The sequence below is a fragment of the Rhipicephalus microplus genome, chromosome 4 (assembly GCF_043290135.1).
Source record: "Rhipicephalus microplus isolate Deutch F79 chromosome 4, USDA_Rmic, whole genome shotgun sequence".
Lineage (NCBI taxonomy): Eukaryota > Metazoa > Arthropoda > Arachnida > Ixodida > Ixodidae > Rhipicephalus > Rhipicephalus microplus.
In genome coordinates, this window is record NC_134703.1 from 169,743,050 (window position 1) to 169,887,228 (window position 144,179).

A 144,179-nucleotide genomic window follows, 5' to 3' on the forward strand; every position below is an offset into this window, starting at 1 on the left:
ACCATACGTTTTAAAATAACTATAAAAACGAAGGGCCACAAGCATATTCTTGCCAATTTACGAATAACGAGCGGCACGTGGTGCCTGCCACCACAGCGATGCGCAGTGTTGCTTCTGTAAAGCGTTTCTTGCCCGCTGGTTTTAGTGGCCACCCAAATGCGGTGCGTTTCTCCACGGTTGCTTCTTTGGAGGCGAAACAAGCATCGCGTTGGGTTCTTTCGTCGTTTTGTTTTTCTCAATCGAACGCCATGGCATGTATTTGTGCTGACCTGGCTCACGAGGTGACGCGATTTTCACAATATTTGCCTTTCTGTTCGCCTGTGTGCATGCCTGTAATGGGCTAGGTCGCAGTTATTATGAAAAAAAACAAGCTCTGGGAACAAATGTGATTCGTATCCTTTTGTTGAGCTTGGTAAACCAGAGAAAAAGCGGGGGTCAGGACATTGCCCTCAGCAGAATTCTGTCTCGCGGGGTGCAGCAATGTATCGCTGCATGATGGTGATGCGGATAAAAAAACCCGCGATAGGGGCATCACTTTTTTATGTGTGTGTCATTTTACGTAGCGTTGTGCTACAAGCGATGCCTTTCTGAGCGAGAAACAGCGCCGTAGATGGGACAAAAGGATAGACGAGGCACACGGGCACAGCACCGAGTCAATTTTTTTTACCGAAAGATACGGAAAATATCGTCGTGTTATAGAAAAACAGAAATAGCCTTTGCGGTTACAGAACACTTCGGCGTTGTCGACACTGGGGCTATTAATACGCACGTGTGTGTAGTCGACACAACCTGTAACGCAAGGGAACTCAGCCACTTCATAACTGTCCGCCGGCTGAGGAAAGCGCACCAGCATCGCGTACAGATGCTTTGCGATGAGTGGCGTAACTTTTCCGACTGCACGGCACACTGTCGACTACGGAATGCGGACGAAATTTCCGGTGACTGGTTGGTATGTGCCAGCGCTGTAAAACCTGAGAGCCATCAGTCGCTGTAACACTGTATGCACGGGCTGTCTTCGGTTGTCTCCACTTTCACGGAGCGGCAACATAACGAGCAGCTGCCCCACGGCGTCTTTCATGAATCTGTACCTAGCGTGGAATCGTTGCTCGTCGTACAACTTCCTCGGATTTCCTTGGTCACGTAAAGCGGTTCCAAGAATCTTCGGCAAGCAGTGCGCCTCAAAAAATGCGACGCTTATGGCGAAGCAAGCAAACTCAAAAGCGGCCACCTTTCACGCGACGTCCATTTGAGAGGTGGCAATGTTGAAATAACGCGTGAAGTCGCTTTCAAGCTAGCCCCCCAGCTGACTTGAAACTTGTCCTGACTTCGACCGAGCCAAGTCGCCTTCAAGTCATCCGCAAGTTCGAGAACGATTTATGGCAACCGGCAAGACTGTCTTGAGTCAAGAACGAGTCAAGTACGAGTCAAGTAACATCTCTGCATTCGTGGGTAAGGCTTTTGATAATGTTTCTCACTCCTCGATTTTACAATCTCTTAGTGAACTAAACGTAGGCTCTCGCACGCACAGGTATGTCTCTGCCTTTCTCAGCAATAGGTCCGTCTGCCTACAGTTGGGCACTTTCAAAACCGATACCTTCACGCTAGGTAGCAATGGAACGCCCCAGGGATCGGTTTTGTCCGCGTTCCTTTTTAACGTTACTCTTATACCGCTAGCTTGGGAACTTTCCAGACTTCTTTCTATCAATCACTCCTTGTACGCGGATGACATCACCATCTGGGTCAATACTGGCAACCATGGCGAAATGGAATCCAAGCTTCAGTTGGCCGCTGACATTGTTGTTAAACACGCCAACAATATTGGGCTCACCTGCTCGGCGGCTAAATCGGAACTCCTAGTAATTGACTTTAAAAAGCAAGATACATGTCACATTCAAGTCATGCTTGATGACACCCCTATTCGCAGGGTCAATAAAATCAATATTTTAGCCTCAATATTTCCGACAATGGTTCGAACGCTGACACCTTAAAGTTAATCCGCACCTCAGTTCATAATACAGCTTCCCTCATTAGGCACATATCCAATCGTCATCGCGGCATGAGGGAAGCAGACACACGCCGTCTCGTACAGGCTTTTTTCCTATGCAGAATTACCCATTCTATCCCCTACCTCTATCTCTCACTAACAAGATTGAGCAACTTAACAGACTCATTCGTAATGCCTATAAAACTGCGCTTCACCTCCCTAAGTCAACAGCCACGGATAAACTACTTCAACTTGGGGTGCACAACACTCTGGGAGAGCTTGTAGAGGCGCATCTTGTCAGCCAATATCAAAGACTATCACTCACAGAAACAGGACAGGTACTCCTGCGCCGACTCGGAATCAACGTTCCTGGTCACACCACGGCCACGCATGCATTTCGCGTCACTGTTAGCAGCAACCTATTAATCCCGCCATTCCCCAAAAATACTCACCCAGAACATAATCGGGCGCGGCGGGAAGCTAGAGCCAAGTCCCTTCAGAAGCGCTTCCCTCCTAATTCTCCCGCAGTCTATATAGACGCGGCCGAATATGTAGATCATCGAGCTTTTGTGGTATCCGTCGTAGATGGATTTCAAAAACTGGTCGCTAGTGCGTCCCTTCCGAATTCGACAGAATCCCTGGAAGCAGAGGATGCGGCAATTACTTTAGCCATTGTTCACTCCTCCGCTGAGTATATTTTTTCCGATTCAAAAACCGCAATTCGTAATTTCGCCACTTTCAGAATTCATTCTCCGGCTGCTAAATGTCTTGAATCAGCTCTTCCCCCTGATCGCCTTATCATTCTCCTCTGGGTCCCTGCGCATTGTCGACACCCAGGCAACACGGCCGCTCACACCCAAGCCCGAGCACTCGCCAACCGGGCTCACAGCGACCTGCCTTCGCTTCGGGGTGCCAGATATCTGCTCAGCTATCACGATATCACGCTATTTTACCGAAATGCCCGCCTAACGTATCCCCCACCACATTAATCTCTCTCCAGAAGTGACCAGGCTTTGTGGCGCAGACATCAAACGGCCACAGTGACGACTCCTTTTCTTCTCTCCCTTTTAGGGGCGAAACTCCTTATAGCGGCACCCCTTCGTCCCCCGTAGTATGTAACAAGTATAACATTTTGACCCCCAAGGTGGTCCCGGTGAGAGACTTCTTCTGTGCGTTGTTGAACAATAAAAAATAGTGCTGAATGTATATGTCAATGGCTGCTAATGGGGAATGAGAGACAGGAGCATTCGGCTTTTAGTTAACGCGCAGGCTGTGATCACCATTAGCAGCCATTGCCATGTACATTAAGCACTATCTGACAAGAAAGGGTTGCTACGTTATACTCGCTGGGTGTAACCTCCTTAGCTTTAGAAAGGTTTAGCGAGCGTTGAGCCGCAGTGCCATGAATACAATGAACTTGTATATACCATGAATGAACTCGAGGTGGTTAAAAATGGGAAGTAGATACGAAGCGCAAGCCTTAAATAGTAAAAGTCGAATTCTCCGCCTCTCATTTCGCATTAGCAGCCATTGCATGTGCATTGAGCACAATCTGACTGAAAAAGTTTGCTACGTCATACTCGCTGGGCGTAACCTCCTTGGTTTTTGAAAGGTTTAGCGAGCGTTCGGCCGCAGTGCCATGAATACTGTGAACTAGTATATACCATGAACTCGAGGTGGTTAAAGGTGGGAAGTGGACGCGAAGCGCAAGCCGTAAGAAAGTGTGCGTGCGCCACCTCTCGTTTAGTCCTTGGAATGTCCGCTGGATGGCGGTGCTTCTATACGGGGAATATATAATGAAAAGAAGTGAGATGGTGGTACTTGGAGTGTTGAATAGATGGACGAATGGACACATAGACAGATGCATGGATGGACGTATGAATGGACGCAGGGGCGGCTGCATGGACGAACGCAGGGACGGACGCACGAACAGACGCAGGCACGGACGGGCTGATGGACGCATGGACGGTCACACTGACGGACGCATGGACGGACGGAAGCAAGAACGAATGGACTGACGAATTCTTCGCCCCACACTCCATCATTCACTCCGTGGATATGCTGCCATTTTTTACACATGGCGAAACCTCGCCTCAATGCAACTTATGTCCTAGCACCAGAGCCAACTTCCAGCACATATTTCTGAATTGTCCAAACAAACCCAAGCCTCTGTGGCAAGGGTCAGAACACCAGGAGCGATGGGCGGCTGCTTTGCGCAGCTCGCAATCGGGTTTACAGCTCAGGACAGTGAGCTGGGCCAGATGGGTCGCCGATGCACATTAGTGTCTGGCCACCTAGAGCAGCCCGAGGGCTCGTCGTCTTCCTGATTCCGCTTCCCCTACCACACCCCCCTCAAATGGTTCCATCATGAATCAATAAAGTTGATTACCTACCTACCTACCTCACAGTCACTGAAAGAATTCCCAGAACTCGGAGAGAGTGCTTCGAAGAGAACGACCCAAATTGAAACCTCCAGGCACATGGAAGTTTTGCAACTCGAAACCAAGCCACGGCCACAGAAGATTCCAGATTATTGGGATGAAGACAGCGAAACCGACACAGAAGTTTATGACGCCAAGACAGAAGATGCTAGCGGCGTTGAGGCCGCGTCGCCATGCACGCCGAGTGGCAACGACGTTTCTGCGCTGACTGGGGACACCGCAGCATTTTCATCTTTCCCAACGTCGTCAGAGGAGCCCAGCAACGCTGTGGAGACGCCGAGTGCGTCTGCTACGTCTTCTTCAGAGGAACTCAAGGCCACAGAAAACGAACAATCTTCGAACGCATCACCGCTGGAGGAAGCGTCCCAAGCATCTCGGAGCACTGGCTAACCGGGAAAATCGCTCCGACCTTCCTAGGGAACAAGTGCAAGTGACGAGCTCCATGAACGGCCACCTGTGGGCCTGGAAGGTAGCGTGAAGGCGACGCCCACGAAAGAAGTAAAGACCACGTCTTCAAGGAAATGTAACACGCCTCGCACACATGCTGTACAGGCCCAAGAAGAAGCGTTCGACATGACATCCAGACATCGTAGAAGCCGGTCACCATCACGAAATCACGAAAATTAGGGAGTGACAGATTTTCGCAAGCCTCACGATTGGTATCTTTGTCTCCTGCAAATACGTGTTCTCCCGACAAGTTGTCTAGAGCCAAAAAGTCTTAGCGTCGCGAAAAGACTGGTAATTCAAGCAGTGGAAGTGATGTCACCACCTCCGGTACATCCAAGAAGCCCCGAGTGGATTCACTAAACTGAGTTCCATCACCTGATGCGGGTGAGGACTCAATGTATTTTTAATTTGTGCTGCCCACATCCATTCTTTCGGCTTCCTGTTGTCTGTACCGTTGCAATGCTTGCTTCCCACCCGTACAACCACTGTGCATTTGTTGTCTCTGATGCATGCAAACTGTTTAGTAATCCATATGTTACTGTCATTCATGATGGAACCTTCATGTTCCAATTTGTGAGCTCTATGCTGTGGTGGCTATGTCCTGTTATAGTAATTGCATCATGTGAGTTACGTTGCATGCTGCGTGTACTATTTCTGTTATTATTGGTGTTGCTTACTGGGTTCGTTCTATCTGTGCGCGTGAGTAAATCTCAGCGCCAGTCCTTCGAGTATCATCACATTGACTTCATCCACTGTCACTTGAAACAGGAGAGGCCGAGCCGTCCCCTTACGCGTCGCTGTTAAAAAAGGCAAAAAAACGATTGTTTCGTTTCCCCGTAAATTCATTTTAAATGGATAGGCTATCTTTCATGACTTCAATGTTCGTGGTTTCAAAGATCTTGTAAAACAACAGGAGATTATGAACCTTGTGCGCTCGCTCGGGGTCGACGTGCCTTTTCTGCAAGAGACCAACTTTCGAACGTGGCACGGAATCATGACCTTCCGTACTAGATTTTCGGTTGAAGCCTTCTTCTTCATAATGCAGACGCAGTCGCGTGGCACCGGCGTTGTGTTTCTCAATCCAAGGTTCAGGCGGGGTGCGCATTGCCTCTTCGATGCAGAAGGCTGTGTTATTGCGGTGGACACGTGGATAAACGACCAGAAAATCCAATTCACCAACTTTTACGCGCCCGTGGATAGGTCTCTTGCCAATGATTTTTTGAGAGGTGCCAGGTCACTCCTGCTAAATTCAGCACCGTGCGTGTTGTTAGGTGATTTCAACTGTGTTTTTGATTCAATTCTAGATATCCGAGGCCCTAGTCAAGGACAAAGCACATACCACTCGAACTAGTTGCAGAAAATATGTGGAGAGTGGAAGCTGGTCGATGCATGGACAACGCTTCATGGGAACACCTTTGGAGCCAGGCGCGTTCAGAGTACGTCTCGTTTTCCCCGGCGTGGCTTTGCCGTGTCCGGGAAAAAGGGGATCCTGGGGGTTGAGCCAATGCTGGGTGATTGGACCTGGAAGGCCCCCCAGCGGCGGCAACACACCCCTTTGACCCCGGCTTCGCGTAGACGGCACACCTGGGCTGAACCATCCAGAGGAAATCGGCAGTCGCAAGCAGGCATTTGGTGTGTAGCGACACCACGGACCCGATCTACGGGGGGTTTCGACCCCCTCCCACGCCTAGCCGTGCGTGGCTTTGCCGTGTCCGGGGAAAAGGGGATCCTGGGGGTTGAACCAATGCTGGGTGATTGGACCTGGAAGGCCCCCCAGCGGCGGCAACACACCCCTTTGGCCCCGGCTTCACGTAGATGGCACCCCTGGGCTGACTCACCCAGGGGAAATCTGCAGTCGCCTTTTCCTATCTCTCTCTCCCTACATCTTCGTCTTTATCTCCCAATTTTTATCTGTCATGTCATCTTCTCTTTTTTATCTACTTCCAAATTTCCTGGCGACAAGGGTTAACCTTGTGTGCTTATCCAACCTAGCATAAACCATATTAAGTTATAGTGATGACGTACTGCTGGCGTTGCGCAGACGTGTTCACATGCTCTGCCACGTCCCTAGCTGGGCTCCGTGGTGGGTGGTAGGCGCTGTTTCCGAACAAACACTTTCTTTCATGGGATCACCAAACCCCTTCCTAAGTGATCGCCCCCAGAAAAGGGAGCGCACCGAAGCAGCCTCACAGTTTTCATTTGGTCCTTGCGCTACGAGACGCCGCTCATCATCATCATCACAGTGTGTAATGAATAATCAAGACTTGTTCCCAAAGTATCATGTCGTACATTGTGAAACCACAGGAAAAAAAGCAACAAACATATTACCGTTTCTAGTTTCCAGATGCCTCACTGATACCATCGGCGCTGCCTACAAAGCCACAAAGATGGCCAGTGGAGACCTGCTAATAGAAGTCAAAGACAAAATCCAGAATCAGAAACTAAGCAACCTTGTTGCATTCGGGGACAAACCTCTCACCGTTACCGCTCACCGGACATTGAACACAGTGAAAGGTGTCGTATCAGATGAAACTCTTGTAGACCTTACCGACGAAGAACTTTCGGACAGCTGGAAAGACTAGAATGTTATACACGTGCAGCGCATCAAAATCAGGCGAAATAATGCAGAACTCCCGACAAACACATTGTACGGACGTTTGGAGCAAACACTCCCAGAAACAGTCGCTACAGGCTATGTCATGCTCCGTGTTCAACCATATATACCAAACCCGAGACGTTGTTTCAAGTGCCAACGATTTGGCCATGCTTCCCAAAGCTGTCGAGGGCAGCTCATGTGCGAAAGGTACGCCACCACAGGGCACTCTGCTGATGACTGTAAGTCGGAGGCTGAGGCCCATTGCGCGAACCATTATGGTGACCATCCCGCTTATTCTCGCTCATGTCGAGCCTGGAAAAAGAAAAAGAAATTCTCACATATAAATTCCAAGAAAATGTCAGTTTCAGGGAAGCCCGAGAGCGCGCATCGCACACTTTTCCAAAGAAGCCATTCGCCGAAGTGGTGCAAGGGGGGTCAGCACCACTACGGTTTTCGGAAAAGCCACGGACGATGCCTGGCGTCCCGAGGCAACCGCCAGCAGACCCCACTGGAGAAGCAGCCCTGGCTGCTCCACTCTCTTTGAACACGGCTTTACCAAAGGCCCCTGTGAACCCTCGCAGCAGCCAGGGCAACACACAAACTATAGAGGTCCCCTTGACCTCTGGCCCGGTGGAAGCAAAGGCTTTGTCCGCAAAGACAAAGCCTACCCCACGTACACGACTGTCTGGCGCCTCTCCAGAGGCGATGGACACTACTGACCCACCGGCGCCGACTGCGCCGAAGGAGCGACGAGAGCCCCTTGACCGCTCCAAGAAAGAAAAAAACACCAATTACAGGGCCCCATAAAGGCTCTGTAAAGTAAGTCACCTCCAATCCGTACACACACCACTACATTACACATAATATGAAAACACAAACTATACAATGGAACGTCAGAGGACTGCTTAAAAACCTCGACGATGTCCAAGAACTTTTACACAAACACTCGCCAAAAGTGCTGTGTGTACAAGAAACACACTTGAAACCAAAATATACGAATTTCCTTAGAGACCACATCATCTTCCGCAAAGATAAAGATGATGAAATCGCATCATCAGGTGGCGTTGCTATTATATTAGACAAATGCATAGTGTGTCAAGATTTGCAGATACAAACGGCCCTCGAAGCAGTGGCCATTCGTGCTGTTGTCTTACGGAAACTTGTTACCATTTGCTCAGTGTACATTTCTCCTCAATATCAGCTGCAGAAAGGAGAACTTCAGTCTTTTATGGATCAACTACCTGAACCATATATCGTCCTTGGTGAGTTTAATGCCCACAGCCCTTTGTGGGTTGACTCGAGGAGTGATGCGCGAGGCCGCTTGATTGAGAACTTTCTTTTTTTCACAGATGCATGCATTTTAAATAAGAAAGAACCAACATTTTTTAGCCAGGCAAACAAAACGTATTCGTGCATTGATCTTAGCATTGTTTTTCCTGCACTTTTACCTGATTTTAATTGGGACATTATTAAAACACCTATGGGCGTGACCACTTTCCCATAATACTGAAGACGCCAAAAGAAAATGAATTTCTACCTCAGGCTCCAACTTGGAAGGTAGACAGAGCAGATTGAGAGAAGTACCAGAGTCTTAGTACTATATCGTGGGCCGAGATTTCCTCTCTAGGAATCGACTCTGCCGCTATGTATTCCACTGCTTTTATTATTAACGCTGCTTCAAAATGTATCCCACGGACAAGTTGTGGTCCCTGCAGACGTCGTGTCCTGTGGTGGAATGATGACTGCAGGAATGCTCGCAAAAAGCAGAATAAAGCGTGGTGTCTATTGCGTGACTACCCAACTGCAGAGAATCTTATCAATTTCAAACAAGTAAAGTTTCAAGGGCGAAGGACGCGCCGACAGGCTAGGAGAGAAAGGTGGCAGAAGTTTTTGTCAGGCATTAATTCCTATACTGATGAAGTTAAGGTCTGGAACAGAGTGAATAGGATAAGAGGTCGACAGACACACTCACTCTCTTTAGTATACACAGAGGGTAGCAGCCTTGAGGATCAAGCAGACTCCCTAGGAGCATTCTTTGAACACGTGTCCAGCTCATCGCATTATTCTGATACATTCAAACGATACAAAGAGAGAGTAGAAAGGCAAAATCTTGAACGTAAATGTGGAAAAAAATTGAGCCATACAACAGACTTCTGCTTGGCTGAGTTGCAGGCAGCGCTAAACTGCTGCAACAAATCAGCCCCAGGCTCTAAACGTGTTTCATATCAGATGCTTAAACACTTACCTCAAGAAACACATAAAACTCTCATCTGTCTGTATAACTCCATATGGGCTTCTGGCGAGATTCCCTCTGCGTGGAAAGAGGCCATAGTTATACCTATTCTTAAACAGGGTAACGATCCATCTTCCGTATCGAGTTAAAGACATATTGCTCTGACCAGCTGCCTCTGCAAATTATTTAAAAAGATGATGAACCGCTGATGATTACATTTTTGGAATCAAACTACTCGACCAATATCAGTGCGGATTCCGAGAGGGTCGGTCCACCACACACCAACTCATCCGCATAGAGGGGCAAATACGTGAAGCTTTCATTCATAAGCAGTTTTCCCTATCTCTCGTCCTTGACATAAACAAGGCATACGATACAACGTGGCGTTATGGAATATTGAGACCTCACGCATTTAGGTATACGAGGTAATATGCCAAGTGTAATCGAAAATTATCTGTCCAATCATACATTTCGTGTTCGAGTGGGCAATGCGTTGTCCGGACCGTTCGCGCAAGAATTGGGAGTACCGCAGGGTGGCGTCTTCAGTTGTACTCTCTTTGTAGTCAAAATGAGCTCCCTGCCATCGTGCATCCCACGTAACGTCTTTTATTCAGCATACGTTGATGATCTACAAATAGGTTTTAAATCCTGTAATCTCTCGGCATGCGAGCGACAGGTTCAGCTAAGTGTTAACAAGGTCTGTAAATGGGCAGATGAGAATGGTCTCAGTCTGAATCCACTAAAGAGCTTCTGTGTTCTGTTTTCTAAGAAGAGAGGCCTCTACCCTGATCTCCATATACAGTTACAGGGTGAGCGCGTAGCTGTCAAGAGTGAACAAAAATTTTTAGGCATAATTATAGACACGAAGCTGACGTTTATACGACACCTTAAGTACATTAAGGAGAAATGCATGAAAACAATGAACACCCTAAAGGCGCTGTCCCGCACAAGTTGGGGCAGCGACAGAAAATATCTGATGAGCCTCTACAAAAGCCTTATCCGCACGCGTCTAGACTATGGGGCGATAGTGTACCAGTCCGCACCGCCAACGGCATTGAAAATGCTGGACTCTGTCCACCAGCTAGGCATACGCCTTTCTACGGGAGCTTTTCGTATAAGCCCCGTGGAAAGCCTCTGCGCAGACTCAGATGAATTGTCGCTACATATACAAGGATCGTACCTGTCTTTTACATATTTTTTGAATATAACCGCAAAGACCAACCACCCTACATACTCTGCTGTAAACGACACATCCAGCTCCCAGCTCTTTCAAAGCCGACCCACATTGAAACAGCCCTTCTCACTGCGTGTTCAAGCACTAGCTGTGGACACGGGCGTCCCATTGCTCGAACACCGCGTAATGGCTTCTACTACATGCGCCCCGCCATGACACTGGCAGGTTATATATTGTGACACATCTTTCATGATTGTGACAAAGCATGCCCCACCCCTACACATTCAGATGTACTTCTGCGAATTGGCACACGAATATACCTATCCTGAATTTTTCACTGATGCATCAAAGACTCGCGCGGGCGTATCCTACGCAGCGGTGGGCCCATCTTTTTCGGATGTAAGTATTTTACACCCTCACACAAGCATTTTTACAGCTGAAGCTTACGCAATACTGGCGGCAGCAAAACACATAGAAGAAACGGAAATAAGTAATGCAGTCATATACAAGGATTCATTAAGCGTTGTAAAAACTTTAAAAGCCATCAGAAAGTACAAAAATCCTGTCATTTCTTCGCTATACCCTCTCCTTTGTGCCATTTACGCATCGAAACAGCATCTAGTAGTATGTTGGATACCAGGACACCGTAAAATTGAGGGAAACGTACTAGCGGATAAGCTCGCAACATCAGTCCATGCGAACACTCCGCAGTCGTCTGTAGCTGTCCCCGTAATGAACTTGAAACCCTTTTTGAGAAAAAAGCTGAGGAATAATTGGCAGCGTACATGGGACGGACAAGTACATAATAAATTACATTTAATCAATCCTTACCTTGGTGACTGGCCACCAACATCACAAACACGCCGCACAGAAGTAGCACTCTGTCGGTTATGTATCGGACACACATATTGTACACACTCACACCTTCTGACTGGTGGTAATACACCAATGTGTGAGCAATGCGGCGAACACCTTAGTGTCCTACATATTTTGAAACAGTGCAGTGAATTAGCTCCTATTAAAAAAAAAGCATTTTCCAACATCCTACCGAGAACAAATGCCTCTTCGTCCGGCGATGTTCCTCGGTAGAGCTCCACTTTTCAAACATCATTCATTATTTGCATTTTTAAAAGATGTTCGCAACTTCCACGTGATCTACTCTGGTAATCTGTAGAATAACCTCTCACAAGAGGTTGTTGCTCCCGTACATACATTACAAAGCACATGTTTCGCGGCTCTTGGAGACAAGGACACCGGAGAGACATTCGTGCTCTATAATCTCTTCATAGATTTATTATCAGAACCATTGACCACTAGTTTCCACTCTACACATTTCATGTCACTCTCATAATTTTATTCCCTTTATGTTTACCCGCCTTTAGAGTGAAGAATATTAGGCCCTTTTGCAGCCACTCGTCATACCCATAGCCCAAATCTTTTGTACTGGCACTCTTTGGCCATAACGTGGCCCTTGCGCAAAGAAACACTATATATATATATATATATATATATATATATATATATATATATATATATATATATATATATATATATATATATATATATATATATATATATAAGGTGGTGATTTTTCGTTTTCAGTTTTACAAAACGAAAATACTCTATTTTTGTAAACTACTCTTCCAAGAAAAAAAAAGATCAGATGAACGAATCCACACTGAAATAGAAATAAACTATTGATTGAGAAAAAAGGTTTCCCGTATTCTAAATTGGTTAACTGAAACCCTTTGGAATTGATGTTATTCTGGAAATATATTAAACTATCCATTGAAATTTTGGACGACCTTGCGTACTTGCTAGCTGCTGTGCCCAAGGGTAGGTGCACCCAGGGATAGTACATTTGAATTTGCAAAATATAATCCAATAGTGCATAATGGCGTTTCCAGAAATATCTTTCTCAACGCTGACTGAGCTCGGTCAGCTTTACGTGCATTCTTCTACTTTATTTCGGTTTTCTTCATGACTTTCTCTTTTGCCCGCTCTCAGCCTTTCTCTAACATTAACCCTCGCTTCACTCCTCATACCTCTCATTACTCTTTTCCACCTCATGTTGTACTACAATGTACACGCTTAAGGTATGGTTTTCCCTTTGACCTCCTCCATTCACTCTCTTTTCGCTCCTTCTGAGCCTCACATCAGTTCTGCCCACACTTCGTCCTCTTTCCCATATCTTTGCTAAGCAATCCTATACAAGGCTCGGGTTTGGCTTACCCTCTCCACTCCTCATTTCCTTTCTCTTCCCATCACTCTTTCTCGCTCTCCATTCCAGTTCCCAAAATATTATATACAATACCAGACATCATTATACTATTTTAAGACCCCTTCAACACACATCCACGGCTAAAAGCGCATCAATTAAACTACACAAGGATATGGCATGCTTTGCCCTCTACCATACTGCTTTTCTTTCTTATCGCGCGCGCGCGCGCCCACACACACACGCACACACGCACACAAACACACACACGCGCGCGCGCACCATGCATTTGTCTCGTGCACTGTTTAATATATGATCACTTGTCTCTTGTTATTTGTTTCTTTTGCCAATCTGCCAGAGTCGGTGTGAGCCATACATTTAGGCCACCACCACCACCATCATCATCATCATCATCATAATCATCATCTACCTTGGAATAGACATCGCGTTTCTTCTTCGACTGAAAAAAGTCATCTTTTCATAGATATACGCGCTTATATACGAATATGCCTGTTGCATAGATCATGTTGTTCTTCATTTAAACTGTTAATGAGTCGTTGTCCTATAATTACAACAGCTGGCGAAAGTAATATCAGTGAGTTTCAATTGATATTGTCTCCAATATATTTCGCCAAACAATAAATAAAGCAGTCATCGGTAAATAATCAATCGATGCGCGTTCGGAGCAGTGTGTAGTGCAACAAGACACAATACGCGGCTCACTGATTTTGGCCGCCCGTCATGCCTTGTCGAGAAAGACTACCTTTTCTCTGCCAGTCTTTTCTGGCGAGTTTTTTTTCTCCTACTGCTTCCATCGGCTCATTTTTTACAGCGAAAGCTGTTATGAGATACCAACTCGGGTAGCGCGTGGTGTCATAGTTGTCCTCTGCCACCATTGCCACCAATGTTGTCCGTAACCACTCCGCAGGAAGTAGCAAAAAACAATTTAGTAGAAAGGACACAGTGGGGCTCAAACCCGGGTCATCTGCGATCCAGCCTAGTATTCTACCACTGAGCCACGCCAGTGCTTATGACTTGCAGGCAAACTTGCCTTAGGCAGGCTTTATGTCGGGAAAGCAATCGTGTTAATACAAGAAAGCATTGTAGAACAGCAAAAGAACAACCAGAATTTACACAATGCCAATAGTGCAATGAGTCGGTTATATTATGCTCCAACCCGTTACAAAAACATGTTCTTTATCACCTAAGAACTGTGACGCATACTTACTTCAAACATAATGGACCTTTTCAGAAATTGACGCGCGCCCCCTACGGCGGCTACAAAGCAATATAGGAAACCGGAGCGCCGGCGGTGTGTCGTCTGCTCGCGGACGCGTTGGCGCATCCCGTTTCCCACAGAGCGCAGGCGTACGAACGCATCGTTGCGGGAATGTCGCGCGTCATAACTCTGCTTCAATCTGCACTCACAGAATAGCCACCACCCAGAGCTACATGAAGTCAGGAAACACTACATTATTCTTGACCTAATGATGACTTGCGAAATCGCTCACCTACCCACAAAAATTCTGATTGAATTGAAAAATTTTCTCGACTTTCGCGGCGAGTCCTCTGTTCTTCGTTGATCGTAGTCCCGCGTAGCGAAAGCTTTTGTCATTTGTTTTATTGTCAGTAAGACCGTACAGCCTAATTATTAGTACTTTATCTCGGGAACTGTCACTCGTGATATGCTTCCGTGCGATACGCTGTGCAAGACCATGCACTTTGCGGATGACAATATCAACATTCCACCCTTATAAATGAGCTCGAGTCCCACTATGCTGTGCATATTTGAATACTAATTGATTGTTTCAAATGCTGCGTGAGAGAAAGTGGGTACATGGGTCGCTGAGAGTGGTAAAAACCAGCTACCAGCATGTCCATAGAGCGGATACTTCGGATGCAGTATTTGCTTTCAAACAGCGTGAAACCTGCTGTCTCTGCGTAGTTCCTGTTTCCACGACTGTTAATTGGAAATGAACTTAAAAATTTCCGACCTGACTGCGCAAAAGGTCATGAACAGTTAACAATTGGAGAAAATATACAACGGAATGAGCGTCAGTGTGCGTAAATCACACAATATTAGATTTTACTGTTTCAGCTCACGTGATTTTTTGTTTCATTACAGTTTATGATTATGCTAATTTAGTAATTTGTCGTTGTACAAATGCCTCTCAAAGCTGCCCAAAACATGCAACCATTCCTGTTATCTTTGTCCAAAGGGTCATGGACAAAGCAACTGAAAAACTCGTCACGGGCGTATTCAGAAAAAAAATTGGCCCTGCTTCTGCATGTAATCTGCAAATGTCGTCGAAAGACGATAGTCTTACGTGTGGAGAGAGTGAACAAAACATTTATTTGATGTTCTGCGCAAGAAAATCGGTGAATGGTATTCCGGAGGCGCTGCGTTAGAGTGCATCGAGCGGACAGCGGAGGCTCACGAGTGCATCAAGTCATGTCACACGTGAGCAATGAGCGCCATCTGGCAGTTTCTTTTGGAAAACAAAGCGCGTGTCCATGTGCGCCCGCCTCAGAGGTGATAAGGTGTAGAACGCGAGGCGACGGGTAGGTGCCACCACCATCTCGTCTTAGTGCAGCGTTGGAAACACCGTTCCGTGCAAGCGTTGCATGGTAAGCGCAGCGTGATAAGCGCTACGGTCCTTAAAATTATTTATGTATGCCTTTTCTAGTAAACGACGCACATGCAGATTATATGCGTGTTGTTATGGTGCCCCAGACATGCGCAATAATTGCTTTTTCATTGACAATTGCACAAGCATGAACGCTAAAACTTGAGCAACAATGGTGGGCCTTGCGGATTGGGTCGGCCGTTTCAAGTACCCGATGCCAGTAAGAGTGGACAAACAGACAAATGGACAGATATAGAGACAGACAGACAGACAGACAGACAGACAGACAGACAGACAGACAGGCAGGCAGACAGACACCAAAAGTTTTGCGTCAAAGGTCCCCAAGAAAGACTATCGTCTTTAAAAAGTGTGCAGCATGAACATTCGTACGGTGCTAATAAGCACTATTTGGGTACAGATGGTTTAAGCCAGAAAACGCTGCTGTGGAAGGCTGTTAATGGTCAGATTGACTTTAAAAGCAATGGTGAAAGCCTCATTCAGTGTGGGAAATGTATAGACAAGCACGTGAGTGCTTACATAAGGTGACAATGCGAAAAAAAAACTGACGGGGAGTGTAGCTTTTGTATCGTTAATCATGACACTAAAACTAGCCCTCTTTGTCTCGACAGAGGAAAACAAAAAAGAGAGAGAGAGAGAGAAATGTGCGAAGCAAAAATAGGTGAAGCCTCGATGTTTACGGTCAATACAAAGCAGATATAATTGAACATAACCATGCAGTACAAAGCGAAATGAACACTACGTAACAGCGCAAAAAAACAAAAAACTCGCAGGGCTTCTTATGCATTTACCCCAAGCGAACTGAAGGCGAGCCCCACCGCGGTGGCCTAGCGGCTAAGGTACTCGGCTACTGACCCGCAGGTCGCGGCTTCTAATCCCGGCTGCGGCAGCTTCATTTTCGATGGAGGCGAAAATGTTGTAGGCCCGTGTGCTCAGATTTGGGTGCACGTTAAAGAACCCCAGGTAGTCGAAATTTCCGGAGCCCTCCACTTCGGCGTCTCTCATAATCATGTGATGGTTTTGCGACGTTAAATCCCACATATCTATCAATCAACCTGAACGCGACAGCCGTCTGCGTCTTTTTGTTCAGTCAAGTTATTGGACCTCCCTCCTCCCTTCCCCTGTGAATGTTTTCTGCACCTAAAGTGGCTTTGCACTGATTTATGACTGGAGGAATTCAAAACTTTCAGCGCCTCACCTGGTTCTGCTCGGCCTGCGTGATTGGTGGGCCGATCAAACGATAACAAAGCAGTGCAAAGCGACGATGTCGTCTCATGACGTGATTATGGGACCATCATAATGACATTACACGTTCTGATGATCCATGACGTCACGATGCCGTCGTGTGGTGACGCCATCACGCAATGATTTTCGCATCACTCCTGTCGACGCCGCGCAGCGGAACGCCAAAGCCACCAACGGTCAATTTTTGTTTATAGGCGAAACATTTGGATGCCTCATCAAACGTGAAACTCGACCGTTTCTGCCCCACGTCGGTAGCGTCGTGTGATCGAAAAAAAAACCATCATGGGATGACAACATATATGACGTCATACATCGCCAAAAATGGTGACGTCATCAAAACATCACGTGGCTTCACGTGATAACGTCATCGCAACACATCCGAGCTGGGTGAAATGTGGTCTGATCATGGAGCAAATGCGAAATCAGTTTTGCAGTGCCTCCGATTTTGAATGCAGGCAAACCTCGTTTGGTAGAGCAAGTTTTCAAAGGGTGGTGTGAATGGTGGCGGGCTAGTGCGTCGGCCATGGAGTGCAAAAGGGGCACTGTCTCCCTTCAAGCCACAACGGCACCTGCCCACGCCCAAGCTACACTATCGCTCTCAGCCACGATGCAAGACAGGTTTGCAACCACGGAAAACTCCTGCTGACAGTCATAGACTGGTGAGGTAGGATCAATAAATCGACTGAGAAGAAAAAGAAGATGGCTTTCGCCATCGAATCGTCTTAGGGGGGGGGCACCTTGTGAGTTTTAATGAGGTATCTAAGCCTCTCGCTTCAATCAACTTGCGTAGTAAATTACACGGTGTGCTTTATGTGTAAAATCCAAAAATCCAAGCCTCGTAATCAGTGTGAGGACACAGATAACAAACGTCCAACTTAGCTGTAGCACCAGAAACATCGAAGCCATGATGTAGCACCAAGCACAGAACGGGTAATATAAGTGTTGGGGTGTAACGTCCCAAAATAACCATGCGATTATGAGAGACACCGTAGTGAAGAGCTCCAGAAATTTAAGCACACGGGCTTAAAACAGTTTCGCCGCCATAGAAAATGCCGCCGCTGCGACCGGGATTCAACCACGTGACATGCGGGCTAGCAGCCGAGTGCCTTAGCCACTAGAACACCGTGGCGAGTAAGCAATGAATGAAACGTCTAGTGACTTTCACGTATTATCACAAGCCAGAACCGAGCAAGTGTGCCCACCGCTTGCTTTATTCGGCATGTTCAGTGATGAATGCGGTTATGTGCGACGAACAACACAGTCCAGTATGCATAAATGGAAGTCAGAGCGATCAGAAGCAGCGTTTCTTCACAATAACAGCTCCTTAAATCAGCAAAAACCACTCACGGTGCGCAATGAAAGCAGGCGAAAGCGCAAAAGCGTTGTCTGCTCTCACCACGGGTGCTCTGCTCTCCCATATTGCCCCAGCGCCGATCCACCAGGCGAAGGTGTGGCGCTGCGATTTCTTGAAAGGCTCATTCTTCATCGTCGTCAGCCACTGCATAAACAATTGGCGCTAAATTCCTTGCAAGTGTTTTGCGGATACCATACGTCTTAGAAGAATTACGAAGGATATCAGAGCAAATTCCGGCCTACTACCCAAAATGTTTATTATTAATGCCCTTGTAGGTATCAAGCTATTGTTCTTTCAGCTGTTACCCAATGAGTGTTTAGAAAAGGCTCTAGAAAGCCGCTCTTCGAGCATTCGCTGAGACTGTGCTGCGCCTTCCGCGCAGGCCTAGTGTTTTTTTAATGGATGTGTTTAAGAAAACTTTGTTGCATAAGTATGCACTTTAAAAAATTTCTATCTGCTTTCATGCATATGATTGTCGCAATGATAGCACTACTTCTAGTGAGGCAGGTTGACTCTCTTAAGGGTAGTAGCACGACGCACGATTTTCCAAACAACAGTCAACGCTGAGAGTGCCATATGCGTAGTCCTGAAGTGTTTAAAAGGAGACTAAGATAACACTTTTTTTTAAATGTGAAGCATTTCTTAGCGAACATCGGTGACTTTGAGCGTATATATATATATATATATATATATATATATATATATGTGTGTGTGTGTGCCCCGCTGCGGTGGTCTAGTGGCTAAGGTACTCGGCTGCTGACCCGCAGGTCGCGGGTTCAAATCCCGGCTGCGGCGGCTGCATTTACGATGGAGGCGGAAATGTTGTAGGCCCGTGTGCTCAGATTTGGGTGCACGTTAAAGAACCCCAGGTGGTCGAAATTTCCGGAGTCCTCCACTACGGCGTCTCTCATAATCATATAGTGGTTTTGGGACGTTAAACCCCACATATCAATCAATCAATATATATATGTGTGTGTGTGGGGGGGGGGGGGGAGTAATAATTCAATGGGCCAGTTAGTCTTCGTGAAGGTATGGAATATGGCACAACGGGAGCGTTGTCAACAAGGATAAATATATTTATTTGCCAACAGTTTCGGGAGGGGTCCTCCCTTCATCAGGGGATGAGTTATAACTCATCCCCTGATGAAGGGAGGACCCCTCCCGAAACTGGTGGGAAATAAATATATTTATCCTTGTTGACAACGCTCCCGTTGTGCCATATCCCATATATATATATATATATATATATATATATATATATATATATATATATATATATATATATATATATATATATATATATATATATATGTATATATATATATATATACGTGTGTGTGTGTGACGTATCAAGTGATGGTTAGTAGAGGTCGAGAAGGAAGAAGTGCAGAAAGGATTAAAGATGGCGTATGATCCAGGCCACGTCGCCCATTCATCATAGCGTCACACGAGTCGACAGGACGAAGACCTGGCCACCACTCATCAACCTCACATCATTCACGAAGCCACCTGCAGTACGCATCAACTGAATATCGACCACAGAAGAGGTGATCTCTGGCGCATTCAATTACCGGCACCATGACAGAACCATCGACTGACCTCAACATCCCCAAGTACACCGGATCAGCGGACGACGGACCCGTACAGGACTGGTTCAACCTATTCGAGCTCCACGCCGCCGCTGCATCCTGGTCGGAACGGGAGATGATCATCAACTTCACTGACTACATCTCTGGTGAGGCATTTAAGTTTTACCTCACCCACATCTTAAAAAATGACGAATGATGGCAAAAATCAAAGAGGAGATGATTACCAGTTTTAACGACTATGACCAAGACCTGCTCAATGCCAACCATCTGGAGACAACCGCACACTATCGTCAATTCCTTAAGCAATCCTCAACCATTCGAAAGCCCAACGTGAATTGACAACTGCCTCAAGACGAAGTGGCACATGAGTTTACTTACAGAAGGCCATGCGTATATTGGGAAAAACCTAACCGTCAAGCGCGCCTCCCTTCTGCGCGAAAGTAAGCATTTCCGGAGTCATCGCTTCAGCATATGATCCGAGACGTTGCTCAACCACCTGATGCCCTTCACTCTTCGTCTCGCATACGTGGTCCACCACCTGGGTTTTCGTCATGCGGTCCTTCAAGCGCTCCTAACGCTCACCACTTGCCTTATAAGGCCGCCGTATTCATGGTAGATGACCTGGCGCATCGGAAAAATACCCCGTCAAGCCATTCTTCTTCCGTACGGTTTCATGCATCACTGTCCGGCGCACACATCCTCGAGAGTCCAAACAAAACAGATGGCTCAGACAAATCGACCGTCACACGCTGCCATGCACAAGAGCCTCTCGTAGTGAACAGTGCAGGAAAAGCTTCTGAAGAACTTTCTATCAACTCTGAAGAATCATCTTCATTGCCTGAACTGCATGACAACAGCTCACAGACTACCAGCTGCCGACTGGAGACCCCATCAGGTTGTCTTGAAAACCAGCGCGATGTTCAAGAAGGGCTTCTACCGCAATACGGTCCACAGCAACGTCAGCAACGCCTGCAAAACAAGTCCGTGAATTGCAGAAACTCCAGCGGACACACCAACATGGACGACAACGCAAAGCAAGCCTCTGAAAACAAATTCAACAAGTGAGGCAACTTCGCATAAAGGATTGGCGCCAGAAACGCATTTGGCACAAAATATCAAGACTGCGCCTAAGATTTAAGCTCCGAAACCTCAGGAAACACCGAAGAAGACAAGAAGTCACCAATTCTACCCCGCAACGATTCAGACACCATCCCATTAGTTTACGACAAAGAAGCCAAGGCCACAGTAAAGTACGAAATAGACTGAACGTTATAATTTGTACAACGCACGAACATAGACATATTTCTTTGAACTTCAGTTCTTGTGCACGCAGGATGCAAGCACTAATTCTGTCTCAGCCGCGACACAAAATACAGTGCGCACGACAGAGGATTCGGCACCTACGACATTCGACTTTCAAGTGCTCCGAGGACTTCCAACCTTGTTTGTTCCTCGCAGCTGCTCAAGTCATATCATGGTCAGTGCAGTTTTGCAAGACGCGGTTACCTTTTCCAGAACGCCACAGCCAACCTCCCCCACCAGAACTTCCCCATTCACCGGACTGCCGCACTCTTTTCTGAATTTTTGTGAGTTTACGGAACACCAATGAGACATGAAACCAATTGTGCATTTTGATATTTGTGACTTCTCAACCTTGCCTTGTTTACTTTTTCTTGTTCGCAATTCATGCCTTCTTTCGGGTGGAGGGGGAATCGTGTGACGTATCAAGTGATGGTTAGTAGAGGTCAAGAAGGAAGAAGTGCAGAAAGCAATAAACATGGCGTATGAGCCAGGCCACGTCGCCCATTCATCATAGCATCACACACACACACACACACAAATATATATATATATATATATATATATATATATATATATATATATATATATATATATATATATATATATATATATATATATATAGCCGCGTACGACTTTAGGTCCTTTGGCCGTTTCAATGTTTCAATAACGATATTGATACCAAAATCGCTATGGCAGAACACGACTGTATGATGAGCATAAGTGATAAGTCATAACATGAAAATCATGCATGTACGTCATTAATGTTATGATTTACAATCCGTCGTCTTGCTGCTCTTGCGGTGGTTTCGTTCACATGACATAATGCAAAACTTGTATGGTATGACATGACTGCATGGCGAACACAAATAAGATGCCCTAACGTGGAAATCTTGATACGCATATCATGTAAGTTATGACTAAAGGTCATGCTCATGGTGTGCTAGCAGGTGGTTAGTTTGCTTCACATACACCAAATTCGGTATTACTGGACGTGAATGAATGACAAAGATACGTGGCTGGCAGTGTTGCCAACCCATGGAGGCATTTTATCCCGAAATCGACCCTCTAAAATCCCCAGATTGCAAGAAAAATCTCTAGGTTTTATATTGAATGTTTTTATTCAGACTTTTAAAAAAGTATTATAGTATAGTGTACGCTATGGCCCAGTTCTTCTAAACCTTGTTAAATGTAAAAATCACCAATAAATATCCTTCAAGATACTTTTTGTACACTTTTTGCGGAGTTACGTATAGGGTGCTTGCGAATGGCACCTGTTGCCACCGACACGAATTTGCATGCCCAATACGCTATGCACACGCATTGAAGACATCGATGTGATCGTTCGGTCAACCGCAAGTCTGTCGTGCCTGTCTTGTACTTGCAGCTTGACAGCTGGTGCTCTATTCTTATTTTACACATTTGCAATCCCTGTTGCAGTATCTTCAGAAGACTGACTGATAGCTGACTGATAGATTACTGTCTGATAGCCACGCCTTTCCTCTGCACTTTCGGTCAGCTCCACGTCTGGACGAATCTATTCGTCACTTTGACGCTTTCATGTAAGGGGCATGACAGAAAGACTGAAACACCCGAACTGACACCTTTGTCGCACCGTTTGCGGAATATTGAACCCCTACCACTTTACCAAATCTTCAGTCTTCTTTGCTCTGTTCTTCTGTGATATTCCTAGGCATTTCACATGGAGATATTGCTCGGTGAAGGCACGTAGTGAGCGTAATCTTGACACGTGTTTACGTGCACTACAAGACAAAATTTATCTTTGTTCAACAATGCAGCAATCATGGAGCTCATGATATGCGTAAACTTAACTCTTATGACTACATAGCTTATTCTTGCGCAATATTCATAATATAATAATCTCACATCAAGAAACTGCCATCTCCTTCACACAATTGATAAGAAAACCAAGGTTACTATAAATAAAAAACATGAAATAGTCTGACTTATTATTTTTACAGCCTTTCTAAGGCATAGAGAGTGGTCACTAAGTAATGCCTTTAATCAGGCCGTGAAATCACACTTCCACAACCACAAAGGCGCCAAATCTCTGAATTAGGTAAAAATATCTAGATCTAGGGATAAACTCGTGGGATTGGCATCACTGGCGGTTGGTGAAAACGTGATAAACATGGGATACAAGTCATGTAACAACATGACTACAAGCTACGCTCATGATGCGCTCGCGGCCGTTTCGTTAGCTTCACATGTACCAAATTTGTGATACGTCTTGTTAATTGACGACGTCGAAACGTGATGATCATGCCATGCGTTTCATGTAAAATATGACTACATGCTACGCTTATAGTGTGCTCACGGCCGTTTCGCTAGCTTTACGTATACCGAATTCGGTATCACGGATCTTGAATGGATGACGAAAGTGCCATAGACACGTACAATTATAATAATCATGACATGAATTTATCTGCGGCATACTTTACAGCCACCTCGTAACGCTGTGCTAACTTTAAAGTGACATATCAACCTTCCACATTTGTGCTTCGCACCTTATTGATCCCCACTGTAAGCGGGATCTGCCAATGTTTTTTTCTTAAATTGTGGCTCAGACTATTCTTCTCTAACATTGATTGAATCACGAAATTGTTAAATAGTTGTAAAGTAATGTAAGAAATACAATTAGGCATTCTTACCCGGTAGTTTCAAATTACAGTTATCCCCCTGCTTCAAAAACTGTGTCCAATATTCTCAAAAATTACCAAAATGCTATATTCGTTGGATTCCTTCACGCTTACTTTTTTAGGAGCGCGGAAATTGGGAGGGCTATAGGCATTGTTTTGGGCAGTCATATTGATCAACTTTGTGAAGAATCAAGTGGGTAATGGGGTACTTGAGGTGCTCCATACGAAGAAACCATTGCAGCTTGAAGTTTCGAGAAAGCGTCCTCTGTAAATAATTACGAAGTATACAAGTTTAGTATCGCTACTCGCTATTGAAGTTTAGTATCGCTAATTAAGCTGTATCGTCTAAGTGTGGAATAGCGCTGCAGCCATTGTCTTTCAAAACGCCCAGAGTAAGTGAGCGTCGTCAAATAAGCCATCAACTTCGCTGTGTTGATTTGCGAGCTAGCTGTGCTTGGATGGAGCCAACGGGAGCGGCCAACAGTGAATGGAGCCACGAGAGCGGCCGCGTCAGCAGCACGTGTAAGTGAGCTCTGCACATATCTGCCTATAACTTTAGCAATTTTGGTTCTAGGAGGGTCAGTGTAGTGTCTATTTGTTCGTGAAGATACAAGGCGTTCAACCGCTACAAATACTACTATTACAAACGAAAATTTTAAATTTTAGGAGCGGAAAACTTTGTGAATCTGTGAAAACAACAACAGTAAGACCACGTGTTTTTTACGATCGCTTGTAGCTTCGTTAAGGTAGACCTGACGCTACAGAAGTTTGATCGGGCTAGGTTTAATAGTTCCAGAGTTATTCCGCAATCAAAATTAAGCCTAATCACTAAAAAGAATAAATTGGTAATATCACCTCGCAAACGCAGTTAAATTTTGTCCGCTTAATATAATAATAAACCGCACCCGAAAGGCTACCAAGAGGCCCAATTCCGTACACTCTAGGCCCTTAATTAAGGTGGTAATCAGCAAAAAACTCATTTCATTAAAACAAATTTTCAAAAGGAGCTACAAACGCCACAGAAATATAGCTAATATCTTCTTTTAGAACACAACAGTCCGGTTTTTTCTGTGTAATAACAATTTTGATAGCTTAAGGTAACCGGAAGATACAGAGTTAGAAAGAATATAACAAAAACCGTTAATAAACGTGTGGCGCCCGCGTCTTCCCTCGCTCAGAGGAGGAGGGTGGCTCACTGCTCGGGAGAAAGGTACGCCCGTCAGATCAAAGTCTTGAACCAAGTGTTTTTTCCCCTTACGATCGCTTTTAACTTTGCTAATAACCTACCGGGAAACTTCTAACTCATACAGTGCAAAGCCCTAATTGTAGACCTGTCAACGCTCAGGTTTCATCAGGACAGGAGTAATAGTACCGGAACTATTTCGTGACCAAAATTAATCCTAATCACTAAAAAAGATTAATTTGGTAACATCACCTCACAAACGAATTTAAATTTTGTCCGCTTAATATATCAATAAACAGCACCCCATAGGCTAATCGGAGGCCCAACTCCGTACTCTCTAGACCCTTAATTAAGGGGGTAATCAGCAGAAATCTCATTTCATTAAAACATTTTTATAAAAACATCCACAAACTTGACTGATACACCGCTGAAACCTACATTTAGAACATAACAATCCGGGTGCGGCGATGGCATAGTGGTTAGAGCATCCGCCTCGCATGAAAGAGGTCCGTGGTTCAAATCCCGGTGCCACGCAGTTCCCAACCGGAAAAAAAAAATCCGCGTGTTGATGGAACTGCTTTAAGAGGCCTGAGGTGCGGCCTCACCGGTAACCACCACCGGGAACGCACTCCCTCACCAGAGAAGGATTGGCCACCCTGGTGCAGTATCTGGCCACTACCTCCCACATGCATACGTCAAATAACTCACGGCCCTCAGTTCCCAGCAGCTGCGAAGCAACTGACCATGGCGGCGGTCAGATCTGCAACGCAGCAGAGGGTGCTAAGAATCTCTGGACTACAGGCCGCCTTTGGAACCTGAACTTGGCAACGTTTAACGCTAGAACCTTATCTAGTGAGGGAAGTCTAGCTGTACTATTCGAGGAGCTAGAGGGTGTTAAATGGGATATAATAGGGCTCAGTGAGGTTAGGAGGACAGATCAGGCCTATACGGTGCTACATAATGGGCCCGTCTCTTGCTATCGGGGCTTGGCTGACAGAAGAGAACTGGGAGTGGGGTTCCTAATTCACAGAAACATAGCTGGCAACATAGAGGAATACTATAGCATTAATGAAAGGGTGGTAGGTATTGTAATTAAACTGAATAAAAGGTACAAGAGGAAGGTAGTACAGGCTTACGCGCCTACATCTAGCCATGATGACGCTTCAGTTGGAAGCTTCTACGAAGACGTGGAATCGGCAATGAGTAAGGTAAAAACACAGTATACTATAGTGATGGGCGACTTTAATGCAAAGGTAGGGAAGAAGCAGGCTGGAGACCAGGCAGTAGGAGATTATGGCATCGGCACTAGAAACGCCAGAGGAGAGCTACTAGTAGAATTCGCAGAACGCAATAATTTGCGGATTTTGCATACTTTCTACTGAAAACGAGAAAACCCCAAGTGGACATGGAGGAGTCCTAAAGGCGAAAATAAAAACAAAATAGACTTTATAATGACTGCACACCCAGGAATCGTGCAGGATGTGGAAGTGGTTGGCAAGGTACGATGCAGTGATCATAGTACGGTACGGTCTCGAATTCGCCTAGACTTGAAGAAGGAACGACAGAAACTGATACGCAAGAAGCCAATCAATGAGCTATCACCGAGAGGGAAAGTACAGGAATTCAGAGTGTCGCTGCAGAACAGGTACTTGGCTCTTAGTGAGGAAACCAACCTTAGCGTAGATACAATGAATGATAATCTAACGAGTATCATTACGGAGTGTGCAGTAGAAGTTGGAGGCAGGGTAGTTAGACAGGACACTAGCAAGCTTTCCCATGAAACGAAGAACCTAATTAAGAAGCGTCAAATCAAGAACGTGTCAAGTACAACAGACAAATGAGAACTGGCAGAGCTTTTAAAGTTGATTAATAGGCGTAAAGTATGCGATGTAAGAAGGTATAACATGGAGAGAATTGAACACGCTCTGAAAAACGGAGGAAGCGTCAAAGCAGTAAAGAGGATACTTGGGATAGGCAAAAGTCGGATGTATGCACTAAGGGACAAAGAAGGCAAAATAACTACCAATATGGATAGGATAGTTAAAATGGCGGAGAAGTTTTACAGAGATCTGTACAGTAGCCGAGACAACCACGACCTTAATACTATAAGAACTAGCAGTAACCCAGATGACAACCCACCAGTAATGATAGAAGAGGTCAGAAAAGCTTTGGAGAGCATGCAAAGAGGCAAAGCTGCTGGTGAGGATCAGGTAACATCAGATCTGCTGAAAGATGGAAGACAGATTGTGTTAGAAAAACTAGCCACCCTGTTTACGAGGTGTCTCCTGACGGGAAGGTTACCAGAGTCTTGGAAGAGCGCTAACATCATCTTAATATATCAGAAAGGAGATGACAAGGACTTGAAGAATTACAGGCCGATCAGCTTGCTCTCTGTAGTATACAAGCTATTTACAAAGGTAATTGCTAACAGAGTAAAGAAAACAGTAGAATTCAATCAACCAAAGGAACAAGCAGGATTTCGAACAGGCTACTCAAGAATTGACCACATTCATACTATCAATCAGGTTATAGAGAAATGCTCAGGCTATAACCAACCACTATACGTAGCCTTCGTAGATTACGAGAAGGCGTTTGATTCAGTAGAAATATCAGCCGTAATGCAGACACTGCAGAATCAGGGCGTAGATGAAGTATATATAAACATTCTGGAAGAAATCTACAGGGGATCAACTGCTACCATAGTGCTTCATAAAGAAAGCAACATAATACCAATCAAGAAGGGTGTAAGGCAGGGGGACACAATCTCCCCAATGCTATTTACCGCGTGCTTACAGGCGGTTTTCAGAAGCCTAGAATGGGAACAGTTAGGGATAAGAGTTAATGGAGAATACCTTAGTAACCTGCGCTTCGCCGATGACATTGCATTGCTGAGTAACTCAGGGGACGAATTGCAACTCATGATTACGGAGTTAGACGAGGAGAGCAGAAAGGTGGGTCTTAAAATTAATCTGCAAAAACAAAAGTAACGTACAAGAACCTCGGAAAGGAGCAGCGCTTCGAGATAGGTTATAGTGCACTTGAAGTTGTAAAAGACTATGTCTACTTAGGGCAGGTAATAACCGCAGAGCCTAACCACGAGATTGAAGTAACTAGAAGAATGAGAATGGGGTGGGGTACATTCGGCAAGCACTCTCAAATTATGACAGGTAGATTGCCACTATCCCTCAAGAGGAAGGTATATAACAGCTGTATCTTGCCGGTACTTAGCTACGGAGCAGAAACCTGAAGGCTTACAAAGAGGGTTCAGCTTAATTTGAGGACGACGCAGCGAGCAATGGAAAGAAAAATGGTAGGTGTAACCTTAAGAGACAAGAAGAGAGAAGAGTGGATTAGGGGACAAACGGGGGTTAAGGATATCATAGTTGAAAGAAAGAAGAGGAAATAGACATGGGCCGGGCATGTAGCGCGTAGACAGGATAACCGCTGGTCATTAGGGGAACTAACTGGATTCCCAGAGAAGGGAAGCGGGTTAGGGGGAGAGAGAAGGTTAGGTGGGCAGACGAGATTAAGAAGTTTGCGGGTATAATTTGGCAGCAGCAAGCACAGGACCGGGTTGACTGGCGGAACATGGGAGAGGCCTTTGTCCTGCAGTGGACGTAATCAGGCTGATGATGATGATGATGATGATGATGATGATGATGATGATGATGATGATGATGTGCTTACAGTCAGAGCACCCATGGAATACATACGTTAGCGAACTCATATGAATTACACATCTGTAATTGTTGTCTTTTACGGTGGCGTCATTCAGGTCAGCTGCTCATTGCGATCATCGGTACTTCGTTTTTATTCCGTTTTTTTACGTTGGAACATGTCATTACGTTACAATTTTTTGAGGCTGCATTCCCCATATCTCAGAGCGTTACTCGCAAGAACATCAATCTTTCTATTTGACACAACCAGCTAGTTCCAATCATCGAGAAGTTACTAAACTTAAGTTTCTCAATTACAGTTTCAAATGATGTCTTGAACCATCTAAAGGTGCTTCCTGCTACAATAAGAGTAGCTGGGAGGGCATTAAAAATACCACAATTTCCATATTTTTTTGTGTTTTCGGACACATTTTTTTCAGGTGCCCGGCTCAAGATTTTTCTGTATTCCTATATCGTCCCAGCCAAGCAGCTGTCGCTAGTTGGCGTAGCTCCACTACAAATGTTTCTTCTTTATTTTTATTTTTCTTCACGAAGCATGTATGTGACCGTACTTTTGAATCTCGCGTTGCATTGAAGTGCTCGCGAGAAAAAAGGCTGAATGTGAGAACAGTGGGTTCAGTCCCTGCTCGTGGCAAGTTATCTCTACGACCACGTTTTTTTGTTCATAATTATATATTCATGGGGTGAGAGAATGAATGAAATAAACATATTTACAAAATATACAGAGAGATTCAGAGGCAGCTGCAGCCAAGATGGAAGAACACCAGCAACAACAACACGAGCACGGTCGCTTTCATCGTCTTCGTCGTCTATGATGCTCTTTCATTGCCGATGTCGTGTAACATATAACCCCCCGCTGCTGCCAGCGCCGTCTCGGTGCCTAAAGGAGAGTAGGATCACATGCGGATATGTACGGTTTGAGGCGGGTCACGTGAACGACGTCAGTAGCGGGTGCGGCGACGATGACTGACTGTCCAACGGAGCAATCTCGTATGTGACATCGGTAAGCCGGCGTACAACCTTGTAAGGCCCCGAGTAGCCAGACAGGAGCTTCGAAGAGAGGCCAACGTGGCGGCATGGTGTCCAGAGGGGAACCAATGAACCTGGAGAGTAGGAAACTACTCTGTGATGGCTATCGTAGCGGGCCTTCTGAGAGAGCTGCGAGCCAAGAAGACGTTCCCGTGCGATTTGGCGGGCCACTTGAGCCCGAGCAGTGGCATCCAGGGCGTACTCTGTAACCGTTTGCATAGTTGATGGGAGAAGAGTCTCGAAGGGTAATGCTGGATGGCGGCTGAACAATAAATAAAAGGGGGAGAAGCCAGCGGTGTCGTGGCGTGAAGAATTGTACGCGAATGTCACATAAGGCAAAGTACTATCCCAATCAAGGTGATCTTTGGAAACGTACATGGAGAGCATTGTTGTCAATGTTCGATTTAGGCGCCCGGTAAGACCATTTGTTTGTGGGTGATAGGCCGTAGTGAGGTTGTGACGGGCCGAACACGAGCGAAGGATGTGACTTACTACTTTTGAAAGAAATGAGCGACCACGATCAGTCAGCAGCTGTCGAAGAGCGCCATGGTGAAGAATTACGTCATAAAGCAAGAAGCCCGTGACGTCAGTGGCACAGCTTGTCGGTAGCGCTCGTGTGATAGCGTATCTTGTGGCGTAATCAGTGGCTACGGTTATCCACTTGTTTCCAGTGAGAGAAGTAGGAAATGGTCCAATGAGATCAAGACCGACGCGGTAGAAGGGAACGGTGGGTATGTCTATTGGTTGAAGCGGACCAGCTGGTGGCAAGGTGGAATGTTTGGAGCGCTGGCAGGACTCACATGCAGCAACGTATCGGCGCACAAAACGGTAAAGGCCTGGCCAGAAGAATCTACGCCGCACGCAATCGTACGTGCGCGTGACCCTGAGATGTCCCCCGGTTGGGGCGTCGTGAAGCTGTTCAAGTACAGTGGAACAGAGTGTCGCAGGAACTACGAGTAGTAGCTCTGGTTCTTCGGCGCTCGTGTTGCGTCGGTAAAGACTGTCATCGCGTAGAACGAACAAGTGTAGCGACGGGTCTACGTAGGGCAAGCGTAGATTCTGCATGATAGACCGCAAGTGGGCATCGCTTAGCTGCTCCTTGCGTATGTCGGTGAAAGCCGACATGGCGAAGACACAAGGGTCAGAATCAAGTGCTGAAAGGTCAGGTGGGTCCACGGGGTGACGGGATAGACAGTCGGCATCCTGATGCATTCGGCCAAATTTGTATGGCACGTCGAAGCTGTATTCTTTTAGTTTCAAGGCCCAACGGCCAAGTCATCCTGTTGGATCTTTAAGGGACGACAGCCAGCACAAGGCATGGTGATCTGTAATTACCGAAAAGATGTGGCCATACGAGTATGGTCAAAATTTTCCAACTGCCCGGACTAGTGCGAGGCACTTATGCTCTGTTATGGAAAACTTGCTCTCCGAAGAGAAAGGGGGCGACTGGCATAAGCAATGACGCGATCCTGTCCTCGTTGCCGCTGGGCGAGAACAGCACCAATTCCATGTCCGCTGGCATCGGTACGAACTTCAGTATTGGCTGACGGGTCGAAATGGGCCAAGATGGGTGGGGAAGTAAGTAATGCTGTAAGGGTGCTGAAGGCAGTTGCTTGGTCAGTACCCCAATAAAAAGGCATGTCCTTATTTAGTAGCTTCGTAAGTGGTCGGGCAATGTCAGCAAAATTCTTCACGAAACGTCGAAAGTAAGAACAAAGGCCGATAAAACTCCGTACATTTTTTGCGGAACGTGGTATGGGAAAATCTTTGTCAACTCGAATTTTGTCCGGATCAGGTTGCATGCCTCGGACACTGACAAGGTGGCCCAGTACAGTGATTTCCCGACGGCCAAAACGACATTCAGAAGAGTTGAGCTGAAGTCCTGCTTTCCGGAAAAACCTCAAGAACAGCCGTTAGGCGGCTAAGGTGGCTTTCTAATGTAGGTGAAAATACGATGACGTCATCGAGATAGCACAGGCACGTGGTCCATTTGTATCCACGCAGGAGAGAGTCCATCATCCTTTCAAATGTAGCTGGCGCATTACACAATCCGAATGGCATAACCTTGAACTGGAAAAGTCCAGCCGGTTTGATGAATCCGGTTTTCTCACGGTCTCGATGATCGACAGAAATCTGCCAGTATCCTGATCGCAAGTCGATAGATAAAAAGTAGGCAGAACCATGTAGGCAGTCTAGAGCATCGTCAATCCGCGGCAGTGGATACACGTCCTTACGTGTTACTTCGTTTAAGTGACGGTAGTCTACGCAAAAGCGCCAGCTGCCATGCTTCTTCTTGACTAGCACGACCGGCGATGCCCATGGACTGCAGGAAGGTTCGATGACGTCTTTTGTGAGCATTTCTTCAACTTCATGCTGGATAACTGGTCGCTCAGCATTAGACACGCGATAAGGACGTCGTCGGATGGGACTGGCGTCTCCAGTGTTAATCCTATGAGTTACAAAGGATGTCTGACCCAAAGGGCGGTCATAAAAATCAAAGATGTCGCGGTAGCATTTCAGCAGGTGCCGGATGTCAGCTGTCTCTGCTGGAAGAAGGTCCGGAGCGATCATCTTGTTGATGGTGGCATACGCTGCGCTCTTCGAGGATGAAAACGGAGCAGAGGACGAAGAAGATTCGGCAACGAACGCCGAAATGGCAGCATCTATAGAAAAAACTTTTGCCAAAGTCATACCATCTGGGATAACTGGAGCGCACCAGCTGAAGTTTAAGATCGGAAGAGACGCTGTATTTTCCGTGACTGTCAAAAGTGTCTGAGGCATGGCAACATTTTTGGCCAGCAGAACGTCAGCGATAGGTGTCAACATGTAGTCACCATCGGGAACAGGAGGGACAGATCTCAGGTTCACGTAAGTAACGGCTTGAGGTGCTAGTCGAACGTGATCTGCAGAACACCGACGGGGTTAAGCTAGTGTTGGTTCGTCATGGTAACACGGTAAATTAAGTTGAAGCATGCCGGTTCCACAATCAATAAGGGCAGAGTGGGCGGATAAAATGTCTATGCCGAGGATAAGTTCATGGGAAGATTTCTCGAGCACAGCAAATAGCACTGTCGTGGAGTGATCAGCCACACTTATACGTGCGGAGCACATTCCAAGCACAGGAAACGTGCTGCCGTCGGCGACCTGGATGAGTGGCACGGTGGGTGGCGTTAAAACGTTCCTAAGGCGGCAACGAAGTTCTGAATTCATCACTGATATGTGAGCCCCTGTGTCCACAAGTGCAACAACGGGTGTGTCATCTACTTCAACGTCAATAAGGTTGCGTCGAGTCGGCAGCATGGTCAGAGGATTTGGCGGCCAAGTGGTCGATGCAGCATCATCTCCGGGAGCTGCATCATCTAGTTTTCCCGCGGCAGGGGGTCAGTCAGCGACGTTGGTCGGCGAAATTGGGGCGAGCAAGACGATGGGCGACGGGAGAGCGGTGAACGGGACTGGTGAGCATGCAAAGATGGAGAGCGACGGCGATATGGTGGCATAGAAGGAACGTCTTCACTGGTGGCCTGAGGTGACTCCTGGTAAGTTTTAAAGCGTCCATGATCCCTCTCTGGCCGATGGGGATACCCATAGGATGCCTGATGCCAATACCACCGAGTGTTACAATGGCGGGCCACCTGTCCCATACGGTGGCAGTTAAAACAAATCGGGCGACCGTCAGCAGTTCTCCACTCGGCTGGATTGCGAGGGCGCGCCGGAAGGTTTTGGCTTTGGGCATAAGAAACAGGGGGTCGACGACGGCTGATCGACTGAAAGGGAGCTGTAGTGCACTCGGAGGCCAGTCCAGCATTGGAAAGCTCTTGTCGCCAATGGCATGTACCGGTGGCACCATCTGAGGGATAGAGTCACAGGCTTGGGAGTACGTGGACGCAGGACACAGAGCTTCAAGTTCACGTCTGATGATCTTGGTCACGTGCTCTGCAGTTAACGGTGTCTGTAGCGCAGGCCTGTCTTCGCACGGCCAGGTTGCTGCTGTGTTTGGTAGTCGGGTGAAATAATGGGTGATACGTCGTCTTTTTGCGGCCTCAAAACGCTGGCACTCCTTGATGATGGCATCGACCGTGTTGCAGTTCTTGCATATGAGAAGGTTGAACGCATCATCTGCAATGCCTTTCAATATGTGAGCTACTTTTTCAGTTTCTTCCATACCGTTGTCCGCTTTTCGGCAAAGGGCAAGCACGTCCTGTGTGTAAGTCACGTAGGACTCTGATGACGTTTGTGCACGAGAGGCCAACTCTTTCTTGGCCGCTGCCTTTCTACCCACAGACTTGCCGAAAAGGGCGCGCATCTTTTCTTTGCACGCATCCCAGCTTCCAATTCCATCTTCGTGGTTCTCGAACCACAATTTTGCTGTTCCTTTCAAGTAGAAGAGGATATTGGCTAACATAAGAGTTTCATCCCAGCGGTAATTATTAATATTACGTTCGTACAACGGCAACCATTCTTCGATGTCGACATCATCCGTGCCCCAGAACGTGCCAGGATCTTTTAGCTGCGGAAAGACAACAGTTGTTGTTGTAGTAGCCTCGGCGGGAGCCGGTCCCTGGTTTGCCATGGAGGAAAAATCAAAGCGTCGGCCACTGTGGAGCTCGGTTATATCGTGTTGTACCCCGCACCACCACCAAATGTCACGGGGTGAGATAATGAATGAAATAAATATATTTACAAAATATACAGGGAGAGTCAGGGGCAGCTGCAGCCAAGATGGAAGAACAGCAGCAACAACAACACGAGCACGGTCGCTTTCATCGTCTTCGTCGTCTATGATGCTCTTTCGTTGCCGATGTCATGTAACAATATTATAATTACTACAAATCCATGCCATACACTTTCCTTGACATAGCTGTCTGATCTCACCCGATTGGAATAAACACAAGAGCGCTGCCTGTTCCGCTCGAACAAATTGTTTCATGACCTAAAGAGAGCTAGTTCACTCAATGAACAAGTTCCCACTATTACATTGTGCCAATCAGTTCTCCTTAGACATCTAAAAATTCGCGAGTTAATCCCCTCTCGAAAAAATGGGGCCAGATAGAGATTAGCATGGGTTTGATTGAGTTACTGCTTTTCTTTCCCTTAGTGAAATGAGAATTTTTTTGCTATCTATCTATCTATCTATCTATCTATCTATCTATCTATCTATCTATCTATCTATCTATCTATCTATCTATCTATCTATCTATCTATCTATCTATCTATCTATCTATCTATCTATCTATCTATCTAGCCGTCTTTTTCTAGGTGCTCTTGTGTTCGCCTCTTTAACCTGAGGTAGGCCAAAATTGGTATGGGAAGGTAAGAGAATTGAAGAGTATATCTGGCTTGTCAGGATATCAATACCGTGAAAATACCGTACAGTACGTCATCAACTTTTTTCCTCTAGACGAGAATGGCACATACACATATCCACGAGTTGTGGTATACGGGATGCGCTACAGGTGTATGGGCAGTTAATACAGAAAAGCTGAGAACAGAGAGTAGTAATACAAATGTGAAAACATAAAGAAAAACCGACACTGGGAGCGTACACGCGATGAATGCAAAGAATAAATATCAGGGTCCCAGCACAAACCGAACCTAAACATTCTGCGTGGCATTCAAGTTTTCTACAAGAGAGCCACGCAACGTCTCGACTGTGGCTTGGAGCTCCGTCGCGGTGGTGTAGTGGCTTAGATTTTCGGCTCGCAGGTCGCGGGATCGAGTTCCGACGGCGCGGCTGCATTTTGTATGGAGGTGAAAATGCTGCAGGCCCTTGTGCTCAGAATTGGGTGCACGTTAAAGAACTCCAGGAGGTCGAAATTTCCAGAGGCCTCCACTACGGAGTCTCTCATAATCGTATGATGGTTTTGGGACGTAAACCGTACAAATCAATCGAGAGGAGTCTGGCAACAGAGACTCTGCAGAAGTATGTTGGTGAAGCGTCAAGTGCGGTTGCAATGCTGGCTATCTGATATTGTAAGCATTACTTACTCCTAGGACAGAGGCTTCGTGTCTGGTTAACGTCAATTGTATACTTGGGTGTCAGTCACTGAAGGTGGTCTGCGTAGCACTAACAGGGGCTACCACTTTCGGAAGCGCAAGCACTGCTGAGAAAAATATTACTGACCAATGTCAAAACAAAGCGAGACTGACCCCGAAACGCCATATTTTTGTTTTGACATTGGTCTATGACGTAATTTTTCAACAATGCCTTTACTTGAACAGGCGGTACTGCGTCGAACTGTCAAATAGGAAAGTACAAGCCCTACATTTCAGCCTGCCTTGCTGTTGCCACCGTTACTCAACTGAAAGCAACCGGTTATATAAAACATCATGCGACTGTGAGTACAATATTTTTTCATATTGTGAGGGTCATGACACAGCGTTTCGCTCAATGGAACAAATTACGCCGCAGTGACATTCTCTCCGCATTCTTCGCACACCATGAAATCCTATTTTGTGTAGGATTTCCTTATTTTTGAAATCTTGGTTTTCTTTCTTTCTTTCTCTCTCTTCCATTGTTTGTTTGTTTGTTTGTTTTTTTCGTATTTTCCATTCTTCCCTTCTAACGCAAGCGTTCGGTTCTGTCATAAGTAGAGGCCTCATCGAACAAGCTGTTTTCGGCCTTAATTGGCATATACGATGTCTTTTTCTCTCCAGCGTTCACGAGCCCCTACAACAACCCAGCGAGAAGCCTGTCCTGCGAGCATAGAAACGCGGAATGAAAATTCAATTTACCGGATGTCCGAATTTCCGTATTAGGCGCAATTCCTGAAACCAGACGCAATGTCTGGCAGGTCGATTTTAGCTCACCAACACGAAATATTTCGAGCAACCTCTGAAAGATATTTTAGCAGAGTGTCACTTTGGGTGAGTTGGCGCATAGCTTAATAAAATATTTGTGGCACAACTGACACTAGCAAAGAAAAAAGAGGGAGACAAGATAGGGTGCCGGTCTTCAAACTTCATTATTTTCCTCACATCACCCAAACATATAGGCTTCCAGAATGCGCAAAAAAAGGGGGGCGCAGCACAAGCAACTATCATATTGACAGCAGCACAAAAATATCACATTAAAAGTATCACAATTAGATGTTGTTTCCAAATGCGCGCCTCTGCCTTACTTACATTTCGATAATTAGCCGAGAACGTTCAGTTAAAACTATGATTACAATGAATTAAATTATTGTCATTACTGAAAAAACTTAGTAGTGGCTAGTACAGTACTCTGGGAACACCATGCATGCACTAGCTTGCTTCGCTATGGCCGCTCTCCACTTTTTTAAAACGCTCTCCGTGTTAATTGAAACGTCATTTTGCCAGAATTTTCATTTATACCAGATAAGGTCGCGTTTAACTTATCTAGTATAAATAAAAATGCAGGCAAACTTACGTTTCTTTCGGCGCAGAACTAAGTTCTACCCTCATCACCTGAGTCTGATCATAATCCCTGTACACGCAGATTTTCGCTGCACGTTTTCGGTGCAGTTCATTTCTTGACTTTGTGTTATCGATTGTGCTTGTGCCCCATGAAATTGTTCGTAACGCATCCTGGTTCATTCGAGTGTTTTCTGCTATACATTTTTGTTTTATTTTGTTTTTGTGCATGTAATTTGTTGTATGGATTTAATAGCTTGATTTTTTGTTTGTAGATAATACCGCAGTTTTCAGACAGTTATTCATGTGATCTACTTGATGAAAACATCATTCATGCATTCTCATATTATTACTTTGACACTGCTTTGATATTCTCTGGTCACCATTCATTACTCGTCACATCGCAGTATGATGATGTTTGATGTTTTGTGGCGCAAGGGCCATTTCACGGCCAAAGAGCGCCAGTTCATCTTATTAAGGTATGGACAATGATTGTGATAAGCGGCTTTATAAGGGCCATAAAATTCCTCGCGGTAAGGGGGGTAAAAACATACAAGTAATAAAATCATGACCATGCCATGAAAGGTGTGTGTGGTGTGAATAGATAACAAAAGTTGGTGATAATAAAAAACGATGGTGCACATGTATGGCATTAGCACAAGTGCCTCACTCGTTTCATACCCTTGCGTCCAAGGGCCGTGAGGCAAGTGCTTTGTTGTGTAGCCATCGTAGCTGAAACCTCTCTGGAGAGCTTGTGCTACGGAATGCCCGGGTATATGATATGAAAACTGCAAATTTCTTTTAAAAACGCTAACAATGATTTATGACAAAAAGTGGCTCCCTACCGACGAACATTGCAGGGTGTAAAGGTATATGTTGTCGATAGGATAATGGAAAGTGTTGTTTTCTTAGAGTTTCCAACTGTTTGCATTGAATTAAAACGTGAAGAACTGTTAGTGCTTCACCACATCTGTCACACAATGGTGGATCGCCACCGGACAAATGATATGTGTGTGTCGTGTATGTGTGTCCTATCCTGAGCCTTGTTAGTATTACCTCTGTATGACGTGATTTCGAGTCTGGCGGCCAATGGCTAAGGTGTGGCTTAATTATGTGTAGTTTGTTTTGTGTGTGTCTATCCCACTTGCCCTTACAGTAGTCCCTGAGTCTCTGAGCATTCGTTTTAGAGACGGCTTCAGATCAAGAGCCGGGGTTGATATTGGTGTAGTGGCAGTGCTTTCATGGACGGATACAGCAAGCTGATCCGCCATCACGTTGCCTTGGATCTCACGGTGCCCTGGCAACCAGCACACTACAACATGTTGTTTCAGTGTCTAGGGTGTGCATAAAATAGAGTAAAGTGAGAAGAAGACAGGTTTTTTTGTTTTTTAGGGTGTGCTTAGCCGTTACCACACTGAGGAAGTCCGTGTGAATAACTGCTTTTTGTATTTGTAATTGTTTGATAAGTTTAGCCGCCACACGTATCGCGTAAGCTTCCGCTGTGAAGATACTTGTGCCTGAATATAGAGGGCCAGCATCCGAAAAGGATGAGCCGACAGCAGCGTAGGACACAGAGGAGTTAGAGGCATCTGTAAGGAACTCAGGACGTGTGTATTTGTGTTGAAGTTCCAGGAAGTATGTCCGTATATGGGCAATACACGCATGTTTTGTAACTTCTAGGAAAGACACATAGCAGTATACAGCCTGCCACTGCCACGGTGGCGGGTATGCTTCAGGAGCCATTAAAGTGTGTTCAAGTGACACTCCAGTTTCCTTAGCTAGACCCTTCAGGCAAACTGAGAAGGGCTGCCTCATCGAAGGCCTGTTTTGAAACAGAATGGAGCTCGACAAATCAATAATAGTAGAGTATGAGGGGTCCTTCTTGTCTGCTTTCACCTTAAGTAAATATACATAGAACTGGTAAGTTCTGTGCAGATGGAGCGACCACTTATTTGACTCAACGTGAAGGCTTTCTACAGGGCTGGTGCGAAAAGCACCCGTAGAAAGGCGGATGCCCAAATGGTGCACGGGGTCCAGCATCTTCAAAGCACTTTGAGTCGCAGACTGATAAACAACGGCCCCATAGTCTAAGCGGGTGTGAGTGAGGCTTCTATACAGATTCATGAGACATTGCCTGCCACTACCCCACGTAGTACGTGACAACACTTTTAAAACATTCATGGCTTTTAAACATTCTATATTTAAATACATGATGTGCGGTGCGTAGGTCAACTTGTTGTCCAAGATTAAGCCGTAGAATTTATGTTCCGCATTAACAGACAGGCGTTGACCGTTAAGTTCAATGTCGGGTTCTGAGTGCACGCCTCTGTTTCGGGAGAGCAGGCACACGTGCTTTATTGTGGGTTCACTCGAAATCCGTTTTCCTCTGCCCATTTGGAGACCTTGTATAAACCTAACTGAACCTGCCGCTCACACATTGCCAGGTTGCATGACTTAAGGCCAAGCTGGACGTCATTGACATATGTGCAATAGAGCATGTTGAGGGGGATGGATAGGTGCAAGGAGTTCATTTTGATAATAAAAATTGTACAACTAAGTACACAACCTTGCGGTACTCCCGTTTCTTGGACAAATGTTTAGGAGAGAATACTGCCCACACGGACAGGGAATGTCCGATTGGACAAGTAGCTCTCGATTATGGAAAGCATTCTATCGCGCACAACCAAGTGTGCGCAGTAGAATGCTTTCCATAATCAAGACATGGCGTCTTGGCATATTAAGAGACAGGTCTCCTAATATGCCAAGGCGCCATGTTGTGTCGTATGCCTTCTCGATATCGAGAAACACAGAGAGGAAGTATTGTTTGTGGACGAAAGCGTCTCGAATCTCTCCCTCAATGCGCACCAGATGGTCGGTGGTGGATCTACTCTCTCGAAATCCGCACTGGAATTGGTCGAGCAGATTATGTGTTTCGAGGAAATGTAAAAGTCCACGGTTTATCATCTTCTCAAAAAGTTTGGAAAAGCAGCTTGTAAGTGCAATGGGCGTATATCTTGAAACTGAGGAAGGGTCCTTGCCCTGTTTCAAAATACGGATAACAATAGCCTCTTTCCAGGAAGCAGGGATGGTGCCAGAAATCCAGATAGCATTGTATAGGGAGAGTAAAGTTTTTCACGTTTTGAGCGGCAGGTTTTTCAACATTTCATACGTGACACGGTCGTAGCCTGGGGCAGAATTAATGCAGGAGTTTAGTGATGTTTGTAGATCAGCTAAATTTAAAGGTTGGTTGTATGCCTCGTAATTTGTGCACTTGTATTCTAGTTTCTGCTTTTCTATCCTTGCTTTGTATCTTTGGAAAGCTTCAGTATAGTGTGATGAGCTAGACACCTTCTCGTAGTGTGCACCGAGGAAGTTCGTCGGATCTTCCAGGCTGTCACGCTGTGTGTCTACAAGTGGGAAGGAGTGTACTTGTCTTCCTGCTACCTGACCAACCATGTTCCAGACTTCAGCCTTTTGTGTATATGAATTTATGCCTGAAAAAAACTTGTTCCAGCTTTCTCTTCTGGCCTGCCGACGCGTTTTCCTGTCTTGAGACTTTATTTTCCTAAAGCTGTCAAGATTTTCGGCTGTCGGTGAATTGTGAAGCAACCTCCATGCCCGGTTCAGCTCCATTCGCGCATTCCGACACACATTGTTCCACCATAGGACACGTCGCTTACCCGGCATACCAGATGTTTGCGGTATGCACTTGGCTGCTGCATCAGTAAGAAAAGCAGTGAAGTACTGCACAGCTTCATCTATGTTTAACCTACATATGTCGGTCCAACTTGAGCGAGTAGTGTTGTGAAACTGTTCCCAGTGCGCTTTGTCTGTCTGTCATCTGGGAACATGTGGAGGACCTTTTTCTAGACTGACCACGAAATGGCGTTTCGGGGTCAGTCTCGCTGTGTTATAACATTGGTCAGTAATATTTTTCTCAGCAGTGCTTGCGCTTCCGATCAGAAAAAGGTACGACCAGAAAAAAATGGCGTTTCGGTGTCAGTCTCGCTTTGTTTTGACATTGGTCAGTAATATTTTTCTCAGCAGTGCTTGCGCTTCCGATCAGAAAGTAGAATGATCAGAAAGTGATCACTTCCGAAAGAATTGTTGATCACTTTCCATTGAAGCAAGCGTACAAGCGATAGGGACACAATACTGAGATCTATGCACGAGTAGGTTATGTTGGCGAGGCTAAAGTATGTTGGCTCTTTCCTATTCAACAGACACGCACCCGAAGAAAAGAGGAACTGTTCGATTAGACGGCCTCGTGCGTCGCAACGACAGTCGCCCCATAGACCATTATGTGCATTAAAGTCCTCAAGGACCACATAAGGTTCCGGTAGTTCATGTATCAGTGACTGGAGTTCGTGTTTTTCGAGACGGTAATGTGGAGGTATGTAAAGAGAGCAGATGATGACAAGTTTGTTCAAAAGAACTGCTCGAACAGCCACTGCCTCAAGGGATGTTTGGAGCGGTAGATGTGTACATGCTACGCCTCGATCAACTATAATGGCCACACCACCTTATGACGCTACAGCGTCATTGCTGTCCTTTCTGAATATTACATAATGACGTAAAAAGTTGGTGTTTTTGGAATTTAAGTGTGTCGCTTGTACACACAGCACTTTCGGGGAGTGTTTGTGTAAGAGTTCCTGGATATCATCGAGGTTTCTAAGCAGCCCTCTGACGTTCCATTGTATTATTTGTGTATTCATTTTGATTGTAAATGAGTGCTGTGTGTACTAAAGAAGTATTGCGTCAAGTCCAGAAGCCTTGTCAGGCCCCGTAATGATAGTTTTTGATTTTCTGGCACGCTCCGAAGAGCCGCGCCTGTCCTTCGGTGCCGAAGATACCGTTGGACTTGCTCTTGTGTCCATCACCTCGGACGAGGTGCTGGATGCCCGCTCGCGGTTTACGCGTGAATTCACGGAGGTCTTAGGGTTATCTGTGGAGACAGAAGGCCCTGAGGCTTCAGGTCCGGAGGCCTGCAAGCCTTTTGGTGGCGGAAGAGCCTGTGCTACTTCTGCTGAGGGGGTGAATGGCGCTGCCGCTCGTCCACTTTGTGTGGTACGTGTGGGCGCCAAGGATTTTGGTGGCACTGCCCCCTTTCGTGCCACCTCCGCGAACGAAGGTCCTTGCATCAGTAGACGCTTGCGCGCCTCCCTAAACGAGATGTTTTCATTTACTTTCAGCGTGAGCACTTCTTTTTCAATTCTCCATGTTAAGCATGTGCGAGAGTAAGCAGGGTGTCCACCATCGCAGTTTGCGCAGTGTGTTGTGGTTTCTTCACAATTGTTTGTGGCATGTTCGTGCGAACCACACTTTGCACAGGTTTGAAGGCCGCGGCAGCTCTGAGAACCGTGGCTGAATCGCTGGCACTTAAACCAACATCGGGGGTTGGGGATGTAGGGTCGGACCTTTAACTTCAAGTAGCCTGTTTTGATATATTCTGGAAGTGTGCTTGTGCAAAATGTAAGAATGAGGTGTGTTACAAGCTGCCACTCTAGCGTCGCCAGCGCGAAGTCGGCGACGGGAATGACAGCAGGTCAGTTCGTTCCGTACGCAAGCAGAGACAGTGAAGAAATCAGAGACGTGAGAAAACAAAACAACTTTACTCTAGTGATATTGCAGCACACGGGATCTAATACAACACTTCAATACAACTAACAAAATACATCGACACTTGATACAACTAAAGAAATATATAACAGAAACAATAAATCAGCTTACGAGAGAGAACTATTACAAACTACACAAACAAGAATAGAACGACGGAGGAGAAAGTACGAAGATATAAACAGGTGAAGGCATACGTGTGATGACCGGCAGCGTTGCGTCCCCGACGATCGGATGCGAGAAGTCGAAGAGAGTTCTGGCACGACTGCGATGTCGGCGGTGTTGCAACGCTGGTGGCTCCGGGAGGCTAGTGCTTGCAGGTGACTTCGAGCAGGTTGAGCTAACTCGAGGCGAAGTCCCGATGTCTACGTTGCAGACGTTAATATCGCGTCACAACTAGACGAACGGCTAAGTTTAGGTGGCCAGCCGATACAGAGCCACACAAAAAACTTCTAGAAGAGATGCTTGTTGATCTGTTTCTACACCATGTTGGTCAGCGACTAGTCTGCCTAGCAGGGCAAAATTCTGTGCTTAAATCCCCCTCGTGTCTCCTCGCTCTCTTCCTTGGGGACAACAGACCTCTACATGGGTCCAATCATGTGCGTTTATTTGATGGAAACTCCGCCCCAAAACTATTTTGACCGCACCCCTTTTTAATTGGGAGAGGGCCCTCAACTAGCGAGAGTGACAACCTGTCGGGTTGTTGTCATACGGCTTGGCCACCAGAGTGTTTCCCACGCTTTTCCCCGTGGGAACGGTCAACCGTTTGGCTCTCAGCCGGTGCGTCTCGTAGTCTAATCCTTGTTCGGGGTATACTGCGGCCTTCTACGACCTTGCAGACGCCGCCGCAGTTACAAAAGGATCAAACGTCGGCGGCGACGTTCTAAGAAGAGCACCCCATTCTGCACTTCTCGGCTCCCTTTTATGCGCCGCCGTTCTCACGGTAAGTCGGGGAGTACGGCGCCCGTTAATTGCCGTGACCCGGTGTCGACAAAAATGGCCGTCCGTGACATTGTCCCCCACTTTCAAAATGTTATTCATAACATTTGTTCACACGGAGGGGAATTTTTCGACAACAAGGAACAAAACACCACCAACAAGGGAGACATGAGGACTGTCCCTCTCACACACAACATAAATAGGCCGAGTGCATCAAAGTAACAACAAAAGGAAAAAAAAACAATTGTTAGAGTACCAGCTTCAGTTACACGCAACAATATCAATGCGCCATACGACAAGAAGAGGAAATAGCCATGTACGGCAGCCATCAATACAGAATACACTGCACGAATGTATACTACGAAACAAAACGGAACAGGTGCGCTCCTCTACTGTAGTGCAATCCTTCAATGTGCATTACAACAAGTAAAAACAACCAATGCACCAAGCAAAAAGAAAATACTCAAAATACACTTCTTATACAATGAAATACGGACATACAACCAGAAAACAACCGACGAAAGGAAAAAAAAATAACACGCTCATAGACTTCAAGAACTATATCCGGCTCAAGTAATCGGCTCCCACGTTTTCGCTTTCCTTAATACGTGTAATGGTGAACTGGTACTCTTGGAGTAGTAAACTCCATCGAAGTACTCGAGCGTTCAGCTGTTTCGCCTGTTGGATATAACTGAGAGGCTGGTGGTCTGTCTGGACACAAAAATGTACTCCATATAAGTACATGGAGAATTTCTGAATTCCCCATACCAACGCGAGACATTCACGTTCGATGGTACTATAGGAAGCCTCCCGTGGAAGCAGCTTTCGGCTGGCATAAGCTGTGGGGTGGAGCTTGCCTTCGTGGGCCTGCATGAGCACGGCTCCGAGACTTGTGTCCGATGCGTCCGTTCGAAGTACAAATGGTTGGTGCAAATCTGGTAGCCGTAGTATCGGCTCCGTCGAGACATGTTGTTTGAGACTTCGAAAAGCCTCCTCGTGGGCTGTTGTCCATTTCACCGAGTTAGCTTCGCCCTTCCGAGTTAAATCTGTAAGGGGAGCGCTGACTTCTGCGTAATTCGGGATAAATTTCCGATAGTACCCGGTCAAACTGAGGAAGGCGCGCACTCGTCGCTTGGTTGAAGGACGTGGTGCAGCTTCGATCTTGTCGAGTGTCTTCCCCAGTGGTTGCAATCTGCCCCTGCCAACTCGGTGTCCCAAGAAGTCGATTTCTTCTACACCAAGTTCGCATTTACTGGGGCGCACTGTAAGTCCGGCCCTCTGTATGCGCTCAAAAAGCAGTCCCAGGGACCTCAGGTGCTCTTCCCATGTCTCGGTGGCTACCAGTACATCATCGTAGTAGTGGTCCACACCTGGTATACCTTCTGCAACCTTCCGCATCAACTTAGCAAATACAGCAGGCGCTGTCTTGATGCTGAATGGCATGAAGCGGAACTGATATAGTCCCGATGTCGTCGAGAAGGCCGTCTTCGCTTTGGACTCTTCGGTCAGCGGGATCTGCCAATAGCCCTTCACGAAGTCGAGCTTCGAGAAATACTTCTTCTTTCCCACTGTAGCAAACACCGCGTCAGTTCTTGTCATAGGTTCGGAGTCGGCCACCAGAACGTTGTTCAGGCGTCGAAAATCGATACACAGTCGATTTGTCCCGTCGGGTTTTTTTACCAAAATGACTGGCGAATTATAAGGGGACTCTGATTTCTCAATGATGCCGAGCTTCTCCATCTCCCGCACCTCTTTCTCTACACCTTCCCGCGTTGCAAAGGGAAGAGGGTATTGTTTCACGTGGACGGGGTTACTCGTGGTGAGTTCGAGGTTGCAGTGGACCCAGTCAGTTTTGCCCGGGACATCCGAGAAAATACGAGCGTGTTTCCTGACAATTCTTTGCAGCTGTCCGATCTGCTGAGCGTCCAGTTTGTCGGAGAGCTTTACTTCTTCTTCCCCTTCTACTTTCAGCCAGTCAGGGGTTGGAATATTCTCGTCCTCGCTCGATTCCACAACACCAAATGTCACGTTGCACACCTTGGTGGAGGGGCTGTCCCTCTCCTCGTATCTTTTTAGTAAGTTGGCGTGGAAGATTTTTCTGCCGCCAGCCGTGTCTACGACGTAGTCAGCTTCACCTTTCTTTTCCCGGACTTCAAAAGGGCCCTTCCATTGCAGCAGCAGCTTGTTCGTGTTGGTTGGAAGTAAAATCAGTACCTTGTCTCCGGGGTCAAAACTCCGCTCCTTCGCCTTTCGATTGTACAGCTTCGTGTACCGTGCTCCGGCTTTTTCCAACTCCTCGTGTGCCAGGCGGCACGTTTCCTCCAAACGGTTCCGAAGGTCGAAGACATGCTGGTACGTCGTCTTAGCTTCTCAGTCAAGTCGGCGTTCGTCCACAGCTCCTTCAGTATCGCCAAGGGTCCCCTCACATGGCGGCCGTAGAGAAGCTCGAAGGGTGAAAACCCCATACTGGCCTGCGGAACCTCCCTATAGACAAAGAGGAGAGGTGCCAGGTAGCGGTCCCAATCTCTCGGTTTTTCGGCGCACATGCGCTTCAACATTAATTTTAAGGTGCCGTTGAATTTTTCCACCAAGCCATTCGCCATGGGGTGATATGGGGTGGTGTGGAGCTGGCGCACGGAAAGGAGCCGCGCTACTTCCTTCATCAGGTCTGATGTGAAGTTCGTGCCACGGTCGCTCAGTACCTCGCGCGGGACGCCAAATTGGGAGAACATCTCGACCAGGGCTTCGGCCACTCGCTCAGTTTCGATACTCGGGAGCGCCACTGCGTCTGGATACCGGGTGGCATAATCCATCAAAGTCAAAATGTATTGGTTCCCATGCTTTGAGGGCGGGTGAATCGGTCCCACTATATCGATCGCCACTCGCTTGAACGGGGTGTCGATTATGGGTGCCTTCCCCAATGGAACATGTGGTACACGGCCCTTTGGTACGGTGCGCTGACAAATGTCACATGAGGTGACGAACCTTTTTACGTCAGCTGTGATGCCTGGCCAAAAGAACTCCTCCGAGATCCGGTCCTTGGTTTTCTGCGTGCCCAAGTGTCCTGCCATTATACCATCGTGTGCTGTTTTAAGCACAGCTTCTCGGTGGCAGCGCGGAACGACTAATTGGCGTACAAGCCATCCGTTGGCCTCTGTGTACTGTCGGTACAGCAGTCCCTGTTCTTGTTTGTACTCGATGATTCCCTTCTCATTTCGGCATGTTTGCTTCCTGCCGATCTTCTCAAAACACTGTTTGAGTGTCGCATCTCCCCTCTGCTCGCAGCCATAGTTATCTCCCGGCAATCCCGCCGTGGTCCCAGGCGTACGAAGCTTGGAAAATTTTTCCGGCTGTGCATGCGCTTGGGAACGCGTTATAGCTGCTGCCACAGGCTTTTCCCTTAACTCCTTTGTCGCGACTGGTTTCTCAGTCTGCTTTCTGGGATCATTAGGAGGTCTTACGCCCTCGATATTGCCCAGAATGAGGTCATACAGTGGATCTTGCAGACATAGTGCTGTCAGATTGCCAGTAAAGTAGGGAGTGTCAACCTCAATGCGTGCTTCGGGCAGCACCCTCGCTGTTCCGTCAACCAAGTAGACGAGTCTGCTTGTACCTGTCAGCTCGTCTTCCTTCACCAACTTCCTCCGCACGATTACTGTGTTGCACCCCGTATCCCGCAACACTGATATGTCTGTGCCTCGGAGGGACCCTGTGGCCACTGGTAGGTTCTCGGCCAGATTTTTCGGCGGTGTCACCCTTACGGCGTTGACGACGGGGACTTTTTCGCCATTCCTAAGCTCGACATACCCGTCGCATATGGGATCCTCACGCGTTTCCCTTGGTGCGTAGAGGCAGGATGCCTGGAGTGAGTTATTTGCTCCTGACTGGCAGTCGTTTGCCCTATGTCCTTTTTTCCAACAGTTCAAACAGACGATGGCTACATTAGCGGCAGGTCTGTTGCGACACAAGTGCGGTGGTGATTCCCACGATTGCAAATATAGCACCGTGGTAGTGGTGAGTGGCTGTTGCCTCCTTTTTCGTATTTCCCCTTTTCGTCTGGTATGGAACCATCTTTCTTTGTTTTCGCTAGGCTTGCTCCACCCTGAGCTTCCAAAAACTGGTCTGCCATCTCAAGCATGTCTTCCAGGGATTCCGCCCTCCTTTCTTTCAAATATAATGCCAGGTTCGAACCACATCCATGCAAAAACCTCTCTCTAATCAACAATGCTCGGAGGGACTCGAATTCTGTCTCAGTTTTGGACAGCTCAACCCATCTATTGAAGTAATGTTTTAAGCGAGCCGCGTACTGTGTTGCTGTTTCACCCCCTACTGGCCTCTCCTTATTAAACTTGTCTCGGAACCCATCCGCCGTGAAGCAAAAGCGCTTCAGGAGGGCGGTTTTAACCTTGGTGTAGTCCGCTGCATCTGCAGGCGGTAGCCTGTCATAAACACTTAGCGCCTCTCCTGTAAGACATGTCGAAAGTGCCGTCACCCATTGGCTTTCAGGCCACTTTTGCCCTCTGGCGATGCTCTCAAACCGGCGTATAAACGCATCTAAGTCGTCCCTTCCTTCGTCAAAGGTGACGAGCAGTCTACCTGCGTGTATTCTCAAACTCGGCTCCTCCCCGGCATCGCCGTGCTCACTGCTGGATCTGCTCACATTGCTACTCTCACTGAGGCGAATCTTTAATTGCAGTAACTGCACTTCCCGTTCTCCGGCTTCCCTAGCCGCTTCCCTTGCCGCTTCTCGTTCTTTCTCTCTTTCAACGCGTTCTCTCTCCTTTTCTTGGCGCTCTCTCTCCTTTTCTTCGCGTTCTCTCTCCTTTTTTTCCCGGGCCAGTGCCCGCTCTTCTCTGGCTAACGCCTGCGCCTGTTCCTACTGCTCCTTAACCCATTGTCTCAGTTCGGCGCCCTCGAGGCGTAACTGTTTACCGTGCGCGATCCACTTATCCAAATCCATACACTCCATACTGCAAATTGTCACTATAATGCCCCTATAAAACCAGCGCAATCATATGCAGGATGTAACCGCTTCAACTGTGCGGCTCTATCACCACGCTGTCCGCACGGTTCTCGTTCACCCCTCACTGTCTTACTCTAGTACGGAACGTCCTGTCTCGCGGACGCCAGTTTTGTTACAAGCTGCCACTCTAGCGTCGCCAGCGCGAAGTCGGCGACGGGAATGACAGCAGGTCGGTTCGTTCCGTACGCAAGCAGAGACAGTGAAGAGATCAGAGACGTGAGAAAACAAAACAACTTTACTCTAGTGATATTGCAGCACACGGGATCTAATACAACACTTCAATACAACTAACAAAATACATCGACACTTGATACAACTAAAGAAATATATAACAGAAACAATAAATCAGCTTACGAGAGAGAACTATTACAAACTACACAAACTAACAAGAATAGAACGACGGAGGAGAAAGTTCGAAGATATAAACAGGTGAAGGCATACGTGTGATGACCGGCAGCGTTGCGTCCCCGACGATCGGAAGCTAGAAGTCGAAGAGAGTTCTGGCACGACTGCGTTGTCGGCGGTGTTGCAACGCTGGTGGCTCCGGGAGGCTAGTGCTTGCAGGTGACTTCGAGCAGGTTGAGCTAACTCGAGGCGAAGTCCCGATGTCTACGTTGCAGACGTTAATATCGCGTCACAACTACACGAACGGCTAAGTTTATGGCCAGCCGATACAGAGCCACACTAAAAACTTCTAGAAGAGATGCTTGTTGATCTGTTTCTACACCATGTTGGTCAGCGACTAGTCTGCCTAGCAGGGCAAAATCCTGCGCTTAAATCCCCCTCGTGTCTCCTCGCTCTCTTCCTTGGGGACAAGAGACCTCTACATGGGTCCAATCATGTGCGTTTAATTGATGGAAACTCCGCCCCAAACTATTTTGACCGCACCCCTTTTTAATTGGGAGAGGGCGCTCAACTAGCGAGAGTGACAACTTGTCGGGTTGTTGTCATACGGCTTGGCCACCAGAGCGTTTCCCACGCTTTTCCCCGTGGAAACGGTCAACCGTTTGGCTCTCAGCCGGTGCGTCTCATAGTCTAATCCTTGTTCGGGGTATACTGCGGCCTTCTACGACCTTGCAGACGCCGCCGCAGTTACAAAAGGATCAAACGTCGGCGGCGACGTTCTAAGAAGAGTACCCCATTCTGCACTTCTCGGCTCCCTTTCATGCGCCGCCGTTCTCATGGTCAGTCGGGGAGTACGGCGCCCGTTAATTGCCGTGACGCGGTGTCGGCAAAAATGGCCGTCTGGGACAAGGTGCTTTGTAGGAGTTTCTTTGTTCTCACGCCTAATCTTAATTCTCTATACATGCGTTACACGCTGTTCATTCCAGTTCTCAAGTAGCTCACTCTCTGTCACGTTAATTAGGTCTTGATCAGACACTACGCCTCGGGAACTGTTCAGTGTGATAGATACAGGCGTTGTTCCAAAAGAGGTCAGTTTTGTCAGGTTTTCATACTGGGTCTTGGTTTGGACTTCAAGAAGAAGGTTCCCGCTAGCCATACGTGTAGCCTGATATCCTGGACCTAGTGTATTGGTGAGGCATTTAGAGACAACAAACGGAGATATGGTTCCTGCGTTCTTTTCTTGCGTTTCACAGTGGATCACATAGAAGCGCGGGAAAATTTATTTCGGCTTTATAAATACATTTAGTGTTGCTCCGGTGCGCCCCCTCTTAGGAGGCGGGCGATCAGACAGTTTAGCAAATGAAAAAGAGGCCTTAACGTATATATAATTTCGGCAGCCATGCAAGCCGCCTACCATCGAGCCCAACTTGGGGACGCGGCAGCACAAGGCATGCCAGCGCCAGCTGTACAAAGCCACTGTAACCATTAATATGTGACCAAGAGAGGGCACATACACAAGGTTAACCCTTGCCGCCTGGAAGATGGAAGTAACCAGAAGTGAGGAGATGACAGGAAAGATTGGAAGAGAGAAAAGACGAAGATCAGGAGGGAGAAAGAGACAGGAAAAGGCGACTGCCGATTTCCCCTGGGTGGGTCAGCTCAGGGGTGCTGTCTATGTGAAGCCAGGGCCAAAGGGGGGTGTTGCCTCTGCCGGGGGGCCTTAAAGGTCCAATCACCCGGCGTCGGCTCAACCCCCAGGATCCCCTTTTTCCTAGACACGGCAAATCCACGCACGGCTAGGCGTGGGAGGTGGTCAAACTCCGCCATCCCCCCGTTAGCTCGTGGCCGTGGTGTCGATACACACCAAACGCCTGCTTACGCAGACGCCCCTGTGGGGGGTCACATCGCAGTAGTTTGTACGATAGTGATGGCTCACCTGTCAGGGACCCCGTTTAAGAAAAGCGCATTTTTGTATCGTGTTTTCCCTGATGAAGGCCGGTCTCCGTCTGAAAAGTAGGAAAAATAAAAAGTTTTTGTTTTGCTCGACCTTTACATCTTGGTATTTTTCCACTGGATCCAAAGACACTTGCTTCTTCATTTCACACACACACACACACACACACAAACACACACACATATATATATATATATATATATATATATATACATATATATACATATATATCTAAATATATATATGTATATATATATATATATATATATATATATATATATATATGTATATATATATATATATATATATATATATATATATGCGATATGGCACAACGGGAGCGTTGTCAACAATGATAAATATATTTATTTCCCAACAGTTTCGGGAGGGGTCCCCCCTTCATCAGTGGTAGCGTTCACGCGGAAACCAATGTCTGCTTACAGTATATCGAATAATGAAGAATACATATCGTTCAGCAGAAGCCCCAGGTTCTTGGGAGTCATAATAGATAGAAACCTGTCGTGGAGTCCACACGTGAACAATGTGAAGAAGCGGCTGATCGCAACATGCCACATGTTCAAATTCCTTGCAGGAAAGAATTGGGGAGTGCCCATACCATCTATGCTACAACTGTACAGAGTGTTGTTTATCGGATTCTTACGGTACAGCTTATCTGCAATATCTAACACCGGCAAGACCAACCTGCGCGCAATTCAGAGCATTGAAGCCCAAGCACTTAAGATATGCCTTGGAGTACCCCGCAGTGCTTCAACGGCTGAAACCATTGCCATCGCTCAAGATCACTCCATAAATACGCATATTATTACCGAGACAATGCGCATTCACCTCAGGCATTATGCCAGGACCCCTTCTCACGACCTGGCGAGCCTAGCTGCTGAAAGGCGCCGCACGACATACGGCACTATTGTCTACAAGCATCGTTCATCATTTGCTGAGACATACGCACCTGCATCAAAGCCACTGCTTCCTCCTTGGAGCTTCAGCCGGCCGCGAGTTCACTTAATGATTCCAGGAATGAGGAGAAAATCGGACTTACCGACACATGCCCTGAAACAACTGAGTCTATTCCTACTGGAAGAAAACTACAGTAACCACGTGCACATTTACACGGATGGCTCTACTACGCCGTCTAGTTCAGGTGGAGCAGTGGTTATACCATCACAAGGGGTAACTCGGTGTTTTAAGACTTCACATGTGACAACTTCAACGACGGCAGATTTCGAGGCTCTGCGCAATGCACTGGAACACATCAATTCAGAAGAAAGACCAGGTAAATGGGCTGTGTTTGCTGACTCAAAACCAGCGTTACAGTGCCTGATATCAGTTCTCCGACGCGGATGCCACGACCAGTTGACCTACCAAACCGTGAAACTCCACCACCTTTTAATACAAAAAGGCCATGACATCGTCTTTCAGTGGTTACCTGGGCATAGTGGTATAGGCGGCAATGATTCTGCAGATCATGCTGCTCGCACGTCACATAAAGAAGCGAACAGCGTTCCGATACCGCTTTCAAGAGCGGATGCGGCGAGGCAGATTTGTCAACTGGCCCGCAGTCCCACAATTACTGAGTGGAACACACCAAGCATACGACGTACACGACTGCACGAGCTCGACTCTTCACTACAACTCCGGCCTCCACCCGGCCTGCATCAACGTGAAGCTTCGCTTTTCTATCGCCTTTGGCTGGGAGTTGCTTTCACGAAAGCTTATACCACGTTAATCGGAATTACTGACAGTGCGGCGTGCGATGTTGGCGGCACCGACGAAAATATCGAACACCTGCTGTGTCATTGTCCTCGATTTGCCTCAGATAGACTTGCCAACGCAATGCGGCGACTGGATGATCGGCCTCTTTCTGTGCAGGTGCTATTACAGCAACGTACACATGCCTCGACAGCCCACAAGGCAGTGAAAGCCTTGCTGTGTTTCCTGAGAAAGACAGGCTTGTGTGAACGCCTCTGACATGCCGTAGAGTTCTACACGCGGCAGTGAAATTACTGTCAGTCTCTCCCCCACCCTCTTTTTTCCCCCTCTTCCCTCTTTCTCGTCTTTCTTGTCCCCTTCCTTAATCCCCCAGTGTAGGGTAGCCAACCGGATGTCTTTCTGGTTAACCTCCCTGCCTTCTCCCTTTTTGTAGCTTCCTCCCCCCCTTCATCAGGGGATGAGTTATACTAACATAGACGCACGTTCAAACTTCGTTGCTGCCGCGTCCGTCTCGCCTTGAAAGATGTTTGCGAGAGTGAGAGAGAACTAAAGAAAGAAAAAAAAGACGAAAAGAAAAACAAAAAAAAGAAAAAGAAGAAAAAGGGAAAAAAGAGGAAGAACCACTGTGAACACTGAGAACGAAACCAAATGTCGGTTTACGTCCACATCCGGTTGTTATCCCGTGCTGGTCAGTTCTCAACGTGTGTCGGGCCACCCATGATTGTCGCCGCGGTGGCGGGAGGGGTCTGTGATGGTGTGCGTAGGAAAAGGCTTTCCCTTAATGGGTCGGCCGGCTCTTTACCTTTCATCTTCGTTCGTTTCTCTTCTATGGTCATCAAGTAGCAGGCGAACATAAACACTTTGTATGTACATGTGAAAAAAAAGAAAAAAAGGAAAAAAAGAGAAAAGAAAAAAACACGAAAGGACAGTGTACACGTACAAGTCAATCAGAAAAAACAAGCATGGTCTCCAGCTATCAATCTTTGTCGCCAATTTCCTCCTGGCTTACTTCTCGAAGGCAGGAGAGTCTTCCGGGGTCCTCGTTGATGCCGGCTACTAATGTTCTAAATTTGAAAATAAAATATGCCTCACGCTGTTAGCACTCGCGCTTGTTTGAGAAACCGGACTGCAAAAGAGTTACGCTGATATTTTCAAAACTGTGGTTTGGCAGGCGCAGATGTCTAGATAGAGGTAGCTTCGGCAGTGAAGTGGCGTGATACCAGTGATTATTGAACCGCAGCCGAATCGGCGGTCTGTTTGGCCGATATATTCTTGTCCGCAGATGTTGCAATGTGGCATGTATATTACGTTACTGGAGTCACAATTAGGGCTTTCAGTTATACAGAATTTGAAATCCGAGAAGTTCGCTTTGGTTTCACGTGTTGAGACCATCTGTGGGCATACCTTGCATCGAGATTTATTTTTCTCAGGGACGGCACCCTGATTGAATTTTGGTGGGGTTTGTTTTTGCTCTGACAAGCGAAATATATATATATATATATATCCCAAGCAGTAGAGGACGGGCAAAACGAAAACGTTTTATTTTTCCTGCGTTCCAGCTGGGGACCGGCCTTCATCAGGGAAAAAAAACAGGGAAAATCTCTCTCTCTCTTTCATATATATAGGAAGAAAACTCTTCTTCCGAGAGACATGATTTTACGGCCAATTTCAAGGACGCGCTTTTTTTTTGGCTTCGAAGCATGACTACTCAAGTTATGGCGCATAAAAGGGACTGCGTTCAGGAAGAGCGAAGAAAAACACATACTAGAGAAACACTGCCGAGGCCATTTTAGACTGCTGCAGACATAGTTCACCTCCGCGTCCCAGTTTGCGAGTTTCACATATTATCTCATATAAAACCTCCTTCTCTGGTATTCGTTCTTTCGTCCGTGGTCTGCAATGTCTGTTTGTGGCTTCCCAAAAAACACACCCCACTCGTAGGCATTAATCATTTCGGCGTTGAGAAGTCTGCCATTGTGCCGCCGTATGCTGCTCGCATAGCGGTTGCTGTTACAGTAGATGATAAATATGCTGTCTTCTTCTTGCGAGACGAGACATCGTGTCATGCGAAGACAATTTCTTATTTCTGATACTCGCGATATTTCTGTTTGTTTTTCTTTCCTTTCTCAAAAGCGGGCGAGGCGTGACGTATACATTCAAGCGGCATCACTTCAGAACGGCTTCCTGTGAAATCGCTCGAGAAAATTTTCATTCCTTCACTTAGTCGGATGGCCTTCCTTTCTGGCCTTCGACTATTTTCCTTAAGACGCGAATTCTTTTCCTTTTCTTGTGAAGTATTTCCTGCCTCCCTTTCTGGTTATCTTTTTTTTTCATTTCTTTGTTCTAAATCCTTCTTTTTCAGCATTGCACTACTTGTATATTTTACTGAAACCTTCAATTCAAAGTTCTGTTTCCCCGCAGTCTTTATTGTTCTTATTTATGTCTTTTTGTGTGCGCCATTCTGGTCGGGTTAGTTCCTATATTTTTCATTTTCTGCCCTGTGGATTGGCCGTCTGTGAATTTCATTCGTTTAAAATTACTTTTCTAGCATCTTTTCTTCGTTCTAGCTTGCTTTGTTTTAATATTTGTTGTTATTGTTTATTCATGAGCTTTGACAGTTGTTAGTCCACGCTCATCCTGTTTATGCTAATTACGTGCCTTCTTTCTGCTTGAGGTGTGCGCTGCAAGTTTCAAGCTGCTTGCCGTTCTTAATGTCTCGGATTTTTAACGCGATATCGTTAGAGAGCTCGTGTCCCAGAAAGTACGCCGTCGTTGTCGGCACCGTTGGTTGTGAGCGAAAAATCGTCTGTGAGCGAAAACCTTCTTACAGAGATCGCCATGGGAGGCCGCTCTTGTCCACGCGTGCGCGCGTGAACACCATAAAAAAAACGCGCACTGGAAGAAAAAAATAAAAAGTGCTCTAGATCACGAGGGGACGCTGACGTAGTTTTTTCATCTGTTTATTTAGGATGCCTACGTTACTTCTTATCTACTTTTAACGCAAGTATTTTTTATTGATGCCAGATTGACTGACTCCTTGATGCTTTCATAAGCGCACACGTAAAGGACAAGTTTAGGTAAAGTTAGAGAGCGTGCGAATTCCTGTGTACGTGATATTTCCGCCAATTTGTTGCAGAAATGGCTTCCAGGCCTTTTTTACTTGGGATAGCATACACGTGAGGATATTGCGTCTTTTTATGTCACTATTTCTGGGCTTTATGCCAGTTAGCACTGCGTGGTATAGAAAGCTAGCGAAGAAGATGCAGTTTAGTATCGCCTTTTTCTCAACGGCACGCTAGTGTCATTATCGGCCTGCATGCTGAAAATTGTGGACTGTTTTAACAGAAGCCGCTTATTCAAAAGGTGTGTGAAACCATGCAGTTCGTGTTTCTCGACACAAAACGGCTGTTATTTAAAAGGAATAATCTTTCTTTATATTAATGCGGGGCACTGTCATGCCATCATTGCGTGTCATAACGCAGATGAAACCACTATAGCATAGCCATTTCTACCAAACCGAATGTGCGCATACACCAAGGAGAAGTCTTTTTTTCCACTTGTTCTCCGAGCGACAAGATGATGATAGGCAGTGCGGATTTCATTAGTACTTTTGTCATAGAAGTGACGTTGAAAAATGTACACTATGATATTGCAAAAGAACAAAAACAAAAGCCATGTCTTCGTCACGCGTAATTGAACCAGCCATCTCTGCATTATGAGTGGCGGCGAAATCCACTACGCCACAGAGCGTGCGTTATTGAGACAGCTGACTGCAAACTTTTTATATACACCATACACCGTTTGAATGTCCACAAGGCTTGGAAAATTTAGGGCATTTTCGTTATCGGTGGCGAGATGGTATGATCGGCTCACGTTGGGCGCGCTCTAAAGGCCGTCGCCATCACGGAACGCCGCCTTCGCGGAGCATGGTCTGTCCTGAGCACGCGCTTATCAGACTCGTCATTCGGCAGAGGACGAAGGTCACTTCGCACGCTGCCATGACCGCGTATATGAAAGTAGCATGCTGCTGACACACAACGCCGGAAGAATTGTGACAGTTCGACCTTGTCCTGTGTTTAATCGTGCGCTCGTTTAGTGCGTCTTTCTTTTTGAACAGCGCGATTTAAGTGCTGAGCTGTGACAGCTGTCTGTCGACGTTCAACCCGTGTATACTAATTTCGTGCCTTCTTTCTGTTTGAGGTGTGGGCAGCAAGTTTCAAGATGCTTGTCACTCTCAATGAGCTGCATTTTTAACGCGATAGCGTTAGAGAGCTCGTGTCCCAGAAATAATGTATATATATATATATATATATCCATATATATATATATATATATATATATATATATATATATATATATATATATATATATATATATATATATATATATATATATATATATATATATATATATTCGGTGCATGACGCTGACGCTGGCGGCGAAATCTCGCTGAGGACTTCTTATAATTGCAATCGCAATAAAATGAAAAATCAAGCGAATGTAAATGCAGCAAACTTCTGAACCACAGCTCACGGTGCTTACCACTACATTACGATACGTACCTTGTCAACAGTGCTAACGGAAAGGCGTTCACATACACACTATACCATTTGGCGATTCTTAGATCTGCGCAACTTCATTTTCGTCTTCACTAGCGATATGCATCGAAAAGGACACGTTGGGCCCGCTCTAATTGTCGTCGCCTCTCGCGTTTCGAAGAACGCCGCCTCTACGGAGCATGGTCTCATCTACACGCGCGCTTATCAGAATCGTTATTCGGAAGAGCACGAAGCTCAGTTCACTCGCTGCCGCGGCTGCATTCACGAAAGGGGCACGGTGCTCAGACAGGAAGAAGTGAAAATTGTGACAGTTGTTCGCAATGGCCTTCTGCGTACTTGTGCATTCGTTTCGTGCGTCTTTCTTTATGTTTGAACAGCGCACTTTAGGTGTCAAACTCCAACTGTTTTTTGTGCGCAGTCGTACTTTGTATGGTCACTTCAGGTGTGTTTTCTACTTGAGGTGCGCGCTGCCAGTTTCGAGCTTCTGCTCGTTTTGGGCATGACTTTGCAACTTGTGGCTGTAGAATCATTGTGGCTTCAATGGGGTGGACTGATGCCCCATAAACGCGTGACTACTTCTCTGAATACCCGTTTCACTTTCACATCATACCGATCCCTAAAAATAGGGACGAGCTGTATTTTTGCCGAAACTTAATACGCTCGAATGATGTCACTGAAAAAAAAATTCTCATCACAACGACGGTTACAGAATAAAGCCCTTGAAAACTCTCTTCAGCGTTTTAGGATGGCTACTAGTGATAGTAATATTTGAGGTTCTATAGCTCACACCACAACATAGTTACGAGGCACGTCGTACACGTGAGCAACATAAGTTTATATCACACGGTTCTCTTCAACGGGCCATGATAATGCAAAGCACAGGAGCTTCTAGCATTTCACCTCCACCTAAGTGCGACCGCTATGGCCGGTATTGAGCTTTTATTGATTGGCCTTTGATGAATATCCGAGCACCATAGCCGCTGTTCTACCGAGGCACACCATACTAGGACCTGGACTACGCTTAGATTACAATAGTTCTGACTAATTTTGAAGCACAACCTTTATAGCACAGTGACTACGGATATATTGTTGTCCAATTTTTGATGTTGTGTGACAGTAGTTTAGGGGTAGCAGCATTATCAATGTTTGAAATGTTACAATGCACTTAAGGTGGTGGTGCCACTCCGGCCGCAACCACTCCGCCTTTTACGCATTGTTTGCGAATGCACTCGGCTCGTTGCGCTTCACAAAGATAACTGAAATGGGCTATTTCAGAAAGATTACAATCCCCTCTTTTCAATGACATCTGATTTTAATGCCTGGTAAGACGCATTGCGTAGTAGCAATGAAACTAGTGTAACAAAAGCATTTTCGTTGTACAAGCCTCCATTGTACTGTGAGTATGGCGAAACTATTCAACGTTACAAAGCGAAATTTGATGTGCCTTTAGACGAGCGGCATTCGAGATTTCTATGAAGAGATATTGCACAAAAACTAATTAGTAATTTATTTACGTTCAACTTAAAATGGGCAAATAATGAAGGTTTGTGTAGGAATGTCTTTGTTTCTGTACATAACGGAACCATAATATTTATTGGCTATGTAGACTACATTAGACCTATTTTCCAAGCGAAGCTGCTTAGTGCTCAGTGAAAAACTAGATGACATATTATTGTGTCAATAGGGCAGTTTATGGCTGCACTTGGTCACACATTACCGATAAAGCGACAAAACTATACAAGCTGATACTCTGAACTTCTATATAATAAAGCAGTAGACTCCTTTTCACGATTCTATGAATAGAAAATTTTTTTATCTTTATTAGGGAACCTACATGACAGCATTGAATATAGCTCATTTTTCTGCTCAGGTTTGGGTGCATGTTAAAGAACTCAAGTTGGTTGAAATTTCCGGAGCCCTACACTATGGCGTCTCTCATAATCATAAAGTGGTTTCGGGACGTTACACCCCAGATATCAATCAATATAGCTTATGTTTCTGCTGGCAAGTTCCGCAGAAACTCGTTTTAGACGCTAACTACTACCGAGTATTGCTAATTAAAAGACGCATAATTTGTCTTGTATCTATTTGTGCTCACTAACTTGACCACTCAGATCTTCAAATTAAATATTTTCAATGAATCATAAATCTCAAAAACGTTTTTTTTTTGGTGGCAGCTTCATCTAATAAATGAAAAATCAAGTTGTTTTATTTGAGTTCACACGTTTGCCGAGTGTGGCACAATCAAACATAATGAAACGGGTAAAACAGGTATGAATTATACCTCCAGGCTTCATAGTTTGCATCACATGGTAAGAGTATAGTGTCGCCGCGCGTAACAAACACCAACCGTAAAAGGGGTAGGGCTGAGTAATGAATCCTTTTCACTCGCATCACGTCATCAAGGGGCAAATGGTTTCGGTACGCCGGAAAATTCCGAGTTCGCCACGCGTTCGCAGAACCAGCGTTCACCGCCGCGTCTTAAGTAATGTGCATCTCTTCTTGATTCAGCTTCTCGTGTTTTTCGCGTTCCCTTGGATTTTTTATGGCTGTTAGGTTCGAAATTTTTTAAGGAAGGACGCTGACAAGCCGCGCGAAATATATGTATGTTGTGCCGCTTTGAAGAGGACACAATGTTTTAAATGCGAAGCATTTCTTAGCAATTTTCGGCTAATTTGAGCGTATCTAATATATCTAGCCGCCTACGACTTTTAGCTCTCCTGGCCGTTTCGATAATGGTATTGATACGAAACTTGGTATGGCATAGCATGACTGTATGAATGAAATATTAGGGGTGAAGCTTTTTAAAGCGGCACCTGTTCGTCCCTTGTCGTAGTTGTAGTGCGTAACCAGTCTTACGCTTTGACCTGCAAGGTGGTGCCGGTGGGAGATTTCTCCTTGCGTTGTTGAACAATAAAAAATTCGCAGCGTGCGCGTTAACTAAAAGCCAAATTCTCCTGTCTCTCATTCCCAATTAGCAGCCATTGGCATGTACATTGAGGCCAAATTTCGTGAGCTACTGCAAATTTATATGTTCTCTTGATTTTGTATAAAGATGCTTTATTTTTTTTCATTTTGTTTTTTGCTGCGTTTGCTTATAGTGTTTGTTCTTCTCCCTTCCATTGTGCAATTTTCTTTGTTTTCTTCGATATATTTCTTTTTATGCTTTATGTATTGTGATTTTTCTGTAACCTCCCTACTCAATGCTCCTCTGGGGCCTGTAGGGTAACATGAATAAATAAATAAATAAACTATCTGACAAGAAAGGGTTGCTAGGTTATACTCGCTGGGCGCAACCTCCTTGGTATTTAGAAAGGTTTAGCGAGCGTTGGGCCGCAGTGGCATGAATACAGTGAACTAGTATATACCAAGAACTCGAGATGGTTAATGGTGGGAAGTAGACAAGAAGCGCAAGCCGTAAGAAAGTGCGTGTGTGCCACCTCTCGTTTGGTCCTTGGAATGTCCGCTGGATGGCGGTGCTTCTATAAGCGGAATATATGATGAAAAGTTGCGAAATGGTGGCACTTGGAGTGTTGTCTAGATGGACAAACGGACACACAGACAGATGCATGGATGGACGCACGATTGGCTGAACGGACAGCTAGATGGACGCATGCACGGACGCAGAGGTGGATGCATGGACGAACGTAGGGACGCACGCACGAATGGACGTGCAGACGCACGAACAGACGCACACATGGACGGTCGAATGGATGCATGGACGGTCACCCAGACAGACGCATATATGATGAAAAGATGCGAGGTAGTGGTACTTGGAGTGTTGATTAGATAAATGAACGTACGTGTGTCTGTTCATTCATCTCAGACAGATGCATAGACGGACGCATGGAAGGCTGCATGGACGGATGGACGCATGGGTGAACGCAGGGATGGACGCACGGATGGACGTTCGTACGCACGAACAGATGCACGCACGGACGGGCAGAAGGATGCACGTACGGTCACACAGACGGACGCATGGACGGACGGAAGCAACAATGAATGGACGGACGGATGTTTCGCCCCACTCTCCATGATTCACCCCTTGGATATGCTGCCATTTTTTACTAGTTTTGACATGTATGTCATGATTGTCATTATTTACATTTCATTGTCCTTCAGCTCTTGCTGCATTTTCGTTCGCATGGTGTGTTGCAAAACTGGTATGGTGTGACATGACTGCATGGCGAACACAAGCGACAGACCCTAACATGAAAATGATGCCATGCGTGTCATGTAACAACATGACGACATGCCACGCTCATGATGCGCTCGTGGCCGTTTCGCTAGCGTTACATGATTCCAAATTTGATAATACGGTACGTGAATGGTGGACGAAGGTATGTGACTGGTGCGAAGATGATATTCATTAGATGCGTGTCACGTAATGAAATGGCTACGTGCCACGCTCATGATGCACTGGAGGCCGTTTCGCAAGCTCCACGTATACCAAATTTGGTATTACGTGACGTGAATGGATGACGAAAGTATGATAATGGTGTAAACATGATAAACATGAGATGCATGTCATGCAACAACATGACTACATGCAACGCTCATGATGCGCTCGCAGCCGTTTCGCTAGCTTCACATGTACCAAACTCGGAATTACGCGACGCGAAGGAACGGTAAAGGTAAACGACACATTCAAACATGATAATCACGACATGCATCATGCCATGTAGCAACATAACTACATGCCACGCTCATAATGCGCTCACGGCTGTTTTGCTAGCTTCACATATGCCAAATTGAGTAGTACGTGACGTCAATGTATGACGACGGCATGTGACTCGTGCGTGGTCTGGTGTGTGTGCGTGTGACGCTATGACGAGTGACAGATGTGACCTGGTTCATACGCCACGTTTATTCTTTTCTGTCTTCTTCCTCCTCAGCTTCTACCAACCATCGCTACATTCTTACGTTACAGGATTCCCCCTCTCCCGGAAAGAATGCTCACGATACATATTACAACACATGATGACGAGAAATCTTAGAACACAAAAAATGTCCAGATGGGCTGTAGTTACACATCACATTGAAGTTCCGTAACATTGCACAGACTTCACAGGAAAGGCCAGCAATCCGGTGTTGTCAAGTAGGGCTCTGGTGGGCGAGGCTGGCTGTTACGCTCTGGACAACATAAGCATGCTTTGAGCGTGGAAACAGATGGAAACGCAGCCGGCGTTCTTGCGAGGAATGAACGAGGTTGGAACGCCTTGCAGGATTGACAGTTTTGTTGGCGTCGCATTTTCCGTCGTAAGTGACACAAACGCTGTGCATGCAGTTTGCGTGCCCGTTGACCGTGGCTGATTGGGCGCTGCTTGTGTTCCTGCAGAGTACAAGCTGTTGTTTTGTGGCATTTATGGCACAGATGTTCAGACCGAAGGCTCAATCTTGAACGCTGGTGCAGAAAAGTTCCTTGGCTTTTCTTTCTGCGAACATGGCTCAAATGCGGAATCAGTCTTTTCTGTAGTTGTCATAGTGGAGGTGGCAGTGGTGGTCGTAGTTCACGACATTCCTTAAGCCGCAAGTATGCTCACAATGTGGCCTTAGTTCTTCGTTGTCCTTGATGGTGTGGCCGGTTTAGCTGTTCGGCTTCTCATTGTTGCTTTTGTTGGTATTGCTTATGTTGCACAATCTGACAAGGTGAACTTCCTTTAGAAACATGAGCCCGCTTTCTCTTTGTAGGTTGATGTGACCAGCAAATAGTTCATACTTGTTTGGGTGTCGCTATTCGTTTCTGGCAATGAAGATCATGTGCCAGAATGTGACAGATCATGAAGATCATGTGCCACAAAAATCTGCTGAGGCTCTTGCAATGACATTCTTAATGGACGTTTCTGGCACAGGGCAGTGCTTGAGAGTTGATCCTTCCGAGCCTCCTGTTGTGTTGGTTGGGCTCCCAGGTGGCAGGGAACTCGACGGCGACACTGCGAAAGGATTGGTTTGGTCACATTTTACTTGGGGCTGCTTCTCTGTGTCCGCAACTTTGGAGATAAGCTGTTCTGATGCATGAATATGGACAGTTGGCCCTGGGCTTGGCAGAGTATATTCGGAGTTCCGCAGCTCTATCCCGACCGTAGTGGGAGAGTGAACTACGAAAGAGCCAAGTGATGGAAAACAAAAAGGTGGGCCAAGCGTGCGAGATGAGGAGTAGTCTGCTCCAATGCGTGAAGACCGATTTTCACTCTTCGAGTCGTCATGGTGTTGTTTTGTGCTTTCCTTGTGCGTCAGCTGATCTACCGTGAACAAGGTGTCCTTATGACACGAATAGCGATCATCAGGGGCCTTAGAACAGCTGCGTGGTAGAAATCCAGGTGGTGGACCATGTATGCGAGACGAAGCATGCTGGCAGCAGTAGGGTGAGCAACGTCTCGTGTCATATGTTGCAGCAACGATTTTTATGATGCCGATTTTCGTGCAGGAGAGAAACCTGATGGAAAGCTGTTTTTTAAGGAAAGAGCGTGAACTGTGGCGGCTGAGTGGGATTGTCTCCACAAGATTGGTAATAAGAAAACCCTTATTGTAGTCGTTAAAACGGGCGATCATCTCTTCTTTGATCTTTCACGATTCGTCGTTGTCGAAGATAAGGGTAAGGCAAAATTTGAAAGCCTCACCAGTCACGTAGTCGCTGAAATTTGTAACCATCTCCCGTTCCGATCATGATGCAGCCGTAGCGTCGAGCTCGAACAGGTCCAAGCAGTCCTGTACAGGTCCATCGTCCGCTGCTCCGGTGTACTTGGGGATGGGAAAGTCAGTCGATGGCTCTGTTATTATTCCGGTAACTGCATGCACCTGAGATAACCTATTCGGTGGTTTATGTTCAGTTGAGGCGTACTGCTGCTGGCTTTGTGAATGATGTGAGGTTGATGAGTGGTGGCCAGGTCTTCATCTTGTCGACTCGTGTGACACTATGATGTGTGGCAGACGTGGTCTAGTTCATACGCCATGTTTATTCTTTTCTGACTTCTTCCTCCTCAGCTTCTACCAACTATCGCTAGCTTGTTACGTTACACACACACACACACACACACACACATATATATATATATATATATATATATATATATATATATATATATATATATATATATATATATATAGTCACAAAGTGGTTTATTTCGACGTTTCTGTCTGGCCTCCATCAGGATTGAGAGTACAGTTTGTTGGTGTTCAGCCTAATAAATTCTAAATGAGAGAGGGTAGGCGAAAAAATAAGAGAGAGAGAGAATAAGGCAAGAAAGAAAAAAGGGAATGAGAACATCAGGTGGACTTTCCCGGACACCCCCTTACATGCCCTTCCATTTTTCACTTCTCTCTTCTATCCCTCTCCTTCTCCCTTTTTTATTTTTTTCCTTTATTTTTTTCCTTTATTTATTTCTGACGTCTAGCCCTTAGGATGTCCGCCGTCTGAGCATCCTTCCTTCCACTAACGTATTCTTCCCGACCAGACGGTGCCACATGGCTCTGGCAGTTCGGTGTGGGGAAAAAAATTGGCAGCATATCCACGAAGTGAATGATGGAGAGTGGGGCGAAGCATTCGTCCGTCCATTCGTTCTTGCTTCCGTCCGTCCATGCGTCCGTCTGTGTGACCGTTCAAGCCTCCATCCGCCCATCCGTTCATGCGTCTGTTCGTGTGTCCGTCCCTGCGTTCGTCCATGCATCCGGCCCTGCGTCCGTTCATGGGTCCATCCATGCATTTGTCTGTGTGTCCGTTCGTCCATCTATTCAAGATACCAAATAACACCATTTCGCATACTTTCATCATATATTCCCCATATAGAAGCACCGCCATCCAGCGGACATTCCAAGGACTAAACGAGAGGGGGCACACGCACACTTTCTTACGGCTTGCGCTTCGGGTCTACTTCCCACCTTTAACCACCTCGAGTTCATGATATATACTAGTTCACGGTAATCATGGCACTGCGGCCCAACGCTCGCTAAACCTTTCTAAAACAAAGGAGGTTACGCCCAGTGAGTATAACGTAGCAACCTTTTGCTGTCAGATTGTGCTCAATGTACATGCCAATGGCTGCTAATGGGGAGCGCAGCGTGCGCGTTAACTAAAAGCCAAATGCTCCTGTCTCTCATTCCCCATTAGCAGTCATTGGCATGTACGTTGAGCATTATTTTTAATTGTTCAACAACGCACAGAAGAAATTTTTCACCGGCACCACCTTGAAGGTCAAAATGTTATACCTGTTACATACTTCAACGGCTACAAGGGACGAACGGGTGCCGCTATAAGGAGCTTCGCCTCTAAAAGAGCTTTTTTAAGAAGTTTAACCTTTACACCTACTCGACTGCAACGTGTGCACTATGACTACATCGGGCAAACAGAAACACCATTTAGTATTCATTTCAATAATCAAATAGTCTATGCAAAACCAGCCCTAAGTCTACCTTTATCAAAACGTCTCAACCTTCGCGACTATGCATTCGACAAACTATCAGTAACACTCTTAGTAACGAGATTTAAATCAAACCGGGAATGTGAACAACGAGAGTGATACCTCATCCACCGATTTGACACCCTCGATAGAGGAATAAAGGAGAGTCCTGGTACACTTGCAGCAATTAAATCATATGAAAACAATAATGACAATAATGACAATAATAACTGAGTTCGCGGCACCGAAGCTGCAACAGGCACTGGACATTTGAAAATACTTCCAAGTGTAACTACTCTTTCCAAGTACATCTGTCGTATGTTTGTGTTTCTACCTGACTACACAATCAATAGTGCCAAGCATGACATGCCCTGTGCACAATCGGGAGGCCCCTACTTCATGCGTACCCAAGGAGCGGGCAAGAACTGACATTGCACCCGCTTGCCAGATTCTGCGGCTATACGTGGCACCGGTCTTTCAACAACAAGATTTCCACGAGGCGCTGCCTAGTTGAAGGCTTAAGCTTCTTAAAAAGCTCTTTTTCGCCTCACTGAACCGCCAGAGCCTTGCGGCACCGTCTGGTCGGGAACAATACGTTAGTGGAAGGAAGGATACGCACACCGCGGACATCCGAAAGGTGAACGTCAAAAAAATAAAGAAATAAAAAAAGGGAGGGAAAGGTAAGAAAAAGGGAAGGGAAAAAAGAAAGGGCATGGAAAGGGGCGTCCGAGAGAGTCCACCTCAAGTTCTCAGTGCATCCTTTCTTTGTTTCTTTTCTTCTCTGTCTCTCCTATTAAATGCGAAGCATTTCTTAGTGAACTTCAGCGACATTGAGCATATCTATCTATCTATCTATCTATCTATCTATCTATCTATCTATCTATCTATCTATCTATCTATCTATCTATCTATCTATCTATCTATCTATCTATCTATCTCTCTATCTATCAGTCTATCTATCTATCTATCTATCTATCTATCTATCTATCTATCTATCTATCTATCTATCTATCTATCTATCTATCTATCTATCTATCTATCTATCTATCTATCTAGCCGCCTACGACTTTTAGCTCTCCTGGCCGTTTTGATAATGTTATCGAGACCAAACTCGGTGTGGCATAACATGATTGTACGAACATATTTGACGAGTCTTAACATAAAATTATGACATGAATGTCGTGAATGTCAGGATTTACATTTCATGGTCGTGCAGCTCTTGCGGTGGTTTCGTTCAAATAGCATGTTGCAAAACTGGTATGGTAGGACATGATTGCATGGAAAACACAAGCGACATACCTTAACATGAAAATCATGACATTCCTGTCATGTAACATGACTACATGCCACGCTCATGATGCGCTGGCGGCCGTTTCGCTAGCTTCACCTATACAAATATTGGTATTACGAGACATGAATGGATGACGAAGGTATGAGACTGGTGCAAACATGATACACATGAAATGCGTGTCATGTAACAACATGACTACATGCTACGCTAATGATGCGCTCGCGGCTGTTTCGCTAGCTTCACATGTACCAAACTCGGTATTACGCGACGCGAATGGACCACATACGTAAATGGCTCATCCAAACGTGATAATGACGACATCGTGTCATGTAACAACATGACTACATGCCACACTCATGACGCGCTCGCGGCCGTTTCGCTAGCTTCACTTATGACATATTTGGTATAACGTGACGTCAATGGATGACGAAGGTATGTGACTGGCGCAAACATGATAATCATGATATGCGTGTCATGGGAGAACGTGACTACATCCCACAGTCAAGGCGTCAGTACATTTCGATGTGACGCTGTGCGTGTGCTCACCGGTGTTCATTTTGTCGCGTCACGCCCACGTTGCCACGCCAGGTGCCGGTGGAGCCTTATACTCGCAGGCGCGCACCACACTGCGTTGCTTTGACACATGTGCACTTCAGCGCGTCCGGCGTCGCTCCGTCACGAAAAGAGGGAGACGTACCCGCGTATTCTGAAATGCTACTTGACTTGAACTTGTTTTGAAACCACCTTGAATGCATTACGTTCGCAACACGTCTGTGCGTTTGTGCTGTATTGAAGTCGGTGGCAAGTCAAGATCAAGTCAAGCAGCGTTTCTGAATACGGGGGGTAGTGTTGTCTGGATAACGCATCAGCGTGAAATGCAGCGTGTTGCATTTCGCGCTGGTTGCCGTCGGGCCGCACCTACGGACGCTGGTCGTGCTGGTCGCGCCTGGTGTCAGAGTGCTCGCGTTTTGCTAACGTAGCGTCGCTGTACCCTGTGTGCGCGCGCGTCAACGCTACATTGGAGTATATTGGGCCCTTCATGATGCACTCGCAGCCGTTTTGCTAGCTCCACGTATACCAACTTTGGTGTTACGTGACGTCAATGAATGACGAAATATATGGCTGGTGCAAACATGATAATCCTGACACGCGTGTCATGTAAGAACATAACAACTTACCACGCTCATAGCGTGCTCGCAGCCGTTTCGCTAGCTCCACATATAATCAATTTGGTGTCGTGTGACGTGAATAGGTGACGAAGGTAAATGACACATCCGAACGGCGTCATTTACCTTCACCTCGTAACGTTCTGTTCATTTAAAGTGACATATAAACCTTTGTCATTCGTGCTTCGCATATCATCGATTCCCACTGTACGTGGGATCTGCCAACTTTTTTTCTGCATACCCCAAACTGCCCTCAATCCTGATCAAGGCTAGACTCTGGCTGCAACTTTAAAATAAACCACTTTGTGATTGCTCACGGAGAATCTACTTAACTACTTGGAACGCTATGGCCACTCCACTACCAAGCCTCCACAAACACACACACAATATATATATATATATATATATATATATATATATATATATATATATATTTATATATATATATACTAAAACGCAAGAAAGGTAAACAATTCAGAAAAATGACTCCGGCGCGCGGAATCGAACATCCCACCTCTTGCTTGTGACTACTTTGTGTTAGCCCCTAAGCTACGATGGAGCGCCTCCTCCAACGTTGAAACGGCAAGCTGCTCATATCTGCCACTTATACATGGCGATGACCATCTCTAACTATCGTGTTTCCATCATTGCCAGTGAGATGGCGCAAAGAGCGCCCATCGCCAGATCGTCACGACACGGCGACGCGCAATCATGCGTTGATATCCCACGCGTACTTTGCCCTACGGAGTCTGGGGGGGGGGGGGGGGGTATGTAGACGCTCACGCGTGCGGGCGCTTATCTCGCGGTGGGAAGAATCGTACGTCTTTGGCTTTCAACGGAACGATCCTTTTCCAGTTACCCGGCACTCAAACGTTACTACACTCGCTGCACAGTCTCCGTTTGCAGAAAAGGGGCCCTTTTCAGGTAAAGCGAAGTTACAACTGAGACATTTATTCGCGTTCATCTGTACCTGTGAGTACGTTTTATAAGCTATTTGAGCGTGAGCAACGCCGGGCACGTGTCGCTCTCCTTTCCATTTTTCGCGTGACGTTCCAATTTGTTGATATCGCATTCATCGCTTCGCTTTTGCAGTAAAGCTGTGACTATTTCTTGGGTCCTAAAGAGGTGTTTGGAAGCCATTTTAGCCTCCACACGTCATCGTTCCTAGTCACGCAGATGCAACTCAAGTCGTTGTTAATGTATATCAGGAATACTACAAACGAAAATCGAGAGCTATATCTCCGCGGTAAGATGGCGCCACTGGAACGTTAAAAATGATTAATGGAATGATTTACGTTATAATATCTTAACAACCTACAGCGCCGGCAAATTAAGCGCAGGAGCTATGACCGAGGCAGTTGCACCTGTTGAAATAAATTCCAACCACATGACGTACTGCACATTTCTCAATTAATATTTTCTTCCATACTGACCCTGAAAGAGGGTCAAAGAAAGTTTGTCTATTAAATTTTTTTTTCTGCTTTGGTGAAGAAAAATCATTTATCAAAATTACTTTTTTATTCCTAGATATTGTACCTCGGAAATGGTAGACGGCCTTTGCAGCTCGACTGCTGAGCATGGAAATTTTGTGCGCAATCTCTGTGAAGCAAAGTTAGAGAAGAAAATGTAGTAGACGAAACCATACACTTGCCGAAATTCTGTTCAAGCACAACAGCGAGATGCACCACTCGTATATTATAGTTAGAAGTAGTATTTTAGGATCAAGTATATGTGGAAATGAACGCCTGGAGATCTTTTTTTGTGCTTGCTTTTCTTTTCTTCTTGCCAACTTAACAGTTTCGTTTTCATTCCGAATGAACACGCCTGTTTATGTAAACTGCGCCGTCGCTTTTTAAAATGCTACACGCACTAGATATGGCGGCAGACATTTCAATTTTTTCGCAAACTTAAGGGTGTCGTGCGCAGCTGTTTTTTCAGATGAGTGCGTTTTAAAGGTGCGCTTGTTATTTTATACTTTACATGGAGTGAGCGTTTACAGCAGTAGCCGTTGCAAATATGTACATAAACTTAGCAAAAACTTTGCTACTCCTCGTTTCACGTTTCTGGTATTTCACAAAAATGCTACTTTGGAACAACTTGCTTTGCTTTTGGTACTACAAAACTGTGGCAAAGCACGAGAATCGGGATATACAAACCACGACCTCTGCTTTCGATGTATATTTCTTTAAATATGTTGTCTCTACTCAAAGCGGAAAATGTCAGCTGCAGTCAGCCGGTGTATTTCAAAATTTTGGGGTCTTTCGTCACTGTAACGTCGTGTGGTTATTCTACGAACGATGTTGGCGCTGCGTACTCCATTATTTTTCAAGTGAAGAAGCACGATTGTTTGTTTGTATTCGGGCTGGAGACTCGTTTAATGTATATATATCGTCGCGCAGATAAACTCTGATGCAGGGTACGGTTGGAGGGGCGTCCCTCTTCGGGGTCAACGTCGTATTCTCACCGCGGTGCTCAGGAAATGGTTCGGTAATGCATTTTCGATGCAGCCAAGACTTCTTTATCCCAGCATCTCTACTCTCTGGTGCGCCTGCTATTTTCGATATTGGAATATTCGATCACTCGTTCGCGACGTCGTACATCAAGTTTTGGTGGGGTAGCCACTCGCTTCACGAATAATCATGGCATAGGCCACTCTTCAAGAAATGTGCTCTATATGAACATAGTTCTATAGAAAGAGCTGCGTAGTTTTTAACTAATGTGGAAAAAAAACAATAAACACAAGCTAGTAGTTTACAGCAATACGAATTTATCCGATAAATTCTTGATAAAAAGAGCTTTTTCAACAATGAAAGAACATTTTCAAATCTAAAATTCATCAATTGATTGAAGTGAGCATCTATCAGGGGTAGCAACCTCGTAAAGCAGGTTCGCGTCTATGAAATCAATCTTTAATGTTGTAACGCGAGCAAATCAGAGTGTTTTTATTCAAGTATCGGTGCTTTTGTCACCTGTCTCTGCATGTTTCGGTGTAAGCATACAATGTCATCTAACAGTATGCACTGCCGAAAGTAACAGTGTTAATAAGTCCTTCGTTTTTCAACAAGAAGATGAGAGGACAGAAATCTTGTCTAGCTCCTGACCACAAAAGTACACTTCATTACATTCACACTAGTGCAGTGCAACAATACATGAGTGCAGTACAGCCTAACTTTTGGAATAAGTAAAGAAGAACTGAAAATAAAACAGAATTACCAGCTATATTGTAAAAATTTTCATTGAAAAAATATTATAACCCATTGTTAAACTTGTGTGATCAAATGGAACACCAAATTTAGGAAAATTGGCTATTTAGGAGAAATCCAGTCCCATAAACGTCAAATTTCCACCCAAAGTTTAATAAACAAGATACACACTCCGAATTTATAGGGAAAAAATTCTACAGATCCTACGTACTTCGGAAATTGATGTTATGCGAAGCATAGGCTTGAAAAGCATCTGTATTGCAATTTTTATGGGGGGATACGTCACTAAGTGACGCTAAAAATTGGTAGAATGAGATGCAGAGATATACGCTTAACAGCCACATATGTTTTATATAACCAGCTCTTTATAGTTACGTAACAATGCCAACAGAAAAGTGGCTATCAGCAGCACCATAAGCAGATAGTAACACTGGACGCCGCAACACAAATCCACTTAAATGAATGACACCTACGTCGGTATTGTAGGAGGACATATGTAATGCTTATAAAATTAGAAAGCCTGCACTGCAACCACACTTGGCATTTCACGAAAAACATGGGTTCATTAAAAAGGTAGTTTCAAGACCTGGCTTGGCTCTCTAATAGAATACTTGATTACCACGCAGAATCCTAGGATTTGATTCCTACTGCGGCAATGATATTTCCTCTTTACATTCGTCCCGTTCGCGTTGCCGGTTTGAGCTTTTTCTTAACGCTGAAGCGTTGAAATTACCCATGTGTGGTCTCGCCATTCCCGGGTAGACAAAAAGTGTCAATCACTTGTGGCACATGCCTGCCGGCGGGTTTTATTCACTGTCTAGAGGGAGGTATTGGACGACGTAGGCGACGGGATTGAGGCTTTATTCATGTAAGGACAAGCAAGTCTTCTTGAGAAATCATGTTAACCCCCCATACTAATTTTGGTTTTTCCAGAGTTAAAGGGGCGATCACGAGAGCACCCAGGCATAGATAGATAGATAGATAGATAGATAGATAGATAGATAGATAGATAGATAGATAGATAGATAGATAGATAGATAGATAGATAGATAGAAATGCTTCGCATTTCATAAACTTCAAAACCACGATGTTCTCGTTATATGTCGCATGCCGTTTCAAAAGATAAACTTGTACTGCCATCTTCGTGTCTGGGAAATGAATTTGATTAGCGAAAAGTATTGATTGTGACTCCTCCTCGTGGCTTTGACGTTTCTGGTTTCGAGACACTTTCGAAAAACAGAAAAACAAGCTGCTACACGATAAAAGTGCTTTAAAATATAAAAAAAGTGTGTCTGACCCAAGCTTTCTTAAAATACGCATCGTGACATTACTTGAAGAACTAGATTCTTATAAATTGCTCTTTATCACCTTATCGCATGTAGGTTGAAAAGTTCTTAGTTGTTCATTGCTATGGCTGGTCATGTTTTTATTAAATCTGATTTTCAGAGGGGGATAAAAACATACTCGGAGAAAAGAAATTCCCAAGAGGCATTACTTTATCTATCTATCTATCTATCTATCTATCTATCTATCTATCTATCTATCTATCTATCTATCTATTTATCTATCTATCTATCTATCTATCTATCTATCTATCTTTCTATCTATCTATCTATATATCTATTCAATTAATAAAGACGTGTCTGTTGTTACCGTTTTCTTCAACCAACGTCAGCCTGTGTTACATGCTATATTCCATCTTAGAAGTTCTTTTTAGCACTGGGGAGGCTTCAGGGACCCTTAGCCAATAGGAAAAATGATGAGCCCCTCTTCATGTGTTCATACGCGCCGCATCACCTGCTAAACGTCCCCTTCGCATCTGCGCGCACACGTTCGGCGAGTATACGACATCACTGAAAAAGACAAAAAAAATACAGAACATGTCTGCATATAATGACAGCAATGGCTTCCGCCGCGAATTGATCTTGTCGTTCTTTTGCGCTAAGTGTCCCTCAAGGTCCAACCTGACGCTTGTATTAAGACATGTCTCGTACTCGCGGTGACTGGTGTCCATCCGCCTCCCTGGCATGGCGCCAGCTGGCCGTCTACTATTGACGTGGGAGGATACATTAGCTTCAATGGCTGATATGCCTCGCGTCTCGCACCAATTAAAACTAAAATTCGAAAACACGCACACATTCAGTTTGGCACACATGTAGAATGCGGCATGCTTGTCATATTCCAATTGGAGGGAAAACAAAGCATGGCATGGTTAGGGAAATGACCTCAGCATTTTGTCACACAAAGTTTCGAATTCACAAAAGATTTCTTTGCATTAAATATATGTCTTTCCGCGTCAGCAGCAGTGTGTTCGGGGCTACATTTACTGTGCCAGTTCTAAGAACCACAACAATATTCAGAGCGTTAGGCTTAGCAGGCGGGGTTAAAGAAACAGGTTAGCTTACTATTGACAATAGAGCCTACTTGTTTCTTTCTCCTGCTCGTGAGACGGCAGAAAGTGATAGCTAATAACACCATTGATCTGCTGCTGTGAGCTCTCTGGGTGAGCGTAATTGACAAGTACGGTGTGAAGCTGGCGATAAAGTCCGCAGAGGCGCTGCCATGTTGATTTGCAACTACAGTTTCCTGTTGTTCTTCATAGAATAAATCGAAGAAATACGATGTAGTTGTAATGAGGAATAAACATACTACATACTCATATGCAGAAACTGATGCTAAGCCAGGGCAGGTTTATCAACCTTCACAATTGCAAGGCAACTAGTTACATATGAAAAATTGTTTTCTTGCGTAAGCACGTGGGTTGCTTACGAACCATGGCGTTGGCAGTGCTGAGTGGCAGTGCTTAGGAGTGGGCTTCACTGGCTACATGTCACGCTTTTACACTCTAAAAAACAAGTATGCCCGGCTCTTTTTCGGAAGTCCTGACTCTTCACGTATTTGACTCTCCTAAAACAGGCACGTTGCCTCTCTTAAAAGCCACACGACTCTCATAAGAGTTTGAGGTGACCCCCAAACACTGTTGACGAGCCAATTTTAACAGAGTCATACAGGTGGCAAGCCAGGACTCTCCAAAGAAAAAACTAGTGTGTCTTTATAATATATTTTACTAGCTTGCTGCGATGAAAACTGCGGCTTCACAAAAGCAGTGCTTCAAGGTATAGTAGATTTGAACCTAATAAAAATGCAAGCTCCGCTTCCAGTGCTGCAGTGCGGCTGTAATGCATTGGCGCAACAGTGCAATGCTGGGCGACTCCTGTTCTAACCATAAGCACATTTTTGGTGATAGTGCAAATACCACGCATATTATAAATGTGAAGTTCTCCGACCTTTCTTAAAATGCTAAAGTTCGTGGAGCAGTAAAGTCATAATTTTTGATGAAATTTGCCAAGAAATAGAATTGTTTTACCAAAAACTAATAAAATGAACACGAGCTGGCACGGACAAGAGATATGCCTCAAGTTTGTGTAGTTTCAATACGTTAAGTACATAATGGACTGCATTTAAATCTAAAATTTACTATTCTGGGTGAGATGGTGACGGCTGTGAGCGGAGCTTGCATTTATTCTTAGGCCGTCAACGACTATATGTTCTTCTATGTCGAGTGATTATGCTATACTGAACTTATATTCTTCATTTCTCAAGGTGTGGGCTTCTACATTGGTGACCTGTGCAATCAGACATGCAGCAGCGTTCTGTACCACGTGTTCTGCAATGTCACTTCTCGACGCTGCGAATGCAGGCCGGACTATCCTGTCAACATCGAGAACAGACAGTGCGTCAAAGGTACGCTCACGCCTCAAAAACCTTTCCCCTCCCTTGGCTCGAATGTTTCAAGCGCATAGTGATGGTGGAAGTGGAGTGGTGCACCCTTGAGCAACGAAGAGAATAGACAGAGCTTCTAAGCACGTTGTTGTTGTTGCTGATAGTGCAATATAACCATAAGCGAGGTCGTATTACTCTTCCTTATTTGCATCTTCCATTCACTGGTCTTCTAACCATAAGTGACGGTCGTCTCACTTACAACAGCCGAAAGTAAAGAACGTGAGCGCGAATTGAGATAAGTTCATCAGTTCTCTCTCTCCCACTCTCTCTCTTTGGCACACACACACACACACACACACACAAACACACACACACACACACACAGATATATTGATACACAACAGCCGGCACAGCCTGGCTGCAAGAAAGAGAAAGACGACGTTGGTGGCTGGTTGTTGACACACACACACACACACACACACACACACACACACACACACACACACACACACACACACACACACACCATAGAGAAAGGAAAAGACAAGAGAGGACACTCCGTGAAACCTGGCGTCAAGAAGTGCGTCACGACGACGTAACGAACTAGTGCTCTCACCAAACGTCAGAGGGCGCAAGCGCAAAAAACAGTTATAATCAATGCAGCAAAATTGTTTTTACAAAATAATATTTATACGCCCAAATCTGGTGTGTTTTTTATACATAAAAACAATTTATTGCACACACCTTACGCGATAATTTTTCTTCAGTCGTACTGTCATAAACACCATTCACCCAGCGACAAGCCCATGCATGACTGACAGCGGGAAGCTTTCGTCGCTTTCGTCAACGTCGGCTGCGTCGGCGTTTTCGTGCGTGAGATAACAGGTGAGGCACGTTTTCAAGCGAAGCTTGTTGAATGACATGTTGTTGGGCTTGTTGGGTCATTTTGTTCAGAAAACGGTTATACCTGCGCGAATAAGACACCATGCAACAATCATAGAAAGATCCACACACACACGTTGTGCTTCGTGTGTGTGAGTTTGTTTCTTACGTGGCGTCTCATTGACGCAGTTGTAACCTTTTTCTGAAGCTTGTAAGGACGGGGAGGTTCGCTAAAAAGAAAGTTTGCGGCTCTATGCGGCGGCTAGACGGGAACATTGTGCAACGTATGCAGAATAGCAAAGGCGGCACGGCGTCAAGCCGAGGCGACGCGTGCTGCGTCTGCCACGGACGCGAGCGTCTGTGCGCTGAGCATAGCTGGGCAGCTAGGTCATAGGCTCGGTGGCTCGGTGCAAAATATTCGCTGGGCCTCGCATGCTCAGCGAATATTTGAAGCAGCGAATATGTGAAGCATGCGAGGCCCAGCGTTCGCTGGGTCTCGCATGCTTCGCGACGCGTTTCCCGAGGGCTCGGAACACGAATAATTCTTGGTGTGCCGGAGGCAAATCTGGACTAGCCAAGTGGCCATCATCTTCGTTTCTTCGCTAGCCTTGTGCCACTAGTGCAAGCTGCCCACAAATTTTTTTGACGTTTCCAATATAATTTTGCCGCACAAATTTCAACTACGATTTTTCTTCCCAATTTACTGCTGATACTGCGTACGCACGAAGGTGTTCTAAAGTTCCCAGGCCGCGATACCATTGCATTACAAGGGATAGCGGCCTGGAAACTTCTGAAGATCTTTGTACGTGGTCTTGACGTCTATCTTTGTAAGTCAGAGTTTTATGGGTCAGAGATGTATCACTGGTTTTGTACTGTGCATCGATTAGCTAATCATTCAAAGGGGTTCGCTGGCACACTTATGACGTGCACATATCTTTTTCGTAATTTGACAGCAAAGCATCCACTTACTATTATTTTCAGACCGCGCTGATGCCATGCCGTCCGGCGGTCCAAGCTACGGCAGCTACTGCTGTGTATCGTGGTGCTTCAACAATGGCAGAACCCACAAGAAGCCTAGGACGAGTTTCTTCCGCATACCACGGGACGGCAGGTGTGTTAAAGCTTTTGTATGGTTTGCATGTCTTTAGGCTTACTGTTCGTACTTGCTCAGTGAGGGTAACAATAAAAAATCACTCTTCAAGCACTTACCCTTTCAGCTGATAGTTCATTGACAATGCAGGATGAAAGCATGGATGCAGTATGCTGGACGCGATGATCTCCTTAGTAAGCCGGCCAGCCTATTGTACGCAACGTAAAGGGTTTGTAGCGACCATTTTACTGCTCAAAGTTTCATGGACCCTGGGCACACAAGGCTTACAAGAATGGCTGTTCCCATTGTGCAACTAGCTGCACCATGTAGGTGATTGACTGAAACTCAAATATGTGCAATAGCAGCCACTTGTATTGAATCAGTGGCGACAGTTAACCGCGAAGATCTTTGTAGCCGATGGAGAAACCTCACTATAGAAGTAACACTTGAAAAGTCTTAAATTTTGTGAATTGTGGGCTATTACCTTCCTAACAACAGCTTTACATTTCTATCGTTTTCTGATGCTCTTGACCTGCGCAACTTGTTTTGAAAGACTTTAAAAGGCTATTTCACGTTATCTTCAAGCCTGAGTGAACATGTACGTATACCTTTCATCAGTGAAAGCTGGCACTGTTGATAATTCCAAAAATCACAAATTACTTGTTTCCTAGTTGGTGCCTTCTTTTTTCTTCCACGTTTGACCAATTTATGCGTTTGAAAGAGCTGTTTAAGTTTCCCCATGCTACAAGCTTTGTAACTTGTACCAACTGCACATATATGCAGGTTCTCTGAGCGTCGCTTCAAGTTGTGACTGTGACATGGCTGCAAAAGCTGCACTGCAAGGGGCGAATGAGCTTCAGTTTGTGTTATTTTAAGCCTCTTACTGACACATTGTCGTAATTTCATTTCTTCAGGACCTGCGGTAGAGGCTTCCAAAAGCGGCTCCTACACATTGAGGTGTCCCGATGAGCAGGGTGCGTTCAGTGTCGCGATTTCTTTTTTCTTTTACCCAAATTGACTGTTTACCAAACCTCTGCAGGTGGCAGCTCGCTTGCAGCTGGTGAAAAAATTTCTGCTGACTTTGTCTTGCCGGAGAAAACCTTAACCAGTCGTTCAGCTGTCACAAAAGGAACTTGTGTGACCGGTAAGTTGTATGTTCACTTCAACACCAGAGTGGATTGATATAGAGACTTCCTCAGGTCGCTCGCAAGATTGTTCCGACAGCACTGTCCGAGGCACTGAACAAGCTCCACAAGACCCTCCAGAAGACGTCTCCGCCAACAGCTCCACGCCTGAGTGCCCTAGAGAAAATAGTGACTATGCTTTTATTGCAGCTGTTTTTAATGTGCTATTTTATGTTTAGGACATTCTGAGGAAACTATCCTCAAAAGGACACTACGTGTGCACTTACAAAATGTAAGGATGGGCTCTCAGTGATTTTCATTTTTTTGTGCATTGTCACCATTGTGAATGGTTTGTTTTTAGGTAGTGGAATCGAAAACTTTGCACCGCAGAAAGTTGTGCACCTTGGGTCTGAAAGAGCGAGGAAAGTGCTCGTATGGGATTAGTTGTTTTTCGCTTTTACATCCATTTTTTTGTTTATTGCAGTGCGTTGCGACAATGTCTCCATCATTGAATCTGCAAGTCAAAGTAGCAGCACAGCGGAAAACTATCAAAAGACTGCGGAGACAGCTTCACCAAGCACCGTCATCGACTTCAAAGGCCCTTGGAGTTATCCGACCGCACGTCACCGAGGAGGTTTTTAAACTTGTTTCTGCACATGTTCGCTTGGGGCCCAAACGCAAGGGCAAGTGGTTTCCCGTGTAGTTCAAGAAATTCGCTCTTCACTTGAACTTCCGAGGTCCGCGAGCATACCGATTTCTGGCTCCATATTTTTCTTTGCCCTCCCGGCGTTCATTAAGGAGGTGACTAGCTAATGTGAAGATGACTCCAGGCATAATTCCAGGAATCCTTTCTTCCATTGCAACAAATACTCAAGCTTGGAATGAACGGAACCGAGTGTGCGCTTTAGTTTTCGACGAAATAGCACTCAAAAAGAATTTGTACTATGATGCTTCAAGAGACGTTGTCCAGGGTTTTACAGATGATGGCACTCATCGCACCTCAACCATCGCTGATCGAGGACTAGTTTTTCTTCTTGTTGGTGTTTCGAGAAAGTGGGTTCAACCGTTGCTTTTAATATAGGGCACACATCAACACCATCATCTGTTATGCATAACTTGCTGGTGTCACTCATTTTGGAGCTTAGGAGCATTAATATTGCAGTGAAAGCAGTCATTTGTGACCAGGGCAGTTCAAATGTAAGTCTCGCTAACCAACTAAGAGTGACTGTAGCAAAGCCTTTTTTTGAAGTTAATGGTGAGCGGGTGTATTACATTTTTGATGTTCCGCATTTAATTGAAACAACGCGCAATAATGTCCAAACACACAAGTTATAGATTGGGGATGACATCGTTAACTGGTCGCACATTGTAAACCTTTACCAATCCTCACATGAGTTGCGGTTGCGATTGGCTCCAAAGTTGACTGAACGGCACGTTCATCAGAAACCTTTTTCTAATATGAAGGTCAGCAGAGCAACTCAGGTCCTCAGTGCATCAGTTTCGATTGCTATCACGGCAATGAAGTATGCGAAGGGGCTGCCTGCCTCGGCCATCACTACAGCTCAATTTTGTGATCGTATGGACAGGATTTTCAATGCCTTGAACAGCTCGAGTAAAAAAAGAACTTCGCAAAAGCTGCGGCATGCAATCATGAAAAATGATTCAGAGCTGATTAACTTCCTCCGAGGCCAGCTTCCCTGGATTGCATGAACGCAGTTTGTTGGCAGACGTCAACCACAAACCATCGTAGGTTGGCAAATTACAATTCAGGCAATTTGTCAACTATAGGATGACCTCTCCAAAAATTACAATTTTGAATACCTGTTAACACGCAGGCTTCAACAGGATCCTCTGGAGAACATATTTGGCCACATTAGGCAAAAACAGGGTTGAAGCACCAACCCCAATGTAGCACAATTTATTTGTGGTCTAAGCACATCTGCATAAGAAAACTCTTCAAGCTGTCAGAATACGGAAATGTCGAGGATGATGAATGTGTCCTCCTCCAGGAGCAGCTCTCGCCAATCTCCCTCGCGAGTGCGTCTCTTGTGGATAATGAGGAATGTGCACAGCCACAGCCTGACGACTTTCCCGCTCTAGACGATCTCTCGGAACTTGCGACCAACATTCACCCTCATATTATCGATGACTCCGCTGCATATTATGTAGCTGGTTTTCTAATCAAACACTTCCTTCGGAATGCATGTGACGGTTGCAGTTGCACACAGTTACTGAAAGACGACAGTGAGACGCCTAAGGGTACCCACCAGTATTTCACAATGCTCAAAGCATGCCACGTCCCCAGCAAACTTTCTGGGAATCTCACTGTGCCATCAGAAGCAGCTTTTGCATACGTACAACAACGTGAATCTCACTTTCTTGCCATAATTGAGGCCACTGCACATCACCTGAAACTGTGCGATGTTTTGTATCACCATCTGTCAAGTATTAGCGATTTTCATTTCTGCTCTGCTGGGTGTCGCGCGAAGTTTCTGAAAATGTTTTGCCGGGTTCGTTTATGTTGGCACGTGCGTTTTGGGAACCGAAACTTAAATAGGGTTAGGTTCCAGTCTTCAATCTCAGGCATACAGCTTGACAAGTTCAAAGGTTAGCAATTAGTGGTGGGTTTACACTAAAGTATTCGAGTTGAGCCGAATACTGCAATAGCTTTGTTATGTTATTACTTCGTTACAGCAGACTTCATTATAGTCTTATATGCTTATATTCAGTTCAACTGAACTAACCACTCCTTTGTTGCATACATTGTTTTGGTTACCCGCTTTGAGGTGTAGGGACACGGTGTATTCGCTCGAAGTGATTTGCATAACCTTAAAAAGAATGTTGGGTATCCTGTCTGTATTTTTGTAGCAAATGTGGGCAAACTGTACACTTTACTGTGGGTCGCTTGGTCACTGTGTATGCTTTATCTCTCCAGCTCAAGTAATATATTGATAACAAAACCGCTTATTGAAATGTCTTCCAGCGGGTAAGGAACGCAGTATGAAGTGGGCACGGTTCACGTTATCACGCTTTTCGTATTTTAGCTTCTCATCAACCTCCTCATTTTGCCCATCAAAATTTTCAAAAGAATACCCAAACTTGTAGCGTTAGATGGGGCTGCGGACGCTGCCATTTTATTTTTATATAGCTTGTGAGTGATAACGTACGATGTAGAGCCTTTGTGAAAAATAATGAGCCAAAGCGGTTTCCTTCTGCTATTTATTAGCCCTGTAATACCGCTCTAGTAGCACCAATTAAGGTCCACAATTCTGGATAAGTGATGACTACAATCTATTTTAGCTCGCAAGCGTCACAGCAGCACCCAGACGCAAATCACTTGGGATCTTAAGTTTTTGATGAAGGCGACGCATAAGAAGAGCCACAGGACCTGCTAGTGTTGTAGCATAAATTTTGTATTTCACGTAGTGAGCAAGCTGCAACGCCCTACCTTTCTGAGGACAAGCAGGCATCAAGTCTGCTTTTTTTTAATTTTGGGCTAGCTGTTCTTAAGCATAGCCAGCACACTGCACCTTAGCCTTTCTGCTATATTGTGTCGTGTGGTTTCTGTGCGCTCTTTTTTCGATGGATTATTTCGGTTAACCCTAGGCGTGATTCGCGACTTCATTGCTGTGTATATGTCACTTCTTCCTTCTTCATCAGCATTTTGCGCTGTGTTTTTGCCATAGATCCTTACGTACCCACTGGCCCGGTGTGTCATACTTCACCAGCTTCTCGGCTTCTGCCAACTCTAGCGATGTGTGCGTTGCCTGTGTTCTCTCTGTATTTGTTACAATATTTGTTACAATTTATTTGTAAAGCGAGATGCATTTGTTGTCTACCTCTGTCATATTGTGCTTTTTATATTCTCAGACTCTACCTCGCCTTTGAATAAAACATTGCGGATACTCTGTCTCTTTGACTGATATATACATTGATCACTTGTTCAAAAAGAAAAACAAGCGCGATGAATAAAACCGTAGTGAATTATCATTACCTGCATCTCTTTTTATTATAGCCTAATCGAAATAAAAATTACGTCACGACCAATTCGCACGAACCACTGAACCAAACAAAACAGGGAATCGCTAAATCAAAACGACCTACAAAAACTATCCATTTGGGCGATGAAAAGTGGTCTAAAATCATAAACTTTCGTCATAGCCAAACGTCGGTTACGCAAAGTAATTCAAAACTTGCGCCAGTGAAACCGAAACAGGAAGCGCACGCCACATGCTCTCACCAACCACCAGGTGTGCCACGGTCGATTGGGCCGCTGGGGTCTACGGGAGTGTCCACTCTTAACCTTTTTTTATTTCTCTATGCACACACACACACACACACACACACACACACACATGAAAAGCCTCAATTAAGATATTCAAACACAAAAAATGTCCTCTTACAATGTGCGATAACATATGGGCAGGGCAGGAGTATCACTGAATGCAAGATGTCCGAAAATGCAAGACGACGTATAAGTGCTTTGGGAACTTGTAAAGAGAGGACAGGATTATCTTAAAAACTGAAGTGGTCAAATATATAAACATTTTCACTTGAAAGGACTCGACAGTTTTGTCACTGATGCTTATGCACACCTTAAAAGCAGGGCTGTTTTTCACTATTCCGTAAATAGCGATGACGCGAAAGAACACAGACCGACAGACAGACGGACAGACAGACAGACAGACAGACAGACAGACAGACAGACAGACAGACAGAGGGGCAGACAGGCAGACAGACAGACAGACAGACAGACAGACAGACAGACAGACAGACAGACAGACAGACAGACAGACAGAGAACTTTATTGAGGTCCTGAGGAACACTACCTCAAGGAGGTATAGCAGCGAGCCGCTCCCACGTCGGATCGGGTAAGCCGAGCCTCACCGCCGCATCGTGGGCCCCCTGGACAGCCCAGAGTTGATGTGCAAGTTCATAGCTCCTGAGCGCAGAGCTCCGTTCTTCTTCGGTTATGTGCCAAGAATAGCGTGTTGAGGGGCATTGCCAAAGCATGCGTTCTGACGTGGATATGGCGCCACAATCAAGGCATGTAGGACTAATGCTTTCACTAAACTGGCTGTGGAAACGAAGACCGGGGTATGACCTGGTTTGAAGCATGCACAGGGTAGATGCCTGGGCCCTACATAGAAGACAGTACGAAAACAATACTCCGTATCATACATGCATCAGGTGCAGCAATGCTGTGGAAGCTACGCAAGAAGTGCGGTCAGCAATACGTGGGACTACGCGCGTCTCGCGCTTGGCTTTCATTGTTGTGAACGCTCGTGCAAGACGAGCACGAACGCGCGCGCATGGCGTCGCGAGATGCAACTAATCAAACATCAAGAGGTAAGAACAAAGAGATGCTAAGATCCAGGACAATTTATAGACAGCCGCGTGCCGGGGTATCTTTATCTGTGACGCACAAAGCTTCTTCATTTACTACTAAGCCCAAGGAGCAAAAGAAATTATGTCTCAGATTAAAAAGAATTATCATTCTATTTCTTAGCGCGAATGCATTTATTGCAAGAAGCCTCGCTAACCTCCACATCGATGCAACGGTTGTATAAAGCACAGCATACGTACGTGTCAACTCGAATATAGGTAACTGCTCCAGCTTCGACGTACTTTTCATATTATCGTTGAACTATTTTCCGGCAAACTTGTCGTCATCATCACGAGGTGTTGCAAACTTCATCATAACTAATTAGATATAACAGATTATAAAGCCAAGGAACATATACTGGATTTTATCGGAAGTACTTGTAAGGTAAATGGTAAGAAAAATATTTTTATGAAAGGATAATTGCCACGAACAGAAACCGAACCTACGACCTTAGAATAATGCGTCCCATGCCCCAGCAACTGAGCTACAAGAGCCTCCCGTCCGCTTTATGTAGTATATCATCATCATCATCATCATTATCATCATCATCATCATCATCATCAGCCTGACTACGCCCACTGCAGGACAAAGGCCTCTCCCATGTTCCGCCAGTTAACCCGGTCCTGTGCTTGCTGCTGCCAATTTATACACGCAAACTTCTTATTCTCATCTGCCCACCTAATCTTCTGTCTCTCCCTAACCCGCTTCCCTTCTCTGGGAATCCAGTCAGTTACCCTTAATGACCAGCGGTTATCCTGTCTACGCGCTACATGCCCTGCCCATGTCCATTTCTTCTTCTTGATTTCAGCTATGATAACCTTAACCCCCGTTTGTTCCCTAATCCATTCTGCTCTCTTCTTGTCTCTTAAGGTTACACCTACGATTTTTCTTTCCATTGCTCGCTGCGTCGTCCTCAATTTAAGCTGAACACTCTTTGTAAGTCTCCAGGTTTCTGCTCCGTAGCTACGTACCGGCAAGATACAGCTGTTATATACCTTCCTCTTGAGGGATAGTGGCAATCTACCTGTCATAATTTGAGAGTGCTTGCCAAATGTGCTCCACCCCATTCTTATTCTTCTAGTTACTTCAATCTCGTGGTTCGGCTCTGCGGTTATTACCTACCCTAAGTAGACATAGTCTTTTACAACTTCAAGTGCAATGTTACCTATCTCGAAGCGCTGCTCCTTGCCGAGGTTGTTGTACATTACTTTCCTCGCATATATTATGTAGTATATTTGCCTCCATAAACGTGGGAGCGTCAGTAAGCGCCACAAGTAGCCATGACGGCAACTGTGGAACTCTGTAAGCCAAAAGCAAGTTAACTTTTCATCCAGTTTTCTTTCTTCACATTTACGTTAGTAACACTTCTAACACCATCCCGTACACTTTCCTTGGCATGATTATTAGATTTCTATAATGTTATGTCAAGAAAGAAAACGAGAAATTGAATGTACAATCTTTCCTTTATTCATAGCTTGGGCCTCGGTCTGGCAGACTTGGTGCCTTCAAATAGCATACGAGGGACTAATCGTCAGCTGCCAGCCCGTAATATGTCCACCTGCTACGTGAAGCCAAATATAAAAATGTTCTACACTCGCCGTCGTGGCTTCTGGTGGCAATGACTTACGCTCCTACATTTAAAGCCACATATATACCGCATAAAGTGGACAATGGCACAAAGCTCAGTTGGTAGAGCATCGGACGCGTTATTCGAAGGTGGAAAGTTCAGTTCCTGCCTACGGTAAGTTATCTTTTCACCCACTTTTCTTTTTTCACAATTACATTACAATTCTATCTGACAACTTCCCCTATATTTCCATTCGCATAATTGTCAGTTAGATCTAACCAATAATTTGCCTAACAAACAGTGAGTCCTTGAACCTACACTACTTTACTTCAAGCAAAACTAATGCCACTCATAATAGAATGAACTGTGAAACATTTTGTTGACCCGTTGTGCTTACAAGCTATGCTTTATTAAACATTTTGGACATTTTGGACAGGCTAGGCTTTATTAGACATTTTGGACTATTGGGCATTTTGGCATTATTACACATTTTGCACATAGGTATTTTTTACTGGTATTTAATTAGTAGCTTCTCCTTGAGCTGGCAACGTAATTTATGAAATACATAAAAAAATGGCAGCATATCCACAGAGTGAATGATGGAGAGTGGGGCGAAATATTCGTCCTTCAATTTGTTCTTGCATCCATCCGTCCATGCGTCCGAATGTGTGACCGTCCATGCGTCCATCTGCCTGTCCGTGCGTGCGTCAGTTCGGGCGTCCGTCCCTGCGTTCGTCCATGCATCCGCCCCTGCATCCGTTCATGCGTCCATCCATGCATCTGTTTGTGTGTCCGTTTGTCCATTTATTCAACACTCCAAGTACCACCATCTAACATTTTTTCACCATATATTCCCCATATAGAAGCACCGCTATCCAGCGGGCATTCCAAGGACTAAATGAGAGGTGGCACACGCACACTATCTTGCTGCTTGCGCTTCGGGTCTACTTCCCGCCTTTAACCACCTCGAGTTCATGGTATATACTAGTTCATTGTATTCATGGCACTGCAGCTCAACGCTCGCTAAACCTTTCTAAAACTAAGGAGGTTACACCCAGTGAGTTTAACATAACACCTATTTCTTGTCAGGTAGTGCTAAATGTACATGCAATGGCTGCAAGTGGGGAATGCAGCGTGCGCGTTAACTAAAAACCGAATGCTCCTGTCTCTCATTTGCCCTTAGCAGCCATGAGCATGTACATTCAGCACTATCTTTTAATGTCCAACAACGCACAGAAGAAATCTCTCACCGGCACCACCTTGGAGGTCAAAAAGTTATACTTTTCACACACTACAAAGGCTATGAGGGACGAACGGGTGCCGCTATAAAAAGCTTCGCCCCTAAAAGAAATTAAAGGCTCATTGTTCAGTATTACCTGATTCGCAGCAATGAACGAAAATAGTATTTTGTGAATACATTGATTCCTAGAATAATTTTACGGAACACAAACGAAAAAAACATTTGGTAGACCAGCTGCCAGATCTTAAAAAAATATACTTTCGCTGTATGCCCTCTGCAATGAATGCGATTGCGAGAAAAAAATATAAAGCAGCTTCACTGTAATTTCGCGACGCGTATAAAAAGCATAATGCTGCACAGCCTCCCTTGTTCACCTTTATTATTTTGAAACTTTCTTCTCACTTCTTTTCTGTTTTTCTCTGCCTATGTACATTTATTGCTTTTTTTCTACTATGTTTATTATTGTTTATTTTTATGAGCAAATTCCTTAAAGCTTGGAATGAGCGTCTGGTCGTAATCGTATGTAGTCACTTCTCGTTAATTCTAAAACAGGCTGTAGAGGGCGGTACTTGTACATGTAGTACTCTGAAAAGTTCAAATGGTACGATAATAGAGGACGTTACTTGTAGTATGATAAATAATAAAAAATCAAAGCATATTCATGGAGTGAATGATCTTGAGTAGGGTGAATTGATTGATTGATACGTGGGGTTTAACGTCCAAAAACAACCTATTGGGACGTTAAATCCCATATATCAATCAATCAAAACAACCTTATCGTTGTGAGAGATGCCGTAGTGGAGGGCTCCGGAAATTATGACCACCTGGGGGTCTTTAATGTGCACACGAATCTGAGAACACGGGCCCACAGCAATTTCTCCTTCATCGAAAAGGCAGCCGCCGCAGCCGGGATTCGATCCCGCAACCTGCGGGTGAGTGTGGGGTGAAGCGTCCGTCATTCCGTCCGTGCTTCCGGCCATCCCTTTGTTCTTGCTTCCGTTCATACGTGCGTCCGTCCAACCACCCGTCCGTCCTTGCAGCCGTACGTTCATGCGTCCATCCGTTCATCCGTGCGTTCGTCCGTACATTTGTGCATCCGTCCATGCGTCCGTTCTTTCTTGCGCCCGTCCATCCGTCTTCTCATGCGTCCATCCATGCGTCTACCTGTGCGCCCCTCTGTGAGTCCGTCCCCGCACTCGCTGTTGCATTCATCCGTCTGTGCGTCCATCCATGCGTCCGCCCATTCATGCATCCGATCATGCGTCGGTCCGTCCATGCATCCATCTTTGCGTTAGTCTATGGGTCCATCCATTCCTCTGTGCATCCGTCTCTGCGTCCATTCGTCCGTCCATCCGTCCCTCCGTGCGTGCATCTGGTCGTCCGTGCATCCATCCGTTAATTCGTGTATTCGTTCATGCGTTCGTCCGCCTGTCCATCCGTCCTCTCGTGCGTCCATCCATGCGTCCGTCCGTCCATGTGTCAAACAGACAGACAGAGTGACGACGGATGGACGTGGCCAGGAGATGATTCATGGTTTGCCGATAAAATGCATTACACGTGCAAAGCGGTGGCAACTCGCGCTTGAATACAAAATCCTGATATGCGAGCGAGCGAGAAAACAGGAATGACGTAACGCGAAAACGTTGGCAATCGCGTGCTCGTCGGTGGCGCCGTACGCTGGGGATGCGGTGTGGTGAAATATAAGCCATTTCCCCACGCACGTGCGTTCAGAAGGTCCGCGGATGAACAAGGCTGCAGAGCGGCGTGCACGCAAGGTGGTGGCGGCTCGCGCTCGAAGACGGAACCAGGATGTGCGAGCACGCGAGGCAGAAGCATGCCAGAAAGCTGCGTGATAGCGCCGACAAGATCATGGCGTACGAGAACGGGAGGCCAAAGCGGTGCTGCAGTGGTGTGCGGACCCAGCTTCGCTCCACTCTCCGTCATTTACCCTGTGGATATGCTGTAGTTTTTTCCTGCTGTTTCTGTCTTGCTCCCATTTTTTGTCTCTTTTTAGGCCTCTTTTTTTTTCAATCTGTCGCTTTGTATTTTTCTTCTCCCTTCACGTTTTACCTCTCTTGCTCTCTTGCTCCCTTTCTCTCTTCCCTATTATTCTTCTCGATCTCCCGCCCATCAGAGTTGTTCCATACCGCGCCAAACCAACGCACATGTTCTGGAAGTGGAGCAGTGGTTCCCAATTTACGACGCCACCCTCCTTCACTACCCTTTCGTCCCACTTCACACCCCCACCAGCAGTAACAGTATTTGACGTGCTTTCGCACCAAGAGACGCGGGAAAATGAGAAAGTGTACACCTCTTAGAAATAGGCGCTTTTACCATGTCAAATTCATTATTTGCACCAGTTGGTAAAACTACCGAAATAAACCCGACTTAGACGTCGGGTAATTTATTATTGACAAAAATAACCTTTGCTTGAAGACTTTAAAAATAAAAAAGTTAGAACAATGATGATAATGATGATTATGATGGTATCTGTGTATGTCTCACACTCACTCTGAGGAATTGGCAAAGAAATCAACTAGATAAACTAAATAACCGGCCCCATATTACATTCAGATTTTTCTGTGATGGTGTCGTGGTTAGGATCGTCACGTAGCAAAACATGTGACGCGAGGAAATGGAGACAGCGAGGAAAACAAAAGGGAGTTATATTGGATGAACAAAAAAAACTATTGCACATAGAGTACTATAGGTCGTACACGCACGCAGTTCACACACAAAAGAAAAGAGTAAACAGTCTCACAGTCTATGCCGTAGCCCGGTGCCTTGAAGTGGGACCCGTTGCGTGCTCGAATGCTGTCGTCGCTTGGGTGCCAGGTCAGCATATCACCGTAGAGGGCATCACCAGGTCTAGGCGTAGCCGCACACTGTCAGCGACGTCGGCTCGGTGGACGTGGTCAGCAGCTCCGGTCTTTCGAGGGCGCTTGCCGTACCGGAGATGTGCGCAGGACCGCTCACCCTGAACTCGTGCCTGGCCACGCCGACACGCCGTGCCTCGAGGACGTCAATGGCTCGAGGACAGGAACCCGGCCTTTCAAACCTCGCGCGTAGTGGCGGGTTCACCCTAGGCTCTCTTGCCTTGTCTGGCCGGCGTCCGAACAGCTTCGTTCTCCAAGAGCGTCTCCTCTTCTTTTTTCAATGGGTGCGCTGCAATGCCCCTTCATTCTTCTCATCTTCCAGGTGATGTGTCGCTGTCGTCTGCTATGCTCGCATCTTTTTAAGCTACTACATCACAGATGGCATTTTTCAGCGCATCAAATGCGGTTATATAGTGTGTACCTGTCCAAACGCTTGAAGATGCTGTTGTCAAATGGCTTTCCAGGGCGTTGCAAATGCTGCAAGCAATTTCAATAGTATACACCGTGGCAGGCAAAGAGGTAAAGAGGTCCGGTTAGATATGCCATTATTATTGCTTTCGTGAATAACCACTGCGAAGGTTCACATAAGGTACCCACAGCCATATTGTATATAGGTGTATGCTTCAACAACGTAACGCGCTGTCTTTTGTGGTGAGGTCAAAGCCACACCCTTAAACAGGGAAATCGGCCGTCGGCTTCAGCACGTGTGATGCATCAAATGAGCATCATCCGGTGACATCACATACCACCAGATTTTGTGGTAACGTGATTACGTCATGTCACGTGGCGTCGCATGACATCATCACTTGCTGAAGGGTGTACCAATAATGAAAGCAGTGTAAGTGAAGAAATAAGTGAAGTTAAGTTAAGTAAAGAAATATTGTGCTTTCTTTCAAAGCATCTTGCGGTGAAACCTACAAGAACGCGATTTCGGTACTGACTGTTTTGTTGTAAGGCTTTTTGTTGGCACATGCTTAGTATGAAAAAAAAAACAATGTTGTTTCTGGGTAAGTCAAGTACAGCAGAAGCTAGGTTAGCATGGCTTGGCTTCGCACTTTGCTGGTGCCGAAATACTTCCAGCTCTTCGAGAAAAGTCTCGCGCGCGTAACCAAGAGCAATGAACCTGCAGAAAGCGTCCTCAAACTACTAGCAGACGGCAAACACTTTCGGATGCGTTAACAGTGTATGCATAAGAGTGAAAATAGCAACAAACACAAGTATCCTTGTTTCCATTAAATTAAACGCTTATTCAATAAAGGAAACAAGCGTTTATTTTTACTAAGGCAAGCAATAAAGCAAGATATTTCATGCAAAATCAAGTGGTCAGGAGAATGAATCAACATGTTTTTGTGGGATCTATGCAAGAGAATTGTCGCGGTAAGCACAAATATTAACTTAGATTTTAAGTCCATCTGCAAACTCCTCTGCATGACTGGGGTGGATGAGGCTTTCTACCAGGACAGGAACAGCTTCAGTCGTTACGTAAGTGCAAGTGATTCAAATAGTTCATTTTAAACAGTGTATATGACCGACAATTTTTATGAAAGATTCACATCACTTTTCTGGGTAGCTTTATCCTAACAGGAAAAACAAGCAAGCTCTTTACTTGGCTAAGTGGGATTCCTGTAGCCCAGCTTGTGCGCCTTAAATGGCAAGGTGCTTCACTACCAGTAAAAATTTGTGAAAAGCACAAAAGCAAAATGACGCTCACTTGGGTTGAATGGTGAGTAATTGCGTGGAGGTCACTATGAGAAGAAGCCTTTGTGACGTCCCGCTGGCTCTGCCTCCAGGAGGAATAGAAACCACGGTTTTACCTGGGAGACTACGCTTGAGAAGAATGAGCGCTTTAGCAATTGCTACTTCAAAATATTTAAGTCTGAGCTTGGCTATCCCGCACTTGGCATGATGGAGCAGTTTGGTGCGTAGAATGAGCCAAATAGCTGTCTACAGAAAAGGCGCTGTGAATAAAACCTCAGGCTGAGAGGATGTTACGTCTAAAGGAGCGGCTCTGCGCCCCTCGGGCCATTTTTAGAGCGTGTTTTACCACACGCTATGTCAGTTTCCCACGTATTGTTGCGTGCAGAAACCCATGGGGTAGTTAAAAACAGCAGCGCTTGTCGTCAGCATGTCCTTGGCCGCTGTGCTGGCGTGACTACCATGGCTGGTGGCTGTTGTACGGTGATGTACTTATGGTGGAAGAAGAACCTTCGGAAGAAAACGTAATTTTCTGAAGAAAACCGACGTGAAGATTAGCACACACAAAAAAATCTTGCTTCGTATTGAATGTCACACACGTGTTTCACCATGCGCTTAATAAGGCAACGCTCCATATGATGATGAACCCTAGAAATAAAGGCAGTTGTGGCGATCCTCGAAAATAGTGTTCTAAAGAACGTTACAAATTGCTATAAAACTGAAAAGATACCTTTCTGAATCCAAAGTTTCGTAGAATATATACACTCTACAGCGCAAAGGGGCCTTGCAACATTTGCAGGAAACGTCTTTGATCTACAGTCGAGGTTAGAGCACTGTGCGCGAGAAGTGTTTTCCGGCGGATACGGGCCGGGCTATGGCTTAAATGTTTGGGCCTGGGCCCAGCCCAGGCTTGTTGCTGAGGGCCGGGCCGGTCTGAGGCCCACTCATTTTAAAGCGAAAGCGACACCTCTGATTACAGGTGAACGTCCAAAGCATTCTGTGCCGAACTGAAGTGACAACTGAAGTACTGAACTGAAGTGATGGTGGAATTGAAAGCTCGCTATGATTAAGTACGTGCCAGCTCAATACAATGCGATAGAGAACCTCGTGGATTTAAGAGGAAATATACTCTTGAAGACGACAATATGTCCACGTTGCTGGAGGTCATTGAATGCCTGTAGCCCCTAAATGAGGCCAGCGAAGAGCTTGAGCACGACAAAGTGGCACCCGGCTCCTTGTATTGACGTACTATCCGAAACTGAAAAAAGCACCTTACTGCTGCTTCGACAGACTCACAAGAAGTATGCACGCTCACGATGACGCGAGAAAATGTTCAAATAAAACGGTTCATAGGAGAGCTTCACAATATGGCAACGTTGTTGTGGCCGCCTTTCTGCCATCTCCACGTTCATGACGAGCAGGAGACGGAAACTGTTCAGGACAGAATACGCGAATTGTTGATGGATGTACAGACTGGTACACTGTTAAAGGGAACACCTGCGTGAGCAGCTTGTTTAGATTTCGCTATCTTACGGAATCATTGTAGATTATATATGCAGAAAGCCACTAGTGGTTAAACGTTTCCACTCCTCTTGATAGACTATTGACTTGCATAAAGATTGTTTCTTAATCTACTTGCTTTCAGAGGGCCAGGAATATTGATGGTGTGCATTCAAATGTTTCCTATAACAGTGGATGATACTGTACATCTGCGTTTTCCACAAGGAGAAACGAGCATAGACCAGCAGAATAACAAACCCCCATTGAAGGTTACGTCCCTTGACGAGTTTAAGGAGTGACACGATGCGGCGGAAACTCAACCAGCCAACAATGAGCTTTACAGTTAACTTATGGACAGTGACACGTGAGGAATCATTGAGAAACTTCTTTAATGGTGCACGAAGCCCCTTGTAAAATAAACCGCGGGTTATCATTTCTTGTGAAAAAGTACTTTGAATACCTTATCACATGCGCTATCAGCGAACGCTATTTTAGTGGAGCTGGGTACGTAGTTAGACACAAGAGGACCTGCTTGAAGCCGTAGAGCCTGGAAAACTTGCTTGTCTTGCTGAAGAACATGTCGATTTTTACTTTTGCTGGTCTCTTAACGCTTCTATTTCTGCGGCATCCTTTTCAGGTCTGGTCTTTTTGTGGGACTGCTTGTTTTTTAGGCTTATTCTTCATGTATGTTTCATAAAAAAAAGCAAAAATGGTTATCTGGAGCTGCATCAAGTATGGTTATAATCAAGCTTGATTATATCATTATATTCTACATGGCACTTGCGTTTGCGTGATGATGTTAGAATATAATTGATCTGTATATCATCTGCTTTAGTGGCTGTTTCCCATATTTAAGCTAAACCTTTCTTATCTCGCTGTAACAAGTCAAAAAGCCTGTTTTAAAAACTGTGTAATAAATATTTTCAATCGTGTGTAGAAAAGCGTAATGAAGAAAATGTCCCGGGTGTGCTTTTATCCCCTTTTACACGGCAATTGTACACTTATTTTGAATACAATTTTTGGTATGTTTTATTTTCTATCTAATGCTATTGTAATGACTTGCCATGTGTCATATATGCGACATTTTGTTTACATTCCTTGGCATTGCACGCTAAAACCATGGTACGTCTATGAGGCGCGCTGTTGTGGGAACCGGAATAATTTCGAGCACCCGAAGTTTCTAAACGTGCACCTAAAGAAAAGTTAAGGGTGTCCTGCGTTTCACCCTGAGTCGTATCAAAAAATTAATGAGGGAAAATTACGTCACAAAAGGAGAGCCCAACGTGTCACGCGAGTCAATCCCACTGTGTTGGCCTAGCACGTCATCAAAGCGTCAGAGCCTGCGGTAGTTTCTGTACCCTCAATGATGTTCCGTTTTTGAACCTCCTGCCTGAGCCGGATGCTGGTCTGAGCCAAACAAGCGCGTTTTGATTAAGAGCTACCAGACGCCATGCTCCGAAGTATCGGCTCGTCTCGTTTCTGACATAATCTCCAGCGAAAGCTCACGTGTTGGGCTGGAACTGCTGTGTTAAAAATGGCCGGCCAAGGCTGCCTGCGTGACGTCATGCTGCCTCGCTTCTTTTTACTTACTCCATGTATTATCCTCATCACAATGCTCTTGCTGTGGGCGCAAGAATCGCACCTGCGTTTTAGGACTTGACAGCAAAACAGCTGAACTTCCAGGCTACAACCACGGACACAGCAACATTTCCATGCATGTGGACACCGGATTTTCCACCCGATCACCCGCTAAAAAGCGCAAGGCATCACTAATAATGATCATCGACAACAAGAACATTTAGCGGGCCCGAGCCGCAACTCGTAAGTAACACGGATGCCCCAGATAAAGTTATCATTGAGCGCCCGGGCCCGGGCTGGGTTCGGGCTTCATAATGTGGGTCCATGCCATGCTCTAGTCCAGGATTCCGTGCATATGTGAGCCAAATGTTACGGCGCAGCACACAGGCCGCCATTTATAATTACTTTTCAAAGTTGGTTAAAAAATTGGTCCCGTATCTACATGTTACACTGCAAATGTAGCCGAAAGACAATATTCTTGCGTCTGGAGAGAATGAAGAAACGTTTATTTGAAGTTCTGCGCAAGAAAATTGTTGAATGATATTTTGGAGGTGCTGCCTTAGAGTGCCTCGAGCGGGCACCGGAGGCAAACGAGCGCATCAAGTCCCGTCTCACGTGAGACATGAGCGCTATCTGGCAGTTAGCTTGGAAAACGAAGCGCGCACACCCCGCGCGCCCGTCTCTGAGGTGATAAGGTGTAGAACGCAAGGCGATGGGTAGGTGCCACCACCGTGTCGTGTCATCTTAGCAAAGCGTTGCAAACACTTGCCTTTTCGTGCAAGCGTTGAATCGTCAGCGCAGCGTGATAAGCGTTACGATCCTTAGTATTACTTATGTCTGTCTTTTCTAGTAAAAAGACACTCATAAAAATATTGTCGTGTTGCTGTGGTGCTTCAGATATGCGCAATAATTCCTTTTTATTGGACAATCGCACAAGTATAAACACTAATTGTTGAAATATACTGGTGGACGCGGTCGATGGGGTCCGCCGTTTGGGGTATCATTCAGTGCCGTTTGGAGTATCGTTAAGTACAAACAAACAGACAAATGTACAGACCGACAGATGGACAGACCAAAATTTTTGCGTCGAAGATCCCCAGGAAAGACTATTGTCTAAAAAATAATTTTTTCTTCTCTCGGCATATATTGCTACGTTCATACTCAAACATCACTGCGTCACAGGCCAAGTATCAGCATGGCACACTCTGTCCCAACTGGGGCCGCCACAGGAGGCCATGACTAGTCCACACGTGCACGAACGATGTGACTGAAAAGCCGGACGTCCGAAGAGAAAGAAAAAGTGCTCAAGGTCACGACACGCGTCGCTTGCCTCTTTTCCCCGTGTCAACCGTCCCTACTTAGCTTACAGCGCTTTCGTCGAGACCAGAGAAGACATAAAGCAATAATGCGACAAATACTTTGAACTCCGATCACACTACAAACATTCTTAATTTTATTTGTGGTAGCCTATGCGGGAGGTAATGATGATTGATATGTGGGGTTTAACGTCCCAAAACCACTATATGATTATGAGAGACGCCGTAGTGGAGGGCTCCGGAAATTTCGACCACCTGGGGTTCTTTAACGTGCACCCAAATCTGAGCACACGAGCCTACAACATTTCCGCCTCCATCGGAAATGCAGCCGCCGCAGCCGGGATTCGAACCCGCGCCCTGCGGGTCAGCAGCTGAGTACGTTAGCCACTAGACCACCGCAGCGGGGCATGCGGGAGGTAATGAGTTTCCTTAGTTCCTTCCATGCTTACTTGAGGGAATGTTGCAGGGTTCCTTAAAGATTACATGCTTTTAGCTCATATTCAATGCTGCAACACTTTGAAACCTTTCAACACTTCGTACACCTGTGGCCATGTTTTGGAGTACGTTCATATGGAAATGTCGCTTGATGTTGCTTTCATAAAGAAATAGGAACGGTGATCTACGAGCAGTCAGCCTCTAATCTTGACATATGGAGCAGTACCAAACCGGCTCTTATTCTCTGAGGCACCTAAAAGAAACACTAATATGACAACGCAAACAAAGTGTCAGCAAACAGGGTGTTTCAAAAATTGTGTCCAAAATCCTGCGAAATCAAGCAATTATGATATTTTCCCGCTGTCTTCACAAGTGCTTTTTATGTAGCGGCTTGCATCTTAGGGCGGTTAGACATAATTTGAGACTGTAATTAGAAAAGCTAAACTAAATACCTTTTGAAATATTTGAGTTATATTGATATGCCAAATGGGAGAATTTCTTTATGGGAAAAACAACCGCACCTTTTAAATATAGAAAAGTGGCCTGTGTTAATTATTTTGCAGCGATGAAATATACACCAATTCAAAGTCAAACAAAAGCACTGAGGGGCGCAACAAGCAGGTGACTTGCGTGACGTAACTGTTCAAAACAATCATTACAGAGGTGTGGTTCTTACCCTTTCAATAACGCTTGTGCGTCACGTGTGCTGCTATTGTAAGCACAGCCTTCACACCTGCAAAAAAAAGTGGGTTGATGGTTAATATAGCAACGCTCGCTTCTTCTGGAAGCATCAGACGAATGCGGCACTGGCACTTTCCCACGTTTATTCTTTAGTATAACCTCAAAATGAGGAAAAATGTAATTACTTCACAATCATTACAACAAGCCACTTTCTTGAAACCTCAAAGCTGCATAGTTTTCTTCGCAAGAACGACCTAAATTTTCCGTTTTGAGGTGACCGTTTAGCTCCACTATTTAAAAATTTCAATTACCATTAGTTTCTTGTTACTATTCCAAATGATTTCTTCTATAGTTTTAAAACGCCTGCCTCTACAGAAATACAAATCGGGAAAACAGCGAAGAAATACCGCATTTCCCTGATCTTTTTAAAGGACATTGTACACATTTTCTGAAACACCCATGTATATGCGCTGCCCAAGCGTTCGTGTTATATTAATAATTCATACGAGCTGGTGCAATGAAGTTGTCCTTTTTTGCCGTAATGATAAGCTTACGTTTGTTTTTTCTAAGCGGCATGTAATGCGCTTGTTTTTGGAACAGTTCCAACTAATACGAGCACGTATTTGTAAACTGAACGCTCGTTGGTGGAGTACAAATAATTATCTTCCAAGTATTTATTTACGTGTTTGACTAAAATGGTAATATATGAATCCGCGTAGTTCTTTCACCTTTGCAGCATTGACGTTCTAAACCTCGGCTGCTCTGCACAATCAGCATTTTTTTTGTTTCAGTGTCAACTGCCATCTAGTCAAAGTGTGGAGACCGCAAAGCAACCGCCATCATAACGAACTACTTATCACGAGTGCAGCGGCACGTGCCTAGGACGAAGAAAAAATACCAGGACAGGCAGTAAACAAGTCAGCGCGCTGTGCGGGCTGCTGCGAGCTGAAGTAATATGGCGAGATTTACGGGGAGAGGTCACGTCCGGCGTTTACAGTCGTTTTGGAAAGAGCTAATAGGCAACGGGCGCCTCGGGAACAGCTCTGCCCCTTTTAGTGCGCATCGTCATTGTGTACCCTTATAGAGATCGTGTACCTGTGCAGCGGGTTTCCTCAGCTAATGTGCGAAAGAAAGCTTGAGTGCAAAAAACAAGTAATTTTTAGAAAAATATAGTGAAGTATCTGCAATAATTAAGGCACAAAAAATAGATTTACGCTCAACATGGAGGTCGTCGTTAAGACTTTCCGTACGACTTGCTGGCTTTCAAAATCACTTGTCAAGGTATCCTCTAGCTGCTGGAGAAGTCCACGGTGATTTTTGCTTCCAAAGAAGTGCCGTGTGTTCCTCTGCACGGTCTCCTGGGCCAGAATTGTCTGGCGTAAGAGCTTTAATGATGGCGTTTTTAGAAGCGTGCGTTCGTTAAGAGTTCAGCGAGATGGCTTCGTGGAAATAATCTTTTTCCTTTTTATTCTACTTTCGTGATCAGAATGGGCTGTAAAGTGTAGTTACGTTTGTGCACGTCCACTTTCATCTTTATTACTCTTCCTGTTTCTAGTAGCATTCGAAGCAGTGCTCATTCATGATACAAAGCTTGGGAAAGAGCAGCAGGGTGAATGAAATGATAAGACAGGGCAGCAAACAAACACAAAATACAAATAGTAATGAGGTAACGAACTGACTCTGTATCATTGGTAATTAGAAAAGCACGCATCAGTAAATATTGCCATATTATTCAGTATTTATTTCACATAAAGTGGCAAGCTTTCAAAGAACAGCTTCATTAACAACAAACTAGTCTTGTTGAGAATGTCATGATCGCTAGGGTCTGAGAGCTCCATTTGATTATCAACGTATTAATTCCCTAAGTGGGCATACCTCCTGCTTGTAGATAATATATTTATTTCCACAATGTGGCTTATATCACCATGCCATGTCCCATGTTTTAGAAAGCTCATTCTAAAATTGATATTTAGGCAGGTGTATAACTAATTGGAATAGCAAAAATTTTATTAGCATACAAAATAATTAAACTGCCTAAACAATACTGGTGTCCTTGCAAACTTGGGGCCATCGACAGCAGCACCGTGGGTTACTAAATTCGACCTATTCGAGTGATGCTTATGTTAGGTGACCCAGCACTCGTTCTTAAAATTTTTCACCACGAATTTCAAGGTGCATTCTCCCACGTCATGTATTGATCAGAGTCCTCTTGAAGAAAGTGCTTCTAGAATAAAAGTTAATTTGTAGGTTATAATGAAGTCGCAAGAAGAAAACAGTAATAATTAACAATATCTGCTTGGGCTTGCAATACAGAAAGACTTGTCAGATTCTCCCAAAAACCAACGAATTAATCAAGGCAAACGCGTGCTATGGTTGTTCATCAATGAGTCATCAGGTCAGGCTTAGCTTGTGTCCCAATATTTTTTATCGAAACTATCAGTCATTCGCTGTATTCGGGAAGCCCTGCAATATCCTCTTGTAACATACGCGGATAACCAGGACAAACCACCAGTTTTTTCAAAGTCAAGTTTATATTTAGGGTAGGGTAATAGCCCCGAAAACGCTTTCAGATACTGTTATGCAGTTCTTACCTAAGAAGGGGAACGCAACAGAGCCTGCGCAGAAAGACAAACATCAAAGTATGGAGCGCGTATTTGTTCAAGAACGACAGCCTGCGGAGACCGAAGTGAACTCCACTTTCACACAAACAATGTCTGCTTCTTTTTTCGACTGATGTATGCAATACCCGGTTCACTTGTGAAATACTTCACTAAGCATAAGCAAAAAAAATTTTTTAAGAGATTTGTAACCGTTTTTCTTGCTGGCGTTTTTTATCAGTGATTGTACCTGCACTCTCAGGCAAAATTACACAAAAAAGGAGTAACGGAGCCCAATAGGCGCGTGCGATGAACGCATAGGCTGTTAAAGAGGAACCACAAAGGGAAGCATGCCACGTGCAAACCACTTAGTCTCCAAACATTCTCCAACGGGATGAACCACCCGGGGAATGCAGGCAGTGCACGAAACGTTGCCAAGGTCACCAGCCGTCCTCCTTCTCTCCTGGCTCAGTCTTTCCCCGTATTTTGCTGGCGACGGTTCGCGTTGCATCGCGCTCAGAGTACTCGATCACGACCACTTGGATTCGACGATCTAGGAATTACGACGTGGTGCTTGTGTGCACGCTTGCATCAGCGTGGGCTGCTGCTTTTGCGTTTCGCTGCACCCATGAAGTCTGGAGGAAGTCTCGACACGTCACCACGCCGCGTTGTATTTCTCTGGCTTCAAGATAGTCACAACCAACACATGACAGAACAGTTGCGAAGGCCAACATGGCAGCCGGTAAGACGGCAGGCCTATCGGATATATACTTAAGTCCGAATCAGGGAAGAAATCAGTGCTGGATTCTTTCGCAAGTAGGTTATCTTTCTTTATTCTACTCTACTTGTCGCGTGTGCGATATGGATCGCGCTTGCCGGCAACGGGCTTGGTCGTGTTCTATATTGCACACACGAATTGCACCGTGAATGTCAGCCTGGGCGTCAGCAGTTCACCTGTGCTTTACGACCATCTGAAAATTGGCCGCCATTGCCATCGGCCTCCCGTACGCTCACTCATCGAGTGCTCGCCTGTCTTCGCCGCCGCGATGAGCTCCGGTCTGATGATATTAGGCTGAGAGCTCGTCGCTGTTTTGGGAGTCCTCGAAAACACGTTGCGGGTTCTCATAACGAGCTTGGTTGTAGTATGTCACGCGCGGTAAGGGCACCAGCACGAGCTGGCGTGGCTTTCGCTAGCGTCGGAACTCAGTGAAAATTGGCCACCATTACAGTTGGCAACCCCGTCAGTCGGTCGCAAGCAGCTCGGCGCAATCCGTTGGCCGTGATGGCGAACTCCGTTTGCGCGCTGCACTCACTTGAGTTTGGGGAAAATGGCTACATTACCATCGATATCTTCGGCGCTAGCTCCAAACCATCTCGGCGCTGTTCGTGGCGCCAGCCAAGCGTACGCTCGCTCTCCTGTTCGAAGTTCGCTGGCCGCAGACACTCCGCGTGCAGCGCCGTGTTTGGTATCACGTTGGCTTGCTCAAACTGAACGACGTCTCTCGCTTAGGACTCGCCGACTTCTTGGCGGCACAGTATTTCGAGGAGTTGTGGCTGCGGTCGCCGTTCCTAAGCTGTTGCGCTACGGGGATCGAAATGAGTCTGACGACGTATGACATCACGGTGAAATAACTAGCATGTCATATCTCACGTATGTTTTTAATTCACCTTGCAAGTATTCCTCATATGCCTTCGTATTCATCTTCTTTCACGTGTGACTCACTATTTTACATACTTATTGTGCAGCCGTGGGCATACATCGTGCTGAAGGCTCTGTGCGCTGGCGTCTGCGATGCCTGTCATCCATCTCTTTCGCCAGAGCAGCTTCAGGAGGACTGTGCGAAGTGTGAAGGTAAAGTTATTTGTGTGTCATATTTTACACGAATGTTCGAGTATTAACTTGCACGCACTTGTCATATGCGTGCTTGTTCATCTTCTGTCACGTGTGTCTACTTATTTTTACTACCGTATTGTACGTAGAGCCGTGGAAACACAACAGGCAGAAGGCTGCGTGCTCTGGCATCTGCAATGCCTGTCATCTATCGCTTCTGTCGGAGGAGCTCCACAAGGAGTGAACAAGATGTGACAACGAGACTGGACTTGTTCAATTCACTATGAATTCACTCAAAATAATGAAGATACTTCATGTGTATGTAAAAAAATAAATGTTTCGATGTCTCACTTTTGTCTTTCGTTGTTGCCGTGACTGCGAAAGCAGTTACACTTAGGTGGCTAAGTATACTTTTTCGCGTGTGCTTTTCTGCGCTATTTGTTGCTCACTGCACAGAGAAACAGGCGAAAAATGTATTAGGAAAATAAACAAAATGTCATGTTCGAACTGGGGATAAAAAGTTCATCCGATTGGAGTTTTTGAGTGGATCAATCGGTCGTCTGGCCAGGTGCAACTGTGAGGACTTATAGTGGCCCGGTGAGGTGTAAATGTTGGAAATAACATGTCCGTATAATGTGCAAATGCGAGGACTAAATGTTAGTCCTTTGAGGTGAATTGTGGGACTAACGGTTACTCACTAAGGTGTATGTGTAAGGACTAAATGTATTGATATGTGGGATTTAACGTCCTAAAACCACCATATGATTATGAGAGACGCCGTAGTGGAGGGCTCCAGAAATTCGGACCACCGACGGTTCTTTAACGTGCACCCAAATCTGAGCACATGGGCCTACAGCATTTCCGCCTTCATTGGAAATGCAGCCGCCGCAGCCGGAATTCGATCCCGTGACCTGCGGGTCAGCAGCCGAGCACCTTAGCCACTAGGCCACCGCGGCGGGCCAAGTACTAAATGTTAGTCCCTTGAGATCGTCTGTGGGGACTAACTGTGAGACTCGGTGCCGTTAGTCCAAGAATTTAATGGTTGTGGCAGCCCCATTAATCCCCAAAAGGACGAACCACACACGATTTTGAGACTCTTTTGCCTTAGAGTGTGATTTCACTTTCCCACGCAAACCAGAACAGTGGTAGGGTGTGAAAGCTCTCATTATTAACTAGGTGTTTGACACTTGACGCACTCACCCAGAAACCTATCTCGGCCACAGCTGCCACGCGGCTCGAAAACTATGAATAAAATTAAATGAACTTTGTGTCCATGGTTTTCCCGTTCAAAAAGCGACGGTCTGGACCACTATGCCACGCAACAATGCTTGTCCAATTTGAACTGAGCTCAAGCATATACAAATGCGTTCTACCAAGGAGGTTAAAACATATCTAAAATAAAGTGTTCTTGAATTATATTGACGGCTTAAAAAACTAAAAAAAAACACTCATCTTCACAAACTAAATCGTGACGAGTGGACAAAGCTAGGTACAAAGCTTCGTAGTGTCTATAGTGTACGTTGATGTCGCCGATAAAATGTTTGTTTGTAGGGGCTTTATATTCTTCTGTCACAGTCACTAATAAGTTAGACATTATTCTATGAAGAACCTTGTTTTGTTTCTTTCATACATTTCGACTATACTGAGCGTAACCCGAGCATTGCCTCATAAAGTGTAGCCGTGACAACGGACACGGAATTAGCGTCAGCCCTAACGTTCTTCGCTTTTAAAAGGGAAGCAGGATACCAGGTGTGCGCGTTTCATATATTGCGTTTTATGTGACTAAAAGTGAGCTACTGCACAACGCGTGAGGTGAATCTGAAGAATGATACAATTTCGAAAAAATCCACGTCTTGATGAAATTTCCAGATGAAGTGGCGGTCAATTTGTCGAGCCTTTTCAGAGGCCGGGGAACGCTGTTAAAGGACATTAGGGACGCGATGCTGATTCATGCCGGAAACAACGTTTATGGGAAGAATAATACTTGACGATTAAGTTATGATCGCAACATGTGAAAGAAAAAACCAACACGTAGAAGAAAGAAACAAAGAAAGAAAGAAAAAAGGAGAAAAGAAAGAAAAAGAAAGAGAGAAAGGAAGAAATAAATGAAGAAAGAAAGAAAGAAAGAAAGGAAAAAGAAGGAAGGAAAGAAAGAGAAGCAGTGAATCAGACACGAAAAAGCATAACAAACAAACAAGCGTATCCACGTCCTGCTTCAGCTGTTCTCACTTCTCCCCAACCGGAAGTGATCCTAAATTTCCCGTGTTTGTCCCTGTTCTTCATTTGTTGCTAAATGCTTAGCTATGCGGTTGAAGTAGCGTTTTATGGTACTTTTGCCCTCCTCGCCCTATTTCGACCTCTTTCTACTGCTTCATCTATTGCTGCCGTTTTCATCACACATTCCATTTTGCCAGTGTGACCTGAATAAATGCTTCCTTGTAGTTAAGAAGAATTCATCTGAATCGCACGCGATGATTCAATAATGCACAATGGCGCGAGAGTGCTGCGGTAGCCTTCCATTGCGGTCGTGGTATATTACACTGAGGAGGAGGAGGAATGAAGGAAGAAGGACAGGAAGGTTAGCTAATTGCTAATTGGCTAAAATACATATTGCTGTCTCGGGAGTGCTGAGTGCAGACACAATGATTCGGGTGGCAAGCACTGCTGCTGTGACTAACGACACGTCCGCCTCGCTAGAGAAGCCTGACAAGAACTCGTTGCATGTAAACCCTTGATTTAACCGAGTGAGCATTCAACGACGCCCCTCACCTTGTCTTCCTGCAAGGAAGCCGCTCTCTCGCAACTCTGAGCAAGGCATTGCCCTTTTCCTTTTCTGTGAGGCCTCACTATCGCACAGTGACTATCGCCTCTCTGTAAAGTCACGTGACCAATTGAAAATCCTGTAGAGGTACCTGCACACCCACGCGTGCTGCGTGATGCACCCCACGGACACAGCTGGTCCCTAAAGGGTCAATTTTAACCACTCGTGTGATATTTTACGAGAGCTGGTAAGCACGCAACCTCTGTGAAGAACAATGGAAGGAAATATACTTTAATTTATAGGCTTTTATCGAAGAGTCTCAGAAGATTGTGTTTAGAACATATGTAAGGTAATTTAGAGTACGATGTATTCTTCTAAAGGAGAGCATCAGGATTTTCTAGTACCCCGAAGGAGCATGTGTATGGTTTCCAGTTGAAAAAGGGTAAAGTAATCAACGGTGTCATTACGCATACTTTCATCTTACTTATTTTTTGGGTACCTACACCACCTCTAGGAAGCAATACTGCAGGGGAGTATTTGTGTCGTAAGCGAACAGTCATACATACTTAGCACACAATGTGCGGTGAAAGTCTACAATAAATTGTATTTCTTCAATATACGACAGAAGAGCATTCCACTCGCTCTTTGTCCTACGTATGGATGAATAACAAAAGGTGTCCCCTTTAAAAGAATGTTCATGAACTTCCAAGGTGAGGTCCCTTCTACGTGAAATATAAGACGGCAGTTAATTGTGTTTGCTCCTGTATATGCCGCTGTCCAAATAACACACTGTGAAAATTTTCTAACGTTAAAGCGTTTATTCTCTCTTCTATGTCCAGTCAGTGAAGAGTGTGCTTATTTTCAGTGATGCTGATGCTGCTGTCGAAACTTCCCAAGACAAATTGGAAAGCCCTGCCTAATACGAAGGTTTTTTACAGGTCAACTAACTGAAGAGTGTGTATATCCCAGCTGATACAGGCATTCTCAAGTACTGAACGTCTGTGAGTAAAACAGTCATTACTTCAAATGACTTCATGCACATCATTATCAGCTTGACCACGCCCACCACAGGACAAAGTCCTCTCCCATGTTCCGCCAGTCAAGTTGGTCCTGTGTTTGACACTGCCAGTTTATACACGCAAACTTCTAATTTCATCTGCCTAACTTCCTGCATCTCCTCGTTCGCTTGCTTTCACTAGCAATACAGTCAGTTACCCTTCAAGAAGAGTGGTTATCCTCCGACGCGATACGTTTCTAGCTATTGCCCATTTCTTCTTCCTGATTTTACCTATGGTATCCTTCACCCCGGTTTTTGCCCTTACCCACTCTGCTCTCTTTCTTGTCTCGTAGGGTTACAACTAATTTTCCTTTTCATAGCACGCTCCGTCGTCCTCAATTTAAGCTGAAACTTCTTTGTAAGCCGCCAGGTATTTGGTTCGTAGGTAAGTACCAAGAAGATGCAGCTGTTATATATTTTCCTCTTGAGGGATAGTGGCAGTCTGCCAGTCATCATTTGTGAATGCTTTCCGATTGCGCTCCACCCCATTTTTATTCTTGTAGTTACTTTAACCTCGTGGTTCAGCTCAATGGATGATACCTGGCCAAAGTATACACGTATTCTTTTGCAACTTCAAGTGCACCGCTAGCTATCTCGAAGCGCTGTTCTTTTCCGAAGTTGTTGAACTCTACTTTCGTTTTATGCAGATTAATTTTAAGACCTACCTTCATGCTCTTTTGGAGTAATTATTTATTGATAAATTTCAATTCGTCCCCCAAGTTACTCAGCAATGCGATTTCATTGGGGAAGTGCAGGTTACTAAAGTACTCTTCATTAACTCCTATACCTAACTCTTCCCAATCTAGGTCGCTGAAAACATCCTGTAAACACGGGGTAAATAGCTATAGGGAGATCGTATCCCCTAGTATTACATCCTTCTTTGTTCATATTCTGTCGCATTCTTTATGAAGCACTATGTTGTCACGCAGTTGGGACGTGGCCAAAGGGAGTCGACTACAAATCGAAGATAAACTGTTTATTTGAGCTGAACTTGTGGGTAACCAATCAATAGTAAGATTACAGTGAGGCACTGGCACTGATAGTGGTGGGCAGAGCGTCGGCAGTTGATCAACTGACAAGGGGCGCAGTTTGTCGGCATTTATACCCTTGCAATCGAATATTCTAGCATTATCGCTAGCAGCGAGATAGCTTCTCAAATAATCTGTGACGTTCCCGAAGCGAGTGAAATCTTAACAAAACAATTTACTAAAGCGTCGAAGCTTCTCGAACATTGTAGGCGTGGTTTGCGCTAAACGTATTGTAACAGGGTGATAAAACAACTTGAGGAATAGAACGTGGCATTGCCCCCCTTTGAGAAAGGCATCGTCTCGATTCTTTAACAAAATACGAAGGTACAATAATAAAGACAATAAACAATAAGTACAGCAACAACAACAAAATACATATCTCAGGTTCGGGCATGTAATGGCTTGAGGCGCACGATATATACGACTTGAGCTCGAGCACCGCGTCGTTGAGATTTCGTAATTCTGTCAGGAACAACGTCGTAGTCGAGTAAGCGGAGTCATCGAACTACTATGTATGGTCCGAAGTACTGTCGCAGAAGTTTTTCACTGAGCCTACGTCGGCGTATCGGCGTCCATACCCAGACAGGGTCCACGGGCTGGTACTCAACGGAGCTTCGTCGAAGATTGTAATTGGGGTGTCGGTCGCTTACTGATTCTTGATGTGCAGGCGGGTGGGTTGACAAGCTTCTTCCGCGCACTGACAGTAGGCGGTGATGTCAAGGTTCCCTTCGTCAGCGACGTTTTGAAGCATAGCGTCGAGCGTCATTGCCGGGCTCCTTCCATAGGCCAACCTGCACGGCGTCTTCTGCGTCGTTTCTTGGATGGCCGTATTGTACGCGAAGGTCACGTCTGAAGGATTTCTTCCCACGTCTTGTGCTCGACGTCGACGTACAGAGCCAGCGTGTCGGCGATTGTCTTGTTTAGCCGCTCGGCGAGACCATTTGTCTGTAGGTGGTAGGCGGTGGTGCGGTGGTGGCTCGTCTGGCTATGTCTCAAGATGATTTGAGTCTAATCAGCAGTAAAGGCCATACCTCTATCGGTGATAACAACTTCCGAGGCACCATGCCCGGCCGCGGTTGTCTAGAGGCTAAGGTACTCGGCTGCTGATCCGCAGGTTGCGTGATCGAATCCCGGCTGCGGCGGCTGCATTTACGATGGAGGCGGTGATGTAGGCCCATGTGCACAGATTTGAGTGCACGTTAAAGAACCCCAGGTGGTCGAAATTTCTGGTGCCCTTCGCTACGACGTCTCTCATAATCATATGGTGGTTTTGGGACGTTATACCCCACATATCAATCAAACCTCTGGGGTGAAATGACGAAAAACCATGTTCACGACTTGATGGGGGCGTCCGGTACATGAACGAAGCAGCACCTCCACAAGATGTCACGCAGTCGTGACGTGCCCGAAGAGAGTCGACTACAGATCGAAGATAAACTGTTTAATCAAGCCGAACCTATGGCCAAAAAATGGAAATTTAGAGTTTAGCAAGAGACTGGCACTGATAGCGGAGGGGAGAGCGTCAGCCTTCGATCAACTGACAAGCAGTGAAGAGTGTTGGCATTTATACACTTGCCATCTAATATTCTAGCAATTTCACTAGTGGCGACGTAGGTTCCCGAATAATCTGTGACGTTCCCGTAGTGTGCGCAATCTTAACAAAACGATTTATCAAAGCCTCGAAGCTTCTCGAACATTGTAAGCGTGGTTTGCGCTGATCGTAGTGTATCATGGCAATAACGAAACTCGAGGAAAGGAACATGACAATATTGGCAATTAATCCTCTGTATGTGTCTTCCAGGATGTATCTATAAGTTCCTTCGAAGCCCTGATCCCATGGTGTCTTCATGAATGCTGATGCCTCTACTGAATCAGATGCCTTGTCATAATCTATGAAACCTATAAATAGTGGTTGGGTGTATTTTGAGCATTCCTCTATCTTCTGACTGATGGTATTATTGTGGTCAGCTGTGGAGTAGCCTGATCAAAAACCTGCTTATTTTTGGTTGATTGAATTCGAACGTCCTAATTCTGTTAGCAATTACCTTTGAAAATAGCCAGTATACGAAGAAGAGGGAGCTGATTAGCCTATAATTGTTGAAATCCTTGTTGTCCTTCTTTCTTATGAATTAAGATTATGTAAGCATTTTTTGAAGATTCTGGTACCATCCCTATCAGGAGACACTTCGTAAACAGTGTGGCTGGATTTTCTAACACATTTCTCTTATATTTTTCAGCGAGTCTTATGTTACCGAGACTCATGCACCGCATTTCTCGCAGTACTGAATATCACCAATGAGCCGATTCTGCTGACCAAGGGCACTGTTGTAGTTTACAGCGCGGACACACAACCAATCTCTGTAGTGGCTTCAGATACCAGTCTGGGGGAATTTCGTTCAATACCAACAGATGCTTCATCTACTACGGCTCTCGTCAATGCCATCAGCACGGATCTCACATCTCCGCAAGCAGACGAACTATTGGCGTTGTTGTCTAAGCATAAGTTTTCTTTTGACGTACATTCCACAGCTCTAAGCCAGACTTCTGTGGTGGCTCATCGCGTACACGCCGACGGAACTTCTATTGTCTGTAGTCGACCATACCATGTTTATTTCAGCGAACGCGAGATCATCGACAAGCACGTTGCTGATATGCTCAGGCAAAACATCATCCGCCCCTCCTCAAGCCCTTGGTCGTCACCTGTCGTTCTCGTAAGAAAAAAGACGGTTTGGTGCGATTCTGCGTTGACTACCGTGCATCAAACAAAGTAACCAGAAAATACGTATATCCCTTGCCTCGCCTTGATGATGCCTTAGATTCCTTACAAGGAGCAGAATATTTTTCGAGCCTTGACCTGCGCTCCGCTTCTTGGCGAATTTCAATGCAGGGGATGACAAGAAAAAACCTGCCTTTGCCACACCCGAGAGACTTTACGAGTTTAACGTCATGCTTTTCGGCCTCTGCAATGCGCCAGCAACGTTTGAACGAATTATAGACATTGTATTGCTGGGCCTTAAGTGGAAAACATACCTATGTTACAGTGACAACATCGTCATATTTTCTTCAACATTCGAACAGCACTTGCAGCGCCTAGATGAAGTTCTGACGTGTCTCGCAGCTGCTGGCCTTCAGCTCAACACCAAGAAGTGCCACTTTGCTAGCAAAAGTATTAAAGTACTCGGACATCTCGTCAGCAAAGATGGAATCTGGCCTGATCCCGACAAGTTTACCACCATTCATCACTTCCCGGTGCCTGAACGCGCTAAAGAGCTCGGAAGCTTTCTTGGCCTTGCTTCGTACTTCCGGCGCTTTATACGAGACTTCGCCACCATAGCTGCGCCACTTCACCAACTCCTTTCTTCGGGAGCGTCATAAGTATGGTCAGACAAATGCCAAATGGCTTTTGACACCATAAACGTGCCCTCACGTCAATGCCAGTGCTTTGTCATTTTGATAACTCCGCACCCACTCTCCTCCATACTGATGCCAGCGGACACGGACTCGGCGCAGTACTTTTGAAACGAAAAGAGCTTTATGGCGAACGTGTGATCGCATACGCTAGTCACACCCTAACAGCAGCAGAGAAAATCTACACCATCACCAAGCAGGAGTGTCTCGCCGTTGCCTGGGCCATCCATAAGTTTTCTAAACACCAATTTTCCCAGAGTGTTATTTGGTGAACAATTTTTTGTGATGACTTATTAGAAACGCCCTGACAAAGACCGGTTCACATGTAGAGGCCATTGAAAATGAAGATACCACTGAGTGGTGTCGATTCGTTATATTACAGGGTGTCTTTCTTAAATTCGAAACATTTCTTTGCGCAAATGTAGGCACTTTGCCAGGTACAAGGGCTTTATGTCAGCTCATTTGTAGAATTGTATCCATTTTTCGGAAAGAACATTGGGGGTTAGTTATCTTTGAGAATTAGTCAATAATTTCCACGGCCTCATCAAGTGTGAGGCCCACGGGGCGGCTTTATGCCCTTTCATAATAGAGTATATGGTGCTCGAAATCATAATCTTTTATAAACACCAAGTACTATAAATCACAACCACTTTTAGGGGTGAAGCTCCTTAAGCCATAGGTCGTGCGTCCCTGCAGTATGTAGTAATAGTAGTAGGTCACCACCTTTTGTTTAGTTCTTGGAATGCCCACTGGATAGCAGTACCTGTGTATAATGAAAAGATGCGAGTTGGCGGTACTTGGAGTGTTCACTAGATAAACGGGTGCACAGGCAGAAGTATAGACAGGCGTATGGACGAACAGACAGACAGATAACAGACGTACGGACGGACCGACGAACGAGGCCATTGAATGATTCACGGTTGGCCAATCAAACCATACGAAGCTTCCGCTCACTCACTCTCAATTACCACGTGGGTATCCTGTGATTTTTTTGGTGTGTGCAGCTTCAATATTTTATTTGAAAATTCCTCGATATTCTTCGTTATACTCTCCCTTTTTAGTATAGTCTTCTTCAAAACAGTACTTTGTATGATTACCTGTTGTGTTACACGCATCAGCGCAAGAAATTATCAGGCATACGCCATGCGTGGTTTCGAATCCACCCTAAAAAAAGTTGTTTTTTTGGAACTGTATAGTTTCTCTAATGTTTCGTTTGGGGGACACACTTTGTCAAAGTAACAAGGAATTCGTAATTGTACTTGTGAATTTGACAAAATCTGGTCCACCAGATGAAACGCTAGTGAAAAATAAAGTGCCGAACGAATGAAATTCTTTATTCCCTATTTCTTATTCTGTCAGGGTCCGCCTTTTTGTTCCCCCCTCGTGTACATATATATATATATATATATATATATATATATATATATATATATATATATATATATATATATATATATATATATATATATATATATATATATATATATATATAAATATATATATATATATATATATATATATATATATATATATATAGGCTGGCATGGTGGTTGAGTGGCCGTAGCGTTGCATATAGTCCAGTAGATCCTCCGTGAGTGGTCACAACGTGGTTAATTTCGACGCTTCCGCCTAGAGTCTGGCCTTCATCAGGATTAAAGGTACAGTTTGTTAATGCTCTGCTTTATACAATCTCAAATCAGAGGAAAATGAAAGAGAAAAAAGACAGAACAAAGAAAAAAAGAAGAAAAAAGAAAGAAAAGAGAAAAAGAATATAAGGTGGACTCCCCTCGGGCGCCCCCCTTCCACTCTTCCTTCTACATTCCGCTTCATCTCTCTCCCCTTTCTCCCCTTCACCTTTCTGATGTCAGTGGTCTGTGTATGCTTCCTTTCTCTAACGCATTCTTCCCGACCATACGGTGCCTCCTGGCACTGGCGGTTCGGTGTGGGGCAAAAAAGAGCTTTTTTAGGAAGTTCTAAGCCTTTAACTACTCGGAGCCCCGTCAACATTTCATCGTAGAAAGAGGGGTACCGCGTATTGGGGCAGAGGCTGGTAAGCGGGCGTTTTAGGATGTTTTAAGCCTTTAACTACTCGGGGTCCCGTCAACATTTCGTCGTAGAAAGAGGGGTGCCGCGTAATGCGGCAGAGGATGGTAAGCGGGCGCAATGCGAATTCCTTGCCCCCTTCTGGATTACGCGTGCACTGGGGGCCTCCCGGCTGTGCACAGGGTTGCTGTTTGGCATGTCATGCATTGCACAATCGATTGGGTAGTAAAATAAAACAGAAAACAGACGACAGCTGCATTTAGGAAGAGTAGTTACACTTGGAATTGTTTTGAGTTGTCCAGTGCCCTTCGCAGCTGCAGCGCCGTGAACTCAGTTACTATTTTTATTGTTGCCGTTATTGTTTTCTATTGCTTTAATTGCTGCAAGTGTTCCAGGATTCTCATTTATTCCTCTATCAAGGGTGTTAAATCGGTGGTTAAGGTATGATTCTCGTTGTTCACGTTCTCGATTTGCTTTAAATCCTGTCTCTAAGAGCGTTACTGATAGTTTGTCGAATGCATGGTCGGGAAGATTGAGATGTTTTGATAGAGGTAAATTTGGGGCTGATTTCGCATGGACTCTGTGATTATTGAAGCGAATCCTAAATGGTGTTTCTGTTTGTCCGATGTACTGCATACCACACATGTTGCATTCGAGTAGGTATACCACATTAGAGGAATCGCATGTTAGGTTTCCTCATATGTTAATCGAAAACTTGGATTGTGTGCTGGTTGCTTTGTGTGTTTCTCGCATCACCTTACATACAAGACATCGTGACTTTAAACAAGGTCGGCATGAATTATTGGGGGGTGATGTGTTAATTTGAGAATGGACAAGTGTGTCTTTGAGGTTACGTGGTCGTCGGTAAACGACGCCTGGAGTGGATGGAAATGCGCGTTTAAGACGTTCACATTGTTCCAGGATGTTGTAATGTCATTTAAGAATTTTGTTTACATTAGGAAAGTTTGTGCTGTAAGTCAAGCAGAGGTTTGTTCGTTGTGGGTCTTCTTGCGGTGGTCGCTTCATAAGTAAGTCGTCACGCTTTAGTTTTCTCGCTTTTTGAACAGCGTCATTAATTACATGTGGGGGGTATTTTTGTTTCTCGAGCATAAGTTTTAGCCTCTGTGAGCTCGTTTCAAAGTCAGTGTCTCTAGAGCATATTCTCTTAAACTGGTGAGCCTGGCTGTATGGAATACTGTTTTTACAGTGGCGTGGGTGATCGCTTTGGTAATGGAGTTATTGTTGTCGATCCGTTGGTGTGCGATATAGGGTTGTAGAGAGCTTCTCTTTTTCTATCGTTATGGTAAAATCAAGAAAATTTACGGTTACTTGCGAGTATGTGTGTGTGAAGTGTATGTTCGGATGTACAGCATTGTAAGTGTCGATAAAACTGAGAAGTTCGTCCTCGCTGTGGGTCCAAATAAGAAAGATTTCTTCTATGTATCTTCTGTATAACATTGGTTTTAAGGAACTTTGTGCAAAAATTCAGATTCTTGCTTTCCCATAAATATGTTGGCATAATTAGGTGCCAAGTTGGTGCCCATAGCGGTGCCGCTGATTTGTCAAAAATACTCTTGGTTAAACTCGAATGAATTTAATTCGAGGACCATTCTCATCAAAGTTGTGATGTCAGAGAAATCTGGGGTGTTAGATTGTCTGACTCGAGCTTTTAACCTAACGAAGACAAACTGCTATCTAAGGGACTAAGCTTCTGCCCGAGCATAAAAGTTTCGATGAATTCCACTTGCTCCGAAACCTCGACAACATTGCTTGAAGCTTAAGGCTGCGCGAATATTTCTTGGTCAGGCCTTCTAACCACGAAACAATTCACCGTCGTAAATCAAATGATTGGACACCGAACAGTAATCGAGACAAGTGCTTGGACCTTTATATCACCGTAGTAAAGAAAGATATAGTACACGAATGCCACAGACAGAAAGGAAACCGAGAAAACTTGGCAAAATCTGAAAAAATAAGTATGAAAAATTTGGCATCTCGGACAGACATAACAATAAAACCCGCTGATAAAGGAGGAGCAATTGTAGTCCTTAATACAACCAACTATTTAAAAGAAGCATACCGCCAACTAGACGACTCAAGATTTTACGAACGCCTCCCAGGTGATCCGACAGACGAATACAAACGTATCGTATTAACAGAACTAAAGAAACTGTTGGATGCAAAGAAGATAACCAACACTGACCACAAACTGATGCGAGCAGCATACCCTCATCCAGGTCGCTTCTACATCCTCCTAAAAATTCATAAACCTGGTAACCCAGGTCGACTAATCATATCAGGCATCGGTACAGTAATTGAACCCATATCAGTGTACGTGGACAAACTAATAAGCCACATTCCATGCACCCTCGCGTCGTACATAAAATACACCACAGATTTTCTTCGAGACAATGCAGGTCTGTGTGTGCCGAGAAACTCGTACTTCGTTACTCTTGATATGTCTTCATTGTATACAAATATTCCTCACGTTGATGGCATAGCTGCATTACAAAACATGTACACAAACCATAGACAATATAACACCCCAGATGTATCTGCCATCGCAACTTTGACGAGGATGGTCCTCGAAATAAATTCATTTGAGTTTAACCAAGAGTATTTTCGACGAATCATCGGGACCGCTATGGGCAACAAAATGGCACATAATTATGCCAACATATTTATGGGAAAGCTATAATCTGAGTTTTTGCACAAAGTTCCTTAGAACCAATGTTATACAGAAGATACATCGAAGAAATCTTTCTTATTTGGACCCAAAGCGAGGACGAACTTCTCGGCTTTATCGACACTTACAAGGCTGTACATCCGAACATACACTTCACACACACATACTCGCAAATAACCGTAAATTTTCTTGATGTTACCATAACGATAGAAGAATAGAAGCTCTCTACAACTCTGTACCGCAAACCAACGGATCGAAAACAATACCTCCATTACCAAAGCGATCACCCACGCCACTGTAAAAACAGTATTCCATACAGCCAGGCTTACCGGTTTAAGCGAATCTGCTCTAGAGACGCTGACTTTGACACGAGCTCACAGAGGCTAAAACTTATGCTCGAGAAACAAAAATACCCCCCACATGTAATTAATGACGTTGTTCAAAAAGCGAGGAAACTAAAGCGTGAAGACTTACTTATGAAGCAACCACCGCAAGAAGACCCACAACGAACAAACCTCTGCTTGACTTACAGCACAAACCACCCCAATGTAAACAATATTCTTAAACGACATTACAACATTCTGGAACAAAGTGAACGTCTGAAACGCGCATTTCCATTCGCTCCAGGCGTCGTCTCCCGACGACCACGTAACCTCAAAGACACACTTGTCCACTCTCAAATTAACACATCAACCGCCAATAATTCATGCCGACCTTGTTTAAAGCCACGATGTCTTGTATGTAAAGCAATGCGAGAAACACACAAAGCAACCAGCGCATAATCCAAGTTTTTGATTAACATACGAGGAAACCTAACATGCGATTCCTTTATTGTGGTATACCTACTCTAATGCAACGTGTGTGGTATGCAGTACGTAGGACAAAGAGAAACACTATTTAGGATTCGCTTCAATAATCACAGAGTCCATGCGAAATCAGCCCCAAGTCTACCTCTATCAAAACATTTCAATCTTCTTGACCATGCATTCGACAAACTATCAGTAACGCTCTTAGAGACGGGATTTAAATCAAATCTAGAACGTGAACAACGAGAGTTATACATTATCCACCGATTTAACACCCTCGATAGAGGAATAAATGAGAATCCTGGAACACTTGCAGCAATAAAGCATAGGAAAACAATAACGGCAACAATTAAAATAGTAACTGAGTTCACGGCACTGCAGCTGCGAAGGGCACTGGAAGACTCAACACAATTCCAAGTTTAACTACTCTTCCTAAGTGCAGCTGTCGTCTGTTTTCTGTTTTATTTTACTACCCAATCAATTGTGCAATGCATGACATGCCCAACAGCAACCCTGTGCACAGCCGGGAGGCCCCTACTGCACGTGTAAACCAGAAGTGGGCAAGAAATTCCAAGTGCACCCGCTTACCAGCCTCTGCCGCAATACGCGGCACCCCTCTTTCTACGACAAAATGTTGACGGGACCCCGAGTAGTTAAAGGCTTAAAACTTCCTAAAATGCCCGCTTACCAGCCTCTGCCCCATTACGCGGTAGCCCTCTTTCTACGACGAAATGTTGACGGGGCTCCGGGTTGTTACAGGCTTAGAAGTTCCTAAAAAAGCTCTCTTTTGCCCCACACCGAACCGCCAGTGCCAGGAGGCGCCGTCTGGTCGGGAAAAATGCGTTAGTGAAAAGAAGCATACACAGACCACTGACATCAGAAAGGTGAAGGGGAGAAAGGGGAGAGAGATGAAGGGGGATGTGAAAAGAAGAGTGGAAGGGGGGCGCCCGAGGGGAGTCCAACTTATATTCTTTTTCTCGTTTTTTCTTTTTTTATTTTTCTGTATTTTCCTCTTTCTTTTCCCTCTGATTTGAGATTGTATAAATCTGAGCATTAACAAACTGTACCTTTAATCCTTATGAAGGCCAGACTCTAGGCCGAAACGTCGAAATAAACCACGTTGTGACAGCTCACGGAGGATCTACTGGACTATATATATATATATATATATATATATATATATATATATATATATATATATATATATATATATATATATATATATATATATATATATAGTGTTTTATGTTTATATGTATATATATTGTTTCTTATTTTTTATGTATACGTAAATTTTTCTATACATATGTACTCAAGGTTTTTTTATTGATATGATATATAAGGAGATGTTGGCGCACCATTATGGTGCCGGCTACTCCTTAGCCGTTGAGTGAAACTTGAACACGTATCTTGAAGCAAAACATACAAAACAGTGCATGGAAAATAAAAAACTCAGGCACAGTTATGCAAAGACACACTTATACGCACATATCACAACATAATGGTAAGGAAATGTTCAAAAGTCAATGAATGAAGTCTCTGATGATTTCCGTCGTTAGTATTCGGTCCACCAGCACAAAACAGCAGAGCACACGTCTGGTCCTTATAAAGATGCATTCGCTCGTGTGTATATAATAGTCGACAAGTGTATATAATAGTCGACGTCGTGTGTATATAATAGTCGACACATGATGGATGTCACATGATACTGTACATAATAAGTACATGTGTTAGAAATGAAAGTTCGTTATTTTCTAATACTTCTCAGCATTCCCGCTGTCTTGCAAAAAACGTGTTAATGCTTTTAAAGCGTGTGACTGTAAAACTCCAGTAGGCCACGGGCCCAGTAGTTTCTTCATGTTAAACGGTCTGCGGTCTAATGCCAACAGTTCGGACTTAAGACGGCGTCTCGGCGTGTCGTGATGTGGACAGTCTATGAGAAGGTGACAGACGTCTTCATCTATAAATCCACATTCGCATTCGGGAGTTTCAGCTCTGCCGATTCTGTGCAAAAAATGTTTTGTGTATGTGGTTCCTAGCCTCAATCGGTGAATTAGAGTTTCCATGCTTCTATTTAATGCCAGCGTAATTTTGAATTCAATAAATGAATCGATGTGATATAAATCGCAGCTCTTTGTACTTTGGTCAAACCAAGGAGTTTTGGTCATTCTGAAAGTTGTGTTTTTTATAATACTACGCAATTCATTTCTCGAAAATGGTAAAGAAACAGTAACGTCTTTACGATGTGCTTATCCTGCTGCTTCATCGGCAAATGTGTTTCCAGAAATGTTGCAATGGCCTGGTATCCACTGGAATTCGATCTCATGTTGCGCCTTCTTTGCATTGGTGAGCTCTTTCAGCGTTTCGTATGTCATACTATCACTTATTACTGTCGTGTTTGTACTGGAGAGTGATCTTAATGCGGCCTGTGAGTCACTGAAAAGTACCCATTTTCTAGCGTCTGCTACCGAGTTTATGAACGTTAGAGCATACAGAATGGCGAAAAGCTCAGATGTAGTAGATGACGTCATGCGACGTAATTTGAACGATTCCTGAATATTAAGCTGTGGTATGATAAATGCCAATGTTGAAGACGTTGCAGTACTTGAGCCATCTGTGTAAATGTGTATGTACCCTGGATACCGCATGTGTATCTGATAAAGCCCAAGTTGTTGAGCAGCTTGGATGAACATGTCTCTCTTTCTGATAATGCCATCCACTGAGAATACAATGCTTGCTATTGCAAGCAGTCATGCTGGATAGTTCATTTCAGAGCTCCAAAATTAATTTCTGGGTGCTATATATATACATTACTCTGTACATTGTTATGGACATTGCTTTTATGTCTTAATAAAATCTCCAGTGCCAATGAGTGGTCCTTGTGTTGCGTCTGTAGGCGAAAAATATGGCGGCATGTTTCAATTGTTCTCATGACTGGAAAGGGTGGTTGTCGAGTCCCTGCTACGACAGGACTGCTGGAAGTCGCTCGTGGAACACCTATGCAGACGCGCAGTCACCTAGCTAATAGTTTTTGAAATCGCTCCTCCGAAGTGCGGGAAAGGCCATGTAAGACTGCTGCAGAATATGCCACTTTTTGTCGTATAAAAGCATTGTCAACAGCGAGCATGGATAATACAGATCCGCCCCATGTTGTCCCAGCAATTCTGCGGAGTGTATTCACTAGCGTATTCACGTCGTTTCCGAGTTTCTTTATTTGAGGTGCCCATCATAGCTGTCCATCAAGTATTACTACGAGAAACCGATGCTGTGTTACAATCATTAGTGGTTCTCCTCCTAAATTGAGATTGAAAGTCTTTAACTTCTTACGGGTGAAGGGCAATACAGCTGTCTTTGGGTGCGATAGAAACATTCCTCTTTGTTTTAAAAAGTTGTTGATAATATTTATTCCATCTTGCAATGCAATCTGAATTTACCGTATGTCCGTGCCAGATGCCCAAATGCACACATCTGCATATAAGGAGTATTTCAACCTGGAAGGCAGTCTTTTAGCTAAATCAGCCATAACACAGTTGAAAAGAAAAGGCCTGAGTACGCTTCCTTGTGGCACTCCCTGTCTGACGTCGTGTTCTGCACTTTTTCTTTCGCTCGTATGAATGAATATTTTGCGACCTGATAAAAATTTTGATACCCACCGCAAAGACCTGCCGGACAGTCCGAGTTCCAACATACTCAGCAGAACATGAGTGTGACCGACTGTGTCAAATGCCCTTGTGATGTCTAAGAACACTGCGACCGTCAAACTACCACAGGCGCGTTCACGCTCCACATACGTTACTAAGTCCAGTATTGCATCCAATGTGCATCTTTGTTTCCTAAAACCGGTTAAGTAGTTGGAGAACACCAGTTCTGTTGCACCACCATTGAAGTCGCGCATCAATCATTTTTTCCATTACCTGACATAGACCGCTTGTCAGACTGATTGGACGAAAGGATTCAAGGTTCAAGGGCGTCTTAGCCGGTTTTATGATCGGAATGATGCGAGCAGACTTCCAAGACTCGGGTACAATTTCTTGCATCCATAGAATACTGCAAATATGTAAGAGAATAGTTGTGCCTGTGGGCCCAAGGTTCTTTAGCATATTGTACGTAATGACGTCTGGTCCAGAGGCCGATTTTTGACGACATGATGCTATAGCACAATGCAGCTCCCTTAACGTAAATACAGCGTCTAGTTGAGGATGCTGGGCCGAAAAGCAAGCAATAATTTTCTGGCTGGCTAACGCGACAGAATTATCAAATAAGGCACATTGTGATGCGGCGGGCCTACTGATAAGTTGACAAAATTCAACTGCTACCACAGTTTCCGGTTTGTCCAAGGCTACAGCAAGAGAATGAAATGCGAACCTCTGTGATACAGGGCCACTAAATTCTCAAATTACAAGCCAAATTCTTGGAACAGGTGTGTGGGGAGAGAGCGTGCCACAAAAATCACGCCAGCTTCGTTTACCTAAATTTTCTAGTCGTCTGCGCATTACACTGTGCATTTTTTGTAGGCTTCTAAGCTTCCGCTGCGTCGTATGCCCTTTTTGAACGTCGTCTGATGGCTCTTAGATGTTCATACTATTTTTTCAAAAGGTCAATTGTCCTTGCTGAGAAAAAAAGACAGATACGTACAACTTAGCGTTCATCTCAACTTTATTTTCTCGGGGTGTTATTTGGTGAACTATTTTTTGTAAGGACTTATTAGAAACGCCCTGACAAAGACCGGTTCACCTGTAGAGACCGTTGAAAATGAAGATACCACTGAGTGGTGCCAATTCGTTATATTACAGGGTGTTTTTTTAAATGCGAATCATTTCTTTGCGCAAATGTAGGCACTTAGCGCATCTATCTATCTATCTATCTATCTATCTATCTATCTATCTATCTATCTATCTATCTATCTATCTATCTATCTATCTATCTATCTATCTATCTATCTACTTACGTCTTGGTGTTTTTATGATCACCCCCTTAAATTACGGTGAACCAAAATTAGTAGGGGAGGATAAAATTTTTTAACGAATACGACTCGCTAGTCATGATATGAATAATGTCACGATGCCATTGCGCACGTCGTGAAATACTTCCCAAAAATAGTGGCATACATCCGGGGCGGGTATGTGCGACTGGTATGAGGGTATGTGCCGCAGGTGTTGATATCTTCCTAGGAATGCTGAGAACACACATCGGTATTTTTGACGCTTGATCGTTAAGAAAAAGTGAACATCGGCAGCGTTGACTGGACGATTACAAAGAATAAATGTCATTGTCCCAGCAGTAATTGAACCCTAGCATTTCGCGTGGCAATCAAGTATTCTACTACAGAGGCACGCCAGATCTCGCAACTACCTTTCAAATAGACGCTATGTTCGTGGAATGCCAATTGTGGATGCAGTGGCGGATTTTAAGGTTTAAAAACTGTAAATATGTACTTCTACGGTACAGAAGTCACGTCGGGTTAATATCAATTGTAGTCAGGTGTCGTACGCTTAAGTTTAATTAGGTAGCAGTATCAAAGGCTGCGATCCTCGCTAGCAGCAGCGCTTTGTGTCAGCTTACCAACCACTTCTGGTGTCGCTAATATCTAGGTATTTGTTGGTATTGTTACGCAACTATAAACACCTGAAGATATAAAACATATGCGGCTGTTTAACGTATGTCTTTGCGTGCATTTGTACGCTTTGTCACGGTGTCATGACGCTGACGAAGGCAGCAGATTGGGGGTTCAGGTTAAACTGTTTATTAGGCCGAACTTGTGGCTATAAAAAAGGAAACTAAGCAAGATTACATCAAGACACTGACACTGATAGCGGCGAACAAAGCATTGGCCTTTTTTAATAATTTTTGTATTTACAGATATTGCAGGCCCTTCTCTGGACCATGCAGGAGTGAAAACAAAGAAATACATTGAAGAAATTCGACTTACAACTGGAAAATACATCAGTGTTGCGTGCCGTAATTTTAAAACGTACAACACACCTAAGGGGAGGCGTAAATATTCTTACACAATCGCGTGTAAGCATACGATATGGTATGCATACGGTAAAAGAACACAATGATAATGTCTTCCAATTTCTAATATTTAAACGACACTTTAACTAAAGCTTATATTACAAAAACGCTTAGGAAACACCTCTTATGACACAGAGTTGGCCGTCTCTTCAGGTAACATATTCCATTAATAAATTGCTCGAGGAAACAAAGAAAACCTATGCAAATTATTGTGGCTAATCGGTTCCCTAATAGTCTTGCCGTGATGAATTCTCGCTGATTGTTTGAAAGGCTCTTGGATGTAGTGTTTCCGCGACATATTGAAGTCACCGTAGTAAAGCTGATAAAGGAACTTTAATCTAGATTTGACCCTACGCTGCTCGAGTGTTCAAGGTTTGCCCTATTACGTAAAGTGGTTACACTCGAGTGACGCGAATAAACAGAATAAATCAAGCGCAAAGCTAAGTTACGTACTTTTTCAATTTTACTTACTAAGTATTGGTAAGGGCTCCAAATGACATCTGCATACTCCAACTTAGGTCGTACTAGTGCCTTATAAGCGTTTAATCTCACAGCAGGAGGAGTACTGCGCAACTTTCTTTTCAAAAGTGCCAATTTCTTAAGTGCACCCAGACAAATGTTATCAATGTGTCTTTCCCAACTGAGGTTGCTTCTAAGTGTGACGCCTAAATATTTCACCTTATCGGATCTGTTGATCGTAGCATTACCTAAAGAATAAGTAAAGCCAAGAGGCCTCTTTTTGTTGCTGAATGTAATAGAAGTTGTCTTAGTAGCACTTATTCTTAAACCCCACTTTGTTCACCATGTCTCAATTGAGTGCAAGGCATTGTTTAATTTAATCTGGTCATGACGGGTTTTAATAGCTGTGTATACTACGCAGTCATCCGCAAATAATTTATTATAGATAGGGGGTTCAACACTAAAATAAATATAATTATTTTATACTAAAAGAAGTAGAGGGCCCAGTACAGAGCCCTGCAGGACTCCAGAGTACATATCCAACTCTTCAGGAATACACTCATTATTGGCGACACACTGTGTTCTATTTCTTAAGTAACATTCTATCCATTCGACTACTTTTCGTTCGACGCCACTTGAGATAAGTTTTGTAATAAAATCGGGATTTGAGACGACATCGAACGCCTTTGACAAATCTAGAAATATAGCGTCGGTTTGACCATTAGTATTTCGTGTACTAATTAATTCATCAGTTATTTCAGATAGTTGGGTAACAGTTGACAAACCAGATCTAAAACCAGGCTGTTTGGAATAAAGCAAGTGGCTATATTCGAGGTAAGCAATGATGGCCTTATAAATAACATGCTCAAAAATTTTACAACAAATACTTGTTGAGGAAACTGGTCTGTAGTTGCTAATTTCTAGAGAAGAGCCAGATTTATGCACGAGAATATTTTTTGCCGAGCGCCAATCTTCAGGAATCGTCGAAGTGCGTAGGGACATATCGTAAATTTGATGCAGATATTTAGCTACCCATGCAGCATATCTAATTAAAAAAGTATTGGACAGTTGATCGGGGCCAGCTTATTTCTTCACGTCTAGTTTATGCAAAAAGCTGAGGACACCATCCTCTGTTATTTCTACTTCAGGCATAGGACAATGAAAAACTTATGACGGCAGCGCTGCGTGCGAAGCTGGCCGCGTGAAGACAGATTAGAAAAAGACAAGGAATTTGTTAGAAATGGTAGTCGCGTCAACAATACTTTCGCCTGAAACATTTATCTCCGAAATTCCTAGTTTATCTTTCGAGAGATAGCGCCAAAACTTTTAAGGCTTGTTGTTCATGAATGACTGCAGAGTAACAGAAAATAAATTCTTTTTTTGCTAATCGCGTTTTTTCCTTCAAATTAGAAATAAGGCTTAGTAGGTCGCTTGTGTTACTGCGTTTGCGACGTCGCTTAATTTTTTGTTTTGAATGAATCATTTCTCGCGAGAACCAAGGGTGCTCTGTAATAATACGTTTTCTTTTTAATGGTACATACTCTCGCTCTCAATGGAAAACAATTCCTTTAAAGTTTGACCACATTTCTTTAACATCCATGATTAGGCTAAAACTAACAAAGCGCGATTCCAAATATTATTAGAGCATTGTCGTCCGCATCAGTGTAGTCTCTGACAAGAATTTCTGACGGCTTAGTAAAGATACATGTACCCGAGATAGGACACGACGAAGCAAGCAACTTGTGATCAGATATCCCGTTTTCAACACTAACGAATGAGCCTTGAAGGGAGCTACTAACAAAGGCCAAATCAAGGAGTGATGAGGACGAGTCAACAACTCTAGTAGCATTGGAAACTCGTTGGTGTAAAGAAAAGTTGAACGCAGTCGTGAGCAGTAAGTCAGCACTTTTGAACTGTTTGCCATCATGGGATAGGTCAGACCAGCTTATACTTGGTAAGTTGAAGTCTCCTGTAACTATATTATTCGATCATGAATTGGTATTTTCTGCAAAGAAGTCGTACATGGCTTTTAAATATTCGTGGGAGGCATTAGGTGGCCTGTATACGCCGCCCAGAAGTACAGTTTTGCGAAGAAATTTAAGTTTGCATCATACGCTTTCGTGGTCACAAATCCCACTCAAAATAATGAAGCCAATGTTTTTTTTTTGATGGCAATAGCTACTCCCCTTCCCCTTGATTCCATATTTTACAAATAAGCTTATAAGTAAAGGGTACGATTTCCGAATTCTACACATCTGCATGCAACCATGTTTCTGTGACTACTAAGACATGGGGATCATAACAGGATATTAGGTCTTTGAATATACCAGATTTATCCGCAATGCGGCACGCATTGAGCGAAACAACTCTGAGCACTTTGGTTACAGACTGTCGTTTTTTATCGCGCCTACGCGTGTTCACACGGGCAGGTGCAGCAGAATCCGGTTCAATCCGCGCCTGTGCGGCAGGCAGTTTGACTTCTACCCCGTAGTTGACAAGCTTGTCCCAAGTCTAAACTTTGTCGTCTACCTTCAATTTATCAAAAGAGAGCGAAACCTTCGCCTCATTAGCCTGTTCCTCAGCTGCAGAACACCACAGCCTACCGCGCAAGTCACGTAGCCTCTTTGAGAATGCCTCCACTACTGTCAAGTATCCTCCGATACTGTCAAGTGTCAAGCTCCGTGACTCAGGACGATTTTCTCGACAAAGAACTTTACTACGTCAGCAGCACATGCCTTCGGATAGGGCATTTTCGGAGCTTAGGGGTGAGGTATTCAGTAGCTACGACGATTAATTTATTCCTAGAATTTGACGTCGGGAACAACCCTGATAAATCCATGCCGACTTTCTGGAAAGGCCAGCGTGGTAGATCGATGGGCTGGAGAAGTCTGGCTGGCCTAGTCGGCGGTGTCTTTCGCCGCTGACAGTCTCGGCAGGTGCTGGCGCAACGTGTGACACTGGCATTAAGTCGTGGCCAGTAATACTTTTCCTGTATTCTTGCGAGCGTATACAGAAAACACCGAGGTGTCCAGCCATCGGGCCGTGGAATATTCTTGCGTCATCCCTAGCAGCCACGTAGGCGTTGGTGGTGGTGGTGGCGGCGTCTGGCGATGGAAGTCAGGGTCAGCATGGCGCAAGAGTTTAATTATATCTTTCGTGTATAGCGCCACGTTTTCACTCGGCATCTGCAGACGGGTTTTGAGGAGAGCTTCAGTCTTCTTGCGAACAACACTTGCGAAAGCGGCGGAGAACCTGGTGTGAAAGACGTCCAACTTTGTGAGGTTTCGCTCTTGATTATAAAACCACATCTGAGCAGCACCTTATCAAGCGAAATAGAGAAGCCGAAGCTTGTAATCGTCGGTGCAGTCGTTGAAGACATCGACTCGATCAAACCTTTCAAGCCAGTTTTTCTGGTCTTCGAGTGGCGAACTGCGAAAAGTTGGCGGCTCCTTGGGTTGCCGGAGCTGGAGTGGTGCAGCCACTGTCATTGTCGAAGTGGTAGACGGCAACATCTTCGTATTCCGAGACTTTCTAGGTAGAAGCCCGTACTCTGGTGGAAGACCTTGTTGCCTGCGACTAACTCGCTGCTCGTGGCTGACGTTGGTGTCTTCTTCGTGACGTTGGCTGAGTGCTTGGCGTGAGGGTGGTGTCCGGTGCATGAAACAAGCAGAACTTCCACCAAATGTCATTGATTCGTGACGCGCACAAAGCAGCAGACGGGGTGTTTAGGTTAAACTGAAGTGACAGTTGGCACGAGACGCGAGATGCGAGCATGCACAGCGGGGGTGTGCATGGCCCCGCTGACGCCGGATCTACGACATAATGCGACCAAGACGCACTCCGCATTAAACCGACTGCTCACGCTGCACAGCCGTTCACTGGTGACTCCTTCTATATAGGCTCTAGATCTACATCTCCAAGATAGTGTCGATGAAAAATTTGTCCTGTGGGCTGCTGAGCAATAGGAATTTACAGCATGCGCGTTAAATAAACGCGTACTGCGGGTCTCTGTGTCTAATCGGAGCCGCCTGTCTCTCATTGCCCATTAGCAGCGATTAGGCTGATCCAGTAGGAAACAGCAGTCCATCACTGCGTGCCTTGCACTTTCCCAGGTTTCTCTTCTGCGCAACACCACAATATCAGCCAGCGTCAACGCCACCGCCAGTGTCAGCATTTGCGCCCGCTGCTTCGCGATACACATGGTACTCTTTAGGGAGAGATCCAAGTTTTTCTTTTTTGCAGTTACATACTGAAGTCAAGTTCGATGTTTGATATCACAAACTATGTCCGTGGAACATCGTGATTTATAAACAATAGGTATTCCATAGATTGGTGTGCTCTACAGTTTTGCATATTAACAGAGGCCCTCAGGTCAATTATTGCTGACAACGTTTTGCGACACCGAGCAGAAGTGAATTATCTCTTGACCAGTGCTAAATTTGATTCAAGGTCATGATTGGAAGCTACATCATGCAAGGACTCTGTTTTCTTATCTCTCTTCTTGCTACCTAAACCAGTACAATGCAAAAGATTGTGAAGTGATGTAATTGTGATAAAAAGTATAAGCAAGTGCACTTTGTTTATTCTGGATAAATTAAGATACAGACAAATGTTTTGCAGCAACCACAAGTGTCAAAGAGTCACTGCTTCATTAGTGCAGATATACTAAGTTTTTTTTGGATTCCCCCTTATTTTCTGGTAAATTGTAGAGCAATATTGTGCCAGCATATAGTTTTTGTACCGGTATCTATTCATGCTAAATAGGCTAGAGTCATTCATGTATACAATCTGCTTCGGGATTGCCCAAGATATGTGAACATGTAGGATAACGCAGTACTTTGTTATTGCACTAATGCAAAAACATTTTCAATCGCAGCGTCGAAATATATGCACAGAACATGTTGGCAAAATGTGATTAGGCAAGCTGGTGCACTGCCTCGAACATCAAAGTAATATTTGTCAACTACTCCCAAGTTTCATAAACACGTTTCCATGGATTTGAAAAGCAGCGGTAAACGCACAGGGAGCAACATTGTTCCCCTCACGTCACCCGTCAAGATGTGTGCCTGTATATATATATATATATATATATATATATATATATATATATATATATATATATATATATATATATATATATATATATATATATATATATAGTGACAATAGGCATACGCCTTTAAAAATCTGTTTATTGGTGACGTTTAGATCGGAGACCGATCTTCATCAGACCCTGATGAACTCGGTCTCTCTGATCAAAACGTCACCAATAAACAAATCTTTAGAAGCGTATACTTATTTTCCCTTAATTCTACGGCAACCGAAGCCAGACTCTTTATAATCTACGTATATATATATATATATATATATATATATATATATATATATATATATATATATATATATATATATATATATATATATATATATATATATATATATAGGGGAAATAGGTATATGCCTCTAAAAACCTGTTTATTGGTGACGTTTAGATCGGATACTGATCTTCATCAGACCCTGACGAACTCGGTCTCCGATCGAAACGTCACCAATAAACAGTTCTTTAGAAGCGTATACTTACTTTCCCTTTATTCTACGGCAACCGAAGCCAGACTCTTTATAATCCACGTCAATATATATATATATATATATATATATATATATATATATATATATATATATATATATATATATATATTTGTCACGGCAATAAAAAAGGTGCAAGTAACAATGTAGCAAACAGCGGAACAGCTTCGATCGAGCCACGCGAGTTCGTCATCGTCTTTTCTGCCGACCAAATTCTTCGACACGCACAAGTAATCATGACTTTAGCCACGCAACGGCCAGAAACGCACTACATGCTCGTGTCATTACTCCCCCTCTCGAAAAGCATCGACTCGATGCTTTCAAATGTATGAAGGCAACGGCAAATCTTCAGCGTAAGTAATACAGCTTCACCCAAGCCACGTGGACGATGTCCAGCTGGGCACCACGACGGGAGGACTGCACGCTGGGCTCTGCGATAACTTCGTAGTTTACATCGCTGAGGAGCACAAGAACCCGGTAAGGGCCAAAATAACGACGAAAGAGCTTCTCAGAGCAGCCGCGTTGGCGTAGGAGACTCCAGAGTCATACTTTTTCTCTTGGGTGGTAGGTGACTTCTCTGTGCCGAAGGTTGTACCTACGAGCATCATGTTGTGGCTGAGAGCGAATGCGCAAACGAGCTAGTTGTCGAGCTTTTTCGGTGCGCTGCGCATACTGTTCAGCATTTTCGGTGGTGGTGGTAAGTGCGTCAGGTAAGAGCATGGTGTCTAAAATCGTAGTACCTTCACGGCCGTGAAGCAAGCAGAAAGGCGTAAATCCTGTAGTTTCTTGCATGGCGGTGTTGTATGCGAAAGTTACGAAGGGAGTACACTGTCCCAGTTTCTATGGTCTACGTCGACATACATGCAAATCATGTCTGTCTTATTGAGCCTTTCTGTTAATCCGTTAGCTCGTGGATGGCAAGCTGTCGTTTGGCCATGTACGGTGCCGCTGAGTGTCATCACTTCTTCCAGTAGTTGAGTGGTGAATGCAGTGCCTCTGTCTGTTAGAACCACAGCCAGTGCACCATGGCGAAAGACGACAGCATGAATACAGAAATCCACGACATCGCTTGCTGTACCGCGCAGGAGTGCTCATGTTTCACAATAACGAGTTAAGTGGGCAGTTGCATTCATTATCCAGCGATTCCCCGCTGAAGATTTCAAAAAATGACCTAACAAGTCCATTCCAACTAGTTGTAATGGTTCTAGGGGTGGCTGTACTGGGTGTAAAAGACCAGCAGGTTTCATGAGCGGAGTTTTGCGACGCTGACAGTCTCGGCATGTTTTCACGTAGTGCTTGACCGTACAGGACAATTCTGGCCAGTAGTACGTGTGGCGAATACGTGCCCGAGTACGCGAGAACACTAAGTGGCCGGAAGATGGTTCGCCATATTCCGGCCACTGATGGTTCGCCATCTTCCGGCCGATGGAAGTCAGGGTCAGCATGGCGCAAGAGTTTAATTATATCTTTCGTGTATAGCGCCACGTTTTCTTTCGGCATCTTCAGACGGGTTTTGAGGAGTGCTTCAGTCTTCTTGCGGACCACACTTGCGAAAGCGGCGGAGAACCTGGTGTGAAAGACGTCCCACTTTGTGAGGCTTTGCTCTTGATTATAAAACCACATCTTAGCAGCACCTTGTCAAGCGAAATAGCGAAGATGAAGCTTGTAATTGTCGGTAAAGTCGTTGAAGACGTCTACTCGATCGAACCTTTCAAGCCAGTTTTCCAGGTCTTCGAGTGGCGAACTGCGTAGATTTGGCGGCGCCTTGGGTTGCCAGAACTGGAGTGGTGCAGGCACTGTCATTGTCGCAGTGGTAGACGGCAACATTTTCGTATTCCGAGACTTCTTAGGTAGAAGCCCGTACTCTGGTGGAAGACCTTGTTGCCTGCGGCTAACTCACTGCTCGTGGCTGACGTTGGTGCCTTCTTCGTGACGTTGGCTTAGTGCTTGGCTTGAGGGTGGTGTCCAGTGCATGAAAAAAGCAGAACTTCAACCAAATGTCATTGATTCGTGACGCGCACAAAGCAGCAGACTGGGTGTTTAGGTTAAAGTGAAGTGACAGTTGGCATGAGACGCGAGATGCGAGCATGCACAGCGGGGGTGTGCATTGCCCCGCTGACGCCGGATCTACGACATAATCCAACCAAGACGCGCTCCGCATGAAACCGACTGCTCGCGCTGCACAGCCGTTCACTGGCGACTCCTTCTATATAGGCTCTAGATCTACAGCTCCAAGATAGTGTCGATGAAAAATTTGTCCTGTGGGCTGCTGAGCACTAGGAATTTACAGCATGCGCGGTAACTAAAAGCGTATTGTACGTCTCTGTGTCTAATCGGAGCCGCCTGTCTCTCAATGCCCATTAGCAGCGATTAGGATGATCCAGTAGGAAACAGCAGTCCATCACTGCGTACCTTGCACCTTCCCAGGTTTCTCTTCTGCGCAACACCACAATAGCAGGCAGAGTCAACGCCACCGCCAGTGTCAACCTTTGAGCCCGCTGCTTCGCATTACACATGGTACTGTTTAGGGAGAGATCTAAGTTTTTCTTTTTGCAGTTACGTACTGAAGTCAAGTTCGATGTTTGATATCACAAACTATATCCGTTGAACATCGTGATTTATAAACAATAGGTAGTCCATAGATTGGTGTGCTCTACAGTTTTGCATAATAACAGAGGCCCTCAAATCAATTATTGCTGACAACTTTTTGCGACACCGAGCAGAAGTGAATTATCTCTTGACCGGTGCTAAATTTGATTCATGGTCATGATTGGAAGCTACATCATGCAAGGGCTCTGTTTTTTTATCTCTCTTCTTGCTACCCGAACCAGTACAATGCGAAAGATTGTGAAGTGATGTAATTGTGATAAAAAGTGTATGCAAGTCTACTGTGTTTATTCTGGAATAATTAAGATACAGACAAATGTTTTGCAGCAACCACAAGTGTCAAAGAGTCACTGTTTCATTAGTGCAGATATACTAAGTTTTTTTTGGAGTCCCCCTTATTTTCTGGTGGATTGTAGAGCATTATTGTCCCAGCATATAGTTTTTGTACCGGTGTCTATTCGTGCTAAATAGGCTAGAGTCATTCATGTATACAATCTGCTTCGGGATTTACAAAGATATCTGAACATGTAGGATAACGCAATACTTTGTTACTGCACTAACGCAAAAACATTTTCAATCGCAGCGTCGAAATATATGCACAGAACATGTTGGCAAAATGTGATTAGGCAAGCTGATGCACTGCCTCGAACATCAAAGTAATATTTGTCAACTACTCCGAAGTTTCATAAACACGTATCTATGGATTTTAAAAGCAGCGGTAAACGCACAGGGAGCAACATTGTTCCCCTCACGTCACCCGTCAAGATGTGTGCCTGTATATATATATATATATATATATATATATATATATATATATATATATATATATATATATATATATATATATATATATATATAGTGAAAATAGGCATACGCCTTTAAAAATCTGTTTATTGGTGACGTTTAGATCGGAGACCGATCTTCATCAGACCCTGATGAACTCGGTCTCTCTGATCAAAACGTCACCAATAAACAAATCTTTAGAAGCGTATACTTATTTTCCCTTAATTCTACGGCAACCGAAGCCAGACTCTTTATAATCTACGTATATATATATATATATATATATATATATATATATATATATATAGGGGAAATAGGTATATGCCTCTAAAAACCTGTTTATTGGTGACGTTTAGATCGGATACTGATCTTCATCAGACCCTGACGAACTCGGTCTCCGATCGAAACGTCACCAATAAACAGTTCTTTAGAAGCGTATACTTACTTTCCCTTTATTCTACGGCAACCGAAGCCAGACTCTTTATAATCCACGTCAATATATATATATATATATATATATATATATATATATATATATATATATATATATATATATATATTTGTCACGGCAATAAAAAAGGTGCAAGTAACAATGTAGCAAACAGCGGAACAGCTTCGATCGAGCCACGCGAGTTCGTCATCGTCTTTTCTGCCGACCAAATTCTTCGACACGCACAAGTAATCATGACTTTAGCCACGCAACGGCCAGAAACGCACTACATGCTCGTGTCATTACTCCCCCTCTCGAAAAGCATCGACTCGATGCTTTCAAATGTATGAAGGCAACGGCAAATCTTCAGCGTAAGTAATACAGCTTCACCCAAGCCACGTGGACGATGTCCAGCTGGGCACCACGACGGGAGGACTGCACGCTGGGCTCTGCGATAACTTCGTAGTTTACATCGCTGAGGAGCACAAGAACCCGGTAAGGGCCAAAATAACGACGAAAGAGCTTCTCAGAGCAGCCGCGTTGGCGTAGGAGACTCCAGAGTCATACTTTTTCTCTTGGGTGGTAGGTGACTTCTCTGTGCCGAAGGTTGTACCTACGAGCATCATGTTGTGGCTGAGAGCGAATGCGCAAACGAGCTAGTTGTCGAGCTTTTTCGGTGCGCTGCGCATACTGTTCAGCATTTTCGGTGGTGGTGGTAAGTGCGTCAGGTAAGAGCATGGTGTCTAAAATCGTAGTACCTTCACGGCCGTGAAGCAAGCAGAAAGGCGTAAATCCTGTAGTTTCTTGCATGGCGGTGTTGTATGCGAAAGTTACGAAGGGAGTACACTGTCCCAGTTTCTATGGTCTACGTCGACATACATGCAAATCATGTCTGTCTTGTTGAGCCTTTCTGTTAATCCGTTAGCTCGTGGATGGCAAGCTGTCGTTTGGCCATGTACGGTGCCGCTGAGTGTCATCACTTCTTCCAGTAGTTGAGTGGTGAATGCAGTGCCTCTGTCTGTTAGAACCACAGCCAGTGCACCATGGCGAAAGACGACAGCATGAATACAGAAATCCACGACATCGCTTGCTGTACCGCGCAGGAGTGCTCATGTTTCACAATAACGAGTTAAGTGGGCAGTTGCATTCATTATCCAGCGATTCCCCGCTGAAGATTTCAAAAAATGACCTAACAAGTCCATTCCAACTAGTTGTAATGGTTCTAGGGGTGGCTGTACTGGGTGTAAAAGACCAGCAGGTTTCATGAGCGGAGTTTTGCGACGCTGACAGTCTCGGCATGTTTTCACGTAGTGCTTGACCGTACAGGACAATTCTGGCCAGTAGTACGTGTGGCGAATACGTGCCCGAGTACGCGAGAACACTAAGTGGCCGGAAGATGGTTCGCCATATTCCGGCCACTGATGGTTCGCCATCTTCCGGTTCGCCATCTTCCGGCCGATGGAAGTCAGGGTCAGCATGGCGCAAGAGTTTAATTATATCTTTCGTGTATAGCGCCACGTTTTCTTTCGGCATCTTCAGACGGGTTTTGAGGAGTGCTTCAGTCTTCTTGCGGACCACACTTGCGAAAGCGGCGGAGAACCTGGTGTGAAGGCGTCCCACTTTGTGAGGCTTTGCTCTTGATTATAAAACCACATCTTAGCAGCACCTTGTCAAGCGAAATAGCGAAGATGAAGCTTGTAATTGTCGGTAAAGTCGTTGAAGACGTCTACTCGATCGAACCTTTCAAGCCAGTTTTCCAGGTCTTCGAGTGGCGAACTGCGTAGATTTGGCGGCGCCTTGGGTTGCCAGAACTGGAGTGGTGCAGGCACTGTCATTGTCGCAGTGGTAGACGGCAACATTTTCGTATTCCGAGACTTCTTAGGTAGAAGCCCGTACTCTGGTGGAAGACCTTGTTGCCTGCGGCTAACTCACTGCTCGTGGCTGACGTTGGTGCCTTCTTCGTGACGTTGGCTTAGTGCTTGGCTTGAGGGTGGTGTCCAGTGCATGAAAAAAGCAGAACTTCAACCAAATGTCATTGATTCGTGACGCGCACAAAGCAGCAGACTGGGTGTTTAGGTTAAAGTGAAGTGACAGTTGGCATGAGACGCGAGATGCGAGCATGCACAGCGGGGGTGTGCATTGCCCCGCTGACGCCGGATCTACGACATAATCCAACCAAGACGCGCTCCGCATTAAACCGACTGCTCGCGCTGCACAGCCGTTCACTGGCGACTCCTTCTATATAGGCTCTAGATCTACAGCTCCAAGATAGTGTCGATGAAAAATTTGTCCTGTGGGCTGCTGAGCACTAGGAATTTACAGCATGCGCGGTAACTAAAAGCGTATTGTACGTCTCTGTGTCTAATCGGAGCCGCCTGTCTCTCAATGCCCATTAGCAGCGATTAGGATGATCCAGTAGGAAACAGCAGTCCATCACTGCGTACCTTGCACCTTCCCAGGTTTCTCTTCTGCGCAACACCACAATAGCAGGCAGAGTCAACGCCACCGCCAGTGTCAACCTTTGAGCCCGCTGCTTCGCATTACACATGGTACTGTTTAGGGAGAGATCTAAGTTTTTCTTTTTGCAGTTACGTACTGAAGTCAAGTTCGATGTTTGATATCACAAACTATATCCGTTGAACATCGTGATTTATAAACAATAGGTAGTCCATAGATTGGTGTGCTCTACAGTTTTGCATAATAACAGAGGCCCTCAAATCAATTATTGCTGACAACTTTTTGCGACACCGAGCAGAAGTGAATTATCTCTTGACCGGTGCTAAATTTGATTCATGGTCATGATTGGAAGCTACATCATGCAAGGGCTCTGTTTTTTTATCTCTCTTCTTGCTACCCGAACCAGTACAATGCGAAAGATTGTGAAGTGATGTAATTGTGATAAAAAGTGTATGCAAGTCTACTGTGTTTATTCTGGAATAATTAAGATACAGACAAATGTTTTGCAGCAACCACAAGTGTCAAAGAGTCACTGTTTCATTAGTGCAGATATACTAAGTTTTTTTTGGAGTCCCCCTTATTTTCTGGTGGATTGTAGAGCATTATTGTCCCAGCATATAGTTTTTGTACCGGTGTCTATTCGTGCTAAATAGGCTAGAGTCATTCATGTATACAATCTGCTTCGGGATTTACAAAGATATCTGAACATGTAGGATAACGCAATACTTTGTTACTGCACTAACGCAAAAACATTTTCAATCGCAGCGTCGAAATATATGCACAGAACATGTTGGCAAAATGTGATTAGGCAAGCTGATGCACTGCCTCGAACATCAAAGTAATATTTGTCAACTACTCCGAAGTTTCATAAACACGTATCTATGGATTTTAAAAGCAGCGGTAAACGCACAGGAAGCAACATTGTTCTCCTCACGTCACCCGTCGAGATGTGTGCCTGTATATATATATATATATATATATATATATATATATATATATATATATATATAGTGAAAATAGGCATACGCCTCTAAAAAACTGTTTATTGGTGACGTTTAGATCGGAGACCGACCTTCATCAGACCCTGATGAACTCGGTCTCCGATCTAAACGTCACCAATAAACAAATCTTTAGAAGCGTATACTTATTTTCCCTTAATTCTACGGCAACCGAAGCCAGACTCTTTATAATCTACGTAAATATATATATATATATATATATATGGGATATGGCACAACGGGAGCGTTGTCACCAAGGATAAATATGCTTATTTCCCAACAGTTTCGGGAGGGGTCCTCCCTTCATCAGGGGTAGAGTTCTATCCTGGTTGACAACGCTCCCGTTATGCCAGCCATATCCCATACCTCCACGAAGACTAACTGGCCCATTGAATTATTACTCCCAATATATATATATATATATATATATATATATATATATATATATATATATATATATATATATATATATATATATATATATATATATATATATATATATATATATATATATATATATATATAGCAAACAGCGGAAATGCTTCGATCGAGCCACGCGAGTTCGTCATCGTCTTTTCTGCCGACCAAATCCTTCGACACTCACAAGTAATCATGACTTTAGCCACGCAACAGCCAGAAATTCACTACATGCTAGTGTCATCACTCCCCCTCTCGAAAAGCATTGACTCGATGCTTTCAAATGTATGAAGGCAAGGACAAATCTTCAGCGTGAGTAATACAGCTTCACCCGAGCCACGTGGACGATGTCCAGCTGGGCACCACGACGGGAGGACTGCACGCTGGTCTCTGCGATAACTTCGTAGTTTACATCGCTGTGGAGAACAAGAACCCGGTACGGGCCGAAATAACGACGAAAGAGCTTCTCAGAGCGGCCGCGTTGGCGTACGAGACTCAAGAGTCATACTTTTTCTCTGGGGTGGTAGGTGACTTCTCTGTGCCGAAGGTTGTACCTACGAGCATCATGTTGTGGCTGAGAGCGAATGCGCAAGCGAGCTAGTTGTCGAGCTTTTTCGGCGCGCTGCGCATACTGGTCAGCATTTTCGGTGGTGGTGGTAAGTGCGTCATGTAAGAGCACGGTGTCTAAAATCGTAGTAACTTCGCGGCCGTGAAGCAAGCAGAAAGGCGTAAATCCTGTAGTTTCTTGCACGGCGGTGTTGTATGCGAAAGTTACGAAGGGAGTACACTGTCCCAGTTTCTATGGTCTACGTCGACATACATGCAAATCATGTCTGTGATGGTCTTATTGAGCCGTTCTGTTAATCCGTTATTTCGTGGATGGCAAGCTGTCGTTCGGCGATGTACGGTGCCGCTGAGTGTCTTCACTTCTTCCAGTAGTTGGGTGGTGAAGGCAGTGCCTCTGTCTGTTAGAACCACGGCCGGTGCACTATGGCGGAGGACGACAGCATGAATAAAAAAATCCGCGACATCGCTAGCTGTACTGCACAGGAGTGCTCGTGTTTCACAATAACGGGTTAAGTGGTCAGTTGCAATTATTATCCAGGGATTCCCCGCTGAAGATTTCGAAAATGGACCTAACCAGTCCGTGTCAACTTAATTAAATGGTTCTCGGGGTGGCTGTACTGGGTGTAAAAGACCAGCAGGTTTCATGGGCGGAGTTTGGCGACGCTGACAGTCTCGGCATGTTTTCACGTAGTGCTTGACCGTACGGGACAATTCGGGCCGGTAGTACGTGTGGCGAATACGTGCCAGCGTACGCGTAAAAACTAAGTGGCCGAAAGATGGTTTGCCATGGCACGCCTTAAGAATGTCGTTTCTCATCACACATTGAACGGCCAGTAGTGCAATTCGAGCGTTGGATCAAAGCTCCGCTTGAACATGACGTTGTCACGAAGGAAAGACGAAGAAATCGTGCACCTGAATGTTAGTGGTGGCTGTTAGCTTGTCTTCGAGATAGTCGATGATCGGGCGAAGTTCTATGTCATAACGCTGTTTTTAAGCGAAGTAGGAGGCTGTGACGGCCACGAGGAAACTTTCGTCGACAGTTTGATCAGGAGGAAACGACTCGACTGGGGCACTTCATAGGCAGTCAGCATCAGTGTGCTTGCGTCCTGACTTGTAAACCACCGTAACGTCGAATTCTTGTAAGCGAAGACTGCACTGAGCTAGGCGGCCTGAGGTGTCTTTGAGGCCTGCAAGCCAGCACAAGGAATGGTGGTCGGTGACTACTTTGAATGGTCGCCTGTTCAAGTACGGTCTGAACTTGGCTATGGGCAACACGACAGTTAGGCATTCCTTTTCTGTGGTGGAATAGTTCGTTTCAGCTGATGATAACGTACGACTAGCGTAGGCAATCACTCGCTCGATACCTTCCTGCCATTGCACTTGGACGGCTCCGAGGCTGACATTACTTGCATCTGTATGCACTTCAGTGTCGGCATATTCGTCGAAATGACCCAAGATTGGAGGAGTCTCGAGGCGTAGTCATAGCTCGCAAAAAGCTTCATGTTGTTCTAGGGCCGACAAAAAAGCGAAGTTGTCTCTCGTGAGTTGGTTTAAGGGTTCTGCTATTTTGGAAAAGTTCGGAACGAGGCAAGGATAGTACGCACAAAGGCCCAGAAAACGGCGTACGTCGTGTTTGTTCGTCGGAGCTGGGAAGGCAGCGACAGCCAGTGTTTTCTCGGGGTCTGGGCGAAGTCCGTCACTGTTGACGACATGGTAGAGAAACTTGAGCTCCTCGTAGCCGAAGTGACATTTTTCGGGCTTGAGTGACAGGCCAGCTGTTTGTAGCGCCTCAAGTACTGCACGAAGACGATGAAGGTGCTGCTCGAAAGTCGATGAAAAACGACGATGTCATCTGAATAGACAAGACACGATTTCCACTTGAGACTGGACAAGACTGTATCCATCATTCGCTGAAAAGTTGCGCGAGCAGAGCACAGTCCAAAAAGAAGCACCTTGAATTCGAAGAGCCCGTCAGGAGTAATGAAATTCGTACTTTCGCGGTCATGCTCATCGACCTCAATTTGCCAATAACCACTGCGTAGATCCATGGATGAAATTATCGGGCGTGTTTAAGGCGGTTGAATGAGTCGTCGATGCGAGGAAGCAGATAATTGTCTTCCTTTGTCACGGTGTTCAGTTTGCGACAATCAACACAGAAACCCAATGTGTCGTCTTTCTTTTTCACCAACACAACCGGTGATGCCCATGGGCTTGTAGATGGGTGAATGATGTCATCAGCAAGCATTTGTTGTACTTGGTCGTGGATGACGTCTTGTTATCTGCGGGAAACTGGATAAGCATGATGTCGAATAGGCATTTCGTCTAGCTCTGTTATGATTCTGTGCTTAGCGACGGGTGTCTGTTTGATTTTGGACGTCGTGGCAAAGCAATCACTGAAGGAAAACAGGAGGGAGCGAAGACTCTTTTGCTGTGAAGTCGACAGTGCGCAATTCACATAAAGCTTAACCGAAGACTGTTTGTCCTCGCGAGGACCGGAAGAGAGTTGCGCGAGTGAGAAGCTGGCTTTCGAGTCTCCGATTTCTTCGAAGTAAGCGATGACACACTGTCTCATGAAGTGTTGGTATTCATGACTGAAATTTGTAAGTAGAATTTTCGCAGGCCCTTGTGTCCATTCTATGAGACCACGGGCGACGCATACTTGACGAGACAAGAGCACAGACACATTGCCTTCCACAACTCCGAGAGCCATTCGGTTAGTGTCACTCAGCATGTTAACCAGAACACTGGAACGGGGCGGTACTGTCACTGAATCGTCGGATACGCGCAGCTCCATCATACGCAATTCACAATCCTGAGAATGTTCGTTACGTGAAAACGTCACCAGCGATTCTCGGAGATTTATAATAGCACCATATTCTCGAAGGAAGTCTAATCCAAAGACGACCGGCCTGGAGCATCCCGCAGTACCACGAAAGTCCCGATGAAGGTCGAAGCGCCAATATGTACTCGGGCAGTGACCCACCCAACCGGCGTCACTAGATGACTACCCGAAGTACGGAGCTGCGGACTGTTCCATGGCGTCACCACTTTTCGGAGAGCAGCCGTGAAGTCCCCACGGCTGCTCTCCGGTTTCCAAGTCCTGGCCCACGCCAGAAAACTGAGGCCGCTGGCCTCAGTTTTCCTGGCGTGGGCCAGGACTTGGGGACTTGTTTCGTACACTAGCGAACGTGTTGTAACAATTAGGCGAGCCGAGGCGCCGAGGAGAAGGTGAGCGAGGCCGGTGGCTTTGTGCAGGAGGAAACGGCTGCTGCGCTACTAGGTATTGCTGAATTTCGCGAGGACGCTCCCCGTTGCTGGTTCGGCGCGCGTTAGGGTGAAACCCTTGAAGGTCCATCCTGCGATACGCACATTGGCGTTACAGACGGCCCGCTTCGCCGCACTGGAAGCAAAGAGGCCTAATGTCAGAGGTGCGCCATACATCAGACTTACTGGTGACTTCACGCGGAACGTCATACTGGAAAGTGCTCTCGTGGTTCTTTGCTGGTGCAAATTAACGGGGCGATGATGAGAAAGTAGAGGGTGGCCGGCGTCCGGCAGAAGGTTGAGGACTCCTCAATGCTTCAGGCTAAGACAGAGCAGGAATTTCCGCACGTGTTGGGAACAATGGTTGGGTCGCATTTCTGAGTGCATCGCGAATAATGTCTTTCAGAATCGTAGCACTTGGGTGAGCAGAAGTGGGACGAACTTTTTCGAGCTCATCGCGAACCACGCTCCGCACAAGCTGGCGGAGTGCTGATAAGTCCTGTCCACAGGTGAAAGGTGACACCGCGGCAACAGAAGCTTGGCGGTCGTACTGTAGAGAGCGTTGCTGAAGTGCCCGTTGCATGGTAGTAGCTTCCGCGATGAACTCATCGACAGTGGTTGGGGGCTTGCGTATGAGTCCAGCAAAAAGTTGTTCCTTGACACCCCGCAGGAGGAGTCAAACTTTTTTGTTTCATCCATCCCTGGGTCAGCGCGCTTAAACAAGCGTGACATGTCTTTGACAAACATAGCCACGTTTTCATTTGGCTTCTCAACCCGGCTTTACAGAGCCTGCTCGGCCTTTTCTTTCCTTTACGGGATTTCTGAATGCCTGGCATAGCTGTCGCTGAAAATCTTACCAGTTGGTGATAGATGGTTCAGGGTTCTCATACCAGATGCGAGCATAGCCTTCAAGTGCGAAATAGACGTAGCGAAGCTTCTTGGTGTCGTTCCATTCGTTGGCGGCTGCCACCCGATTCAAGTGGTCTAGCCAGTCATCTACGTTCTCAAATGCATCACCATGAAACGGCTTTGGGGCGCGTGCTGTGTAGACGACGGTTGGCGTGGATGCGAGTTGGTCTACGTTGCTCTCTTGCGTCTGACTTGCCGTTGTGGTGATCATTCTTGCCGAGCTCAAGGGACCAAATTCAGGATGTCATCCTAGCAAGCGGCAGCTGAGGCGAAGTGCCAGGTTTTCCTCCGGAACTGTTGCAATGGGGCAGAAGCTTCAAGCAGCTTGAGTTAAAACTAGCGAATTGGGATTGTACCCAGCACCTCCACCAGTTAGTCACGGTAATAAAATCAGTGCAAGTAACCGTCTAGCAAACAGCGCAACAGCTTCAAATGAGCAGCACGAGTTCGTCGTTGTCCTTTCTGCCGACCAAATCCTTCGACACGCACAAGTAATGATGACACTAGCCACGTAACAGCAAGAAACCCACTACATGCTCTTGTCAATATAAATAAATCATAAATAAATAAATAAATAAATAAATATGTATATATATATATATATATATATATATATATAATATTCCACCCTAAATGCCAGCGCGAGTTTGGAATTACTTGCCTTTTTCCGCTTTTTCCGAAACAGCAAAGGTATCACTTGTTTTTATGTAACTTTTCACGCATTGTGAGCAGCCTCAAATTTATAAGAGGAGTTGTCGCAGTGGCGTCCTTGTTTGATTATGCGAGGCTCACTGAGTTCTTGCTACGAAGTTCTTGCTGAGAAGTTGATACAAAGCCGCATGATAGTAAGAAACAATTCATGAGCGTGGGGCTGTTCACAAAGAATGCTATCTTCTTTAGGGCTAGATAACGGAACACCAAGCTTTTTCAAAGGCGGAGCTATCTTAGTACCACGATGTCACACGTCGTGCGTCGGTGGCGATGTCCACATTTCCACTGCGCATGCTCGTGCCTCACGTATTGTGCAGTATGCTTGCATCTCGTGCCAACTGTTGGCTGCCCAATCTCTCTCGCCTCGCAAGGCCGACTCAGGCAGCATCTGCTAGTAAAAACCGACTGCTCGAGCTGCACAACCGTTCACTGGCCACCCTGTGTATGTGGGCGCTGGATCGCACATCAGCGTACCACTACTCGTTGAAGGCACCACTTCTCCTTCATCCAATAAATTAGAATAATAAATACGAAATACACAATCAAGCATTCACGAACCATACCCAATGAGTGACCGGTAAAAGAGCGAGGAATTCTAAGATGCACCGTCTGCTGCCGGTTCGAAGAGCGTATATAGACGACAGCGAACCACCCCACCGTAATCTTCAAATTATTCGGGATTTGCGCGTGTGGCCGCCCGTTTATCTTCATCCAGCTGAACTGTGGTCGGTTGTTCAGCCGTTGGCTGCTCCAACTCGAGCGTGAAAGGCAAGTGTATCAATTTCCATGGAACGAAAAAAGAAAATTGAGGTGGGTCGCAGATGTGAAGAAAGCTACAGTGACAGGTAGCCTTTAGGTACTGGACGTTGAAGCCAGAGAGTGCGAAGTACATTTCATCACAGCTCCTTGTGTATTCCGCACTAAGGAAAAGCTCACGCATGATTTTGCTGCGAATAATATATCGAGAAATAATTTGTTTTGCAGGCACGCCTAGCAAAGATATTATTGGAACTTGCGGGTGAAATTTACCTGCCATACGAGATGAGTGCCGGCCATAGCACCCTTATGTAAGACAAAAAACGTGAAAACTTCACTCGAGAGTAAGTTTACACTAAGCGCTGTGACGAGTCCGTTTGCGTTTATCTTGGAAAAACCTGGGCGCCAGGACAGCACACAAAAGAAGGAGTGCGTTAAACGAGCGCAGATTTTTATTCTTCGGCGCCATCTATATCTGACTGTATTGTTTATGTGCCGCCGTGCCGCACAGCTTGACCAAGATCAGCGTTAAATAAGCAGATGGCTTCGACTAAGAAGTGCATCTTATAGCGCGCTGAATGCCAGGAAAAAAGTATTTCTCAACGCTATCAATAAGGGCTGCGCCCTTATTGAGAGCATTGAGCACATGACCGCAGTCATCCCCATCCCCTGAAATTTCTTTAAATGGTTGATTTGATTTGTGGGGTTTAACGTCCCAAAACCACCATATGACTATGAGAGACGCCGTAGTGGAGGGCTCCGGAAATTTTGACCACCTGGGGTTCTTTAACGTGCACCCAAATCTGAGCACACGGGCCTACGACATTTCCGCCTCCATCGGAAATGCAGCCACCGCAGCCGGGATTTGAACCCGCGACCTGCGGGTCAGCAGCCGAGTACCTTAGCCACTAGACCACCGCGGCGGGGCATTCTTTAAATGGTGATATTTTATCTGCAGTAATATATCATACAATGAAAACTCTTCTGTATCGACTGATGTGCTATAACCAAACTGACAGTACCCCCTAAAATGCATTACAGATGATTTTGGGGCAACAAAAAAATTTTCTTACCTTTTGTGGCTTTCGTAGCTTGTTATTGTCGCAGTCACGGTTATCAGAAAGAAAAAAACAACTTTTAAAGAACTGAGATTGCACGGAGAGGTGCTTTTTTTTCAAAGTAGTGGAATGACAATGCGCGCGCGCCACTGCTAACCCACATGGTGCGTCGAACCGGAAGAAGTCGTAATCCCCAGTTTCGTGCGATTGCCTATCTTAAACGCTCACATATATTTTACGCAACAATCACGCAATACCCCCCTCCCTCTTACTCTGCGACGCACTTACTCGAGTTCTCCCAGTGGGAGGATGTGTGTGGCATTTTTTATACTTTGTTTGCTTTATTCCAGAGGTAAACAAAGTCATGGAGATAAAATTTGCACACTTTTCGAGCAGCCTTGCGGAAGCGACTTGATCTGAGTCAGAGAACTCCGATTCTAAACTCATTCAAGCGGCACTATTTACGAGCAAACGTTTCTTCAATTAGGCTGCCTATGACAAAAGTGTTTGTTTATAACATAACGGTTAACTCTTTGATAATGATGATTGTGAACACACACTGAAGCAATGATGTGCGTCTTGAAGTTCCAGGCTGATGTAAGCGCTGAACGTGACGGCAAAGCCTTGACACATATCCTTGCCACGAACATTCAGCATGAGACGCAGCTTCACATGCTGCTACTCCAGAGCCTACCAAGCAGGGTTACCTGCCAAAAGGGCCGCACAAGTCAACGCGGGTTGAGGATAATACAAGCATGCTACAGCGCAGTATGACAGCAATGTACCGGCTAAAAAGCGGTCACTAGCTGTGATAAAATTGATCAAATGATAATTCGCGGCGTTCGGCTGAGTGAAAATCAACACCTATCAACAAGTCCTTATTATGCGGCATTTTACTCTTTGAAAAAAAGAAACTCACATGCTTCGATAGCTTTAGCGTGATTAAGGCGAAGACAGGAGACACACAGAACACAGAGGAGCGCTTAGTTTCAGCTAAGTTTATTCGCACATCCACAAGCCTTTTTATGCGCCAAGACCTGACTGTATCAACGTATTGGCGCATAAAAAGGCTAGCTGAAGTGCAAATAAACTCCGTTGAAAGTTCACGCTCGTCTGTGTTCTGTGTGTATCATGTCTTCATCTAAATCACCCTAAACCTAGCCGAGTGTGCAACAACTCACACAACTCGCCCAAGTCAAAGTTCTATTGACTCCCATGCATACTTACACTGATTTTCTGATGTATTCTACACACTCTGCAGCACATGGGGCTGGAATGCCAACGCCACGATAAAAACAATAATTATTAGGTTTCAGTAACCCCATGTATGCAGGCGACCAAAAATACATGCAAGGCAGTGTCTTCGGTACAGTGCTTGGAGGGTCAGCGAACACTGTTGGAGAACGCACGGACGGGAGCGTTAGCCAACGACTACGTTGGAGAAAGAACGAGGGTTCTGTTCATAATGAGTGAAGAAACAAACCTTTTGTGGCAGCGTTTCACAGTAAGCGTTCATTCTTGATCCCATGAAATCACTCGAAAAATGTCCTATATTCTTGCACGAATAACTTCCCGAATACCAAGAAAAAACTGACCACCAGTGATGAACTCAGTAACGTGCAGAAAGAAACAACACTCGTTGCAAATTAAAGTACATTGTTTGTGCGGAATTAAATAGGAGTGCTGAATGTGTGAAGTGATTGTACGTCTCAGAAAACCAGGGCAGGTTTGCTTTTTTTGAGGGTGAAGTTGACATGCACAGGCATTGGCATGCGGTGGTCATCTGCAACCGTTAAAAGAGTAAGCACATGCTTTTACGTGAAACTTTGTATCGTTTGCCATGTAGCGCTCATTATAAGAACGGGAAAAAATGATCGTCGCTTTTAATGTGTAGCCCACATTGTAGAATTTTCCTATCGTAAATACAGCCTACGTGTATTAAGGTCTGTCGTCCTGTCGGTGCATCAAGCATTCCAATAAAGGATATAATTTACGGACAGCTGATAGAGCCAAAATGGCTTGCGTCAAGGTTCTAAAGCACATTGTGGAGGAGGTGTTTATGCCTTCGATAACTGGAAATCAGCAGGAAACGATTTATCGACAGTGTAGCATCCTATTTAGGAGACATTGTGTAGCGATCTCATGAACAATTTTTTTTCACTCGACTCTCTGAGATTGCTTTTTAGATTTTCACTTTCACTACGGCAAGCTCTTCATTCGTATTGAACTTGGTTTATTTGTTTGCACTTCTGTACGCATGCATATATATTATGAACTCAAATCTGCGCACTATCCGTAAGAGTCGACAAAGAAATGGGTTGATTGATTCTGGGCGCTCCGTTCTTTTGTGTCATTTTTGTATTACGACAATAAGACTCTCAAGCCATATTTATTTCTTGCTAGTATTTCTTAAGGGATCACCACATGTACGCGTTGGAGCGAGTCGGCGCGTTCCAAGCCGGCTCGGCCTCACACCCTCTAGACCCG